The 142,512-nt window shown below is 43.2% G+C and overlaps 11 protein-coding genes across 12 annotated transcripts; 7 read left to right on the forward strand and 4 right to left on the reverse strand.

The window, feature by feature from the left end:
- The first annotated feature begins 54,002 nt into the window (after positions 1-54,002).
- On the forward strand, positions 54,003-61,877 carry LOC131272436 (ecto-NOX disulfide-thiol exchanger 2). Of its 2 annotated transcripts, none has more exons than XM_058274161.1 (5): positions 54,003-54,201; positions 54,349-55,623; positions 57,665-57,771; positions 59,319-59,438; positions 59,500-61,877. In XM_058274161.1, exons 1-5 carry the CDS (start codon positions 54,153-54,155, stop codon positions 60,244-60,246), a joined length of 2,298 nt encoding a protein of 765 aa, XP_058130144.1. In that variant the 5' UTR covers positions 54,003-54,152; the 3' UTR covers positions 60,247-61,877. The 2 variants fall into 2 exon arrangements, with proteins under 2 accessions (XP_058130144.1, XP_058130145.1); XM_058274162.1 differs by having other exon boundaries at positions 59,328-59,438.
- Positions 61,878-62,377: 500 nt separating this feature from the next.
- Positions 62,378-65,442, reverse strand: LOC131259497 (dynein intermediate chain 3, ciliary-like). Its single transcript, XM_058261001.1, has 3 exons — positions 65,059-65,442; positions 63,635-63,884; positions 62,378-63,564 (listed from the first exon to the last, which is right to left on the reverse strand). The coding sequence occupies exons 1-3, from the start codon at positions 65,440-65,442 to the stop codon at positions 62,378-62,380; spliced, it is 1,821 nt and encodes a 606-aa protein (XP_058116984.1).
- A 784-nt stretch (positions 65,443-66,226) lies between these two features.
- On the forward strand, positions 66,227-68,266 carry LOC131265562 (dynein intermediate chain 3, ciliary). The gene is made up of 5 exons (XM_058267849.1): positions 66,227-67,300; positions 67,361-67,774; positions 67,847-67,976; positions 68,041-68,124; positions 68,184-68,266. The coding sequence occupies exons 1-5, from the start codon at positions 66,227-66,229 to the stop codon at positions 68,264-68,266; spliced, it is 1,785 nt and encodes a 594-aa protein (XP_058123832.1).
- A 359-nt stretch (positions 68,267-68,625) lies between these two features.
- Positions 68,626-70,238, reverse strand: LOC131258757 (meiosis-specific with OB domain-containing protein). The gene is made up of 2 exons (XM_058260138.1): positions 69,303-70,238; positions 68,626-69,223 (listed from the first exon to the last, which is right to left on the reverse strand). The coding sequence occupies exons 1-2, from the start codon at positions 70,204-70,206 to the stop codon at positions 68,697-68,699; spliced, it is 1,431 nt and encodes a 476-aa protein (XP_058116121.1). The 5' UTR covers positions 70,207-70,238; the 3' UTR covers positions 68,626-68,696.
- Positions 70,239-71,420: 1,182 nt separating this feature from the next.
- LOC131260479 (2-(3-amino-3-carboxypropyl)histidine synthase subunit 1) lies at positions 71,421-73,478 on the forward strand. The gene is made up of 2 exons (XM_058262211.1): positions 71,421-72,856; positions 72,959-73,478. The coding sequence occupies exons 1-2, from the start codon at positions 71,816-71,818 to the stop codon at positions 73,307-73,309; spliced, it is 1,392 nt and encodes a 463-aa protein (XP_058118194.1). The 5' UTR covers positions 71,421-71,815; the 3' UTR covers positions 73,310-73,478.
- A 328-nt stretch (positions 73,479-73,806) lies between these two features.
- Positions 73,807-79,810, forward strand: LOC131260365 (protein argonaute-2). Its single transcript, XM_058262065.1, has 7 exons — positions 73,807-73,929; positions 75,279-75,341; positions 75,430-77,014; positions 77,105-77,210; positions 77,287-78,450; positions 78,530-79,281; positions 79,370-79,810. Exons 1-7 carry the CDS (start codon positions 73,902-73,904, stop codon positions 79,461-79,463), a joined length of 3,792 nt encoding a protein of 1,263 aa, XP_058118048.1. The 5' UTR covers positions 73,807-73,901; the 3' UTR covers positions 79,464-79,810.
- A 1,761-nt stretch (positions 79,811-81,571) lies between these two features.
- LOC131271941 (mini-chromosome maintenance complex-binding protein) lies at positions 81,572-83,957 on the forward strand. Its single transcript, XM_058273530.1, has 3 exons — positions 81,572-82,917; positions 83,094-83,337; positions 83,422-83,957. Exons 1-3 carry the CDS (start codon positions 81,665-81,667, stop codon positions 83,794-83,796), a joined length of 1,872 nt encoding a protein of 623 aa, XP_058129513.1. The 5' UTR covers positions 81,572-81,664; the 3' UTR covers positions 83,797-83,957.
- On the reverse strand, positions 83,924-85,640 carry LOC131271942 (elongin-C). Its single transcript, XM_058273531.1, has 3 exons — positions 85,448-85,640; positions 84,960-85,184; positions 83,924-84,713 (listed from the first exon to the last, which is right to left on the reverse strand). The coding sequence occupies exons 2-3, from the start codon at positions 85,163-85,165 to the stop codon at positions 84,572-84,574; spliced, it is 348 nt and encodes a 115-aa protein (XP_058129514.1). The 5' UTR covers positions 85,166-85,184; positions 85,448-85,640; the 3' UTR covers positions 83,924-84,571.
- A 710-nt stretch (positions 85,641-86,350) lies between these two features.
- Positions 86,351-92,630, forward strand: LOC131261178 (septin-2). The gene is made up of 4 exons (XM_058263128.1): positions 86,351-86,393; positions 89,858-90,115; positions 90,215-91,015; positions 91,092-92,630. The coding sequence occupies exons 1-4, from the start codon at positions 86,364-86,366 to the stop codon at positions 91,257-91,259; spliced, it is 1,257 nt and encodes a 418-aa protein (XP_058119111.1). The 5' UTR covers positions 86,351-86,363; the 3' UTR covers positions 91,260-92,630.
- Positions 92,631-96,339: 3,709 nt separating this feature from the next.
- LOC131272148 (methanethiol oxidase) lies at positions 96,340-98,388 on the reverse strand. Its single transcript, XM_058273789.1, has 4 exons — positions 98,171-98,388; positions 97,946-98,109; positions 96,653-97,875; positions 96,340-96,575 (listed from the first exon to the last, which is right to left on the reverse strand). Exons 1-4 carry the CDS (start codon positions 98,178-98,180, stop codon positions 96,527-96,529), a joined length of 1,446 nt encoding a protein of 481 aa, XP_058129772.1. The 5' UTR covers positions 98,181-98,388; the 3' UTR covers positions 96,340-96,526.
- A 4,152-nt stretch (positions 98,389-102,540) lies between these two features.
- Positions 102,541-105,985, forward strand: LOC131259059 (SET domain-containing protein SmydA-8). Its single transcript, XM_058260474.1, has 6 exons — positions 102,541-102,696; positions 102,881-103,018; positions 103,554-103,676; positions 103,877-104,067; positions 104,923-105,665; positions 105,741-105,985. Exons 1-6 carry the CDS (start codon positions 102,541-102,543, stop codon positions 105,983-105,985), a joined length of 1,596 nt encoding a protein of 531 aa, XP_058116457.1.
- The last annotated feature ends 36,527 nt before the right edge of the window (positions 105,986-142,512 follow it).

The raw sequence follows: 142,512 nt of genomic DNA on the forward strand, positions 1-142,512 counted from the left end.
CGATTTTTCCATTCCCCCCCGAAGCCTCTCGTGACCAACGCGCGCAAATGGTTTCTCATTTGCATACGATGCACTCGCGAATGCAATCGATTGGGGTGCATGCACCGAAATTTCCATTAACCACCACACGGGTTTTTTCCCCTACGCCAGGGAAACTCCAGGGCGCGTGAAAGGATGCCGAAAACTAATTTTAAATGGAATAAACGCCCCATTCCTTCATGTTCGCATATCGCACCAAACACCGAAACGGACAGGATGTACTTTAAATGAGTTCTCGTCGTTCAGCGAGTTTAAAAAACGGGAAACGATCGAAAGCAAAAACTAGAAACGGTAACGGGAATGTATTTGCCGGTTTTTCAATTAAACATTAATATGCACAATGCACATCATTATCGCACGGGGGAAACGCACGACGAGATAAAACGCAGTTACAGATGGAAAATGCGTGCGTGGGTTGGATGCGAGGCATAAACGGGCCGGGAGAACTGCAACGGACAGCACCGTTAAGCTGCAGGAGAGTGTGGGTATTTGTGCTCGCTTTTGTACGTTTTGCATCCTTTCCTTGATTGCCTCCATGTTCGTTTCCTCCCTTCCCAGGGGGTGAGGAAGAGTAGTATACAACCACTGAAAGCAATAAACAGTGGCCGTGGTACGATATTCCAACCCCCCCGCCGGGGTTGTTGGGGTGGCACTGATTAAGGTTTTTTTTTTTGTGTGTACGCTGCTGTTTTGTGCCCTGGTGTGCGTGTTTGTTTTCGCCTTATCTAGCCCGGGCCCGTGGTTTCGTTTTGTTCTTTCCCAGGTAATCGACTGGCTGGCCGGCCACATCACCGAATAATGCTGCATTATGTGAGCGAGCCGATAACGAACAACCACCACCAGGGGGATATATCGTAATGCTGGTGCATCCACACACGTACATGGTCGGCCAATGCAAACGGAGGTCCGGCTCGGTCGTCTGCATCGGTGCATTTATTGGCCGGGCGCGCGCGTTTCGTTGCAATGACAGCAAAAACAAAGCTAGCAAAGGGTGGTTTGGGAATCGGAAACTTCCTTTTCCATCCAGTGGTTCCCTTTTTTCCCACTCTAGCACATTTATTTTGAACGACTCTCTCACTCTCTCTCTCTTTCTCTGATTTTACTAGAGACCGCCGATAAAAAGGGCAGTTTCCCACATAAAAATCAATAATTCGCCCATCCATCCAACTGTACCACCGGTTGGCGTTCGACTAACTTGCCCAAATTTTTCCCCATCAAGCTAAACGTTGGTGCGTCAGTCAGTGAGTGGATCGATATTTTTTTATGTTTTTTTTTGTGCCCGTCGTGTCCCTCCCGTTCACCTTGCCAGATTCCGCATTCCTTAAACATGTATACACCGAACAATGCCGTGGAGATAGTTCTGATATTCCTGAACCATAAAGCTGGTATCATATATATATATCATGGAAAAATCCAATTTCACTTAAACCAATCGTGAAAAATATCTCGGATTGCAACGGTTTGTTTTTACTGACGAAAACATCCAGGTTTTACTAAAATGTTTGTGAAGATCCAAGAATTTCAAAATCATAAAGGTTATGAATTTGTCAAAAAAAAATGTTCACCATGAAAGCTAAACTAGTAAAACAAGTTGCAATTGAATGTACCACACTAAGAGAAAGAAACAATCTGCAAATTTTATTTATGCATTTTCGATTAGTTAACACTAGAACTACCGCCATTTAGATGATTGAGACGTTACCGCGATTTATGTTTAATATAAAAAAGAAAATTTTATTTTTGAATACATAAAAATTAACCCTTCCAATGGTTGTGTGAAAGTCGTGCATCAACATTTGGTGGAATTGTTCACTCTTAAGAAATGAATGTGATTGAAAAAGTTTCTGACCAATCAAAATTTCAAGTGTTAAAAGATTGCTGAAATATGTAACAAGCGTTTAGACTAAATCTCTTTATATTTATTATTTATTTTATTAGTATTTATTTTTTCCTGCTTATACTGAAGCAGCACAACATTTTCATAGAATCAATGAAACGCTTCTTTTCAACTACTTTGCTGTATTTGATATTCCACTGCCCCTCAGTTATTCCTTCCGGAATCTATAAATAATTATTTACTCTTTTAAATTTGATTTGTGTTTTATATAAATACCAATAAATATAGCAACCGAAACCCTAGAAACACCGCCGATGAGCCAATAGCGTAGGAAATTGCACTGAAATGCAGTATGCATAACATAGAACGGGGGCCCGATAAAACGGAGGGAAAAGAGAATTGAATTATTCCACCGAAATTTAATTAATTATGAATTTACAAATGATGTTCCTTCGCGACGCGGCGTTGCTATCGGCAATGTAGGTGGCCTTTGTGTGCCGCCCTTAATTTATGCGTGAGTTTTCCACCGTGCTACCGGCAATGAAGTTGCATACACACTCGTGTTGGAGAAAAAAGTCGAGGTGATGCCAAAAATATCCGCCTCCACTCCGGAGCCGAATTTTTCTGTCCATTTTCATTTAATTCTGCGACGCTGAAATTGGAATTTCCGTATCGACAAATTTGATCACCGATCGCGAAAGTGCATCGATAAGTGTGCTTCGACTTTGGTGCAGCTCCGGTGGGGGGAGAAAAAAGACCACAACAAAACTGCTACTGCTGCTGCATTGCCTGCAGTCGAATGCATACCCCTAAAAGAAGCGCTTTCTTTTTTTGCTTCTACCAGCACCAAATTTTCAGGTCCAACGCGCTTCGCACGCTCGCCGATGGACAATTCAATCATCGGTTGATGCATCCCGCTTACGAAAACCTCTCCGGCAAAGAGACGATAAACCTACCATCGCAGGCCAAGGCAATTTTGGTACTCGTACATCAAATGTCGATGCTTTTTAGAGTGAACCCAGGGAGGAGTTTATACAAAAAAAAGAAGCAAAGTGATTGACTGATTGACAGATTTCCACCAGTACTTATTCCAAAGTGTAAAGGTATATTATGTGTTTTTTGGGGGGTTTGGAGCTGTTAAAAAATAGGCGTTGTGTCACAATGCAGAGGTGGAACTGCACTCGATTCGAGGCAGGAGCGACGACCGAAATCTCGAGGACATCAGACACAGAAAAGGTGACTGATGTTTGTACAGCTTGTCCTCCATGGATCGGGTGGTACATGCATCGGCCCGGTTCGCGAAAATATCTGCACTTGACGACGATGACGCTTGGAAAACATATTATGGGCACGTGGAGCATTCTCGCCTTTGATGAAGGCTTTTTAAAACATTCAAAAAGAACTTGAAATTTGGATTTGGTGGTCGATTTTGAAAACCAAAGTAGAAAAGACATTTTAAGTGGAAGTGAGTAGAAAACATACCGTTGAAATAAAGATTGAACTGGTTTTCCAGCATTTAAACATTTTCATTGTATGTTGTTGTATAATAATCATGGAAATAATTCACGAAACATTTTTTACACTCAAGCTCACATCAGAGAAAATTCAAAAACGAAACATTCATCAACCACTGTTGACAATCGGTGACCGATGAGAATATAATTCATTGCAAGATGACGAACCGAGCCTTCTTCAAGTTCCTTCTCGTGGCGGCGGAGATTCCGCACCGGTTTTCAGTATGATTGTTGAATCCGTCAAAAAGATTTATTAGCTGCACTTTGTGCCTTTTGCCATGGCATTCTCGGGACTTGCTAAAAAAAAAATCAAATGAAGCCCCGACTAATGAAGTCACCATCCATGCTCGCTCCCCCTCAATTCAGAACTGGTAAAAGGAACTTTCAAAGGAAGAGGAAAAGAAAATGTTTGAAATATAAAGCCCAAAGAACCAATCGCACGATGCGTCGCCTGGAATAATAAGCAATAAAAATGTACACATAAAATAACGGACATCAATGAAGGACCTTTCGCACAAGACTTTGCCAAATATGATGTGCGCCAAACGACATGCAGATGTGCGGGGGAAAAAAACGAAGACGATAAATAAAATCACACACCGAGGGGCCCTGTTTGTTGCCACGTCAGAAAAAAAAAAACCGTCATTAACAGCGCATTCTCGATGGACATTGCATGATTTTTAATGGAGTCTGTTGCTTCCCCTTTTTTGCACCCACCCCATGTCCCCGTGTATTTCATAATGGAAAATTAATGTATAATTTTGCCGAATTTTGTAACCCTTTCGCTGTGCACCCATGCAGGTCCGTGCAATCGTAAATCGGTTTAAACGACCAAATTCGGAGTGCATTTCACGCTCCGGCAGCGATTCTAGGGAATTCACGATAAGCTGTAGAAGGTTAATATGTCATACAACAGTTGTTCTCTAAACCCATCAAGCGAGCGAGATAATGTTTTTAATGGTAATAATTTTCGTTTGTGAAAAAAAAACAATCAGAATTTCCAAAAAAGGATCATTTCCTTACATTGGTTTATCCATCTGTGGCCATGAAAAATGTAATTTCCAAAAAATTAGTCTTTCAACGCCTGCGCTTGGTAAAGAAATCCAATGTTCGCGGTATCTTTTCTGGCGTCACGTTTGGGCGAGCGAGTGCAAGTGACATCCAGGTTTTGCTGACTACTGACGGCGATGATAACGGACGGCGCGACATCCCGCAAAATGTTGCCAATTTTTACGTATCGCCCCGCGGGTTTGCTTATCTTATCTCCCGGTCCCGGAAAGGTCAGATATCAAACTACGATGGAATGGTAGGCTGGTACGTGCCCGCCGGAAAGGTTGAAATGTCAGCGACTCATTTCGGAGGTAGAAAAGGTGCTTCATTTTAACACTTTCGATGGGAAAATGCGTTCGGAAAGATCTAGCAGGTTCAGTTTTAATTCACCTTTTATAAGAGACTTGCCTCTCGATACTAGTTTAAAGTTGTCCTAGCGATCTCGTTCGATTGATCGCGGATGAATTTATATTTTTCCGAAACAAAAAAAAAACAACTCGTCACCGTAATGCGTAAGCCATTGAACCTCGCAGCAATAAATGACTCACGCATCGACAAGGCGGCCCACGCGATGCATATCTGAAGGCGACGTAAAAACAGAACCTCATGCAGGCCAACTCTCCGCATGTGGTCGTTGTTCTGCACTCGCCGCAAATGGAGCTGGCTAGGAAAGGATGGAATTATAAACGGTGCCCCTTATCATCGTCACACCATCACCATATAACACGCGGGTGCACGCGGTGACGCGGGCCGTGACCAGAAAGGGTTTAGATGGCGATCCGTGTTTTTTTTTCGCAAACGTTAATCCAGTCCTATCGCCATACTGAACCGACTTTGGAGGGGAGTTTGTACGCCATAAGAACTCGATTTGTGGGGAAATGTCGACTTAGCAGAACTTTCGTGTTGGAACCGATCAGTTCTGTGCCGTTAGTTCCAATAATCCTCGATTCGTTTTGAAACCGACGCTGATCCAGAGCAGGGGTCGGCATGCATTTCCTATAAAGAGCCAGATGATTGAAAGGAAACCGAAACTGCGGGCCGGATACCTTAACACGTTGACTGCTAAGTGTTTTCTTAGAACAATCTTTTTTTATATAATTTGTTTATAATATTTATTAAACCACTTTTAAAGGCTAACAAGGCCTTCAAAAACGTATCAAAACATAGCTTCCCACAGAATTGATATAAAATATTACTATAATTTTTATGTTGCATTTTCATTTATTTATGGGTCAAAAACTTTTTAAAACTGATTTTTGCTGTCACCCACTTTTGGGTAACATGGCAGTCAACGTGTTAAACGATGACGAAATGTTGTTAAAGTAAAAGGGTGCTACTTTCTTACTTACTTTATGGAGTATCATATTTCTAAATAGTAAAATTACATAAAAAGTGGTAAAAGATGAAATATTTGAAATTTTAGCATTTAGCTTTTTCTTCATTTTCATACTTGTTTTCAATGAATTTGGATTTGTTTTCCAATATATAACAGGAACGCCTTGTTGAACAATTTTAATCTTCATTTTTAGGAAGAAAACAATTCTTGCATTGTGGACAAATCCGATGAAAATTGCGATGGGTTTTTTGTATGAGGCACTAAAATTTTCTTACGCCCGTGCCGGACTTTGCCGACCCCTGATCTAGAGCCAGGAGGTGTCCATGACCATTTTCAAAGTAGTAATGTCGGTTTCAGACGAACTGATGGGACGCAATGTGACATTTGAATGCGTTTAAATGCAACATAGTTTCAATTCGGCAAATTATTTTTTCAATAAAGTACGCAAAGGAGCATATCAAACTTTTACATCATCAATTAATGAGCTAACGAAACAAGAAACTAAAATCCGAATTCTCATCCAAATCATTTTCATCATTGTACACAAAATGTTAAATATCACATTGTCTCATTTGTTTTTTACTTCTTTTTTATTGTTTTTCTTTGAGCCTCCCAACGTCGACGTGATGCCACGTCGCTCCAACATCGCTGCCCGCGCGGTGCATGCAAAACCTGCCCCGATTGCAAATCCTAAAACTGCAAATTGCTCGACACAGGGAAGCACAAGAACACAACATCAAAAAAGTTCGTTCACTGAAGCGTGCCTGCGCCATCGGGGCTCGCATTCAAGTTCATGACCTTCACAAAACGGCAATCATCTGGACACAGTCGTGTTTGTTGTATCCAAGCCCCCGACATGATGCCCCCCACGGTCTTCCCCTTCTGTTTCTATATCTGTTGGAGGATTGGACTTTTTTGTTCCGTGTTTTAACTGTGCGTTTTTAAAGCTTCTGGGTAGTTTGTTTTCATTTGCAAAAACATGTTTGCAACGTTGCGTAAGCGAAAATAAAACCAAATGCGAGGTTTGTTTTTCCGTACCTGTTGGTAAGAGGTATGATCGAAAACTGATCAAACCCCATACAACCACGTGACCCTTCCGATGGTAAAGGGGTGTTGTTAGGGCGCCGTTATTTTTCGTGTCCACGATCACGATCGATTTGCCGAATGTGCGACTTTTTGGAACCCTTTTTTGTTCAACTCCGTTCCATGCATGGATCGAGCAAATATGAACCAGGTTTGGTATGAGAAAAAAAATAACAGCATGCTCAACTCACAACCACAAACGTGCGTCCACCACCCCCAACCAAAATTGACCAGTTGTCGTGGGTGGAGCATTGGATTGAAAAAAAAAATACAACCAGGGTAAGAAGCGTTAAATAAATGCAACAAAAAGCGCCGAATCTTTCGACGGACGACGGACAACGCGAGGACAACAAATAAGTCGCGACCTGTTATCCACTACCAGTTCTATCCGCACCGAAGGCGGTGAGGTGAACATGGAGAAGCAGAAACCGTGGTACAAGAAGGCAAAAAGAAGCTGGTGAGAAGATTGTAAAATCTTTCTTCTAGAAACATGTTGTTTTGGAACCGCTGGAGAAAGACAGGTTCATTGTTTACCATTTTAAAATTTTGAAGCAGCGTAAAGTATAAACAGGTGTTTTGCAACGGAAGTGAGAATGATATCATTTTCAAAGTACGAAAATGATGAATGAAAACATCCAGACCACATCCGATATCATACTATAACAAAAATATGTTTTTTGTGTTTTTTTTCTATCTTCGAAAAAGGCATCTTGAAGGGGAACAGCATCTAACTTAAGAACAGTCATGTTATTTTTCAATCAAAGCAAAAGGTTTAAAAAAAATCCACTCAATGCAAAGTTTGACTGGAAAACACATCAGCGCACCAAAATGCCTTCAGACGGACGTATTTACATCAAACCGTGGCCCAGGATCCAGCTGACCTAACACGGTCCACGATGCAGTCGGCGATAAAAGATTCGCACAACTTCTCAACAACACATCCCCCCCGATCCAACCGCGTGTGTCTGGGTCGTGTTTCGTCGATTCGATCCGAAAAACGGTCGTCTTTTCTCGCTTCCGCCAAGCAAAACCGAACCGACAGGCAATGCTAAGGCAAACACAAACGCCAGCGCGGATATTGAGCAAAACTTTTTCGCATCTTCGCGAATCGTTGTGCATCGCTCGCACGGGTCCCCGTCGTTGTGTTGGTTGGCTCGCGAACCAGTTGTGTCCCCGGGGTGCGTTTGCACACACGGTGTTGTGGAGGGGGGAGGGGACGTTGATGAACCACACGGGGTGGACACGAACGCCAGGAAGAGCACAGATTTTTGTCCACGATTTTTTCCTTCGCGTTAGCTACTTTTTGGCAACCGCGTTCCCGTCCCCCACCAACTCCCATCTGCGCCACCTTACACCGCCGTCATCATGATCATCATCATCATCATCATCGCCAACAGATCATCGTATTCTCGCATTTCGGTCTTTGCCGGATCGTAAAGGTGTGCCTCTCTCTTTGCGTAGTTTTGATCTTCTTGGCTTTGGCTGGCAATTATCGCGTCTCACCGGAGCAGCGATTCTAGCATCAGCGACCGGGCCCAGCGTCATCAAAGGGAGGCAAATATCATCGTGTGCCACGACGCCGCGGCGGCGGTGGCGACGGGAAGACGACAACTCGAAGACGACCGGTTGTTGCTTTTCGGCTACCTTGTTGGTAACACCGCTCAAAACTCACTCGGTGCGCATGTAGTTGGGGTTGTTGAGGTTTACTTTTTTACGTTTGCTTCAATTTGTCTTCTTTGCGACCGTTTGCCGCTACCGGTTCTGATCCGATCTGCAGTTTCTTCTTAATAGTGAGAGGAGGGGGCGAAGTTGGGTAGTGCGCGCTAAAGGCGGAGGGTGGACATTTGTTACGTCGCGCAGTTCCTTCGCTTTTTAGTCGCTTTGGAGGTCATTTGCGCCGAAGCAAGGGGCAAAAAGGAATCTGCAGCGAGAAACCGCGAAATCGGAAGCGCGCAAATGTTTCAATTCTGAAACAACTGAAACTTCTGCATCCCAGCGGAACATTCTGAATAAGTAAATTTAATTATGAAAAAAATCCTCACCTTTAAAATTCCTATCGCAACTCCCTGACAAATCTTTAAATAGTAGAGATATGTGTTCATTATGCTAGTAAAGTCTCGTAAGCCCTTAACGGGCAGGCATGACCAAGAGGTCGTTACGCCAAGAAGAAGAAGAGAAGACCTGAGTAGTTTTGCTCAAAGTAACATTTCAACTTTTCTGGATTAGATGAAGTAGCCACGCATATCAGACAACTTCATCAACATACAAACTTACAAACAAAACATTTATGTTAGATATGAGTTTTAGTTATACTTGTGGTTCAAATTTATAAAAATCTCGTCTGCGATATAGCATTCATTTTAAAACCAGTGTGTTGGTAATAATTTTCTAGTTGCCATTTCTTCGCATCTGACGGAAATCATAGAAAAATCAAGATTTTACTATGTCACGGATACTCTTCCAAATGGAGATATGTTTCTAATAATAATAATGAGTATTTTTTTACATGAAGAAAAAGGTGAACCATCTTTTTCTGAAATGATCTCTAAAAGGGTTTGGTTATAATCAAAAATGTAGATTTTCAATTTGCAGTAGTCCTCATTTCAAAAATTCGAATGCTTAAGTTTTGATAAAAAACGGTTGATGAGTATAAAACCTTCGTTACATGCTATAAAATCCTCACCTAATTTAATTTGGTTCAGTACAATTAAGGTTTCTCCCTAGACCATCAAGAATTCAGAGAAATCCAACCCTTGTTTCTAACTGGTACATTTTTTCAAAAAAAGGTTTTGATACTAAATGTGTAGTGCCCAAATGAGGTTTGCATATTAGTTATACTTAACTTATTGCACCGTTTGAAATGGTTCGTAAAGTTTCAGTAAATAAATGTAATAAAAGTATCATTGACTCACCTTTAAATAAAAGTATAACTTTGCAATCAGGAAGACACGTCGAACGCAGGTGTTGTGATTAGATTTTTCCCGGCAATAAAAGTTTTATGCACCACTATCACAACAAACACAACAGAACATCGGAAGATCGGGAACAACCACCCAACATTTGCACACGCGAAAAATCAACGGCTTACCAGAGGCAAAGGACAACGTATGTACACGTACTCAAGAAACGCAGGAAAGAAACAACCTAACTGGACGATGTCCGTGCCTGCCGGTGCGTTGCGAAAAACGTTCACAAACTTATTGCACGAACCGGTGCAGGAAGTCCGAGACCGAACAGTCTGATTTTGGACCGCGCTCTACGAGATCATTTTTTGCAAATTGTTACCCGAAATAGCTAATTTCGTCGATGGTGGCGATTGACTTTGTTATTACGATTATTATTTTTGCCAGCTCGTTGCCGTGTCCGAGTGCATTTAACGAAATGGCTAATGCAATTTTAATCGGTTCACCATTACTGGTACCGCACCACCCAGCTCGCGTATGTCCTTGAGGGGGTTGGGTTTCGAATTTTCGCCACTTTAGTTTATTCTTTCCGGAGGGTATATGGAGGCGCATTTGCAACACTGTTCACCGTTTGTCACCAAAATGTTAATGTGTTTTTTTGTTGTTGTTTTGTTGCTTTGTTGTGTTTCAGCTCAATTTTGTGTCTTTCCGAGAAACTTATTATCTTCGAACGCTTCCACGCTGGCAAAATGTCCAAATTGTTTGATCCCTTGCGCGTCCGCCCAGTGGGTGCGTTACCGGAAAGGACATTTTCTCGCGCCTGGTCCCAACATAGCCGCCGAACTGATAGGAAACCGGATGGGCCGAAATGATTGCAGCAGCGAAACTGAAGAGGAAACGATAACGGAACGCGTGGAAAATTAACCTTTTAACCTCGATCGATCGATCACACACACGCCTTTTCGCTCTTTCCTTCTCTCTCTCTATCTCTCTCGCGCGCGCAAACCTAGCTTAATCGGGGGAAAATGGTTTCGCACGGAACGCAACAACAAAAAAACAACACACAATCACCCACTTCTACTGGTGAAACTTATCATCATCGTTGGTGGTGGGAGAGAAATAACCAAACCGAAAGGAACAAAACAGCAAAATCATATCTAAACTCCGCGTACGATCCTTCGGCGTTTGCTACATTTTTTCTTCTGTTCTGCTGCGTGTTGCGTCTGGTGTGGGTGAAGGGTTTTGTTCTCACGTTTCACTTTTCTCCGCTTTTTATGGTCCAAACTTTCCGGGTTTCACGGTGTACTTTTCGAACATAATCCTTACACCCGTGGGTTGTGTTGACCCAGGTTTTCGGTCCAAAATGGATGCTGGGGGTTTTTGTTTTTTGTGCAGGGTGTTTGCCAGAACGTTCTCTTGAATAATTTGGCGTTTCCTTGAGTCGCTTGAAGAATTTGGTTTTTACTTCAAAACTAACGAAATTATTAAGCCGGTGGGTGAAAGCCTGCAAGAAACAAGATAGAGGGTAATTACATTATTAGTGCGTGCTGCTAGAGAGGACACAGTTTGTTTGCATTGTTTAGGTGGGTTTTGTTTCAAGTTCTTCTCTTTTATGAAATATCCTGTTAGTTTTTGTATTACAAATCCGCTATTTTCCTGCGAACACTCTGCCAAAATGGTTACACTTCGTTGCGGTACCAGATGCCATTTTTGGGACAATTTTAACATCCATCTCGGCTAGGAAAAAATCTACTCCTCGCCACAACACTTTCCACCAACCCTCTGTCCGCGAAGTACACCGAAAGAGAGAGAGACTAGGGTGGAGGCTTAAGGGAAGCGACAAAAAAAAAGTATATATAACGCTGGTCTTCTAAAACCTGGTGCCCTGAAAGACATACCACCCGCCTACTACTACTCGCGTGCAACGCTAACCCAACACTAACACGATCGTGTCCGTTCGTCTGGTTCACTCGCGCGCGCGTCCGCCGACAGATGTTGGTGGGAGAATAAAAAATGAAAAAAAACACACATTTCCTAAAAAGAGACGAAGTAATTCTTTTTCTCTTCGAGCGGCCAAAACCTGCTACTACCCTTCCCACAGTTGCCCCGTGTGGCAAGGATTTTTTTTCCACAATTTTTTTTTCCGCGCCCCTATATCGTCATCTCATGGAGGAGACAAAAAATGCCGCGCAGACTGATTTTCTCCCAAAAAAGAACGGAGAAGAAAAAAATGGTTCCCCGAACCACCGGCACTTACACACACACACACAAACACACACACATGCACACCCACGTACGAGGTGGCGGACATGGTGACCATCAAACGGAAAAGCGCTATCTTTCCGTGGTGTTGGTTTCGGTTTGGGAGCAGCGCTGACTTTTTTTTCCCCCTATTTTCCTTCGTTATCTTCTTCTTCCCTCGCGGGCCCCAAAAATTGTCGATCGCCGACGTAATCTCGTCGGTCCTGGACATGTCGGGGGGGAGGACACAGCCATTTTCAACCTCCACAACCCGTTGCTTCTTTTCGGCGGGTTGACCTTATTTTCTAGCTTGTCCAACAAATTCGTGACAAATCCACTGCTTGACCGATTGAACAAAATCCGAAATCCCCACCATCCACAGCGATGGCCTACTGAGGAGATTGATGATGCATTTGAAACGGAAAACAGCAAATGCTATCCCTTCGCGCGAATGGTCAGCGAGAAGGAATTGGTACAAAGTTTTGCAAGTCGATTCCGTTCAGCCAAAGTACCACACGCCGAGCGTTTAGTGCGAGCTGCATTTAAGGCTTTTAGATTTTTTAACTTCTTGTTAGCTGCAACTGCTGTGACCGAGTTAAACTTTGCTTCTTTTTTCTCCCGTAACCAACTTTCTCACTCGCTCCGTACCGTTTGACGATCCGTTGACAACGCGTTGCAGGAGGAACACTGCTGCTGCTGCTGGTGGTGGTGGTGGTAGGCCGCCTTAGCCGGGAAGGAAAAGTCGAACGGAACGACACTGCCGGAAAACTAATAAACCGCACGCACAAAGCGAGTACGCGCGCGAATTTTCCTCCGCTCACGAGGTGAATCACTCTTTACTAGGTTTTTGCCGTTTTTTTTTTGTTAATTTTCTTACTTCAACAAAATAATAAAAGTTCCACCGGGAACGCAACTGCGGCTGCTGCTGGTGCTGGTGCCGCCGAACGGATAAAGGGCATATTACAGACTGAATGCGTTTTCTCTGTTTTCTATTTTAGCAGCGAACCCCGCGGAATCCCGAGCGCCGTCTCTCGTTCGGTGTCCCTTTTCTGCTTGACTTCGCTTTCCCTCACTCTTTCACGGGCATCGTTGCGCGGGCCGCGAAAAAGGTTCTCCTCAAACCGCGAGCCGGCTTCGGTTCGCAGAAGTGACAGAGAAACACTAAACTTACCCAGTAGCGGTTGAACGAGCGAGACAAATAACGTCTTCGTGAGGCTGCGAGTAACTGCGAGTCCTCTTTGCTCTTCGAGCGAGAGCGAACGTCCTTAAAGAGTTTTGAGCAAGTGCATTGCGAGACGGATGCCGTGGAAAAGGGTCACTGCGTGAGCGAGAGGTGCGATTGCGCGATTATTCGCGGAATACTCGCGAGATGTGAAGAGCATTCGCGACTCTCCACCCCGATCGGGAATGGGGAGGGGGAAAGGTGGAATAGATTTACACCGGCTGAGCGTCAACCGTCAAGGGCTGCAGGGAACAGCGGGGCGTGTGTGTGTGTGCGTGTGTATGTATATGTTCTTTGCAAATATCGGTAAATTGTCAAAATGCAACCTTCAACTTCGCATTTTCCGCACAAACAGAAAAAGGGACCAAAGGGAACGACGGCAGGGCAAGGGAGGAGTTCGTTTCCATATCATGCCGGCTTGAATTACGACGGTTTGTGTGGGTGCAGGACTCGCTGTGTAGTGGTGTCACCACCGGCAAGGTGGGGAAAGCGAACCGAGCGAAAAGAAATGCAGGAGCGCAGAACGCAGTAATCTTCGTACCGATGCACTATGGGAGTGCGTTTGCATCGCCGGCTCCTATGCAAATGTGTGCAACGGGTTGCAGGTAATTAGGCACGTATGCGGAGGGACTGACATGTGCATGAGCCTAATGAAAGTGAAACAACGAAAGGGAGTGAAAGTAAGGAAAACTCGACGTCAGGAAAAGTGTCGCATGAACTACCAGGTGACTCCATCGGCAGAAGGCAATTTTGAAAAACAACATTTTCTGATAGCATTGCAGGCAAAGATTTTGTTTATATAATTTTGCGCCAAAACAAAGTTGCCGAATTATTCCTCTGCTGAAATATTCCTCTGCTTGTGTGGGGAGATTTTTTCTCGTTAGCAAACATGACCAGCCAAAAACGGCACGGACACACTGAGAACCGTCGGATTTACGGTACGTCCACATGCGGCAAACGATGGTGGCAATAGCTGACGCACTGGAAACGTCCGGAGCTGCGACGGAGAACTTTGTCGTGATCGTACATTCTGTTGACAATCTAATCTGTATTTTGCTGTATGACGACGGCAAAAGGCGGGCATCCTTTTGACCAAAAACAAAAGGCTGCGTGTCAAACGAAGCGTCACACATGGCGGTGTGTTTGTTGATTCCGTAACTCGAGGGTTCGGAGTTCGATGGACACACGGTGTCCAATGGTGCTTACTCGAAATTTGACAATGGTGCATACATTTAAAACTGCATTTCGAATGCAAACTCTGTCGCGACTACTTACCGCTGAGGTGTTCGACGACAGTTTACTAATACACCGACTACACCGGCCCGCAGAGCGTACACCGAGTCGCGGTTTCGTACGTTCTTTTCACGTCAAAATTTCGATACATCATCATCGGCATCAGGAGCATCAGGCCTCTTCAGAGGGGGGGTTGCAAACGGCCGCACACCAGTGCGAACGACATCGGACGGCAAGCACTGGAACACCCCGAAAACCCACCGAGGGCACGCTCGCGCACACAACCACAACAAACGCTTCTAATGGTAAGCAGAAATAAAAAAAAACCCACTAACGGAGGAATAGAATGCTTCGGTTCACCGGAGGGAAAAAAAGGGAGGAAAAAATGTTAAATTTGGCGACTTTACGACGTGCGATCTCGCGGTACGACTCCCGAAACTGCGGTGACAGCTTCACCGACTGACAGCACTCTACTGATGCGACGGCAGCGTCGCAGCAGGCGCGGGTTTGGCTTCTTTTTTCGGGGCAACGCACACCGAAACCGTGCGTTTTGTGTGTTGGCGGTGTTTGTAATTTGCAACCTTGTCAAGCTGCTCGTCGTCGTCGTCGTCGTCGGAACGGTGCGTTCGATCAGCAGCAGCGCAGCGCGGATTCCCTTTCGAGCGCGCGCCCGGACGCACACCGGCAAGAAGTGGCCGCTACAGCGGGATTTGGCTTCGAGTTTTTTTTTTACCCCGTGCACGACTTCAAGCACGCGAGTGTTCGATAGAGTGCGCGAGCGCCACACGGTCACCATATATTCGCTTGCTGGGCGCGACACCAACACCAGCAATACCTGCCGTTCGCGGATTTCGCGAAAAAAAACGGCAGCGCAGTATTCGACGGTTTTCTTTCTGATCTTTGCTTGCTTGGTCGTGACTTTTTTCCGTTCTTCTGCCAAAAGCACCGGTGCGGGAGTACCTGATCCGTGCGGGCGAGGGGGACGGTAAATCGGGACAAACACAGCGATGCGAAGAACGAGATTTTTTTTTTCGCGGATGACGCTTCCCAGGTGATGATGATGATGATGATGCGATGGTCAGCGCGATTAGACGACCGCGAAGTGCGTTGCGCGCACTTGACAGTCAACAATCTCTTACCGAGCGGCGGCTTGTGCTTGTGTGGGTGCGATCACCGCGATAACTCTCGATCGGTTCGCTTGTTCACCAATGTTTCATTCATTTTTTCCACTCCAATGGCGCTTGTGGACCGCATTTCGTATGCTTAGAGCGCATCCATAGTTCACCGCCGAAAATGTTCTTCGCCACACAAATTAAAAGGACGTTTGGCCATCGAAGCAGGCGACGCGAGGAACAAACAAGAATCTGGTGCAAATAAATTAACAGGAAACGAAACAACAGCAACAGCCAAACCGGCATTTGTTCGAACGTCTCGCCGGGCCGGGGAGCGATCAAAACATTGAGGGGAAAGTCGCGACCGAACACTTTAGCTCTCCGAGCCTGTGAAGATGACGTCAAAATCTGCTGCTCGCGGCATACGCGGCGGCCATCCTCCCCGGCATGGAGCTCCGTACGGCGCTCATGCGCACTCCATTTGTTATTTTAGACATTTTGTAGTCAAAAAGCTGCCGCTTTACGTTCCTCCGTCCCATCACCCGATGTTGCCAGCTTGGCTGCTTAAAAAAAATTCATACTTCTTTATTTTTCCGATTCAGTTGCATAATTACTTCTTGCGCTTGGCGCGACTTTCCGTGTCTTTTTAGTTTTCTTTGGCAGACCGCCACCAATCGATGGAGCAGCTGATAGAGGAACATTTTTGAATAATATTTCGTCTGCATCTCACCATGACCACCGCACTTACATGCCGCGAGACGTGGTTGGAAATTTTTGAATTATGTTTCGTTCTTCACCTCACCATGACCACCGCACTTGCATACGTTGTATTTTAATTTTCAAACATCCGCGCCCAACCTACGATCCTCTGTGGAGTGCGCTATGATGATAAGGTGTTAATAACTCCACCTCGCAGGACAACAGGTTTCTGTTTCCTCCGTTTCTTTCACTGACTACATCGCTTTCTCTCTCTATTTCCAATTCCCAGTGAACCGTACTTTTGTTGATAATTAACTTTCGTCGATTAGATGCATGTTATTAAAAAAGTGCGTCGCAAGCCTTGGGTGGTTGGCTGTGGTAATGGCCGCCCAGCGACATGTGATGACTGACAAAACGAAATGCGCAACAATGTGAAATGATACAAAATTAACAACATAGAGTACTTTTTGTTCTTGCCGACCGGTGCTGGTATGGAAATGATAAGAACAGAGTGGCTCATTATACTTTTTTAAATTTATTATTCTTAAGAATGCCAGCCAAACAGTCGGTGCAGTAGCGCTCATTGCTTGGTTTGGGGCACAAAAAATCCAATTTATTCCGTTTGTCTTCGGGGGCACAACATGATAACCTTTGCAGAACATTTGGCCCTATGAACAACGTCACGTTCTAATCAAACCGAGGTCTGATTTCATTTCGCTTCATCCCATGTCCATCGAATCCTCCCTGTTCCTTCACTGATGGGTTTACATTTTAGCTACAAACTAAATGACCGGAAACTGCGCCCGGACCCCCGGAAACGGCCTGCTGTACCCCGACCTAGCGTAATTCGGTTTTGTGTCTATGCTGGGATGGTTTAGCATTCGATTTTTTTTTGACACAGTGTTTCACCTAGGGTTTCAAAATTTTCGAGACAAGTTCTTTCTGTAGATTTGTTTCATAAACATATCGTAAGAAAATGTTCTTTTATTGCAAAATGACTATTTTTTAGTTTTAAAACCATCAACAATTTTGCAAAGTCGCTAATGTAGTTACGGGTTAAAGTTGTGCTCAAGAAAAGTTAAGCACAACAAATCTAAATTGAAATATCAATAGTTTAACGATATGTCAAGGTAAAATTTCAGAGTGTTCGTCAAAAACATAATCATGATAAGATTGTACGGCTTTAGAAGAACAATGCTCAAAATTCATTCAATAAACTGCTTGAAACAACATCAACTTCCAAAAACAAAAAACAAGTTTTTTTGATTAAACTTTGTTTTTTCTTGTTTCCGAAATTTGCTTCTAAATAATTGATTTTGTTATACTGGGTCCTTTTAAGGGGTAATCGGAAATGAACAAACAAAATAAGACTTCACATAACAGCTTCAAAGTTGTAACCTTGAAGCGTACGATCTTTGCCGAATTTCGCTTGCCCGCTTGGTCGGTGCTAATTATTTGTTTGAAATGATGCGTCCGTCCCAAGGCGTATGCGATAACCGCTTATCTGGAGGTTAACGTTGACCTAGCCAGGGGTGATCGTTTGATTGGTGGCCAGTTCCACGAAGCGACCTATAACAATCTGTCCACGGGAGAGGTTTTGGTGGATGCTGACTTGGTGACAATCGAAATCCACAAAAAAGAGCAATCGACTAACTGATACATTATAACATTCAGTAGGGGCATGAAGCTACGAGCTTAACCCTCGTGGGGTAGGTTATAGGGATGCTGATACTCGGTGTTTCGCTCGTTACATTTTTTCACGACAATCAAGGGTCTCAATTGTGCAGTTATTCGCTACAAAAAATCAAACATCCGCTCGACAATATAAAGCTTACATACATTTTTTGTGATCGAAACTTTAGGTCTTAACCGCTGATCACTGAACGTTTTGACGATAATGACATGTTCAGCACATTTTTTATTCATCTATGCCTTTTTTATATAATTTTTTGCAATATTATTTGAAAATTTCTAATCTCTGAGGCAACACAAACTTCAAAGCATGTTTAGGTTTTGCTTGGAAAATATTTAAATTATCAGCGAGGCGATATTGTACAAAAACCAAATGTAGAAAAACAACGGGTTGTGATTTATTCAGGTACGTGGACGGATTAAAACGAAATCGTTGAACAAAAAATATGTATATTGAATTGCTTTTCAAGTTTATTTTCTTCAAATTCAAGAAGTGCTAATGACGGAGGTTTCCCGAAAAGTGAAGAATTAAAAACAAACACCACAAAGTGTCAACAAAGAAATTGAAGTAAAAAATGTATAAGATCGTTGGATGAATATTCGTTCACTCGATTTATCCTGAGTTGATCATAACGATGTAGATCACCTTACAAAGCACTCCAGGGTACGTCATCAAAGCTGGTCAACGATAGCTGCACCTGGTTTTAGCATCGTAAAACAATTGTTCAACCGTTGTTGCCGCCGTGCACTCAATGTTTCGTCTCATCAAGATAAGGACCGTCCGTGGCGATACTCTGGTCCTGCACCTTAACCCATCGAACTGCTGCGTAACATGCGTAAGACAACGGCTGCTTTCTGCGCTTCAGGAGATCTTTTCCACGCTCGACTTTAGGTTGCAAAATGATTTATGAAGTGTTTCATAAAGCAAAAAGACCCATAAAACAAGGGTGGTGCTTTTTGTGTTGTTTTCTGTGCCATTACTTTTCCACAGCCTCCCTACCGAGCATGAGCGAGAAGCCGTCCGGGAGGAGGAAAATAAGCTCAGACACATGTACGCAACGCAACAGGTATTTTGATTGAATTTTGCACTTCTGGACCGGAGGGACCGACGATTTGGCCGTTCAGGTCCACCCGGTGCCGGCTGTTCGGGTTAATTTCGGTTAATTTATGCTCGTCATTTATGCTTCGATTCCGATCCGCGTCGTCCACGCAGTGATCACTTTTGTTCGCAATCGGGACGAACCGGCCCGAGCAGGACAAGGAGGAGGTGCCGGTTTGAGCCACGGATGTGGAAGGTGTCGGAAGGATTGGGCTCGGAGAAAAAAAGAAGGCTCGAATTTATTGGCCCGGCTTGCAGGAGTTTGCGTTAAAAATATGTGATGCCTCGGAGCGAGTTTGGCTGGGACGAAGCAAAAACTGGGCATTAAATAACAAAACCAAAACCAAACGTGCGGCTTCAACACCGCAAGGGACGTCCTGCCCGGTACGTAACGGCTTTTTTATTAAATAAATATGGCGAAATAATGATAAGAGTTAAGCAAATACTGCGACTAAGTGATCGTACCGCGGGCAGGAGCCTCGTAAAAATGGCAGCATTCGCGGCAGCTTCGGGTCATTTGTTCGCCCCGTTCCGATCGCCGCCCGCTGGCTTGATGGAGGCAAAGGATATCGGTGCTGGCTCCCTTTTGTGCCTCTTATTTATTGATCGCTCGTCTTGGCCCGATCGGCTGGGAATCCATTACCGAGGAGGCTGTGCGTCCTGGCCGGCCCAGCTTTTGCTTTTTTACTCCTTCGAGGATCGTAACGAAGCGATCGTTTTAATAATTTGTCGTTCCGTTGATAATCGTGTATGTTGGATTTTTGGACTCGAACCTTGCTCCTCCCATCGGGCCTGTACCGACGAAAAATGCAACGGATGGGGCCCCTCTTTCAGGCCAGCCCGGGTGTAAAGGTGCACCGATATGCAAAAACAGTTTGTAAATTAAGTTAACAACTTCGCGTCTCACCCCGCCAAAGGTCACTCGCGTATCAATCAATTAAGCGATTTGTTTGATAGGCAGCTCCGTTGGCCCGAACGCTGGCCGAACCCGTTCGGCTGAAGTCAACGGTGTTTTAATGTGCGTTGTCCTTTCCAACTCCCGTGCGATCCTCTCCTTCCCTCACCTCGCACATTTTTTATGAGTTCCTTCCCACTTATTACACGCCCGTACGCACCGCAAGACGCTTACAGCCGAATGCAATGCGCGGTAAGATGAAAGAAAGTACACCTTTCCTCCCCCATAACCTTTTGCTACGATGGTATTTTCTTCTCCTGTTTTTACCCCTGCATGAGTGTTCACAAATTTTTATCCCTTATTAGCCATTTATGATGTCCAACGGAGTGAAGGATTTGTATTGGCCTTCGTTTAAAAGTAAAGGAATACTTACGATTTTGTGGTCACGGGCCGGGGTAAGGATCAACACTTTCTTCGATTTACGGTGTCAAATGTGAGATCTACGTGTTTTTCTCCTTTATTATTCCCCCACAAGCTCAAAGAAGTCACATTAAACGAGGAGTATGGAATTGTTTTATTGTACAACTTGACAGCCGGGTTTTGCTGAATTTTTGGTAAAACAGAGGAATTGCTTTATGAGTTACAACTTGATTTTCAAACCATTCCTTTCACACCCTTGTCCATAAGGGAATCGCAGTCAATAACAGATACAACAAATAATATCCTGAAGTGAATCATTAGCTTGTTTGATTAAGTAAACTTTAACCTAAAATCTGTTTGGTCTGTTTCTGTTTCATACATAAATGTATAATACTTACAAATTGGTTTCTTTTGTAGTCGTGGAACTGTCGTTGTATAAAAAAGCAAATCAAATACACGAAAAAGTGTCGCTTAGAATATAGGATATCGTTCTTTTTCCTGTTTATACCATTGTATTATTAAAGGCAGGTTCACTACCAGAAGCTTCAATCAATCAAGTTGTTTTTTTTTATCATTATAAAAGGTATAAACATAATTAAGCCTAAAATTTGGAATAAAAATTTTGTTTGGGAAAGTATAAGTCGTAGTTTTCTAAACAAAACAGATCCATAATACATCATACTATAATTATCGGTAAAGTGCAAAATAATGCAGCTTTAACACAAGCATTCTTGTACAAGAACCAAAGTTCGTAGTTCTCTTTGACCGTGCTGATAAAATAACGAGTCTTGGAAGTTTGTGCATTAGCAAAAATAAAACAAACTCGACGCTGCAATCGATCTGCGTACGTTAATTAAACGTCCTGCAAAGATCGATTGATCGATCGGTCTGATCACAACGCAAAATCTTGTGGACGCGTTTTCACCGTTGAGTTACATGAACTGCACGCCGTAATGTTGTATTATAATTACTATTTTTTTCACCGCGACCACGGTTCGAAGTTGAGTGGCATTGTCGCCAGGATATGACTCCTGGTGATCACATCTTTTAAGACGCCCTTTTTTGTCGACGACACAGGAGCAGCGGATGGAATGTTTTCTTTGTGCGCCCGACCCAGCGCAACCCTTGGGAACAATAAAACGTACAAAATAAAATAACTGCACACACGCGCATTGCTCGGGAGAAAACAACGAAAATTCATAAACACCTTTATTCCTTTCACTTCTGGCCTCCTTTATGAAAATGAACATACCCAACGGAACCGACGTGCCCTAAAGTCGCGGTCCCAGCACGTCCTTCCCGTTCCGTACTCCCCAAAACCCGCACCTGGGAGGGGGGTTTGACTTATCAAATGAGCTGGAAGAAAATCGGTTTTGGCGTGGTCACCCTGCTATTAACCCATCCGCAAGGTGCCGCCAGCCCCAAACCAAGCGAGGGCAAGTGCTGGACAGGCCCGACCTCTCGACCATTAAAACGACGCGAAACGGTTCTCCCTGAAGTCCTTGCTCGCCGCCGACCGGTTGCTCGCTAATGTGAAATCGGACGGAGATCACAAACAAACCAGGCAAAGGACAAAGTCGGTGGACAGATTGCACGCGGTGGAACAAACACTCCGCGATTTCAGATTGCAAGCGATAAGGTGTTACGATAGGCAAATAGTTTAATTGGTACGGGTGGTTATTTTTAGTCACAAGGGCAACACGTTAAGCTTGTTTAAATTGAATGATTTTCAATAGTTTACGAACAGTTCACCCCAAATATTATAATGTCAAACCAATGTGACACTGAAATTTGCCACCCAAGAACGAACTTATTTTTTGTCAGAACAAAACCGTTCACCGTATGTTTTACAGTATGTCTTGTAATGTTTCATAGTCAGTTGAAGCCTTATTATTCAGAAAAAAATCGTATCGTTATCAACAGGATGAGGAAAAAAATATCGATCGACAGAGAAAAACTTATGAAATGAGTTCAGTTTGCATAAGTTGAGCGTAAAAATGTGTGCTTTAAATTACGAAATATTCTTTAAAATATTCTTTAATGCATTTTCACGTTTTAACGTTTTTTTTTATTTCAGTTTATAATTAGTACAATAAAACATGGTAAATAATAATTTGTAATCAAGTCCTCTTCCTTTATTATTCATTTCAATTTCATTCCCGATCAATTTTTGTTAATTTAAAATAATGCGATTTATTTCGAGATTCATAGCAGTTGGAAAGCATTGTTGTAGATTTAATTCGTTATCCCATCCTGATGCTTTATCCGGTCGATCTAGTGAAAACCAGTACAACCAGTAACTGGGCGCGTGAAAACTGTGCTTCAATCAATCACAGCGACCGATGGCCGGGAGACAAGCTAACATGAACACATGATGTTGGACATGTTTTCCAGCATCGAACGCCTACAGTGAATTCAGTGAACTGAGAGTGTTTGTTACATGTGTGTAGTGATGTAGCGGGAATTGCTTACTTTCTTTCTATTTTATCATGTTGAGGTAACATTTGTTGCGAACGTGTATAATTTACTTACTTGTAAAATATACGACTTGATACATGATATGTTACAGTTTAACTGATTATTTTCATGAAACATATTTATTTTTGACGAATACATTGGGTATTTTGATTGCATTTTGAAATGAGTGAATGTTTTATTTATCAGCTGAGAATTTTGAACTGTGTAAATTTGATTAAAGTAAATTCTGTACTCTTACATCACGCTACCAATAGAGCATACTAATATTCATTTAAAAGATCAAAACGTCATTAATAGCAGCAATGCGTAGATAGATCATCCTTAATCCTTTTATCATAAATTATAAAGCAAACTTTTCACAATTGACATCGCTACTTTTGTGCATTCTTCCAATAGCCTGAGAATAAACTTTAAAAAAATAGTAGAACTTGGAAAATGTAGATTTGAAAGGACATGGATTTTTTCTAGCTTTTCTGGATAGACTTCGACTGATCAGGACTTTTTCATTTTAATTATTTGTTTGTATGGACAAATCCATGATAGATATGAAAATAGAGTTGCACTGAACTAGTAGTTGTTCAAACATTCTTATTATGTTTCAACGGTCTAGAGAAGTAAAATTAAAATTGTTCTCCAGAATATCGAAGTTACTTTCTATATCGAGGTCACTATATTCGACAAAATTACATACCAGTAAGCACTATTATCAATTCAGTTTCAAAGCTGAAAAAACCCAGATCAAACCATCAATCAATTAAGCACTCCACTACTCTTTTATTACGTTTCTTTTATATAGCCACCTAGGAAAACAGAAAAGGAGAATCATCCTTGTGAACCTTGTGCTGCTGCCGCTGCACCGGAAGAAAAATGATCCTCATTTTGGATCATTTTTTTCGATCTTCGGTAAACGTTTTACCTTCTCCTCCCATCTTTGTTCCGTTTTTTGTAATTTTCATGGTTCGCTTGATGTTTCGGTTTGCTTCCATGGTTTTGGTTCCTCCACTCTTTAGGTTTTTTATTTTTTGGGTTGGATTATTTATCGCGTCCCGGCATAAATTATTGCTTAATAAAATGCACGGTACTAGTTTGTGTCTCAATCAGACGTAGGGCCACAAACTGCCAGGATGGGCTTGCGTTTTGGCGCCCAACCAGCTCCGATGCTCTCAAGTAGGATGTTAGCGGATCGTTTTGCGGGGTTGCCACATTACGGGGCCAATTTCCCCGCCACACCTTGCAGGGGGAGTTGATAACGCTCTACTGCGTCTCTCGCCACGTCCATGGTCGGAACCTGGAAGCAATGAGATACGGCGCCACCGATCGCGCTGCACCACTTACACACCAGGGCGAAGCGAACGATCAATCCTGAAGACTTGGTAGAGATTCTTGCCGAGGCACTCCATGTGGGAAAGTTTTCCCAACGAGGGCGCCTGGGCGAAAAGCACTGGCCAGCTCACGATCGTCGGACGGTTGCATAATTAACGGGCGCGGTAGCAGATGAGATGGAGGAACAGTGATAAACAAACTCATAAAACATAAATGAGACGCGTTGCTCGATGAGGAAGGTGTCCAATGACTGTTATGTTTTAATTTTATCAGACAAGTGTGTGTGTGTGCCGTGTGATTTGCAGCGCCCTGGAATGGAAGTGGATTTGATATGATTTATGTTAGTGAAAAGAACTCCTATTAGGAGCAATGAAGTTTAAACTTTTGCCTTATTGCTCGATCTTTGATTCCAATCTGCTCGGCAGTATTATTTCAATTTCAATTTCAATTTGTTTTTCAGTTTTTAATTCTGTTTTCTGCAGAATTGGGAGCTTAAGTTCTAAATTAAATCCATAAAACCCATCAGTGGGTTAATATGTATCCCAATCGATTAGTATAATTGAATAAACAATAAGAACAATAACATTGAGTCTCACCGAAAAAGTACTTACACTCACAAGAGTGTGCATTATAAGAGTATTTAATTTTTGAGAACATGAACAACTGTTCATCTTCGGCAAGTTCAGTTGGTTTTCATTAAAAATGAATTAAGATTTAATGCATATAGCCCACCTACTTAGCAATAATATCGCTGGACGGAACCGTCGGTTCCCATCGCCAGCTCCGCCAGCAGGTTGCAATTAAAAGACAATTCACCTTCGTCCGTCCAAGCGCTGCAATATTTGTTTTCCATTAAGCCTGGGTGTGCCGAAAAACGCAAACCGAGACGGACAATAAAAACAAACTCTCATCAAACTCGATAAAAACATAAATTGTCCGCAATGGTTCCTTCTTGTCTTGGGAAAAAAGATAAATAAATAAAATAATGTAAAGAGTAGCGTGTGGTTTTATTTTCCCCGGTGCACCTCGGATCGGATCGTTTTTTTTTGTTTTTCTTCTGTCGTTGGGCGTAAGGGCTTAACGAAATGTTAAAATAATTCAGGACACTGACACGGAGGCGATGTGGTTTCGTGTATTTGTTTTAATTTTTTTAACTCTGTTGCAGGGTCGGGGTGTTCCTTGTAAAACCCCGGGACTGTGTTCACATCCTTGAGCAGAATTAATGACTCGCGATGACCTGATTTGTGTAGATCCGCTCCTCGGTCGGAGCGCGTACGTGGTGTTACAACTGGCCATTGAAAGGATCGGCCGACCTACAACCCCTCCGACCATCGCCGGTGTTCCTCTGTCCGATTAACTCCTTTCCTCCTTTGCCTCCCTCCCCATCCCTCGGTGGTGAAGTCACGAAGTTCGTCCGGGGTGACTGTCAAAAAACCCTCTCGCCGTTGTGGAGCGGCCAGGGGAGGCCAGCCGTTTGGTGGCCGCGATACGGTGGAGAAATTATGACCTGACAGGGCTCGCAGGCTCTCGACCCAAAGTGAAAGGGACGATCGGCTCCGTCGTCCGTCCGTTCGGCCGTCACAGTGATTAACCTTACGAAAGCCTCGCGCGTACCATTAACATTATCATTCCCACCATCAATTTTCGGGATGTTCCACCGGATGGGGGATCCTTGGGGGAAGGGCACAGCGACGAGGGAAACAGATCACTGGGATGCCGGCTGTGGTGTCAGCGGGTGTTTTCCTTCAAATTCTTCTTCGTCGCCTCTGACGCATGGCCGCATGACTCCTGGCATCCGCTTCGGGGTTTCATGCTTCCAATTAAATCCTGATAATTACTCTTCCTCTAACCAACACGAGCCCTACTAAGCAACCTGCATCCTGCTCGATGTACCAGAAACGGGATTCAAATGCCATTCGTAACCGATCGCCAGGATAAATTAGTTTACCATCAAGGGCCCCAAGAGGTCCAGCGATCCCGTTTCCAGCTTAATTATTCCTTCCCATAGTAGCACCTACCCTTACGTGTTGGCTGACAAACTCCAACAAATCAAAACCAAGCCCATCGGAACTACGCCCAGCCAAGCGGAGTGTAAAATGGAAACTGTCATCTGCCATTTGTGGGTTTCGCGCATCCTCACCGAAGTCCCGGGTGGAAGTGGTTTGTTTCTGAACGTTTTAATCACTCCTCGCTGACTCTGAGTGCGCTGCAATCTACAAAATACTGCGGTCACGAGTTAAGCATGCATCTGTTCAGAAGATCCGACGAATGTTTGTTAAACTGACATTTGACTTATTTAATAAGGTACCTTGGATATAAACGAGTATATGTGTAGGCAAAATAGGTAAGTCCTTTAAAGAATTAAAATTAAGTTTTATTTCCATAGTACATACAAAACATTTTAAGCAAAGTAAAATCTTGTTTATTTAGATCTTGCTCAGCTCTTTCAGAATAATAGTTTAGATCCTATTTAATAAAAAAGTTGTAATAAAATATTGTCAAATTTGGACATGTTGATGCGATTCCGTTTCAGATTACGTGGAAGACATCACAACAAACTATCTTGAAGGTGTTTCAACCTAATATCTGAAGTGAAAATCAAATTAAACTCTAAACATTCTTCTCAATGTGAAAACACTTTGCTAACTGGAAGATATGAGAGAGATTGGAAAAGGGATTCAAGTTTTATATCGCATCGTTATGAACTCCAAACCAGATTTACAACGAGATCACAGATAGCGGCGCAAAGGCATATTAAAGGGATGTCGTTTCTCGCGCATGATCGTTCCGTGAGCCACTTACTCCACCGAGTGAGTACTCTACCCTCCTCAGCCGATTTGGATTCCGGCGTGGCTAAAGGGAAATGGTAAATCAATAAAATGACGCTTACGCATCCTCCCTCCCGATCGTCCATCGCGAACATGGGCTAAAAAGCGTTAAGCAACAGTTAATTGGTTCACCGGACGTTCTCCGGCCGGCGAGATGACACTAGCGGGTTAATTGAAATCCGCTTTCCGCTTTACGATAAACTGCGGCCAACCGGTGGACCGGTTCGGGAAGTCGTGGTGTTACTGCGCGCGTGTTCCATTGCGGCGCCACTGAGCTAATCGTCCGCTTCACAGCGCAATCTCTGGGAACTGTGCTTCACTTGGATGCGAATGTGCCATTGCAGTCGGAGATAGAGTCCAACATGTCAAATCTGGCACATTGGCTGGTGCCGATTTCAAAGTTCGAGTTTTTGGCGCGTGCTCCACGTCCAATCGGGCGCGTGTGGCCTCGTGGCCATCAAAAACTCCTGCCGCCTACCGGGATTTCGCGTTGCAATCGGTGTGCGCTCGACACGCGAGCATCGCCGCCGATAACCTTTGCCTAACCTTGTGTTTTTGTTTTCATCCTTCCCACAGCCAAAACTGCAACCACCGGAATTAATGTATTTTTTGTTGGCGTAGGACTGCATCTGCTGGTGGGGGTCGTACGACCACCGCCTTAGATCCTGACCTAACGCTCAAGCTTACTTATTAAGAGCTTCCGTTTCATCATAACTGAGATAGAAACGCCTGGCCAAGACGTACGCCCAGCTGCATCCATGATTGGCTTAAGCATGAATGTGGCGTGCGCAGCTCAGACCAAACAGGTGATAACCTTTGCTGGATTAAGACCAGCACGAAAATTGGAATTGCGCTAGCTGAAGTTTAGAATAAAAAGCAAAAGGTATATACTTGATCAACCAATGCGCTGTAATCTCCGTCTTCATACATCAAAGGAACGACCATAGCTGGGCACTACAGCATCATGAAAGTGATTCGACGAGAACTCCACGGCTCCCGACCTACGGCTAACGTTTCCATGAAGGAACAGGAGCGCAGCTCCATCGAAAGCATGCATCTCTGGACGGAACATGTTTTTTTTTGGTACTCGAACTTATCGCCAAAAACAACCAAAAAAAACGGTATGGCGTGTGTTCTGGCATACAAAAAATGGCCTCTTATGGCAATCGAGAAGATAGTACTAGAGTTTCTTACCCCGAGAACCTGCTGGATGGTAGGAAATGTTTCGGAAACGCGTGGCATCGCTTCGGCGGTTCGAGGTCGCCACGAGGGTAACCCGGCTGGCGGGAGCATTGACAATTGATTTCGCTCGCGGGTAACTCGCCTAAATAAAAACAAAATTTATAGATATTTTTTCCTCGCTCGTGTGGTTCATTACGCCGGCACGTGGGGTGGTAACGCTTTGGGGCGTGATAATGTTTTGATTTAGAGCCGCTTTGTAGAATGCTACCGGATAGTAGAGCGCACTAAATCAAACCTTGAAAATGCCAATATTTGGAGCGTCTCGTAACACGAGCTTATTTTGATAAGGAAGAAGATGGTGGAAGATTTTGGAGAAGCTCACCGATCTCGCCATCCAGTGAATAATCTCTGTCGATATTTATAAAAAAGCCATGGTGGTAATAAAATTTTAGTTATTCTGTCTTTTTTAAATGGCAAGACTTCCCTTAATGGGACAAGGTCTCTCTCCGAGGAGAGTTTTTATGATCGACAGACGGTATATTATAGATTGGTAGCATTCTGCAAGGATGCCTGAAAATACATGAAAATTTGTCAGGCTTGCAATCTGGAAGCCAATGCTCGTTGATATTTTTTTTTATGTGGCACGACATCCCCTAGTGGGACAAAGCCTCTCTCCGAAGAGAGTTTGTGTGACCGAAAGACGGTATATTATTATAGATCGGTGGTCAGCCGTTCGTAATACCGGAGGGTGCCAGACTCGAGATTCGATCCCACACCTGTGGTGTGGTGTTTCCTCGCGCTACCACTGCGCCATGGGCACCCCCGCTCGTTGATACTAATAACTGGAATTGTACCTATTTCTTTATCAGTTTAGTATTTTTGGTCTCCATCTTAGTGCTTTGTTACATAGATTTGGCTATGCTTACTTAAAGTAACATGTGAAGAAAAATATATTCCTTATACTAGAATAGATTGTAGAACCATATTTGCGGTGGGCGAAGGATTCCGAGAAATAATCGATTGTCTAACAAACTGTGACTCACAGCTCTAAGGTATCCTTAGAGTACCTCATGCGACTGCAATCAAGGATTTATGTTTTTTTTGTATTATTTTTCAACGCCTCGATGACACTAAAATCTGTAGAAAATAATACAATGCGTGGACATGTGCTGAACCACTGACAATCAAAAATAGTATCAGATATTGTAGCCAAGCATACATCTGCATGCTTTTTCTCTTAGAAAGATCGGGTGAAATAGCTAAATCAGATTATCATCGTGATGGCAGTGATCCAAAAAGGGAGCTTCAAGTTAATATTTTCGTAAACTGTGAAGCTGCTTCGATAACTTTTAGAAATCGTCTATTGTCGCTGTGACCAAAACGGTAAATACTACGTAATATTTAGGAGTGTGTTTTAAATTTCATTTATTTCCACTGCTCCAATAACTTATTGAACCAATGAGCACTGAACCAACATTTTGTCTCAAAGTTGCCAATATCTTGTTTTGGACTTCGTATCGGAAAATCAAAACCGTGTCATCAAAGATGCTGCATTGTTTTATTAACCATCGAGAGCAGTACAAAGAGACACCAAAAGTGGGACCGAATGGAAGCATAAAAATCACCACTCAACAGCTAAACCCGATCGGGTAACGATCAGGCCCATGTAGCCCTCCGGTGCACACCCGCCATTGTACTGCCGGACAAAGGAACTTCCCGTTGGGCAGGGTTGCGCAACTCCCGCCCATCCTCCTGGGCGACCGATAATATCATGCTCGGGTGTTTAAAACATTTTCCATCCAATAATTTTATTACTTCATTAGGAACGACCGGGGGTATCGATGGCTCGTTCGGTTTTATCCGATCGAAAGTACCCGAGATCGCCACGTTTCATCACGCGCAGCGCAAACGTATCGGTCAAAGTGACTGCTGCATCCTTTTCGGGAGCGATCTCTCACCAAAACCATCATCGACCCTCGACGGGAGGAAGTTTGGCGGGTAATTTCTGTAATTATCTCTTGGCGGATGAAAATAATACCGAAATATCTTCGCAGTACTACCGGCCGGGGGGCATACTCGATCCAGAGTTTTGGGGTGACTTAATCGCTTACTCCGATCGATTTTGACTCCGGGAGGCAAGCAAGGGCGGCGGAACGTGAGGCCGGCTAAAGTTATTGCCACAATTAACACATGACGACCATGGGAGTCGGGTTGCGGAGGGCCTTCGTGAAAGGATTCTGCTGCTTTGCTGCGGGCAGGGCCGAGGTCGTACGAAGATTTCACTTGACACTGTAATTTTATTGTTGCATGTCATGTGCCCATGCGCCATTGGGCATGGTGTATTGTTCGTGTTTTTGATTTCTTTGGCATGATTCTGGGAAAAGAAAGTGGAAGATTCGGTAAAAGGAGTCACTTCAAGACGATGCACACGTGGACCAGGAAGATCTGACCAAAAATAAGGGAAGTAAACTCCTTGACTTGGTTGTACAACAGGTACATATTTAGGTGATGTTGTATTTTCTAGCAGTTGACCTATCGCTCAACCGAAATCATTCTTTTAGCGAGAAAAGCGCACTCAGTTTGGAGAGTCTATTTTTGTGGAAAAAACATAAACAAAAGCAGCAGGGGGAAATAAATCCGCACGAATAAGCCCGAAATTCCTTTTCCGGAACATAGATTTCGAAGGCGCGTCGATCACTCGAAACGCGAGCGACGAGCGTTTGCTGAGAACCGTTCCATTCCCGCTTCGCCAGCCGCCGCGCTTTGTCCCGTCCCATGGTCCCATCCGACCCTTAAAAAGACTTAATTTATGGTGATTAATGTTGACATGTCAGATAATCGGAACGCGACCCGTAAATTATGTTCCAGCATACGCCGGCTCTCGGCTTCGATCGGTTCGGGTGTGCATGCGAATATCGTCCGCCATTGATGTTGCGCACATCGGCGTATTTCTTTCCCTCCCGGTATTTTGGTTCTTCCACTTCCACAGCACATTATCGCCGTGGATGGCGATCGATGGTGTGGTTCGCAAATCAAGGATAGGACTAAGGACCGTGCGGAGGACTAAGGGGTGGTTTTTAAGGTGGAGATCTTCCACAATTTGGTTAAATGTGCGTCCATGGAGTACGAAAGTGGGTTGGAAAAGGGTAGGAAGTAACTGCCAAGGGGTTCGGGGCAGTACAGGGCCTCGCCCCAGAGGAACACTTGTCAAATTCGGAGGCGCCAATTTGTGAAAACATAAACCTGCCAGTTTGGCAGCCAACGTGAGGCCAGATTATCTGCTGCACTGAGTGAGCGAACTTGGGCTCTGTGAGTTTGGAGTTCAACGTGCCAGGGTTTTCGGATAGTTGGGACTGTTCAATCCCACCAATCTTGTTGTGACCGAAACATACATATTAAATTTATAAAAATTGCATTTTTCGTGTCGTACTCTTTTTTTTACTACATACTATGTTACATTGTACGAAAAGTGAAAGTCCAACCAACTTATTACGGTCTGAGTATATTTCTTCCTCAAGGATCACATTATGCAAGAGGAACACATTAAGGATATAAAACAAAACTCCGACAAGCAGCTATTCGATGGCGTGATGATCCCATTCGGGCGATCATAAGAAAACTGTGCTTTGGTTCTCCTTTAATTGCCCTGTCATCCCTTCCAACAGGCACACCATGGACGTTTTGCAGTACACCCCCTTCAGGAGTGATTCAGGTTTCAGTTTGATGTTGCGTGACAACATCATCGCACTCAGCTATTGAAATCTGCTCCGTGGGAAATGTCATTCCTTACTTGTTTTGGAAGCAGCGTCGAGCGTGCTATGGTTTCAGGAAAACCTAATGTAACCTACTACCTACAGGCTAGAGTTTGGTTTCTCTAGAGCGAGAGGAACCATCATGGAAAGAGATCGCATAGAAATGAAAACTGTTTTCTTTCCTGGAATATTGGAAGGCCAAACCACGGCTTGCGGCAATAAAGTTGCGTCTTCTCTTTCCATTGACGCTAGCCTACGCTGGGCCGCAAGGGCTAAAGCGTTTTTCCTTTCATTAGCAATCCGATCGCTGGCAGCGCTGTCGTGATGGGAGCGAACTTATCAAACCACACCTGTTCAAACCAGTAGCCTTCCAGAGTAGTTTACTTCCTTGGGGTCGACCTCGTCGCCAGTAGCCTATTTTTACCCGGGAGCCATCGACTCACCGTGCCTTGGATCGGCGTCATCCATCTTTTGGGGAACCTCCTCACGATAGATCGAAGTCACGAGATACTTCACCACTGCCCACTCGGCAGGTTGAAACACTTTCTACCAGCGTGGAACTGAGCCAGTAGCAAACCAGACGCTTACTTTGTACGTCCCCAGCGGGTGCCTATCCATCCTGCGAGGAAGCAGGATTAGCAGGTCTGGATATCTGGTCTACGCCGCAGGGGAAACGCTTTGGCATATCCGACAACCAGTTGCACGGTGTTGTCGTCGTCGTCGTCGTCTTCAGCGCTTAGTCCGTTATTAGCGACTTAATAATTAGCATACCGCATATCGGCAAGGATGCTGAAGTCAACAGTACACCAGGGCCACGCTAGATGGCGCTGGTCGACACAGCCAACATAGTGGGGAACCCCTTTACGATTACGATCGCGTGCGCCTTCAGGGCTGGAATACGATCCGCTCCAACGCCGGCCATTCCTTCCCGCCGGTCTCATCAGCCTTAGCGCGGCGACACTTATTTTCCCACGTTGTAATTAACTCCCGATGGTGCACGCGGCACGTTGCGCGCAAACGAGACCGTCAGGCAACCGAAAACTCGTCCAGGGAAGAGGGCAGAGGAAGACCTTCTTCCAGTAAAAGGATGCACCGTCCGCACGGACCCGGCCCGCGACGTGCTGAGTCGCGCTCAGCTGGTGGTTATTAAATTAAATCAATTTTTATCCCATCCCGATCAGCTCGATAGGCGCCGTAATTGTGGGCTTCGGGTACGCATCACCACCGAGCTCGTTGCCTTCGGGGTGCCATAAATACGGTCGCCGGTGGATCGAACGGTTTGCTGGTTAGCTTACCTAGGACACTATCTTTTTATTAGAATCCGATAAATGATTTGTCATTTTTATGCTTTCAAACTGCGTCGTTTAGACGTTTTATTATAATGATTACTTTTAACTAGTTCTTCTTGAGATACGAACTTGAAATGGTTTGATTATAACCAATCTTCTACTAACATGTCAAGTAATTTGCCTTTAAAAATACAACAAGACTTAGTTGTTCGATAAAACAAGGGTATTCGTTATGAGAAAAGGATGTAATCTAATAAAGAAGTAATGAGATCCTCTTTTCTCAAAATAACTCCATTAGTTCCGCACTGTCTGAGAGACTTATTTTCAGCTGCTTAAATCATCACATCTAATGGTTCTGTTAAGCTCGAACATGCGTTCGATTAAGATAATTGTGTTGTACTACTATGAGGGTATTTTAACCAATTTTGGGGCATCCAATTTACCCATTTCCTTTAAACACAATTTTTGATCACTAGTTGTTTGTAAAACAACGGCCAAAGATAACAGATGAGTCGCTAGAAACAAAGGATCTCGAACAGTGTGTGCCAGATATACCAATTAGCATATTTTAAAATTTATTGCTTTATTATGATTAATCGGCAGATTATGTACACACGTCTGGAGGAGGTCGTGTTTTAATTTGCGGCTGCGTTTACTTCACATTCACCCGGGCGACGGTTCGTCGCCTATCCGCCCGTGTCGGCAGGCTTCAAAATCGTCATTTTGCATGCGAAAGGTGAAAATGCACCGAGAGAAGGAGAGCAAAAGCGGTGCCCGCGGACAACCCGTGCGTGGCAAAGTGAACGAAAGCGACTCCTCCAGAAATTACCTTCGACATTTATGCACGGCGACCGCTGGCGACGATTTTCCAGCTTTTTCGCTCATGCACGGTTTCGTTTTCTTCTGCCCTGCAACCCGCAGGACCTTCGGGGCCGGTGAAAGGTCCCTGCCGTGACGCACACCGAAACGCACCTGATCCCGAAACGATCCGACCGGGGACCACGTAAAGTCACATAATTGCGCTTTTCGTGTACGACATTTCGAGTGGGGGCAAAACAATCAAACACGTCGTAAATATTGTAAATTGCCTAATTGATGGGCAAAGCGGAATGCAGTATTTGCTTTTGCGCTCGGCTAGCAGCAGTGTTGCAGGAGATTTTTCCCCATTTCGTTTGGTCGCTGTCCCGGTGCGGATTGTTTTCGTTTCGGCAATTTGTTTCGATCGCATGCCCGAATGTGTAAATCCGGAAAGTTATGATTTTCGGCCTAGCAGTTTACCGTGGTATTTATTTGCTGGAAAATCACATGTAGTAGCATATTTTTAACATTCAAAAAAATGTAATAATGTACACAATAAAAGCAAATGCTTTTTTTAACGAAACGAAAAGAAAAGTGACAGCACGAAATAAAGTTACACTGAACCATATACTTTAATAATCAGAAACTATAATTTAGTAACTAATTCATTTATATTCATTTGACATACGGATTTTAAACCTTTCGAATGATATTTTGTCGCTGTTTACTACACGAAACATGTTTGAGATTATCTATTTTGTTAGCTTTTTTTACTGTATCTTATGTGGTACAGCATAGTTTAAAAAAAAACTGTTCTAATTTGATGTTTTCTTTTGATAATTAATTGATATTTATGTTGTTTAATTTCAAAGGATCGCATCCTTCAGAAAGAGTATTAAAACTTCCGTAAAAGCTATACTGTACTATTATTCTCGCGGTAGATGAAAAGAAAGTAAAATTATCTTTAATCAGGAGCCTAAAAGGATAACCTGAAAGATCAAGCAATCATCATCAAGCGAGGCGTTTCGAAATGTTTCGTGCAGGACGAGCCACCGCACTCGATTTTTTCATCTTCCGATCTGATCGATGCAGTTTAATGATATAGATCTTGCGGCCCTGCAGCCCTGCAAACTTTGCCTACGGTGGGTGGTCTCTGGGAGACACACGAAAAAAGAAATCGTTCGCATTCAGTGTATGTGCAAATTTAAACGATCCCGACAAGTCATTACTTAAACCCTAAATCAATGACGAGTTTTAATTGCGATGTGAGAGACATCCCATATTCGCATAGCCATTTGGGGTAATTATCATACAATCGTGCCGGATTGGGGAGAAGATCGCTAATTATGGATAATTTATTGAAAGCAGGCGAAGAAATTGATGTAAATCTTCGTTAAATGGTTGATAATTTCTGAATAAAAGCTAATTAAAAAAGAATCAGAAGCACAAGTGCTCACACTTGTTATCAGAAAAGTCTTTTTAATAATTTATGTAGCATATTTACTCCCACAATACTCGAAAAAAAAATAATACAAAAACAGATTAAAATACCTTCAAAATGCTCCTTTCCAAACAAGAGCATATTTTAAAATAAAATACTATTACAAAATATACAACACTTCCAACGAAGGCTGTCAAAGTTTAATTACTATAATCAACAAATGGATCGATTAAGAGTGGTAGGTAACAACAGTTCACCATACCCTGTGCAGGCTACTTAAGAGGAACAACAGTTTCAAGGAACCGAAGACAATTTTACAACCCATTCAGTATCGTTTTATTTGCTCTTTATGGTTTTTTAAATGAGAAAATGTTTATATAATCTGTTCAATGTTCTTAAACTGGTAAACATATGTACGTGTACTGGTATTTCATGCCTCGATGGATCAATCACGGTAGGAATTTATTGCTTTGACTGTTTTGATTTTATGTCGTGTTTTTTAACTGTTTCAATACAACACCTTCGTACAAAATGATTCCTGGTGCTACAAGTTTATGCAAAAATATCACGAAGTGGAGCATTTGGAATATCAAAAAGAAAGAGATAAATATCAAAAAGAACAACGGTTCAGTCCGCAATGGCCGCGAAATCCAACACGCGGCGAACGCTGAGTAAACAGAACAGTAAGCAACGGAGCATAATTTATGCCTGGTACATGCTACCGAATTAATTTAGTCAAATTAATTGGCGAAGCGTCTGGCTTTATCCTTGCGTTCGTTTGCGCAGTGGCCCAAAGTCCGGGCTGTGAACGATGACCTAGGTTACAAGGTATGGAAAACGGAACATGACGTAAAACTCGGTGACGGACATCTTCAGCTGGGTAAAGCGAGTAAAGAAACGACAACGGGCAATCCCTTGAGGCGACTGGACACGCCGTTATGAGACGTTTTGACACTTGTTGACACCGATCCGAATGGCTCGGTGGGCCCGCAGGGTTGGCTCGTTCGGGTTAGTCTGGCCTCCGGATGATTCATTCGCCAGCGTCTCGGTAGTAAACTCCATCCAAAGGTGTGCATGCAAGGCACGCCCCGCTCCGTTTTCATATGGAAGGATATAAAATTAATGACCCCAGAGGAACCACCCTCTGTGAGTGGTTATTACGAGCTGAACGGAAACGATTGTAAATCATCTACCGATGCATTCCACACGCTTCAAGCCTACCGTTTCTAGACTTTCTGGTTACCACTTGCGGGGTCGAATGAAGATGTCTTTAAATACCTTGTGCCTTGTCGAGAGGTTTATTTCCAATCTTTTTAGTATAATAGTTCATTCAGGATAGTAATAATTTGAATAAATAAGGAAAGAGTCAAAGAATAATGACATAAATGTTGAGAATTTTAAATTGAATCAACGTGAAAAACTAATTTCATAAAATTTTATATATCTAGAAAGCAGAACAGATCTCTTTTCCCTATTGTTTCGAGGATATTTAGGTAGAAAAAAAAACTAATAACCAATACAATGGATCGTATTTAACAAGTTCTTTGTCAAAGAGTGAAATTAATAAAAAAATTTAACCAAAGTACGCACTTTCAGTTGCACTATCATATCACAAAATAACTTATTCCACCTTAAAATGCCTTTCTTTGCAGCTTAACAATTTCGTTCCATCGTTCGTTTAAAATCATCGATCGATTGTCGATCACACATCGTTTTCTTTTAAAATCCATCGGGTTGTTTATTTTTAGAACACCTTTTAGAAAAAGAACTCTTCCTAAGACTTGTTTACCAAAAAAAAAACAAGAACTGATCCGTGTAGCACATAAAACTGCTCTTGTATAGCGCCTGGTTTGCGAATGCATTTTTCCCTATTTTGGTGCGCATCGCGCAAATGCGTTTCCCTCTGCGACACCCTTTGCTTACCCCGCTCGTACCAGCTTACAACTTCCGTTATTTTTTTCCTACAGCTTGCCTATGGACGGGATGAGACGGCACGCAAAAATAGACCAGTCACCGGCGACAGGCCTGGCCGTCGACGTCGGTGTCGTCGGGGCTTGAACGGTTGCACTTGGATTGATTTACGTGCTGCAATTGACTCACAGTCGGTAAAGGAAAAAATCTATCACAGGTTTTGCGAATCAAAGTTAATGGTACTTTGTTGTTTCCTATACTTTTTATAACCGTTTCGTTTTCCAATTTGTTATTCAACTGGTAACTATTTTCTTCAACTAAAATATCTGAAAACAAAAAATAAAAAATCAAAACCTGTGCACACTTCGGAATTGATGGTTTTCTCTGAACCCTTCTTTCATGTCAAACAAGCGGCGAGAACCATTAACTAGTTCTAGGTCTTGCCCGATATTACCAACTCCCTCTGTTTCACCAACATAGACGATGGTGAAGTGGGGCGTGAAGTGGCAGATTAATTAGAAATTACCGTACATCCGCACGACGGTCGGGTGCAGGGAGGCCACGGTTTCAGATGCCAGCTCCATTTTGGCGTCAGGTTTTCTTTGCTCCATCACCGTTGCGCCGTTTGCGTCTTCGACCCAAAATAAATCGTAAATTATGCTGCAACTGCCTTCGGGAGGGAAAAATCTCATCCATTGGATGGCGAGGGGGAGGAGTAATGGAGGATGTCGTTGGTGACAGGAGCTGGTGGGGCATCAACGCAGACAGAACGGAAACACGGGCCCCACAAACGTGTGTGCCGCTGTCCCGATTCCAAACAAGCATGGACCGATTTCGTGGCCATCATCGCCACGCTCTGCTCTTGGCCGTCTTTGTTGCCTTCGAGGAAACGTTTGTCATCTCACTCAGGCCGGGTACTCGCGTTTGTGTGCACGCGAGTGTGAGATTTTTCCTTTTCTGCTTCCCGTGCCAATGAACTTCAAATGCTTACACGCAGTAATCGGTGCAGTTTGCGTTTGCGCGAAACGCTTCACGCGTATGCAAGCGGGTTTTCGGGATCGCGCGTGGCACAAAGAGTGTTTTTCGTTCCTTTTTTCGCGCCCCGTCCAAAGATGTACGGGGTGGGATCTTCTGAGCGACGTGGACGGGGGGTTTTTTCTTCCTTTTTTATTTGTTTTTTTTTCGGCTTAGTATATGCCCCCCGTTTCAGGTTGACAGATGCGATTCTTTTCTGCCGCACCACGGTGCACTCATTGCCATTAGATGGTAATGAGACTAAATTTAGAAAATGTGCATCATGTGCACCGCACGCTCGACGCTGCTCGTACACTTTGTAGAACAGAGCAACGATTTAAATGAGTTTTTTAAATTCTTCCCAAGGACCCCTTTGCGACTGCCCGTTGCCTTTTCGCCGGTGCATCATACCATCAATCTTGCCTGGAAGTGAGGAAGTGCGCGTTGATGAAACATTTGCTCATTCGCTGTTAATTCGTCGTAAACTAGTCAAACAATTTCCAAAACCTGCATTTGTTTGTTACTCGTTTTAGAATTTGTTTGTAATTATTTTTTGCTAAAAGCGGGAAAAGATAACAACATAACATAACAAGACCGATCCAGGTAGTCTATCTATGACAATGATTTTATCATTGTTGCTAGCGGTTTGAAGGAGGGTTTTTGTTACAGAATAGAAAAATATGGACTTATAGTTGTCCCTCGGTTATACTTAACTTAACCCCTATTCAGCATTTAATATTTTAATTTGGTATTAACTAGTTTGACTGTTGGAAAGGTAATCATATAGTTTTGCAAAATATTTGCTTGACGAAAAATACGCCGATATCAACCACTCGACGAAGGAAATTTGCTAGTTGTGCGAGTATCTTCGAGAAACACATAAATAATATAATTTTAATATGCTAAATAGTGAAATAGAACAGCATCTTACTAGAGCATTGATACACAGAAACAGTCCGAAAAATGCTTCCATAAAATGTTTGTAAAACTGATTAAATTAGGTTAATTTTTTTGTGTGAAAAGGGTTCCGCGACATTTCCATAGAGTGACAGAGATTGAGTAATCATAGTATGTTTTTGATACTTACTTAAACAATTGTTCGATTGAGCCATTGCTTCCGTGTCTTCATAAAGATAATGCCCCTTACTCCCCTATAAAAAGCGGTGCGTATTGAGTCGTCGTGTTTCCCCCTGTGTCAAACTTGGCAACGGTCCGAAAGGAAACAAACGAAAACATCGACGTGGAAAGGTTCCATTCAGTGCTACACGATTCGTAATAAGACAAGCAACAACACTTGACCGCTCGTGTGATGTCAATTGCGGGGCTCTGTTTTTTCCGCGTTCCAATCCGCTTCGGGTCCCCAAGGCACACTAAGAAAGCCCTGCTTGACCTGTTGCCAGCAAGGTAACAACACCGCGAAGGAGATGCAGTGGGTCCAGGGTACGTGAACTTACGCCTCGATGCACCGGAACGGGCGAACGAAGAAAGTAAGTAAAACAGCCCCAAAAACGAAACCAACCAAATACCGAAGACACAAAGTACAAGCCAGCGAAGGATTACTCTCCCGGGGTGGCATGTGCTTGGTGCCCTCCTTGCGAGAAGGATATCGGGCCTGGGTGCCGTAACCTCGAAAAAAGTGAAGGGATTTTTGCGCTCATTTATCGCTTGACACGATATTATATTTTCTCCCTCGAGGTCGTTTCGAGGAAGGCATCGTTGCTTTTTTTTCGTTCGTTTGTCTTTTGGTTTTGAAAAGGGAACAACACGAACGCCCTTCGGAGAGGACGCAAAGTAAAGAAGGGCGTACCGGAGACGAGTCCTTGCTACACCGCAAAAACCTGACCCAACGCTTTGCGTTGTGAATTACGGTGTACCGGCGAGGCCGCAATAATTTGGATCCACACCGTGGTATGTAACCAGAGCGGAGCCAAGAATGGCAGCAAGGAATGTTTTTGGGCTTTTGACACGATCCTCGATTGCACTATGGCCTAATCGGTGGTTAACTTTCAAACCTCCTCATGTTTTGCTTATTCTGATGAGATTGTATTGGTTTGAGTATCACATTATTTAATGGCTGATTTAGTCAACTAAACTATCTCAAAGCCATACAAGATTAAGCTGAATCGCTAGTCCAAACATGAATTATGTTATTCAATATGTTTAAAATAATTGTATGACACATAATCGTCGAGGCCACATGATTGAAATGTAAAATTTATGATAACTCTAGCCATTACGCTTTATGCACTGTGCTTTTTGTAATACATATTAACAAGAACATCATTAAGTTGGTGTTGAGATTTTATTCTTTTTTTGAGTTCAAATTTATATGTTTTAGATTATTAGTTCTAGTATTTATACCACCGAGTGAGTATAAATCAAATAAAAATGGAAGCCAAATTAAATTTTACCACAAATGTTGCTAGCTTAAAGAATCGGTTTCGATCCGTTACATCCTGCGTGCTGCGGTCGAATCCGGATGAATAGGATTGAATCCGGTTGAAACCGGATGAATCCGGTTGAATCGGGTTGCATCCGGTTGAATCTGGTTGAATCCGATTGGATCCGGTTGAATCCGATTCGATCTGGTTGAAATGGTACCAATAAATGCTTGCTCAATGCTCAAAATCAAAGTTGTCGAACTATTCGATTTTAACTTGCGCATTCGCGTTCTTCTTATGCGGCGATGGGGACCTACTAGTGTTAATTTTATTGAATTTCAGGATTGTATTGGATTGCTGCAATTGAACATGGTACACGTAAAACGACAATCTGGTTTCTTTTGTTAGTTGAGGCATTACATCCACGCTTTTTGATTCTGATTTTGTTTCTACGTATTTTGTTCGTCCCAGGCAAATTAACGGGAAATAAATTAGAAATTTTAGCCGATACGGCTTGAACGAATAACCAACCTGCTGGGCTTGGTGGAAAGCAGAAGTTCTGTATTTTCTAACAAACTGTCATTGATTAAACTTAACAAAACTGTAATAAACGTTGGAATTAAAAGTGGTAAATGTTGAACAGGTTCAAACAAAATAAAATACCCGTAGCCATTTGGAGCCATTTTGCCCATCAGTAGTAAACACTGTGGAAGATTATCATAAGGACACTAGCGCCATCTGGTGTCTCGTAGTGAAACAATAAAGGTTTCTTTTTTTGACCATTGCACCCACTTGTTCACCCATAGTGTGTCCTTCCCAGCTCACCGGTCGCACCAAAATATGGTGGCGAATTTTGACCACCGCCCCAAAACGGCTCAATACCACCAAAACCCCAGCCACCAGCGGGCTCCGTGCATTGCATTTCAAAGGAATCCGCAGCAGCCGATAATTGTATGCGATGGAGAAATTTTGGTGGCGTGAAACTGGCTTTTCCAGGGCTGGGCTCATTACTCTTTCGCGGTGCTATCTGCGTGCATGCATACCGGGTCCATTTTCTATCTCGCTCTCACCGTGAACTTCTTGGACAACGCCTGGGCTTTAGGGCCATGGGGCGTTGGATCGTTTTTCTTTCATGCTTCTTTTTTCCCGATTGTTTTGTTTTCCCTTCAGGGTGGAAGCCTTTCGGTTCCAACATCTTAAGTAATTCGACCAAAGCCCCCAACGTCCTCGGTGAACCGGAGTCGCATAACTGCCGCCGCCCAACCCATTCGAGCTGATGCGCGAGGTGCTTTGGTTTGCTTCCTTTTTAGCTTTACCTTTAGCACTCGTCTTATCTTCAAGTGCCTTGCACTGTTTTTGTTTGCCCACCTCCCGTTTGCTACGGTGGCTCCAATCGATTCCGCTGATTGCGGTGCCCGGGTTAATTAGTATAGGAATTTATAGGACTTTAATTTGTTAAATCTGCGGTAATTTTTTTGTTCGGTTACCCCTCGCACTTTTGGCGTCATTTCTTCCCGTCCCGTTCAAGTACCTCAATTGTTGCACTCTGTTGTATCTCGTATGCTTCAGTAGATCCTTCCCCGATGTAATATTTTCATTCCCACCTTTTCGTAACAGTCTTTTTACTTTTTGCAGAATGAAATTTTCCAAATCAATACAACCTTTCTAAATAAAACGATATATTTAATAATCTACTGCAGCAGAATCCCATAAAAAATACATAAACCATTTCCAAACTAAAACTTCCAGCTTTTCCATTTTCATCTGAAGGTAGATTGATAATTCCTAGCCGCTTTCCATTTTCGGCTATCAAATACCATCGATATTCATCTGCGAATATTTTGGTGCCGGCACGGCTTCACCTTCAATGCCATATCGTCCCTTCCTACCCATTTTGTCCCCTTTCGGAGGTGGGTATAAATTGAAAAATAATATTTTGTCATATCGCTCGAAGAATTTATGGAAAAAAACGGCACCTGAAACGATTGGATAGGAAATAAATCCATTCCGTTCATACGAACACTATATCGACGACGGTATGAATCGATGATACATTTTTGTTTCATATCAAGTTTTGTGCACCAAAATCTTGGTATGGTTTGGAGTTTAATAATTGGAATAGCATGCAGTTCCCATGCCGTGAGATCGGTTTGTGGTTTTACATTTCATATCGAGCATATCCTTTTTATTTGATTGATTCGAAAAATATCAGGAGATATCAAATGAGAAATTTTTCTGATTTTAAATGTGAACAACAGAAAATCAGGTAAAAATAGCACTTTAGTTCAATCTCTTATTTTACCACTTTTTTTGTTGCGTCCTGTTCTCGTGTAGCGAACTAGACGGAGGCGTTTCCCATTGTATTTACATGATATGTCAACGCCTTGCCAATCATTTTCGTTAAACAAGTATTTAAATCAGTAGGCAGTGCTACTTACCTTGAATTGCTCGTGTCTTGTTTGTGAATAGATTGAAATGGCATCGTCTTGGTGGGACGACCTTTGACGTCGAATATTGTCATATGCCATAAAATGTACGAACGAATTTCTACCTGATCAAACCGAGATGGTTTAGTTCGTTGTAGGTTTTGAGCTAATATTTGAAGCAGCTGGAAATAAAAAAAAAACACCATAAAACATTGTTGTGTTTTATTATAACTGTGAGAGTCAGCTAAAACTTATTGCACAAATTAAAATGGCTTTAAAATCCTGTGAGACATACCTTACGTACGTCTGAAAGGACCCAGTATTGTTTGATTGGTGTTCGAAGAGTATTCTTGCAAGTTGCTCCTCCCTGGTAGACACTATTAGTTCATTTAACAGATACCCTAAGTGAAACCTGTGGGTACCTGTGCGTCCCCGTACCAGACGTCATCAGCGGACAGTCGTCGACACTGAGACATTTCTAATGGAGGGAATTTCCTACCGTTGGCACGTATTCAACGCAGGTCCACTGAACTAAACCTACCCGTCTACGATCTATAAAAGGTGGAACATTTTAGTATATCCACGCCATTCGCCATTTAGGTTGGGTTAAGCGAGAATCCAGTTCGAACCGTTTGAGTTGCAAAGCAGAACAGCACGATATGGATGACTTCGAGAGTGTGATCGACCTGCTGGAGTGTCCGTACAATTCCGCGCACAAGCTACTGGGCCACACGATGGCACGTCACATCAGCCGATGTCGTCGGGCGCACGGCATCCTGAAGCTCGTCCAGTGCCCGTTCAACCCGGAACATCACGTGCCCGAGCCGGAAATGACGCTGCACAAGCTGGAATGTGACGATCGGGAGGCGTTCGAGCAGTATAAGTTCTGCTTCACGACACTGATCTCCCCGAAAGGCACGAGATCTAGCCGACGCCAGACCGGCAGTCCTTCGGTACAGGTAACGCCATCCCGACGACACGCCAAGGATACGCTGGACGCATTGGATAGTACGCCCCGGAGTTACTCGGCAATGACCACTCGCCGTCGTACACTTGGAGTCGAACTACCGGCACCGCTACCCAGTGATCCATCGCCGCTGAACCACTCGTTCAACCGTGTCTATGACCTACGGACGACCTGCCGAAGCGCTCGGAAGGATAGCGTCTCGAGTGCGTCACCATCGGTGGAGAAAAAGCTCCCCATGGCCACCGTGGTTCCGCTGCGTAGTGAATCCATCACCACCAGGGAGGTCAAGCTGCCAACGGTGCTGGTGGGCGGGAAGCTGGAGAAGGAAAACGCCATCACGAAGCCACCGAGTGGACCGGCGAGATTCCGTACGCCCGTAAAGATTTCGCAGCGGAAGCTGAGCATCGACGACTTTCGGAAGCACTGGAAACAGGTCCACAATGAGCGCCGTGCACAGCTGCGCAGCCGTGATCGTAGTGCCCGTCGTAGCTGCTACACCTAGAACTAATTGCCACATTGTAGATAGGCCAAGAGATCAGCAGATCAGTTAGATTCGTAAGAAGAGGACAAAGAAACAGTCACTTACAGCCTCTAGGAACCAGCCGTCGTATGTTCCTTTCATTTCCACTCGATTGTGCCTAGGAAAGAAGGGGAATGACTGGGGTGGCGAGGTACAAGTGACAGGTGCCCACGAACCCCGGTGCGTCACATGATGGATGATACTACTGATATAACTTAATACATTTTAATCGCTACAAGTTAATTTCAATGAATTACCGTTTAAAAAATGATTTCACAGTCGGCAATTATACTGTCGTCAGGGCAGAAAGGAGGAGGTGGAGGGGGTCTTATAAAGTTGTACCCCGACTTTCTTTTCTTTTTACCCGTCCAAGCATCGGGCCGGCCATCATGGACCGGCGCTGGAAACTGGTAAGCTTAGAGAGGCTCGTGTGGCTTGAAGAAAGTCTCCGGTGATGCGCACACGGGCTGTCATTATCGATGGTGGATCGTTCGCTTCTTGATACTCCACCTTTAACCGACTTCATACGACCAGGCCGACCCGGCTGCCGGGGGACCGGATGCGCTTTCTATATTAGATCAACACCTTGGGAGGGTGTGGCGTGTCGTTGCGTTGTTTAATGGGAGAATAATGTATTGTAAAACGAGCGGCGACATCGTGTCGGAGGGACATTAGAGAACTTCCCGCGTCCCGCTGGAGGGTAGAGTGTTAATGAGAGTGTTCGATACGATACTGATTGTTGCACCCCGCCACGCTTCGGCAGTTGCAGTTTGATGTACCACCCCATAAATGACTCGCATAACCGATACCTAATCATCGGGATTATTTTATACGCGAAATTTATCGGTCTGAATAAAAAAGCCATAAAAATATAATTGGTCGGAAGATTGTATGGTCTTAACTCGTAAAGCTTAACTGGGAAAGCAATATCACAGGATAGACAAAGAGATAAGACATTGTTGTAGGATGTTCACAATTTTATTCCAAACAAGTAAATTCAAACAGAGATTAAATTACCCTAATTTTATCAAGCAACGGGCATTGTTTATTTTCGTACTTAGCATAGTAAATATTTTTAAAAACATTTATTATTGCATTTTTAACCTCAGTTGCTGAATGACCTCAGCATTACTAAAGATTTTCACGTGCTCTCGATAATGTATTGTAAAATTGATGTTGTTTTACACATCAATATCAATATCATTTGAGAATAATTCAATATTTGTTTTCAATTTACGTTTTCAATGTTTAAAAAAATCTACGATAATTTAGTCAAATACACTACACCATAAAAGCCAGCATAGAGTTGGGCAAAGCAGAAGCAAATGCCATTTTCTTAGTGAGTTAACTCCAGTTGTTTCATCTAATTTTAATTACAGTTGTTTCAGTTTACTTTTTTTCCACATGCGCATGGTTAGGAGGATTTGGATACTGAAGCCAAAATAAGTCCTCCGGTCTCTACACTGTAAAGGTATCCAAATGTGGATTAATGTGTAGGAACTGTACGTGAACGGAAAAATATGATATGATCATATTAAACAAACAGCAATATTGTTTTGTATTAGCTCATCCTTTTTACTTTTTTACTTAATGTAACAATATCAACCTACAACACAAAGTTGTCAATAAGAGAGGTAAATGCCAATAAAAATACTTACATAAATTATTTTTTTTTCGGGCCAAAGCTCGATCTATAGTGCGTAATTTATTCGCAAATAGTTGAAAACTTTTCTCGAGCAAGGCACCGGGCATTACAGCAGTCCCGTTTCACGAAAGAATTATTATTTTACCAAGCCGGTTTTGAGTTACAATGAAAATGATTAATTCTTTCAATTAGCGAAAATGTGTAAAATCAAACGGCGTCAATTAGCAACGCTATGTTTCTTTCCGCCTTGACGAAAAAAAAACCGAAAACCCCTCTGAGCCCCACCGGGCAACACATTGTGCCCCCGGTGGACAGGTTGTTGTGGCACTGCGCCGTTGGGTGGCGCTGCCGCATAACGGGGTTTCCTCTCGGCCGAAGGATTCGACTTCCGAGCGAGTCTTTCGGGTAGCCAGACCCGTTGAGGGATAATTTTGGAAGCAAAATTTAATTACCTCCCAGGGAAGCCTACCCAAAGTTTGTCGGCTTGCTGGCTGCTGGCGGCCAGTTGTACTAAAGGGCAGCCCGGCGAAAAGCAAAGCATCCAGAAGGTAAACGCCACCAACATTTAAAAAGTTTCGTGGCCTCTCCTTGGGGTTGCGGGGTTGGATGCAGTCAGGTTGTTCTCACTCATTCGCTCCTTTAATGTAGGCCGTATGTTTGCAGACACACATACACACACACACACATACGGGTGACATTTCTCAGAGCCCCCACGGTGGACGATAACGACTTTCTGGAAGCTTGAACACCCCATTCAATCGCAGCGTGAGTTAGCGTTTTGTTAATTTTAATCGAAATGAATCAGTGAAAACAGATTATCATCAACAAATATATTTATTATTTAAAAAAAAAAACAAGGCAATCTCACCGCGTGGGACCGAGCAGGATGTGTGTTAACTGTAAAGAGGACATTGCAGAACACGGGGTATGTTGGTGCCCCTCCCGGAGCTTCTTTTATTTTGACTTTTATTTGCTGTTTAATCGACTTTCGTGTGCATCGGATCCGAGTCGTATTTCACACGGGACCTGGTCGTTCATACTCAGCATGTGGTAAATGGGCTGTTGTTTGCTGAAATAAGAATGGCAATTGGCATTAAAACTACTTACTTTCGGCATCGCCCAGCCGCTCCTTCGGTAGCTAATGATTGTACTTAATTTAGGATCAAGTGGAACCTGTGTGTGGCGCCGGTTTTCGTCCTTTTTCAGGTACCTAAGCTAGTGAAAGTTTTTACTTAATGTGTTAAAGCAAATGCAAAATATTTCAATTTAAAATGTCTAAAGAAAATAAACACAATTTATTTTTATATTCCATTCGCATTATCCTGTCGTTTTGCTGTAAAATGTTCTCGTTACCATGTTATTTTATTGTAAATATATTTTAAATACTTTTACTAAGAAATTTTTCATTTCCCACTGTCTTCGATATCTTTCTCGATTTCTCGAACAAAAATAATAGCCAGTATTGAGGTACCCGCATGCACTTCGTTAAGGTACCGAAAGAATGACCGAATCTCGTACGCCAATCATTCAACCAAATATTGACCCGAACGCACCGGATCAAAACAGGTACCCGAATTGGTGGAAATGTCTTCCCCGAGATGCCACAAATGACCGGTACCGTCCGAGTGCGAATAAATATAACAGTTAAATTTAATCTTCCAACAAGCAACCTGGAATCCCCGGCAGGGCTCGTATAAAAATTCGTTTTGCTGTCGTTCGTTTCTTGTTCGTCTGTCCCATAATTCCGGGAGTATTCGATAACACGTGCAGTTATTTGTTTTTCAGCTACAAAAATCAGACCGTCAGCACAGCATCAATGTTGGTGTCGACAGTTGATTTCCGCCCATCTTCCTCTGACAGGACCAGGAAGTCACCGATTGTTCACAATGAAACCGGCGACCCGCCCGGAGCCATTTTGACACTTATCATGTTTGGAACAATATACAAAACGCACACACGAACCAACACTAGCAATTGGAAACATTATGGAGTCCCATGGCAGGTGGACCAGCGTTTCCTACTGCCATTTCGTAAGGTGCCGGATAAAAGTGTGGTGCAACCGTTTTTCATCGGTGCATTTCCATTTCCAGCGCAATTTTACGCCGCGCCGCAATCGGCACGATAAAAGTTTATTGACAAAAATTATACTCTACTCCTACCGGTCGGTTTCCTTGCGGGTGCGCGATCGTACCGAAAATGATTGCTACTTGCATTATCGAAAGAATGTACGAATGTAACTGCCAGTAGAGGACGGCGGGTCCCTTCAATTATCACCAGCATCGCAACGGCGACGATTTTCCGGACTTCAATCAGGGCAGCGACACTTCCACGGCCGGGTTGCCCAAAAATCATTCCCCAACCGAAGCAACGAACCCGCGGTTATGCACACTGACGGTGCGTCTCTTTTTGAGCGAACTAATTTATTTTACCCTCTTCGAAGGCTGCGATCGCCGATAGTGGCCAACTTTCGTTCGGCAGTTCGGTAAAGTCCCGTTGCCGGAGTTGAAGTATCCTTCCGCTCGAAAACATGGTAAAGGGAAAGACAAAAATCCATCCAACCCATATATTACGACTCCGGCGCAGGAAGGACTTCGATGGCAGGAATTTAAATGGATAAAGCGGATTCAGCAGGAAACATAAGTACTTGCCATTCCTTGCGGCAGGACATCTGTGACCTTAATTGTTTAAATGGTTTGGATGTGGCGGAATATGGGAAAATATCAGCTGCAACAATGCTGCAGCAGAACATTTTTCCGAACAAATAGTTTTGAAATTCCATTAGCTTTCGAAGCACCGTTTTGTCTCTTGTCTCCAATCCTTAAATACTTGCATACCGTAGTTTTAATGACGTTAGGCATCTGTTGAAATATCTTTTTTCGAAGAATTAGTTTTCTTTGATGTCATTCGCATAAACTCTATTATTGAAGGGTTAAATGTCATATCACTGGGATCAATTCTTTTAATATGGAACTTATTTTATTGGTTTAATTTTTGGTTAGCAATTCTAGGTTTTTTAACCAGATTATGTAGTTTAAGTAAGATTTTCGTTAGTTTACAATTTTAGATTTTAATAAGGTTTTAAAGACTATTGGAACCATTTATTGTGTTAAATGTTTTCTGTTAATTTTTGTTGCTTTCATAACTTCCACCATACGCTTGTCGAACTCACTTTAATATCTTCACTTTGCGGTTCATTTGCCCGCTGCGGCCACTCAACGGTGGATGACGAATGATTTGGAATATTTTTAAATAAATTATCAAACGTTATTAATCGTCCGTTCCAGTTCTTCCATCAACCCCCTGCGGGTACCTTCTCCGGCACGTACCGGAACATATATGAACAGGCCGGATGCATATAGGGACGCTGCCGATGCTGCTGCGCACCACGCACAGACAGACACACACACACGCATACACACACGTACAATAATTTATGAAGTCTGCAGTGTAGTGGGAAAAATTCGATCCGAAACGAAGCAAATCCGGCGGCATCATGTTTGTGGATCGAGTGACACAGACGTGTGGTGGTGTGGTGCGGTGTGAGCTATATGTTGTTGGTGATGAAAATTCACCCCAGCCTCCACCCATTGGAGTCGAGGGGGTATTCGCGCCTGACCATCTGGGGGGTTGAGGATGAGGAAGACAAATCCTTGTTGGCGTTTGCTTGGAGAAGAGTTGTTTGGAACAGAAGGATGGACCGGAAGGGGAGCACTGTGTTGATGAAACTGCATCAGTCATGATTGCAGCTACACCATGGAATCGCCAAGGGGAGAGGGGAAGAGTGGTACTGTCTGAAAGTAGAATTAATAACCTCACTTTATGCCCGCTGAACGATGCTCTGAATAACCGGGATCCATGCGTGGATTGATCTGTTTTGAACGGACATTGAGGAAGTGGTTCGAATTCGTCTCTCAGATGCGCGTCAAAATCAACACAGTGTTAGTTCGCTTCTCACTTCCAGACATAACGATATTTTCATTAACATCTGCCAGGAAGAAGAGGCGCATTGAAACTCCAAAGAAATATGTCTCAGCCTCCGGAGGAAATAGAGAAACCTCAGGTGAAAAGTGCGTTAGAAAAATGGGGGGTTATAGTAAAAAAAAAATAAACATCTGAAACAGTTTTTACCCGATCACCGACTTTTCGACCGCGAGTTGATTGATGTGGCGATCGGAAACGCCCGCGGTATGGAAACCGATTGCACAGCCTCTGACAAGAGCCACGCGTACAAAAACGAGATCCAACAGCTTGTTGAAGCCGCAGGACACAATATGAAAAAGCTCTGACTTAAGCTGCATCCGATGTAGATGATTAGCTTTATTTATTATCTCAAGCGCGTCCTGCTCAACCAGTTTTGTGTTTGCTTTACCGTCTGCTTTTACTTAAACGTCCACAGGAAAATTATTCTTTTCCAGTTATTTGTGCAAAAGTTATATTCTACTTAAAGGCTGATTTTTTCTGGTAATCCTTGCTCTCATTTGAAGTTATTAGAAAAGGTTCAGATAGGGATTTTTATTACTGAGAAAAGTGTGCAAAAACTGAAACCATTTCTTAATTGCCGATAATCTTAATTAACCAAAAATCTATATAAAACAGTTTTACTCATTTGCTTTGTTTCTAATTCCTTAAATTGGAAGAATATTTGGAAAATTCTACAGATTTACAGAACCAATTCCGTCGAACCATTAAGAAAAGACATGCCTTTTTCCCCGCCCAGTTGCCTGGTAGTTCCTGATAGCTGGTAGGCTAACTTGCCAACAAATTGGATACGATTGAAGCCTGCGGGGCCGACAAGAACGTCGCATGCAGCACGCACGGCCCAAATTATTTACCCGACCGGCTGGGCTGCGAACAGAGGATCGCACAACGGCCGCTCATCGGCAACACTTCACAACATTGTCGGGAAAATTGTACCGTTCCTTAATTTAATAAACCATTGCAAACGGCAGCGAAAGGCGTTTTACACTTTGTAGTTGTAGGTTGTTCTGTTGCGAACGCGCTTGGGGCCGCTTATTTCATGATATTTAAATTTTAAACTTCATAATATATGGATTTCAAAAAGAAGTCTGCATTGTGAAAGTTTAATTTTAAAACGCACCAAAAAGAGTTTGTATTTAAAGGTCTAAATGAAGTTAAGCACACTTTTACATAATTTAACAATTTAAAGCAAAAAAGAAAGCAACAATGAAATATCAGATTGTTTTTTGTAAATTATGTTGTAAAAGATCTTAAGAAAAACGATTAAGGTTTATCTTGGAAATGGCAAAAACTAGCAACAATTCGAATGTAATGTTGTTGATAAGACATTAAATTTAGTATTTTCATCTACCTTAAAATTTTCTTATATTTTATTCACACATTACATTTTCCGATAATGTTTAAGATTCTTATTCATTTTCTTGCTTTAATAATAATTTTTATTTTTTTTTATTTGTTTGCCTATTTCAAATATTGTTTGGCAGCTTCTTATGAATTACAGCAATTTCTCTTAACTTTGCCCTACAGTAAATGAGTTGAATCTTTTCACACATGTTTATCTCTCTCGTATACCGAAGGAAATTCTGTTCCTGAGAAATGTTCATCTTCCAACACCCTGCGACCCTCTCTGACCCATGGCTGATATTATTTTTCATTTTCCGCCAATGTTGTTTTTGGTGTGGAGTTTCCCTCCCGTTCGTTCATGGCCGGTTCGTCCACCCTCGGGACAGTTCGTTGGGTATGTGGGACAGTGTCGTTACGGGCCGCCAGTACACCCTGACCATCCGCCTGCAGGAGCTGTCTGTTTGTGTTCGATCACGCTTTTCCATTTCCCTTTGGTCGATTCGAATCTGCAGATCGGGAACGTGGTATCCGGGTGCCTCGTCGAACGCCGTACGGTGACAAAGAGCGCGCCATTTTTCCGCCCCACACATGCGCAAACGCATAGCAAGTACCAGACGAGCAGGAGAAGGTTTGGAAATAGCTTATTTTATGCGAAGGGTGAATCCACCAAGCCGTTGAGCTCGAAGGGAGGTTTGGCAATACGAATGGGGATCGGCTACCAACACGTTGCCTGTCGCATACATGGAATCGTGCTGTAGTTTCGAAACCGTTGGCACATGGTATGACTGCGCCATCGAGTTGTCCCCGTTGCCGCTCGGAAGAGTCGGAACTAAAATATTTGTTCTACATGTCGAAGGGAAAAAATAACAATTCGATATTTTTTCTACTCCCCCACCCGTCGGTCCTTTCCGTGAACTACGCGTTTCCCGCTCGACGAGGAACGCGTTGTATCATCCTCCATGCCGGTGAACATTGGGCCGAATCCGATCAGCCCATCGGATTTCATCCCCGCAACTCAGCTGGTTGCCCTGCTGCATATCCTCCCAGATTTTTCTCACCGTTTTTCCGCGCCCTCCACACAAAACTCCAGCTTCGCAAGAGTCGACGAAAGGACGACTGATAACTGGCAAACCTCGAACCAGAGCGGAAGCGGGCAGGGTTTCCCCGGATTTCCTTTCCCACCTCCCAACCATTTTCTTGTGGCCCCCGTATGTGCCGGGTGCGTTTGTTTTTCTTCCATTTCTGTGCCACGTTGATTCTAGCCGGCATGTCCCGTGCGGAGAGAAGTGCTTTTGTTGTTTTTTCTCCCGGAGTATGGGGTGGGGGTAATTTTTTTTACTCAAACGGGGACGCTAAAATCATCTTTCTTGCAGTTTCCTCCATTCGTAAGCTGGCACTGAATATGGTTGTACAGAGTGGAAAGGTGTAGCTGGGGTGAGGCAGGAAAACTGCGGTGTTCCATACCGAAGGATATCCTTTTTTCATGCGTTCGGCCCCAATTCGGCATCCCAATCCGCAGGGTTTCGTTTATTTTATGCCTCACCTTTTTTGTCCTTACCGTGAGTCCTTACCTCACTGGGATCCGTGGCAATCGGCGCCGGCAAATGTTGTTTTGTTTATTTTTGGTATCCTGTCCGAAGTTTATTTTATGTATTGTTGCCTGAACCGTTCTGGTCCGAGCGTGTTTTATAGAGAAATTCAATTGTTGTTTTGTTGTGTTTGACTCGTTTTAATGTAGTTTTAACAATTTACTATTGGCTTGCCATGCAAACAGGTCCGTAAACCACGTGGCATGGACTTGTTTCTCAAATGCTTGATTTATTGTTATTGTTTTATGCACCTCCATTAATTTTTCCAAGAATTTCAAATGAAATCACTTATTTTTAACTTCCGTATGAATAATTAACATAAATATAAAACACGGACGCAGAATAATTTCTATTGTTTGATTCATATTTTGACCATACATACCGATACCCAGTGTGAATTGTCTTTCTCGAAGGCAAATCACAACCATTAGGCACTCAGATAGGCTTTGTTTTGATTGATACTGTCAAATTTGCTAGAATTCGAAAACCAACGTGACGTATGATCAGGTTCAACAATGCAAACGACATCGTTTGAACGTTTGAAAATAATTTGTGCAATTATCCAGCGAGATTGTAGGTATTTTTTTAATCAAAAACAGTTCTGAACTTTAAGTTTGAATATCAAAACAATAATAAATGTGAGAACATAATTGAAATCTTTTATAAAATTGTGATTGTTTTACCTCACTTTAACAACTTTGGTCAGCGCAGAGGAAAATTGCAAAAACCAGTTGTTTTTGACAGTCGTTCAGAATCGATCGCAAAGAAAAACGCGTAGTACGCCAGGCGGAGAAAATGATTGCGTAAATTTTTAACTAGGCTTGCAAGTCCGTCGCGTCCACGCTTGAGAGCTTAAATATAGTGCATCGTTTAGTTTTCTAGTCGTGTCTAGTCCTTACTCCTTTGCAGTGATGTCGTATACCTTCAATCCACTCGGTCCTGGTGGACTACATCCAATGCGTAAGTTTGCCTGCGTATCGTCCATCATATGCAATTATGAAGCAAACTGACCCGCCCTGTTAATATTGCTTTTTTTATGAATCAACAAGTGTAGTATCCGATTTTGCAACGCTTTGCACCGTACTAATTGTTTGCTGTATTTTGCAGATCCTCTATTGTCGGCTGGCGGTGGGTTCCTCACTGCACAACAACTCGGTTCCCCCGCAGCCGCAGCTAATGCGGCACTGTTAGCTGGCATAAATAATAAACCGCTCGAGTTCAAAGTGAAATCCGCGCAAAATGGTTCTGGTTCTGCACCAATGGAGCTGGAAACGGTTGCCGAGCATGAAACGATCAAAGACGGTAACACGATTGCTTCGATGGAAAAGGCACGAGAAGAAAACCTGAACAAAAAGATGCTCGAAGAATTCAACAAACACCAGAACCAACTGCAGCAGCATGTGGCCGCCAACGGAGGGGAGCTGGTTTTCAATCAACTGCTCCCGCAGCAGCCACACGGTTTCATGATGATGCCTGGTGTGATGAACATGGTGGATGGCTCTTCGTTGATCAGCATGCAACCGTTTCCAATGATGGCACCGAACGCATCGGATTTATCGGGAGCGTTGAATAATAACACAGTCAATAATGTGCCACCAGGAGGTGCATCCGTGGCCACCAATGGTACCGGCTCTCCCGAGAAGCCAGCGTCGGCAAAGGAAGTAATCTACTGCAAAAACTGTACCTTATTTCCGCCGAATCCAAATGCGCCGCCACCAAAGACGATCGAGCGCCCGCCAGGCTGCCGGACGGTATTCGTCGGAGGTCTTCCCACCGGGATGACCGAGGAGGTGATGCGCGAAATTTTTGAACGCTGTGGCGAAATCACCACGCTGCGATTGTCGAAGAAAAACTTTTGCCACATCCGCTACGTCTACGAGGCGTCGGTCGATTCGGCCATCTATTTGTCCGGCTATCGGGTAAAAATTGGCAGTAATTTTAGCTATGGAAATCCGGAGGCCAAAGAACCGCCCATTTTTGGCGTACTGCACGTCGACTACGCGCAAGCCCGTGACGATCAGTACGAATACGAGTGCAAGCAGCGCAAGTTGCAGCGTGAAAAGCGACACCGGGAACGACTGGAGGAGGACCGGTTCCGGTCACTCTCACCCCAGCCCGTTGTGCATTACACCGAGCACGAAGCATCTTCGGTGGCGGAGCGGTTGAAAAACGATGAAACGTTCGCTAAAGCCGTCCAAACACTCGTCACGTGGCTAGAGCGTGGCGATTGCAGCAAGAAGAACTCGAACAATTTCTACTCAATGATTCAGAGCACCAACTCGCACGTGCGGCGGTTGCTGAGCGAGAAAGGGGTCTGTGACGAGGAGCTGAAGCGGGCCCGGGAGCAGTACCGGCGGCAAACGAAGACCATGCTAGCGCAGTGTAAGTACCAGTACGCTTTAAATGAGCCTATCGTGTATGATTTTGGCGTGCACCACCTTAAAATCCTCCTAGAAAATCGAATCTCTCTTGCCCTCTCTCTATCTTGTTGTCAAACGTTACAAACTGGCTATTTGCCATTATTACCGCTATTATACTAGTTATTACTTCTCATAGGAATTATGCCTTTCGTTGCGTTTCTTGTGAATTGTGTGCGTGTGTACTATTATTTTTATTTATTTTCTTTGATATTATTTTATTTTGGTTCTACTTGATGTGTTCCGCCATACCATTCGCACTTTTTTCTTGATACGAATGAATAGGTAAACTATTTGGGACAGAATAATAATAGCTTAGTAAGCATGTAACAGCAAAACACAAAATTGTAGATCTTCAGCGAAATCCTAAACAATGTTTGTTATATTAAGTAACAAGATACAAGATACAGATTGAGTTCAATCAATATAAGACACTTCGAAAGGCACTACGAACTAGATTTTGTTCTATGCTACACAGTTCACCCTCTTCCATCTTTCTCGCCCATTACTACCATCTCATTTTCTTTAACGTGTTAACACCATTTATCCGACTGAGGAAGAAGAGAAGCTTCCCATGTTTCACATTTCGCTGATAGTTTAGCAAACACAATCACGAGGGCCTATTATTTACCTATAAACGACAAGACTTATTTAAAATATCATATCCATGAACGAGTTTTCTCAACTACAATAATCCACCACCACCACGACCAACATCCGTCATAGCTAACGAAGGTACAGTACTTTTATGTCTCCATGTGGACATTGCCATAGTGGGAGCAAAAACTACGCTTACTCTTATCACGTAGGAAATCGGTCAGGTCACAGTCGATTGCGCAAAAATGCACAGAAGGATGGTACACCATTATACGAGCGTTTGGTTTGGCGATTGTTTCACTCTGTTGATCACTGTTGTGCTGGAAATAGATGATTTGATTCTTAATAGGAACCCTGCAAACGGATGACCCTCTTTGTCGTGGTCTGTTTTTCAACATAAAAGCTTCACTTGTAAATCCTGTTTAGCTTTCTCTGTATACTTTTTTTTCTTTCAATCTATTCCATCGATACACACTTTTTCTTACTCAAGTACCCTTATTTTTTAACGGAAAATATTTAAACAGTCCAAAGGCGCGGGTATATAAAACCGTGCCCAATCCTATAGTACACGTAATTTGCTTTCTTCGGACTGATTTAAGGTAGTATGTTGCGACACTGCATAAAAGGTGTATTGTATAATTTGTTTCAGTGTTGCTCATGGGGAATGTGGGTTAATGGGCTGATTAGTAAATTTAATACTAGGTTTCGTATCGTTCATATCAAATAATGCTCCTGCTCATTCCAATTTATCCATTTCCTTCTATGTTACGCTCCACTCGCATTCTCCACTCAAATTTTGTTCACATAATTTTGCATAAACAACATAGCACTTTTCAGTACGTATATACGTAATATAATTTGTCGATTTTATCATTGTTTAGGGTATTTGGATTTACGTCCACTGTAAATAGGATGAAATTAGAGAGTTAAGTAGATGTTTTGTTTCTTTGATGTGCTCCATCCGTACCTTGTTATTTCCTGGTAATTTATTGTTTCATGCTCCTGCTTAAACAACATAAAAATAATAATAAGTTCAATGTAAATCAACTCATTTGGTACAAACAATTTTATCTCACACCAAAGTTGCTATTCGACTTAATTGAACATTAGTCTAACACTCAACGTGTTCGTTTCGGTGATCCTCGAAGATATCCAACTGATTGTATTCACTGTGAAGTAATCTCTTCACCGATATCATCCAGCACCAGAAGCAATAGCACTTTACTAAATAGAAACAGTGAATCGAGTATCAAATGTGCCTATTCTCCCTTTCTCTGTTTCTCTGTCTTAACTATCTCCGTTCTTGTTTTTTTTTGCTCCAAATTCTACCAACCTTTGCCCCGCCACATGACAAATATCTCTCTATCATTGTTATTACTATTATTATTTTCCACTTCACTTCGATTCAGTCAGTCAGATTGAAAAAGTTTTCAATGCGGCCAGTCACAAGAAGGTTTGGGATCATTTTACTAAAGCCCAAAGAAAAAACATCGATGCGTGGAAGAAGCAGTCACTGGTATGTATCGAACGCTAGTATTTTGTTTCACTGGTTTTTACCTTTCCTCTGCTAAAAATCTTCCTCTTGTTGTCATGTTGCTGTTTTTATTCATCATGTTTTATGTTTATGAGTGTAGCGTACGTTTGTTTTCTTTTGTTTACTTATTGTTTGTAGTCAATTGAATTTGTTGCACGTTTGTTACTGTTGTTTAACATTTGCTGAGCTTTTTCTATATGTTATATGTTCGAAATCGTTTGTCGAACATGCAGTAGTTTATCAAATAGTTAACATTGCGATGTGACACCTTAGCAAATGTCTTAACTTGTGTAGTATATCAAATAATTGGTGTTTGATTTTATTACATGCAACAGCTTAATTTTCTTTCTGCACTTTTTTTCCTTTTTTATTTGGCATGCATAGGTATATGCACTTAAATCCCAATTAATTGGAAGTTCCTATCATCTCTTAGAAATATCTGTTTGAAAAGAATATTCTGTCTAAAATTATACTATTTTGCATTTTAAACCGTTGTTTCAGTTATATTTACGGCTTTTTAATTTATTTATATCAAAACGGCTTCGTTAACCATCTAATTCCATATATTAGACGTACTATCATATTCAAAATGCACTGGATAAGGAATTTGCCTCTCATCAAGTATCGCATTATCGTCCTTGAAGTTAGTTCTACATTATTCTCGTGTACGTGTGTTTGTGTGCGTGTGTGTGTAAATAAATGTATAATTGTACTGTAGACGCCTGTATAATTTGTTCCATCAAATACTCACTTTCGATCATACCGGCCCATAAAAAACAGCAAAGTTTATGGAATTTCTTTGGAACACATACATAGTGATGGCACGTAAGATAAATTGGTGGCATCTTCGGTTTACCAAATCACTGGAACAAACAGTAATACAGCCGGAACGGTAGTCGATAAAACTGCACCTCCGGAGTAATGATGACGATGAAGGCAAGTGCGCATTATCACATGGAACCGAAACGTTCGTAAAGTAAAAGTTTACACACCACATTCCCTTCCGTAATCGTTACTAGTAAATTCCAGTAGAGAACACTGCGAAGGTAAGTGGCGGTAATTCCAAAATCACAAATGGCGTGTAAATCACATCCAGCGCTTGGGTGAAACTCTAAAATGTTCGGCCATTGTTGCGTATGGCTATGGAGGTATAGTTCGAGCGTGTGTTCTAAATTCAAAAGACCACTTTTCTTCCACTACCGATTTCGGTAAGCAGGTGTTATTTGTTGCTGTAATAAAAAAAAACCGTAGGCTGCATCCTCTCCGAAAATTGCTTCAACAAAATAGAACTCTGCCGATAGCAGGTTTATTAAAAAAAAAAATGAAAGTCCCACCGTTATTTCAAAAGAGAAAACGATATACATTTCAACAAAAATGCATTACATATTTCCAAGTTCGTTACCTTTCCTCAGTTGCCTATAAGTTTCAATAAAACAACAAATTGAACTCGTCATGTTTATCTAACCTGATCCTTTACTCCTCCTTCTACTTCCCAATGATCTTCGGTGGGCTTCACGATTGCGGCGTAGGACATAAAGTGTGTCCAATTGGATGATTTTCCTGACGACGATGGGATGGATATGTCCGACGATGATCATTCCGTTTCCTCGCTACCGTTCAAAAAGTCTCGATGGGAGCATGAACACAAGGTAATTTTAAGCAATCAGGGTCAGAATAGTGGACTGATGTACTAACCCCATCCCCTTTCAGGATCATACAGGAGATTCCGAACGAAGTGGTGCCGATGGCACAGAATCCACTGTGGTGTCTCACGACGGTGAGCTGAAAATGAAAATTCTACACATCGAAGTGCTGCAGGAAACCATTCGCAACCTTCAGACGCAGCTGCTGGAGAACAAGGCGAAAGAGACAGAGCGCCAGAATCGCATCTGTGAGCTGGAGGACGAGCTGAAGGACGCAAATGTGAAGCAGCTTTTGTTGAAGACAAAAATTGCCACCTCCAAGGTGGCCGCTTCGAGTACCGCAAGTATCTCCTCTAGCAAGGGTGACTCGGAGGGGGAATCGGATTACGCGTGTACCAGTGCACCGGAAACCGGCGCCCCAACGGCAGCCGTGTGCAAAGCAACGTCCACGCGAGATGTCGGTAGTGGTGAATCGTTTCCACCACCGGTTGCATCTGAGTTGGGAGCGCCAAACGAGAAGGAGGTCAAGATGGTAGCTTTTGCCGCAACCTTTATGATGATACACCCACTCGGGGTTCCGCTTGATCAAGTTTGGGCGTACGTTGGAAGGTACGTGGCGGAATTGAAACCAAAGGAACTGGAAGACGCTTTCGCCCGCTACCCGCAACTTTTCAAACGATGTGTCCTAGCGCCGGGAATGGTTAGTGGGCCGGATAGCTCAGCGAGTGGCGGAAGCGTAGAACAAAACCAGGACCGTATTTCTAGTCCATGGTATCGATTCGTCGGCCATGAATCGAGCAATGTAAGGGATTGAAGTTTCTGGCACTTGTGAAGTGCAATCCCAGCAATAATGCTTTGTAATGGATTCTTAAAATAGTTCAAAGCGCAATACAATAATCTTAACGAATACAAAGCTATTATTTTGTAAGCTATACATACAAGTCAACGCACGATATCTTACACCAGAGGATAATCATACCGTTCGTACTTATAATCATTTGTTTTCAATCATGAAATGATTTACCATCATTATTCTAATTCAAAATTGTTATTTTTTGTTAAGTTCCTTTCCGGACTGGAAGCAAATGAATCTGTTACCCGTTATACTTGTTGTTACCTTTGGCACATTTTAATGATTTCGTTACCTTATACAATCAGTCACGAGCTAGAGAGGGTTGATAATAACTGTACGGTTGTTCTTTGCACAGAAAAAAAAATCTGCAACAAATCTTTCATCGTAGAGAAAATGTTTTAACAATTTTATACTCACCCAATGAATACTCATAAATCCTTATAACCAAACTTGCCGTGTTCTTACCGTACATGTCCAAGGACATGCGTAGCCAGCTCCTCTGTATTTACTGATATTGTCTTCCTCGTTCGAAAACATTTCTGTACGTGAGTGAATCAGAAAAGAAAACAAGCGAATCGATAGACTGGTGGGCGGATAAAGTATGGCAGGCAGCTTTTAAAATTATGACTATATGATATACATATATACGCATAAATGTTTCGATGACAGTTTTTGGGCAATGGCTCATTAGAGGAAACGTTTTTGATTGACGATACTCGGTTTCAATTGAATTTAATAAAAGATATAAAAATCAAATTCAAGCAAAGATACAGTAAGAAGGATGAATAAAGTGTTTAACAAAATGTCGAACATAAATAGGCAGAATAGGTAGCTCATGTTCACAGCGTTTGCATAAAATGTAATGGTTTTTAACTAGCAGAAACGAATATTTATTTCATCTTACATGTGCGCGCATGGGCGACGCACTTAGAGACCCTGAATTTCGGTTAAAGTTAAGCTGTAGTTGTTCCGTATTGTGACCAATGCAAATTATATATCGCTAGATTGAATTTATGTGCCGACAAGTACTCTTAAAGCCCGATTGTTCAGGCGATGTGTTACCAAGCTTTTCGATTTTTGCAATACTCCATAGAATAAGCAGTATTCGCAGCAGCTTGCCCTTAACCATTTTAAAGTTCACCAAAAAGAATTGCAAGTTTGTGACATTCATTTATTTATTAAAAAAAAGATAACTCTACGTACAAACATAGTTATCATGTTAATTCATGCGTAATCGCACGGTTTACGTAACCTTCGTTTTAATACACCTAGACAACTAATACTCATTTTAATGTTCTGCTAAGCAACTCAAGATTAACGTCACGTATGCGTTCTCCTATCGCAATCGTCATGGTAATTATTGATTTGTTACATAACAAAATAGTACTCGAACAACCATACGACGTACTTCATAGCACGGTAGCGAAAATACTTATAAAATCGTTTTATCCACTTTATTGTCAATTATCGTACCTACTAATAGAGGAAAACAAAGCAAAGTAAATATTATAAGTAATTACAAAAAAAAACACGAAAGCGATTCGCCCAGTGGAGGGCGAGACTGCTTTCTTAAGAGTGAGAACAAAATGAAACTGAAGCAAATCACAATAACACTTGACGACGAACTGATAAGCCAAGGACTGTAGACTGTTTTATAAAGTTGTCTTGGTAAAAAATTGAACAATTTCAAACCCTTCTAATTGATTGAACACTTGATTCAAAATAGCTACGCAAAAGGCTATGGCAAAAGCTAGAGAATAAACGTAAATAAACGCGATACTTTTAATTGTAATAAAAAAAAGCAAATACCAACAAACAGCAATTTCAATTGAAATATATGCCATTTGCATTGCAATCAGATACTGCACCATTGTAGCCTTTTGTCTGTAGTTTCTCCATTTACTAAAAAATGTTGGTTATGTTTTATATAATTGTATTTTACAAAGTCTTAGAGTATTCGATAAAAATGTTGGTGTTGTGAACAGTAATCTAGTAAATTCGTCATTGGACCGTACTCACCACTAAAACTTAGTAAGTACCATTGCGGTACATCCGCTTGTTGTGGTTGGCTTTGGCTCTGCCGTTTTTTGGCTTAGCGTTTTTCCTTTTTGGCTTTTTTGTCTTTCGCGAGTAACCCGACGCCCGTGTCGCGCATTCGAATGCCCTTCAGCGTGTTCTTGAGACTCTTGCGGCCATGTATCTTCGTCCAGAACTGATGCATCGCGTCCGCCACCAGATCTTTCTCTTCCTCCTCGATAGAGTTGGCATTTTCCATGCGCAGCTGGCGCCGGACGCGCTCGCGCTCCAGTTCTTTCTCCTTCAGCTTGATCTCCTTGATCTTGGCCTCCAGGAGCCGCTGGCGGCGCATCTCGCGCTCCAGCATACCCGACAGGGCCGGCTTGTCGTTGGCGGAGCTGAACGTAAGGTTGTCGGAGATTTCCGTCAGGTAGATGGCCCCGTTGTCCGTGCCGTTCGCGATCAGCTTGCCCGCACGGTGCACGCGCACCGACCAGAGCGGAGCATCGGACAGCTTCAGGCGCAGCACCGGCCCATCCAACCGATGGATCACATCCCAGGCATCCATCACGCCGTCCATCCGGCAGATGAACACCAACGAGCACCGGGTCGGGCTCCAGATGCCGCACGTCAGCTGTACGGCGTACTCCTTCGTCCACACGATCGGATTATCCTTGCAGTCCTCGGTCCAGATCTTCGTCTGCCAGTCGCCGACGCTGATGTAGTTCTTGATGAACAGCGGATTCCGCTCGACCGAGTAGATCGGCCCCGTGTGGGCAACGATCGTCGACTGGATTTTGTCCGCGGGCGTTTTGTACTTTCGGCTGCAGCTGTAAATGATACCGTTCTCCGTGCCCACGGTGTACTTGTTCGGCATGGTCGGCTCAAACTCGACCGAACACACGCCGAAGCAGTGGCGTGGATCGTTATCCTTGCTCTGGAAGTCCTTCGGGGCGAGGTTCAAGTAGTCATACGGTTCGCTAAGGTTCCGCACGTCCCACCACAGGATGCGACCGTCCGTCGAACCGGACAAAAATTCGTTCGTCGTCTTCGAGCTGGTCCACAGGACGCGCGTCACCACATCGTTGTGGCTCGCTTCGCGCTGCGTCACTTCCACCGGTGTGCTTCCAGCTCGAATGTCCCAGATAGCGACCTGCCCAGAGAACAACCCACCGGCCATCTGCGTCGAGTCCTTGAAGTTGTACTCCAGACAGCGCGTCTGGTACGGTGGAATCAACTTTTGCAACGGACTATTCGGATGCTCTAGAAAGGGAAGTCCGAGAGGAGGTGAGCTATAGTGTTTGAGTTCAAAACAATTGCCTTTTTAGCTTACCAATGTCCCAGATGTAGCAATCGGTCACGGTTCCACGGCGCTGTCCAATGTTGCAGTGCGCCGAGGCGAAGTGGTTACCCTCCTCCGACCAGCAGATATACGTGCAGGAACGCTTCGTCTCTAGGTAGTCCTTGTACACGTGCACCGTTTTCGACGTGAACTGTTCGATAAGCTCGTGTTGCTCGATGTCCTCGAAGTAGTTCTGGTAGATGTTGCACGCATTATTTTGCATTATTGCATGATCAATCGTCTGTAAAAGTGTAAAAATTAAGTTTTGATTTATGGTCTTTTACTTTAATTAAATACAATGTTTAATTTTAAAAGGAAGATAATATTCCCGTACATGTTAAAGGTACACAAGCGTCTGTAGACGAGCGTTTGGTTCCATTGTTTTTCGCAATTCATATGGATCAAATACTCGCGATGTGCGTGTGATAGTTTCGGAAACAGTTTTCCCAAGAATGCACTCGCTGACACAAGCGATCTTTTACAGTGATCTTTTGCATAAATAATTTTGATCCTACAAAAGGCCAAATTTGCTTCAAATGGATGTAGCACCAATCATAATTTATCTTTACTTTTTATGCTATTTTAAGTACCGCCTGAGTTTATGAAAGAGAGCGACGCGAACGATGGCTGTTCTGAATTTTATAACGAATTTCTAGAATTTATTAAAAAGAACTTTGTTTTCTATTTCTAAAAATAAGAAAGCTTGGATAACTGAAATTGTAACAGGTGCTACGTGCTTAGAAAAGTTTAAAAACTTTGCATGCACATTTTTCTTGCTATACTGACAATCATGACAATATATTATGTATTAGTATTCAACATCGATTGCAGATAGTTATATAAAATTGTAATGTTTAGTTGCATGTTTATGGGCTCGTAGATGGCGCCCGCTTCCTTTTTTCGTTGAAGTTAGTTACATTTGCTGATGGTGGGCACTTGAAACTTTTGGGAGATTTTTGTTTCAAGCATTTCACTCGCTCGGCGATTCCAGAACAATGAAACAGATTTGGTATCCTTTCGTATCGTTTGGAAGATAACATTCGCTTGGGCAAACTTTGTTCGTCACTTTTAAGTTCTAGTCTGCCGGCACACTCTGCCTTCCTGTCACACTTTATTTTCGCCGACAGGCTCGATAGTGAAGGCTGTGAAAAGTGAAACCTCCACTCAAGAGGGGTTCGAGCAGCGCAATAAAAAAGCAAAGGTACTGATTTTTCGGCGTTTTTGCAGCTAAATTTCATATCGCGTGCCTACCATTGACAGCTAGCTGGCTGTTGATAGGAAAGCGTTGCAGTGGCACACGATTTGAAATGAACTGAATCAGCCAAAAAAAATGTTTAAAAAATCAAATCCGTCGTTCATAAAGTTTGCCATCAAGGTTACACTGCAGTCGGCCGAAGTAGTCCCAGCGAACCTACCCTCGTCAGGCCCCGCATCTGCTGGACATAAGCTTCACTTTTCTCCTGCTTCCGGCGATAGCGCGCGACCAGTTCCTCGTCTGTGCGATCGATGTCTCGCGGCCAACCGCCCTCCACGTGGGTGACACCGGTATGCACCAGCCGGTTGTGCACCGTCCAAACGGGCGTGTTCAGTATCCACTGGGTACTTTGCGTGCCCTTCTCGACCGGACACTGTATCTCGTACTGCTTTGCCAGCGCCTTATTGCCGACCAGGGTGGCCTGCACTTCATTTTCCTCCTGGAAGTTGACCGGCTGCCGGATGTCCTTCCGGTCGCACATCACCATGTAGCGGGTCCAGTTTTGATCCATCTGGCTGGTGCTGACATTGGTGTCCACCTTCATTGTGTAGCTTTTATTTTTCTCCAACTTTTATTCTATGAACAAACTGAACAACCGATTCAGCACAATGCTGACCGCTCAAAATACCGAAACGTTACGCAAAATGAAAGCGCGCCAAAACGCACGTGTTTTAAATCAAAACTGTTAGAATCGGAACCGGACAGCACGACCGTTCACGAACGATGCCCGACGCTTTCTGCCGAGTGCGGGCTTGAAAAAGTGGCAACCCGAAAGGATCGACCGAACGTCACAACACTATTTTTGGCGCCAAGCGCTTCCGGGGGGCGTTTGATCGATACTATTTACGGAAGTGGAGTAAAGTTTGCAGTGCTGTTGGTAAACGAACGTGCTGGTTCCATCAGGTTGGCATTCAACTGGTAATCGATTTTAAAACTATACCAAGGGCATCGAATAGAGTTCATCATCCAGCAAATCACATTACCGATAATAGAACGGTTTGCTATCCATCACAGCAATCCTCAATAATTAATTTCTAGGACCTGCTACTAACGAAAGGATGCATCTACCGCTTGATGAGACACGCCGTCTTTGACGGTATTCGTAGTAACGATTCGCGTTACCCCTGACAACTGGCTTATTTTAGTCGCCCAGTAAACAACCTTGACAGAAGAAGGAAAATTTATCCAGCACTTCTATTGAAAAACGAAATAATCAGGGCAGGAAACAACTTACTTTACTCCCCAGTCAGTTGGTATAGTCGTGCTTTGTGCGATTACCTACTCGACTCTGAAGAGCAAGTGTGTAAAACAGAGTTGATTCAATCAAGATGGATATACAATACGTCTACCAAAAGGAGCGCCGAGAGTTCGGCAAGCAGTGCCTGTTTTCCGACAAGAACAAGGTAGAATTTTCCGAACCCGCGAGCCATGATCTGTTCAAGGAGTATATCCTGCGCGATCCGGTATCGGTCGGCACACAGTACAGCCGCCAGATGGCCATCAGTGAGGCGAACACGGAGAGTGCCGAGTTCGAGCATCACGGCATCCTGCACTCGGAAGGTGGCTGGCCGAAGGACGTTAACTATCTCGACCCGGAGCAAACTGTTCGCTACCGGCGTAAGGTGGAAAAGGACGAGAACTATATCAGCCAGCTGATGGGTCTGACCAAGCCGATGGAGCACTGCATCTTCCAGAACAACGCGGTCAACATCTACGAGAAGTACTTCGACGATCTGGAACCGGCCCCGCTGATCGAGCGGAGCAGTTCACGCACGTTGAACGTGTATCGCGATCCGAGCATCTACAAGCAGCCGGTGACCCATCTCTCCTGGTCGCCGGACGGTGGCACCAAGATTGCCGTCTCGCACTGCAACATGAACTTTGGCGAGGTGCTGGGCAAAGCTGTCTGCTCGTACATCTGGGAGGTGGAGAACCCGAATGCACCGCTGTTGCGGTTCAAGCCGGCCAGCTCGATGATCTGCCTCGAGTACAACCAGAAGGACCCGACGACACTGGTGTGCGGCATGTACAACGGCCAGGTGGCGGCGTGGGATACACGCAACGAGCAGGAACCGGTCATGATAAGCGAGCGCGAACATTCGCACCGTGCCCCGGTCAATTCGGCGCTGTGGATCAACTCGAAGAGTGGTACCGAGTTCTTTTCGGGGTCCTCCGACAGCCAGGTGATGTGGTGGGATACGCGCAAGCTGTCACAGCCGATCGATAGGCTGCTGATGGATCCGATCAAGGCGGATGAGCAGGACCTGTCGCGATCGTATGGCGTTAGCTGCCTGGAGTACGAAACCTCAATCCCGACCCGATTTATGTGCGGCACCGAGCAAGGTATGCTGTTCTCCTGCAACAGGAAGGGCAAGTCGCCGCAGGAGAAGATAGTGTTCAGGGTAAGTAGAACGGGGCAGCCCCTCGAGAAGCAACGCCGATGCTGATTCTATCCTTCGCAGATGCAATGTCACACCGGACCAATCTACGCCCTCACGCGCAATCCGGCGTTCGTGAAGAATTTCCTCACCATCGGCGACTGGATAGCGCGCATCTGGTCCGAAGACTGCCGGGAGAGCTCGATCGTTTGGACCAAGAACCACGACGTGATGCTGACCGATGGCGCCTGGAGTCCGACGCGCTACTCGTTGTTCTTTGTCAGTCGCGTCGATGGCGTGCTGGACGCCTGGGATCTGCTTCAGCAGCACAGCGAACCCACGCTCAGCATCAAGGTGTGCGACGAGAGTTTGAAGTGCTTGCGGGCGCACGAATCGGGCCGACTGGTCGGAACGGGTAGCGTGAAAGGCGCAACATTTCTGATCGAAATGTCCGAGAACATGACCTCGATTCGCAACGATAAGCCACTGTTGACGGCGGTAAGATGGCTGCAACCTGCGATCGATCGGCTAGATACCGGACAATTCTCATTTACCATTTGCGCATTTTAGATGCTTGAGCGTGAAAATCGTAGGGAAAAGATTCTGGAGGCTAAATCGCGCGAGATGAAGTTGAAGGTGCGAGGACTTAATCGACAGGACGAACATACCGATGATAAGCCCAAGCTATTCCAGTGTCGCTGTGAGTATTCCTCGGAAATTCTAGAACCAATTCGGTTGTGACTCTCTTTATCTACTACTAACAGCTGCTTGCGAAGCCGCGGAACAGGAGTACTTGCAAATGCTGGACAAAGAAAGAAAATCTCGTTTTCCGGAGGAATATGATGAAGGTGAGGAGCATTTGCTTTTTTAGTATTGGCGACTTTTGCTACAGATTTAATCTTTTCAGAGTATGACCCGAAGAAGGTAAGGAAACCTTACAAACCCGAGCATTACGAATCTGACGGGGAGAATGAGGACCGCAAGGACTAAGCACAATTGCCCAATTGATAATGAAGGCATAGTAGACCCACACACTAAAAGGCCAAATATTGCCCACTTGCTGAATTGTGCTGAAAGCGAAGTGTTTTATTATCCAGCTAAAGAAATCACTGACTTCATTCGAAGTAATCAGTACGCCTCATTAACCGACAAATCGAACAGTAATCAAAACTATCAACGTTTGCAAGAGAAAGGTTAAAATCAGGACGGCTGTAAAGATAATAGAATGCCAATCGTTCAGAACTATGAATTTAAATTTCCAATTGGCCCTACAGCTTCCTTTCAGCATCCGTTTGCAAGTAATCTGCACAGCTTAAATTACCGCTTGTGATTGGACCAAAAAATATAATTAACTTGTATACGTCCATAGTAACATTTTTATTTAACAAGAGTATATTAAATCTAGAGCACATAATGGGGCTCAATACACCTTCAGCTTCGCTTCAACTTCAGTAGGATCGGCCAACGCACAGGCCACGATTGAGAATAGGTTCTGAAAGCGAACGGCCGATCGCCGTTTCACAACCAACCGCACGGCGCACCGGTCCAACAAATACATCCACTTCAATTCCGTCTTCTGGGTGTCGGTTTTACCAAGAAACGTCTTCACGTCACACTGGAGGACGGTTTCGGCTGTTGCGCCGATCATACGACAGCCCTGCAGTGTGCCGGTGTGATCCGTTAGATCGACAGAGAGATCAAAAAACTGTTCCAGAGCCGGTGTGTTATGTCCCGTACAGTCCAGCTTCGAACATGCCTGCTCCTGGCTGCGCAAAAGCGTCCGGCAGTGGACACACCGCTGACTCACTATCCTAGAGGACCCGTCCAGATCAAGCCTTGTGATGACCGCATAACAGAGGGCGGTAAATTGGTCAACCTCCGACACGAGATCTCCTTCAGTTCGGTCAAGAATTTGCTGGACGGTCATGACGGTGCTTATTGTGGCCGCTGAAGGGAGATAGAAAAGAACACGTGGTAATAAGCATGGTGGTTGCTAATATCGCCAAACCAACACACGATACTTAACGATCTACGGTTCCAGATGAGAGCGAGCACACGATGTCAACATCTTGCATGGGGATATTCTTTGCGTGGCGCAACAAACTCTGCAGCTGCGGTACGTTCGGGTCCTGCGTGATGATCGTTTTGCGGTCCATGGTAAGGCCTACGGTTTTGTAGTACTCGTTGAAATCGATACGCACGTCAGCAATCAGCAGAACCGTGGTGAGCGGAACCCATGCGTTAATCTTTTTGATGAGACTCTCAGACCAAAATTTCATCACCACTCCGGTGTGGCTTTGATCCATAACGACGACCTCGCGGAACGATTTCATTTGATTCGTGCGTGTGATACGTATCTCCTTGCTCGGACGAACCGCTCGGACTACTACGAGCACATTGAACGTTTCGCCACGGCAACTGGTTCCGCTGGCCACAATGTCGGCGAGTGGAATCGTTTCTTCGGGCCGGACGGACGGAACTTTAAGCAGCAACTTCAACTCCAGCAGCTGCTTTCCTTCGTGATGGACAATCTGAGAGGAAGGTACCTGCTCGTTGATAGTCAGCCAGTAGAGAGACGACACGTTCGGTGAGTATTGCTCCGAGCGGCAGGAAACCGCCGAAGAAACCTGTGGCTTTTGCACATCGACGACATCACCCACGTCGAACGAGTTGTCGTAGTGCGTAATCACGTCCGCCTTGGCCCAGATGGTGCAATTGATCGTATCCTTTTCGGAGTCTCGCAACGTTAGCGTAAGCACACCGCGTGCGACCAGACTTGTTCTATCGGACGAACCGTTCGAAGCGCTTCTCACAGTGCCGGTGAAAAATCGAGGATCACTTTTCGCAATGATAACGGCGGCGAGAACAAATTCTCGATTATCATCGCTTATCTGTGCGATCCTTTTGGCCACAATCACTCCCGTCGTCATTGCTGATTATTTTACGACTGCTCTCGATTGTTCTGTATCCAAGTATCTGTATCCCCTCGTTTAGAACAAAAGAGATTCGCTTACTCTGATGGAACGTAATACTACGGTTTTTTTTAATTTCTGCTTGTTCATCCAGCTGGTTTTGATCATAGCAGGTGTAACTATAAAGATCGGATGAAAAGCGACCGTTATCGTAATTTTAGCTAACACCATTTACAAACCAAGTGTGTAGGTTGAAAAGATGATTATTGGATCCTGGTTAGTTACCTCCCTTCCATGAATTATGAATACAAGTTCAATAAATCCAATTAGATATCTGGTATAATCGTTAAACGTATAAAACTGAATAAGAATAGCTGGGAATTGTGATAATTTTCTGTTGGCTTATTTTTTAACCGACTCCCGACAATAAAGATGTGACTACGAAAAGGACCAATAGAGCGGAAAGAAGAAACAAACCAAAGAAAATAAATGTTTTAAAGCATACCTAGATTTGGTTAAAGAAGATTTAGGACGTACTTTCCTATTCTAAAGGGTTTCTCTGTAGATCAGCAAACTATACTAGGCGCTAACTATAATAGAGTTTTCGCACTGGTCACCAATGGCGACATGGTGAAATCACTGAACGGTCAAACGACCACGACATCCGGGTTAACGAGGGTCCCGTTCAAGCAAGCTCATTTCAACAAGCTTGCCAGTTCAGTGACTTCGCCATTGGTCTTCTGCGCCAGTCCAGTGACTTCGCCATTGGATCAGACTATAACGGTTACACTCGACCACGTGGTAGAAATCCCGGTTCATAGAAGTTCAAATCGTTTGCTTCTGCTTCATGTACAGTAGGTCCCCGCAGTGCGCTATACTCGATATACGCGAATTCGCAATACGCGATTTTTTACAACTGACAGCTCTTAGCGTTTCTTGAGTTCTGATTAGTCAATTTTACTTTGTTTTGATAGAATAAAGTTTTTAATATGCACTTTTTAACAACTTATCAACAACAGACACAACAATACACGAATGGTAAGCGGTCCGTAATCAAAGAGTCGGACCTAGTTGAATAGGCTCATTGGGTCATCGGGTGCTTCACAGTTCCTTTGCTCGTTGGGATATTGCCATTTGACAGCCCTCGGCATTGTTGTTGTTCTTTACTGACATTACCTAGTAAATAAAAAAACACACCTGACTGCCATTGCCAGTGTGCCGTTAGTCACGTAATCTCTACGAGTACAGAAGCATCGTCAGGCATTGGTGCATTATTTTGGCTCCGGCGCTTTATGCAGGCGGTTGCAGTCACGAGCGCGTTGCCCAGCATTTGTCGAACAGAGAAGGTCGATGGAAGGGGATACACGATTTGTCTGGCATCGGGATTTTAACGAAAATCTTTCGTACCAACAGTGAAAGGTGAACGGTGTGAACTTTCTGTGAGAGACAAAACGTGCATTAAGAGATCGTTGGCAACAGTTTACACTCAAATTCCGTTGAGGGTTGGTGTATCTTGTGAAACAATCGAAAGTGAATTGTTCTGCGATTAACCTTGGCTAGATCAGTTCCACAAAAACGTAGTCCAGGCGATTACCTGAAGTAATCAAAGAATCGAATCGGTGCAAAAATGGCAGCAGCCGATGTAGAACAACCTCCGTTGGCCGCAGACGTGAAGATTGTTAAGGCCAAACCTGTGCGAAAGGTGTACAAGGGCGCGTCACGGGTTATCAACAAAATTCCTGCCACGCTGCTTAACGACTCCGAGCTGAACGAAGCAATTGCGGCCCTGCCTTCGAACTACAACTTTGAGATCCATAAGACTATCTGGCGAGTCCGGGAAACGAAAGCCAAGCGGGTGGCGCTGCAGATGCCAGAGGGACTGTTGATGTACTCGTTGGTCATCAGCGACATCATCGAACGGTTCACCGATGCGGACACGATCGTGATGGGCGACGTAACGTACGGGGCATGCTGTGTGGATGATTTCACGGCCAAAGCGCTCGGGGCCGATCTGCTGGTCCACTACGGTCACAGTTGCCTGATCCCGATCGATCAGACCACCGGAATCAAGGTGCTGTATGTGTTTGTGGACATTAAGATCGACGCGCTACACTTTGTGGAAAGCGTGAAGGTAAACTTCCCACGTGAGCGCAAACTGGCGTTCGTGAGCACGATTCAGTTCGTGGCCACGTTGCACGCCGCCGCCAAAGAGCTACGTGAAGCACAGTACGACGTCGTGATACCGCAATCGAAGCCCCTAAGTCCCGGGGAAATTCTGGGCTGCACGGCACCACGCCTACTGGGAGAAGGTGACGAAAAGCGCACGCTGATATACCTAGGCGATGGACGGTTCCATCTGGAGGCGGCCATGATATCCAACCCCTCACTGGAGGCGTACAAATACGATCCGTATGAGAAAAAGTTTACCCGCGAGCAGTACGACCACGATACGATGCGCCGCAATCGGAAGCAAGCCATCGACGACAGCCGGTCAGCGAAACGGTTCGGACTCATACTAGGTACCCTTGGGCGCCAGGGTTCGACCAAGGTGTTGGAGCATCTCGAGCGACGACTGAAGCACCATGGCCGGGAATCAGTAGTCATACTTTTATCGGAAATCTTTCCCGCTAAGCTCGCCCTCATGTCCGACATAGATGCGTTCGTGCAGGTAGGTGATACGATTACTATCGCTTTGCATCCGCTTTTAAACACGTACCCAGATGGGAATCTTTGAAAGCCCTTGATAAACTAATCGTTACATTTGTTGCAGGTTGCTTGCCCACGGCTGTCCATCGATTGGGGTACGGCGTTTCCAAAGCCGCTGCTCACCCCGTACGAGCTTTCTGTTGCCCTAGGAGACGCAGAGTGGAAGATACCGGAGTGTACAGCCACAAAGGAGGAGAAACCGAAACCACTGCCCAGCCTCGAAGTGGTCTATCCGATGGATTTCTACGCCAATGCCAGCCTGGGCGAGTGGACACCGAACTTTAAAAAGTTGGATATTTGCGAAAACTCTACCGGGGGATGTTGCGGTCGATGCAAAGATGAAAAAGAAAAGGCAGACAAGGCAGGGGGGAAAGGCGATATAAATACAACAATCGATGGCGATGTGAAGGCTTAACTTGATGGTACACCAGGGGAGAAGAAATCTTAAAAATATTTTTTTTAAATTAAATTATACGAAGCTATATGAGAAAACTGCCGAAACAGTGCTACGCTACTGAAACGTACGCTCGCATAGTTCATAAGGGCGATGTAAATAAAGGCCTTATCGTATTTAACTATAACTTACCAACGAATTCTTAGCCAAGTTCAATGCAGGTTATTGCATTGGGTTAGTACTTTAACAATTATTGTAACACGAAAGAAATGGATTGTTTAAAAAAATGATTTAGTCACTTCGTTTCCGGTGTCTTTCTTGTTACATTCGATAATTCAAAAAAGTATAAAATCTTAACGTTCGTTTTGAAAAACTGTTGCTTTATTTTTCGTAAACAAAAATACTCTGCGATTGTCAAACAAAACTTGATTAAAATAACTGTCAAGCAGGCTTAGAAGCCACCTTCATAGTGAGCTGCTTCGGTTGAGACCGTGGCTCAAGTTTCTCATAAGTTTTCAGTTTGCAACCAAGACGGTCCGATTTTGTGAACGTGAATTGAAAATAGGCTTGTTTTTGTGATTAAAGTATTCCACAAGCACTTCAAAGTGTAAAAATGGGTCCCAAGAAGAAAAAGAATACAGGTAAGTGTGTTATGGCTGCATAAAATGTTGTTATTATAGGTTTTGGCTTTGGCTTTGGTTACATTAACCATGGTTTTGTATTGCGTAGTTGACCGAATTGTCCGCCATGTTTTTTGTTTCGATTTCTATTGTGCTTGATCATAACTTTACTTTAGCATGTAGTTCTATTTTCCATGTTCTGGTAGATAGTGAATGCATGCTATTTAAGCTTTTGGAAAGGATGCGATTCACAATGTTTGTCAGTGGTGAGTCATCTCCAATTCCACGTAATGTCTGACAAAATTGCATCATCCTTAGCATAACAATGATGCACTTCATGATGACTCCAGCCGATGTCATTCAAAATAGTTAAAATTTGTATCATTTTGTAGCTCAGCTTTCGATCTTGATCCTCAGGTGATGGCAGAACTGTGAAGATTTTATTTCATAATTCTGCCATACGCACAGTAATTAAAAATAAATGTTCGGATAGTAGAGGGTTCTAGAACTTACTACGCAAGCAATGTTTGTACGATTCGAATAGTAAAAATAGTCATGTTTTTTTTTCTTATTAAGTATATGCATAAAGTATCTCAATCTGACTAAACTAATTTTATTTTTGTCAACGCTGAATTTTGGGCAGTCCTTTGGATGGAAAGCGGCTATAAGCAAATAATGCAAATGTAAACATATTTTCTTGTGGTAAAAAGTAAACCATGGTTTGACCAGAGAAATGAATACATCAAATTAATTTCAACAAGAGTAAATTAATTGTTCTTTGATGAAAAACAAAGATGTACTCAAGTGACGGTACTTCTGCTTTAGTGTAGTCGTGGCACATCACAGCGTGATCGGAGGAGCTACGCAATAGCCAGCAAAACTAATTAATCTGCCTATGTTGTTTGGCCTAATAGGCGAAGCTTTGTTAAATTTAAAATTTTATTGTACTTTAAATCTTGTATTGCCAAAGCAAAGGCTGAAGGTACATTGTTAATTGTGGTGTTCATGTGGAAGCGTTTGGGATGGTAATAAGAAGGATAATTCAGTCATTTCGTTTACCTGCGCACGTAAGAGTTATAAGTCAATCTGTATCTTTAGCAAAACGATAAATAAGTCTTGTCGTATCGGTACACATTAGTCCTAAATATCTTATCTATTTATCATCGCAGTTCCTATTGAATACGAATACAGTGTTCCATATAGATGGTGCTGTATTGGTAACCTTGTTCGCTGACTTTAAAATTGCATTCGACGATGCACCAAAGGTCAATTGTTGTAAAATGCGTATTTAATGTTTGTTTCAAGTTACCCTGTTCATGTTAATGAGATGTATAACCCAGAATATAACATTGACCATTCTCATTGCACAGACACTACTAAAGTATCGTCTAGTGAACAACCACAGCAGCAACAAGAACAAAAAAATAAAACAGGTAATGAAAATTATTACGTTCATGGTTGATTATTTATAATGAAAATTCAGATTAAAACATAACAATTATGCTTACATCAATTGTGCAGATCGTGATGACTCTGGTCCAGGTGAAGAACAGCAGCAGTCGAAATCGAAAAAACAGCAGCAAAAGCAGCAATCACAGCAAACGCAGCAACAGCTACAATCGCAGCAGTCGCAGCTGCCACAAAAACAACAGAAACCTAATAAAAAGCAACAACAGAAGGACGCTGGTCTGCAGCAACAGCAGCAGCAGCAGCAACAGCAACAGCAACAGCAGCAACAGCAACCGCCGCAATGGCAGCATCCTCTGCCAGGGCAGCAACCGTCGCAAGGACAGCTGCCGCCGCCATGGCAACAGCTTCCTCCAGGACAGCAACCGATGCAACCGCAGCCATGGCAACAGCTTCCTCCAGGACAGCAACCGATTCAACACCAGCCATGGCAGCAGCTTCCTCCAGGACAGCAACCGATGCATCCGCCACCATGGCTTGGCGGCCCAGGGCAACAATCGATGCAACCCTCGCCATGGCAGCAGCTTCCTCCAGGACAGCAACCGATGCATCCGCCACCAAGGCTTGGCGGCCCAGGGCAACAATCGATGCAACCCTCGCCATGGCAGCAGCTTCCTCCGGGACAGCAACCGATGCAACCACCGCCAGGGCTGCAACCGATGCAACCGCCGCCATGGCAACAGCTTCCTCCAGGGCTGCAACAGATGCAGCCACCGCCAGGGCTGCAACAGATGCAGCCACCGCCAGGGCTGCAACCGTCGCAACAGCCGCAGCCACAGGAGCAACCGCAGAAACCACATCAACAACAAAAAGAACCTCCATCACAACCGGAGAAACAAAAAAAAAAAAAGGACAAATCTAAAAAAGAACAGCAACCGTCGCTAAACTCTCCGGAGCAACCGCAGGACCAACCGCAGCAAACGCTGGAACAACAGCAACAACCACCACAACAGCAGCAGCAGCAGAAACAAAAGCCTAACAAAGAACAACAACTGCCGCAAAAGCCACAGGAGCAACCACAGGAGCAACTGCAAGAACAACCGCAGAAACCCCCGCAACAGGCGCAGCAGCAACCGAAACAAAAGCAGCCAAAACCTAAAAAACAGGAACAACAACATGGACTAGGCCAATCACCAGCGAGTGAGAGTGGTGGGGCAGCATCCCGCGACCTATCAGTGGTCTCAACAAAATCGTCCAGTTCTGGTGATGGCACCTTGGCTAACATTGAGGAAAATTTGGACCGGATGCGGACCGATAAGGAGAAGCTGCGGCGCACTGACCTGCGTGCCGTCTTGTGTCGTTCCGGGGCGCATGGAAAACGCGGAAAACCCGTCACCGTGGAGGCGAACTTTTTCCGTCTTCTGATCGATAAGATCATCGGGACGGCTTACTACTACGATGTCGCAATCGAACCGGATACGCCGAAAAAGTTCCTCCGCGACGTGTTCGCACAATTCTGTGCGGCTAACTACCCGAACCAGCGCTTCGCCTACGACGGCCAGAAGATAGCCTATGCGGCCAGAAAGGTCCCCGACGCCAAAGGAAAGCTGGTGTTCCAGCCGAAGGATGGGGGCAAACCTAAAGATTATACCGTGCAGGTCAAAATGGCGACCACCGTCGATCTGAACTCGCTGAAAAGGTAATGTTGCTATGCGAAACATTGGCTAAGTCGCAATGGGCTTGTGAAGTATGTTTTCAATGGTCCTAATTATTGTTTCTTCTTCGTTAGCTATATGACGTCCAATGTTAGCAATTTGGCGAAACCGATGAGCGCCATCCAGTGCTTGGATGTGGTGTTGCGCACCGCCTACGAGAACAATCCCAACTTTGTGCGGGTAAGCGAATCTTCTCCTGCAACGACCGTCCTGTCTTCTAGGATGTATTTTATATTCGTCCTGTTGTCCTTTGTAGTTCAAACGCTGCGTGTATGCTGTGCCGCGCGAGCGGATTGATTTGACCAGTGGGCACGAACTGTGGTACGGACTGTTCCAGTCGGCACTGCTCGGTTCTCGTCCGTACCTAAACGTGGACATCTCACATAAGGCTTTCCCGTCCGGCGGCCCGCTGGTGCAAATAATCGCAAGCTTTAACAGGGGCAACGCGGACCGGTTGGATAGCTGGGTCATAAACGACATCAACAGCTACCTTAAAGGCATGGATGTGATGTACAAAAGTCCCGGTGGCGTTGCGCGTCGAATGCGCTGTCATGGAATGCGTGAGCCGGCCAGCCAGCAACGGTTTAAGATGGAAGACGGAACGCAGCTTACGGTGGCCGACTATTTTCGCCAGAAGTTGAAGTATACACTGCGATACCCGAATCTGCCGGTGCTGCACGTCGGCAGCAGTGTTCGCAACGTGTACGTACCGCCCGAGCTGTGTGAGATACCGTCCGGCCAGGCACTGAACAAACAGCATCCGGAAGCGTGTACGGCAGCCATCATCAAGTTTGCGGCCACCAGCACGGATGTGCGAAAACAAAAGATTATGAATCTTGTTCGTAGCATCAACTACGGCCAGTGTCCGACGTATCTAGACTTTGGCATCGGAGTTGGGAATGACTTCGAAAAGGTTCCGGCGCGTATCATTGATCCGCCGAATATTGAGTACGCTGGAAAGAAAGTGGTGAAGCCCATGCGGGGTACCTGGCGTGCTGAGGGCATGCCATTTATCCAACCCAGCACGAACATTTCGAGGCAGCCACTTCGCTGGCGTATCCTGAATCTCGATCGGCAAACGAACGAATCGCAGATTGAAGCATTCGGAAACATGCTGTGCAGGCAGGCCAAAAGCTGCAACGTGCAGATGGAGCCGTTCTCCATGCGGGACACGTTCGTTCTCGTTCGCGACATGCAAAATTGCGTGCGTGACCTCAGCAATATACTTGCCAATATCAAAAAAGACAACCCGACGATTACGATCGTGGTTCTGCCGTTCCGAGGGGAAACTTACTCGAAAGTGAAGCAGAAAGCGGAACTCGCCAGCGAAAGAATTGGTTTGCTAACGCAATGCATCAAGGCGTTTACCATTCAAAGGAAAGGCACAGATCTGAGCACTATCAACAATATCATGCTCAAGGTAGGTCTTATCTGGTTTTACAGGAGGGACGAATCACTTTAAATTTCACTTTCTTTACTGACGATTTGACGTTTTCTAGATCAATGCCAAAACAAACGGCTCGAATCATTGCCTTACGGATCAAACCGTTCCACCGGCCTTCAGAGGAAAGGTGATGTACATTGGAGCGGATGTGACGCATCCGTTCAGTGATGACGTGCCAAGCGTGGTGGGCGTTTCGGCCGTGTACGACCTCGTTGGGTTCCGCTACAACTGTAGCATCCGGCTGCAAGGGGCCCGCGATGAAATGATTCGTGACCTCGAAAACATTGTGCATCGCCAGCTGCTGTTGTACCGCGACTACAACAAAGACTTACCGGAGCGCATTATGTACTATCGGGACGGTGTATCCGATGGGCAATTTTCGGAGATTCTCACGATTGAGTTGCAGGCACTGCATGCTGCGATTGCGCGCGTCAAGCCAGGCTACAAGCCGGCGGTGTCGTTCATCGTCGTGCAGAAGCGCCATCACACCCGCTTTTTCCCACAGGCTGGTTGCCCGACGGAGGGCAAAAATAACAACGTTCCACCCGGTACGATCGTGGATCGCGAGATAACGGCACCGGATCGGTTCGAATTCTACCTGGTGAGCCATGCGGCTGTACAGGGCGTTGCCAAACCGACCAAGTACGTGGTGCTGTACGACGATTCGAATTGCGATCCCGACCAACTGCAGGCACTGACGTACAACCTGTGCCATATGTTTGCGCGGTGCAACCGGGCCGTGTCTTATCCGGCCCCAACCTACTACGCCCATTTGGCCGCATACCGTGGACGGGTCTACATCAAGGAGTAAGTTTTCCACACAACGATTTTGTACTTTTAGTCCGTGCGTGCCTTTGTTAGTGTTCATCACCGAATCTCTTTCTACCTTTCACAGCCGCCGGATCGACATGAATAATTTGGAGGCAGCCTATCGGAATATCCAGATCATTCCGGAAGTGATGAACACTAATCCAATGTTTTTCGTCTAAGTTTCATTATCCTTTCAACGTTCTTTAGTTGGATATTTAACCCCGACAACACTTTTTTACAATTCATTACATATATTATTGCTTTGCATCACACTATGCATTTGTTGTTTACATTGAATTTAACACCATTATCTTCCTCCTCTCTGCTGTTCGTTATATATACATGATCTCAATTAGATCTACGTATCATAACTTTTTTGCTTTCTTATGACTATGGGAATACTTTGATTGATATCACCATTATTTCATTTTATAATCAAACTATAATACATATATGATCATCTGTAAACCATATAAAAATTAAAAAAAAAAACTATAAATAAATTTAGGATTCGCTTCGGCGTATCTGTTACAAAAAAAACTGTCGATTTTATTGGTTGAGAAAACTTTAAAGTAAATAGTTAAATTAAATTAACCACTATCATTTGTCTAGCACTAGAGCTGCAGCACCCCGTTTTCAACTATTCCCTCGGCGAATCCACTGAAGTGATAACAGAATCGCGGAATCATACTGCTGCATTACAGGGATTTTCAGATGAAACCATAACTGCAGCACATGATATTCTGGTGATGATGAGTAAAAAAATGAACAGGGACTTTTTATTTTTATTATTTAATTTAACGTAATAGAATGAATGAGTCTACATAGTTTTGAGACACGCGCGCGTAAATGAGGACAATTGGTGGACATGGCTGTACGAAAAGAACTAGTAGTATCTACACATCTCGCTGTAGTTGGGTCCCTTTCTGTTCTTGATAGTGGCACCACATTATCAACCAATGGTAATTGGCGGTGTGAACTACAAACAGAGCAGAAATACCCTTTTACACTCCGGAAGGTGGTGCCTCGTTAACCTTGGGGGACTCGGCGATTTACCTTTCGAGGTGATTGCTCGGGACCGTTGTATGCAAGGAACAAGATCAGGTTCCTTAAGTAGTACTGGTGGGTTTCACCACACTATCAACCATTGATAGCTGGCGGTGTTAACCAAATCTGTGCGAAAATACCTGCCCTACTCCGGAAAGTGGTCCCCTTTTGCTAGTTGGGAAATCTAAGATGTACCTCTTTGTGCAATTGATGGCGACCGTTGTATGAATGGAGCAGAGATGGATGCGATTGTTCTGGAGAGTAATGCCCCAATGCCCCCTCTCGTTTGATGATTTATATTAAATATCGCAAGATACTTTCGTCCCTCTCAAACCTATGTAGGGGTAAGCGGTGGGACTCATCATCATCATCATTATCATATTCCAACTGCACCACTTGATTTTATAACGCTATCATGTTTATTATAATTTTGTCAGTTGAAATCAAAATCGTAGTAGTAATATTATAATCCTGATACAAAAGTCGAATGACCAAGAAGGTCAAAGTCTCTATAAGCCAATTAACAAACAATCCTGATACAGCAGCTTGAGCGAAGTACGCAACTAGCATAGGACCCCATCGCTGCGAAAAAAGGACGCGAATGTGCAGGCTAAAATCGATTATCCCGACAAGTTCCGTTTTGATTCACTATTCACCCAGTTTTAACCGATTCAACCGCATTCAACCAGATTCAATTCGGATTGTACCGGGATGAATCCGGGTTGAATCCGGTTGAATCCGGTTGGGTCTTATACAGTTGGATTAACATGTGCTGCAGTACAAATAATGCTACTGCTGTTATGATAACTTCTGAAAACTCCTGTAATTTCATTACAAATAAATTATATCGCTCACAGTCTTAAGCCAGGGGTCTACATACATTTTCTTAAAAGGGCCAGATGATTGAAAGGAAACTGAAGGCGCAGGCCGGATACCTTAAACGATGATTTTATGTTTTCAAAGTAGTACCCTCCGACAAAAATTTTGGTGTGGTTTTTGTAAGGAGCACTGAATTTGGATAAAATCAGTTGGTGGGCCGGATTTTGTCCGCGGCCGGACTTTGCCGACCCCTGCCTTAAGCCAAACGTTTCTATAAACAGGTTCAGTTGTGTGAGGCCTTTTCGTAATTGATAAGGTTGACGCCTGACAGCCGCTATAATTATACCACATGCATTATAGCAACCAGTTATTTTGGCGCAATCTTTCGACGTCAACAAATATTCCAAACATTTCACGCTGGTCTGTTCGCCCGTAGCGTCTCGTCCATAATTTATAATTCATCACATTTTTGTGTGGTTTATAAATCGTCTAAAATAATCCAATCAAATACACCATGGATATGAAATTTGAAAAACGTAGTGCGCCGGTGTGGACGCCTGAATTTTTCCTAGCGAACGAATCGGTTTGTCTCGAGCAGTTGACCGACGGTGCGACTTGGCGCTCGATACCACTGCTGAACTGTACCGAGAACTCACAACACCTGCCGGACGGATCGTTGGTGCGGTTCCGTGGCATGGTGCAGGATATGCAGGATCCCGAGTGCTACCTGGAAGGATATGACGTGCGCAGCAAATCGGACGGATCAGTTGTACGCCGCCAGAACGGTAAATTCCGCGACATTTTAGTGTACAACGAAGCGACCGAGGTGGTTGATGGTAGCAGCACGGCAAACGGTACGTTCGGCGAGCGGCGGTCGATGTTTGTGATAAGCATTCCGGGCCAGAACCCGTGGGCGTCGGCCTGCGAACGGGAACTAAACGGTGGCAACCTAAGCCGAACCGAACAGCCGGTCACCGATAGTAGCGAAGAACAGCGGTCGTCTGTGAAACGAGCACATGAGGATGAGATGGAAGTTGATGGCGCTTCAGGGATAACGGGTTCGACGGACACATCTTGTACATCGGTGCCCGCAACGAATGGCGTTAAAAAAATTGCCACAACACCGGCGCATCCGGCTGGGACGTCTTCGCTGCTGTCGGTCGACTATCTGCTCAATTCGCCCATCACCGATCGCCCCAGTAAGGCATGCTTGGTGAAACTGTACAGTAACTATGACGACTGGACGCTGAATACACTCGTCGAAGTAGTCGGATTTCTTTCCATCGATCCGGCCCTCGACGGTAGCGGTGACCGGATAGAGGAGGACGATTTCACCGACGACGTAACCGAACACCAGGCGACCAATCCACCGCCGTCACTCATACCCCGACTGCATGTCATCGGTGTGCGCAAATTGTCCCACACGAATCCGCTCATGCACTATCACCCGGTAGATCTCGCCGAAGTGGATCATGCGGAAGCGGAGCTAGGAAATGCCTGCAAGGATCTTCACAATCTTTTCACTCAGTGCCTGTTCGGAGATCGGGTGGCGGCCGATTATTTGCTTTGCCACCTGGTGTCATCGGTGTACATACGCGACGAGGTGGAGTCGCGTGGACAGTTCAGCTTGAACCTCAGCAACATCCCAGCGGAAGTATTACCGAGCTACACACAGTCTTTGTACGAACTGCTGGAGCTGCTACTTCCGGCAAGCCACTACTTTCCAATGACGCTGGAAAATATGAATACGGTCCAGTTCGTCCCACGGTAAGCATGTACTCTGGCGTGAGATTTTATTTAGTTTACTTACCAATAGTACGGGTTTACCATTTTTTAAACATTGGATTAGAGATCATGGATTACATACGAAAACGCGAATGTTGTAAATGTAGTTATCACGCGGCTTAAATTTGTTTCAATACTTTCGTATGCCGTTCTTCTAGTAAGGACTACACGACCAACAAGCTGACGAGTGGCTTGCTTCAGCTTGCGCCCCACACGCACCTGGTACTAGATGAAACGCGCCTTGAGGCAGGCAAGTTGGAATCGGCCGGTGTGGAAGCTGTCCAGAATGTTTCCCATCTGATCAAAAGCCAACGGTTACGGTACAACTTTCATTACTACCAACTCGAGTTCAATGCCGACGTTCCAGTGCTGGTGCTGAGCGAGGGCCGTAGTATGCTGCCAGTAAGTGGCCATCAGTATTATCCCATTATTTTTGTGAATGAATCTGTTGTTATATTTGATTTCACCATTTTCCCTTTCCTCCAGAGCAATTGCTACCTGCCTCTCATACCGGATCTGGACGCGATCAAGCTGATCGATGAAACGATAAAGGCTGGCCGTCACTACATCGCACCGAAGTTACCCACGATACGTCGCTTTCTGACGGCGGCTCGCATTCAGGAGTTTGATATGAAGACGCTCGACCCGACCATCGTGCAGGAGGACTTTGTGCGGATGCGCACCGCCGACAGTTCCATATCGATGGACGATCTACACGCGCTGTTCGTGCTGGCCCGGTTACTTGGGCTGAGCCAGGGCCGGAAAGCGCTGCGCCGTGAGGAGTGGGAACGGGCGAAGGAACTGGAAGGGGAGCGCCGGAAACGGTTGGAAATGTTTGCAAAGCGAACCAGCGAGCCGTAGCGATGGGAATGTCGTCATTCGAAAGCGTTCCCTCAACAGCGTTTGTACAATGAATCCGAGTTTTCATTTTCTTTTACCAAATTCTCGTCTTTTCGTTTATTGTTCGTTATGTTCTAAGGTGGAAAACAAACTAACAAATAAAATGTCGTCGTCGTCACGGACACGGTTTGCATAGTCTGTTTTGAAATTGCAGTACAAAAACAAAATAATAATCACTACAAACAAGGTAATTCGATACACTAATTCGGGAGCAAATATTTCAATACCAGTGTCACCTGCCAGCCATTCCTTTGCCAATAGTTTTGAAATAAACGGTAGGGTTTTGAAATTACGTTAATAACCATCCCACAATCCGCACACTATAAATACCAACACCGTAAAGAACAAAAAAAGGGTTGCCCATAGCTATATCCCGGGAGTATGATTGACCTAGAATCACCGGCTGCTACGATGAAGGAGTATTGTAGAAAAACAAGAAACAAAAATGGCTACCGTCGCCTACTTAGAGACACGGTTCCGGATCGTATCTGCTCACGACCGCACTCGTTCTGCATTCTCTTTTTTCATTACGAACTACCAAAAGGCTTGGGTGATCTGTTTTGCCCAGAAGTTTTCTTTGTTTCCTACGATAGTGAAAGCCTTCCTAAGGTGAATTAATTTTGCTGATGATCGGAAGGTTCTGGCCCACTATTGTACAAAGAAAATGTTTTTTACTCCCGTTTTCGGGGGTTTTTCCTCCAACGAGAGATGGAGTGATTCATATCCCGTGCATGCTCTAACAGTCGAGGAAATTGGCGGCCATCAGCAGTTCTAGAGCGATCTCGGGTGCAATTGGAAATTCCGGTATTTCTGTAGAGCTGTTTGTGTAGCGTACCTTGTACGTGAAGTACATGCATACTTTTTCAAGAACGTGTGACCTGAAGAAAAGCGAAAACAGAAACAGTAAAACAATTAGTCAGGTTGAAGGCGACTAATGACGAACGGCTCTGCGAATGTGCGCTAGGTAGTAATAATCTCGCACCGTACGGCTGCCAGAAGGGTTCAAAGGTTGATGTGGTATGTTCGCCCTTTATCAGTGGATCAGGAAGTTCTGGCTGCAGCGGTACTATTACGTAATTTCCGTTCGCCTGCGTTCGCCGCTGCCTGGCGGCGAGGATACTTACGGGATTTCTCGGAAGTTTACTTCATTGGCTTCATTTTCGGCAAACTGGCCGGGTCCCGAAAGCATCGCTTTGATCGTGCCGGAGGTGAGTGCATGTTCCCGTTTCACGATAAACTCGTGGCCGTCGGACGAGATAAGCTTCACATACATGGCATCGGGTCCTTCGCAGCCACCGTAGACTCGTTCCGTTCCGGTACGCTCCTCCATTGTATTTCACTTTTTTCCTCTGTGCAATTAGAAAATACCAGAATACGTAAATGCTAATGCCCTTATCACATTCAAGTTAAACGCACTACAAATAGTACAAAAATATGCTATCGAATAAGTTCCACCAAAGCGATGAAAGTGTCCTTGGCTAAGCCTTGCACAATGGACGCGTATGCCGGATGATGACTTTACAATTCGTGTGCACTACACTTTTTACAGGCACTTCTTGAGCAGCTGCTACGCTAATGTCTTCGTCGGCGAATCTACCTATTATTGGCGTACCTGGTGTGAGATCACAGCTTAGTGCTGCCGTTAGAAGGCTTGTGGCTAGTTTGCTTAAATGCAGGCAGTTATCCGACCCAAATTGTTCCGGTAATCAACACCACTTTTCCGAACGTAGTATTCGGGGACACGGTAGTAAGCAGAGCCTCTGACACACAGTTTGTAAGAGTAGGCACGCTTGAAAAGTACAATATCGTAGGATGCAGGAAGGGAGGAAGGCGGAACAGGTACTGCTGTCATCTTTGTTTTGATTTGACGGGATATATATGTCACTGCTAGTGGTGGGTACCATCACTTTTCACAGGTTCGGATTCGGATTTAAGCAGGCGAATCACTTACAAAAGGGAAATTTTTATTGTTACTTTACTCTTCACAGTTGATTTTAAAATTTATAGAGTGTAATTTAATAGTTTTGGTATGCATCACTTCCATTCATTGGTACTAATCATTCATTACAGAATCAATGATTAAATAATAAACTTTAGAAAAAGGGATATTATTGCAAAAAATTGGCGGAAAATTCAGTTTCAAATAACTTCAAGCACACAACATACGAAGAACAGAAGGCGTCAGCAGTACAGAAGGCGTCAACAGAACAGAAGGTTTCAGAAGGCATCAGAAGCTCTGAAGAACAGAAAGCATCCAAAGAAAAGAAGGTCTCAATTGGCGGTCCAATCCGGTCCGTGGTTGATAAGGTGCTTAATTTACAGGTGTTTAAATGATTGTCAATGGCTACTGGTGAGTTTAACAGAACAAAATTGGTTTATTGTGAACTGCAGAGATTTGTGGGTCCGCTGAATGATTCCTAGTGAACGGATCACAACCATAACTCCGACTATGTGCGCCTACCCCTACTGCTCCCCGTTCAAAAGGCAGTTTATTTCGCTTCCAGCGCTCCAGTCTGAAGTGAATCACTATGGCGGCCGCAGACGTAGCAGTGCTCAAGGTAGTAAAATATACCGTGTTACCAGAGAAATTAGCTTGAGTTTGCTTGTTCATTCGATTCGCTTTGATTGAAATGATAATAAGACGCAAGTGGAAAATAGTGGCAGCGTAAAACCGAACCAAATGCCAAAGGTTTCTTTCCAGAATCCAGCGAAGGGCGTCATACAGTGATGAAGAAAACTGTGTTCGCATTCTTCCCAGTTGTTGTTTATGCTTATTGAATATACGGATGTGCTTTATGAGATTATGGCCAAGTGCTTGAAGATGCATTTTCAGATGCACCAGTTTCCGTTAGCATGATTCATAACGATCTGTGTCGTTTTCCCGTACGCGGGTTGATAAAATCGTATGCTCGCCGTCTATGCTGCGAAAAGAATAAAAAAAGCAAGCGATGCAGTACCCCGCCGAGTGTATGTTGTGTATGTTGTCGCGTGCGTCGGTGTGTGCATTATGCGGACAAAACGCTCAGAATGCAATTGATTCTGAACGAGAATGAACAAAGTGCGGTGCAGTGCATTCGTTGCACCACATACTCTGTCTAATTCTATAAACTTTTCACCACCATCTCATCTGTTCTAATGCGCCGATACAATCTTTAAAGAAAGGTCTGCATCGTGCGTGTCGAAAGTGTATACATGTAAGATGATCGGAAAAACGATGCTTTGTGCAACGCCGGCCTTGAGAGAATCAAACCGTGACGAGCAGTGCGAGGAATGAAAACTGTCCGCGTAGGAAAAAAATCCACTTAATCGACGGACCATTGAGAATACAGATTCGAAGAAATGATTCATTCATTGATTGGTTTTCAAGCAATGCATCGAATGGCTCTTATGCCTTAAAACCAAATTAAACGAGAGGGAAAAAAACGTGCCCAACACGGAAATGCGTACCGTAAAAATGTAGCCACATTCGACTAGGCGAATACTAGGCTCGGTTTTAATTGCCATTACCGCACACCGGTCCAACCAACGAAATGGTTCAGCGTTCGATCGGCGAATATTGGGCAGTGAGCATGGAAAAATTGGCTGCCATTCATTCGGTACCGCACTTTCTAATTCCGTGTTCGATGTTGTTGTTTATGAAACCACCGGGAAATCTGGCATCAAGAGGGCTCTCGATCGTGTTGAATGGATGTAAAGTGTAAACAAACCATTCCGTAGGAAGGTGGGAGAAGTATATTCATAACACATCAGCACGAATGGATGTTTTCCACCCCTCCACGAGATGGATTTCATTTATCCTATACTATCTTCTCTTTTACAGATTGTAAACCTTTATAGGGTCAACAAATTTTCATCCATGAAAAACGCCATGACTTTTTCATGAATGCCTGAACATTCCTTGGCGAACCTGATTAGAAACTTGTTACTTTTTTGGGGGGCCGCAAGTAAACTATGCATTCCCTTGCTACACGCATGTTGGTGCGAAAGTGTGTCCCACAAAGAGGTACTTTGTTGTGCCCAACATGGATCGCAGACTTTCTTAAAATCAAAGGTACGCCCAAGAATGCCGAGGCGAAATGGGCAACTGGAACGACGTCCAACATTAAGAATGGTACGACCGACACCGGCACCTTAAACGCCGGCTCATTTGTATGTACAACCGATGCTCGAACATGCTACCGATTTCCCCCCTTTCTGTTCAGCCCACTATCTTGAGCCCATTGATTCTTTGAAGGGAGAAAGTGTTTTAGAAATCGCGCGAGGTTCCTAATGTGTGCACTGCTCTGGTTGATCTTACTTGGAGTTCTCGCCATGCCAGGATGGACGTGGGGTCATCGTTTTCTTTCGATCGACATGAGCTCATTATGATTCGGGGAAATGCCAGTACTTTATTGGGACATTCATCTGACCCTTCAGTTTCAAGCGTAAGCATTTAAACAACAGGTCTCTTATATTAGAACATTTAGTAAGAATGCAATAACGTTTGTTATATTTATAACTTATCGAACAACGGATACTTAGATTGAGTTGGTAAATATGTAAAGGTCATACTCGCCGGCATCTTTTCACTGATCGTGAAATAAAAACTAATTGGTAATCAGATTACAAAATCTGGTGGAAACAGTTTTCAAAAATGTATACTAAGTTTTAAAACTGGAACTGGGATTTTTTAATTTATTTTTTTTTTTAGCAACATGTCGAAATTTTTTTTATTGTTTTCATGCATCATTCTTGTTATATTTGATGGACTGTACTTTGTTCAAGAACCAGTAAACCTTACTCGACAACAGATAAGTTTTATTCCATTTCGAGAGCTTCCTTATCGTTTTGTTGCCGCCGTAATGGTTTGTTTGGGAATTTAGCCCATTCGGCGAACAATTTCCTCTTGCGCAGGCAATCGGTTAGGACTATCTAAAACTAGCAACAATTTGGAGCGTTTGTCAGCTAATCGAAAAAAACCATCCTGTACTATATCAAACTCGGATGTTAACAAATCACGAACCAATCCCTTGTCACAGAAGTTGCGTTGCCTTTTTCGACGTTTATATACAGTCGGCTGTTGCGTTGAGTGTCGGATGTTTGTCATCGGTGACCCGATTGTCTGGTGGCTCAAGACGTCGCATCTCACCCACCCGAAGGTATCCTATCTCCTACCGAAGAGGAATAGCAATGATTAATTTGTCTTTGCCCGCTTGTAGGTCGCTGAAAGGAAGACGTTGAATGAAATATTGATATCATTACCAACCCGCGATGGAATACGGGTGGGTGGTTGGCGTGGGTTCGGCTACCAGAAGCCACCGGAGCGTAACGCCCAGCCGCAACCTTCACTGCTCTACTCAGTATTCAGTGTCCGATGATCGTCACGTCGGCTGCGAGTGGACGGCAAAATTTTACGCTATCGTAACGCACCCGACGTAACATAAATTCACCTGCCTTCTGCTCAATTCGTGTTGATTTTCTGCGTTTTCTTTGGTTCGCTATAAAAAAAAACATGCTGCGCAACTTCTACCTATTCCGAGGTGGCTCATATCACCGTGGTTCGCTTGAGCCATCGGTGGTTTGGTTTGTTTTTAATTAAAAATCCTGTTTAGCGATGTTGCAGAGCTGTGGGACTAATTTAATGGTGTACTCATTATGATTCCAACTGAAACATTGATCGTTAGATAAATTAAAATAAGACAATGAAATATTAGCATTCTCCCAAATTAGGGGAATAGAAAAACAATCTCAGTTTTTTAACTGTTATTTAAAGTTTGTCTACTATGTTTCTGAGTAACATCATTCCTATTATCTTTATTACACCTGTTGGCAGAAATCTGAGCCTACTGCGAGCGCTTTTGTCCAAAGAAATGTATAGAAATGTTGAATTTCGTGATTTGAATTTTCCGTTACGCATCAATATTTTTAAATATTTTTTGCTTTGCTGAATATGTTTTCAAATGTCATGGGAGATCTTAAACATTTTTAATTCGATTGCCAGGTATTGATTGTGTTTTGTTGTATTGTAACTATTTATTTTCAGAACGATCTTCCACGTTCGCTGAAGCAGTCGGGGCATGTCGGTTTCGACAGTCTACCCGACCAGCTGGTCAGCAAGAGCGTCCAGAATGGGTTCGTGTTCAACATCATGTGCATCGGCGAGACGGGCCTGGGCAAATCGACACTGATGGACTCGCTGTTCAACACCAACTTCGAGTCGGTGCCCAGCCCTCATACGATGCCGAGCGTGAAGCTGAAGGCGCATACGTACGAGCTGCAGGAAAGCATGGTTCGTTTGAAGGTAGGGAATGGGAGAGCGGTTAAGGCCGGTGCTCTGATCGTCGATAGGCGAAGTATTAATGGATGCCATTCTGTTTGTGGCGCTTATTTTATCACGCAGCTGACCATCTGCGACACGGTTGGGTACGGCGATCAGATCAACAAGGACGACTCGTTCAAGGCGGTAGTGGACTACATTGATCAGCAATTCGAAGCGTACCTGCAGGAGGAACTGAAAATCAAACGCTCACTGTCGACGTATCATGACAGTCGCACGCATATCTGTCTGTACTTCATCTGCCCGACCGGTCACGGGCTGAAGTCGCTCGATCTGGTGTGCATGAAGATGCTCGACTCGAAGGTCAACATCATTCCGATCATCGCGAAGGCGGACACGATCTCGAAGACGGAACTGTCGAAGTTTAAGGCGAAGATCAACGAGGAGCTGCGGGCGAACGGTGTGCAGATCTACCACTTCCCGACCGACGACGAGTCGGTGGCGGAGATCAACAGCACGATGAACTCGCACATCCCGTTCGCGGTGGTCGGCAGCACGGACTTTGTGCGCGTCGGCAATAAGACGGTCCGGGCGCGCCAGTACCCGTGGGGTACGGTGCAGGTGGAGAACGAGGCACACTGTGACTTCGTGAAGCTGCGCGAGATGCTGATCCGCACCAACATGGAGGACATGCGGGAGAAGACGCACACGCGCCACTTCGAGCTGTACCGCCAGAAGCGCCTGGAAGAGATGGGCTTCACCGATGTGGACAGCGACAACAAGCCCGTTTCGTTCCAGCAGACGTTCGAGGCAAAGCGCAGCAACCACCTGGCGGAGCTGCAGGCCAAAGAGGACGAGGTGCGCCAGATGTTTGTCGTGCGCGTGAAGGAGAAGGAAGCTGAGCTGAAGGAGAGTGAAAAGGAGGTATGTATGGAGGGCACCCGACCTTTACGGAAGCATATTTTTCGAATGCCCCTTCTCGTGCCCCATCCATTTGTAGCTCCATGCCAAATTCGACAAGCTGAAGAAGGACCACGCGGAGGAGAAACGCAAGCTGGAGGAATCGCGCAAGAAGCTCGAGGAAGAGTTTGTCGAGTTCAACCGCCGCAAGTCGCAGATGGCCGTCTCGCACCACACGCTCACGCTAGGCAAGAGCAAAAAGAAATGAAACATGTAAACGTGTTTGGCCACGTTTCTGCTAACCATCTTTTGTTCTGCATGACCCCAGCTTTACAGGGTTTGTTTTTGGTATGTGTTTTAAATTTTTATGTGTTTTTCTTTTTACCTGGTATCGACCGGCACATTTTTGCATTCTTAATCCATTTAAAAGACGCCAATATGTCTCCCGTCTTCGACCCGTCCGTCTGGACTAGATCAGTACAGTTTACAACGCCAAAAAGGTTCCAATTTTTAAAAGACTCTTTACACCAGCAAGTTAGTAGCAGACTTTTACGACAGTTTTTTTTTTCTGGAAAAGAAGACAAAGTTTAAGTACAAATTTCGAGATCGGAACGAAAAGAGTTGAATTACTCCGTATGTTTTTTTTTGTTCTCGAGTGCAAACCATCATGATTCAAGGCAGATGAAAAGTATTAAAAGTAAAATGGAAACCGTATCGAAGGGAACATCCAAGACAAAGTTTATTTCATATGTTTTGAAGGGAAAAGGAGGGAAACGTTTGGAGGGAACTGTAAACCGAAAAACAATTTTTAAACAAATAATTTTCCGGTGTTTCTAGTAAGGATTGCAATGGACCGGAGGAATGGTATAAACGGCGGCGAACACAATAGATTAGGAGTATGAAACCTACGATCGATAAACTTAATCATGAAGTAACCACCCTTGACCAACTCCAGGGTATACGTAGGGAAATTCCTTTCGAAGCCACAAGCCAGTCTCACGTCGCAAACGGACACCACGGGGTAGGAAAGCTCGGACATGCGGAGGGCAAAATCTAGCCTCGATGTTGGCATGTTCGATTTCCGGTTTCGTGATTCCGTCAGTGAAACTGAGTCATTGTGTGCATCTTAAAAAAAAAGAATCAGAATTACAAAAAGTAAGCAGCTTTTCATTATGCCTAGTTCATCGGACTGCTGTACAAAGTGCAACTACTAGAAGCTTGTGTTTGCTTCCGGACGAACGGTTCGACCGCAAAACCCAAAACCGGTTGAACAGTATCCGAATTGACAAAGCAATCAACTATAGGAACTTAAATAGCAAACGAATCTTTATCTCATCCCAACTTACAGCAATCGTTCGCAAAATGTCGATTCTGTTCTGACTGCTTGGCTTTGCACGGTCCGTTAGTTGACGTCCTTTTAGTTCCGCAGTAAAAGAAAACAAAAAGAAAGGTCCAGCAAAACACTGGGCCAAAGAAAAACCAAACTTTTGAAACACGGACGTGGCAGCATCGGATGAAGATCAAAGATTTTATTTACCTTCGCTTAAGAGCAGCGTTGCAATAATGACGATATTGCGCGTAAGTCTATATTTAATGTATCTATACTGCCTAAAATACAGTCTATAAAAATCGAAATGAATTTCGGGAGGCCTGTTGATTTGTGAAACGAAAGAAATCTCATCCAATTCCCATACGGTAGATTCCACAAGGCAGTTATTAAATCCATATCTATTTCCCATTCGGAACATGCTGTTTAATTTTTGTTTTTAAAATGCTTGCTCACTCACTTATAGCTTCCCGAGTTGCACCGATCAGTATAAGGGACATTGTACCGATCGCCGGGTAGAACTGGCTGCAACATTGTATTACTTTTTAAACGCCGCTAACATATAAATAGATCCGCCCAAAAGGAAGGGTGAAATAAAAAGTTCCCGATATATGTTGCCAACTGAATTGATATGTTTATCTCTGTCATGTATGAAGCAAATATTGTTTATGAAAAGCCCAAATTTCGACGTAAGGCTGGTTTAGATTGGTGCCCAAAATCTTTACCGAACGTTTAATAATAGTTTCGGAGACATTTACTTACCCTAACCAACTATGGCGTTTTACCAAGTATGACAGTGATAACAAATCACATTTCTTTTGAAAATGGATATCGTTGCGCTTCTTCAAACTTTTCTACAGTTTAAGCAATTCCCTAACGTTCGAAAAATTCACACACGGCTTTGCGGTGCGTGCTTTATTTTTATAAAATTCAATCGATTGGCGTTTGCGGACGCATGCTGCATGATCGACGCGATCAGTGCATTTGCCGGTGCCGATTAAGTGTGGTGCTGGGAAATACGGTCCCGATTGGAGTTTCGTCAAGTGCCTTCGTTTTATTGCCTCAATAGTGTTAGATTATTAGGAATTATTTTAAAAAATCATCGTGAGTTACGCTATGTGAGTTTTTGCAAGTGACATAGTGAGTTGAAGTGCTTTTAATTCAGTGAAGTTTGCTAAAAAATGTACAGATTTGTCATAGGAGAAACCCTTTCGAAAGTAAGTTTATTTAACATTTTTTTACAACTAAATTACTACATATGTTCTTCTCCAATCTGTAATCGGTGTGATACATTGTGGTTGAATCTACACCATGTCGTTGGGTCGCGATTCCGTATCTCTTTACTTCCAGCTGTCGCGCACACGTCCAATTGCCATGTCCAGCCCATTAACGATGGTGACAATTTGCTCCCAATTCAAGCGAACTGTTAACAAGATTGCGCGAAAGGGAGATTGTGCCATTCGATTTAACGACCGCTCAAAGGCGCTGGGTTGAACCCAGGAGGAGCCCGAAGCGCGAATGAAGTGAATCTGACGATCCGCGGATTTTGCCATTATCGGAGGCCATTCGAAGCAATTGATGCTTCCAACAACTTTGTGCTTCTTTTGATTGTTCTCCTTACCTTACACAGAGAGAGGGAGTGTGTGTTTTGATTAATGGAATTGCAGTTTTCGGATTGCCTTTGGTTCAGATATTGAATTCAAATTGAATGTTGTAAAGTCGGGCAAATCTGCATCGTCAATATCGGTTAGGTCTAAATCAGTGTACAGTGTCGAAATATTCCATCGCCGGCCGGAATGGATGTGCTGGAGAGATATTGATTTGGTTTTACGGACATCGTTCAATAATCATACGTACATACCGGGTGACAAGCTGTCTGCAAAGCAATGGTTGCATAGATAGAAGCCATCCTACGTAGATTCGACGAATGGTCCGGATGGCCACATCATCTACAGCTGCACCGAAGATTGAACGGAAGCCATGACGAAAGCATCGCCTCCTGTGACGGTCCGGCCCAACTCGGTTCGATCGGCCAATAAGCATAACGAGAACGGATGCCAGCATTGTCTGCTGCAGAATGGGACTCTGGTAAGACAAGGGTTTGTCACAGCCTCTCTCTCCCGGTCCAGTAGTACGGATAATACGGCCGAGATCCGGATCCCCCTGTGATACTGTTGCAGCCGAACGGTTGTACTCTTGTGTTGACATTCTGTCACAGCCATCGTCATCTTCGTTTCCGAAGAGTCGTCACTGTTCTAGGGGGAACCCGGGGGGTGGCCTGGCGCTGTCGGACAAATTGAATTGGATTGGAAATAAAATATGCAAAACGAACCTCACCGGAGAAGTTCGAATTCAACCGATCGGAATTTATCCGTGTGTGTATTTGTGTGCGCCGAGCCGTAATGAGGTTCGCAGCTGCAGGGGACGATGGACATAGTTTAGCCATAATCGAACTCCCCGACCCACAAACCTCCTCCCTAGTACCGTGTTCTAAAGCGATTTCTTTTGTCCCTCAACCCCAAACCATCGTGTTGCAAACGTTTATGTCCTGGGAATGTTTTCTTTTTTTCCCTCCGCACCTTTCCGCAACACACATATTTTCCATTTTATCGAGGAGGAAGAAAACTTCGTCATGCTTGCTTAGGGATGCATGCAAATCCCATCAGAACCAGGCCGAGGCTTGCAGTGTTTTTTTTTTTTTGCAGAAGTGTTTCACCCTCGCCGGAGGTGGGTGAAAGGTTTCGAGAATGAATAGGACGACTATGCGGAGATACAATATTTATCAATCAATTTATCGAGCTTTACCGAGTGCTTTTCTCTAAACCACCTTGCTTTTGAGGGTTGCTAGAAGGGTCGTTCCAATGCACCCGATGAGGTGGAGGGTCGTAATGGGATAGTGGAGATTTAATTTTCCACAAAACAAAACTTGTGAAGAAAAGCATGCCATGAAGAGCTGGTCGGTTTGGAAGAGTTTTCGATTTAGATTTTCTAAGAACTGAAAACAAAATTGCATCCCATTGTGCGGGCAAAATGGGACACAGATACGAACAGCATGTTTGTCTAAATTTAAGTTGACGATTAAATTAAATGAAGGCACCAGTTTGCCTGGAGTGATATGGAGAGACCGTACCGAGAAAGTTGTCAACATGCAATGGTACAAATGGCTGAGCGAACACAAAGTCGATGGACTGGAAAGTTTTTCCATCATGTTTGATGAAATGATCCGGTTCTGTCTGAGCTCGGCGCAGCTGTTTCCGTTTGATTGCCGGAATTACACATTTCTCTCGATCCTTGTGTCAGCAAGTGTACGGTGAAAATATTTATTCATTGTTTTCCATTACGGAGAAGTTTACTTCTAATTGCCTGCTTGGGAAGCACGTCGACGAATAAGTTAATCAATTTGTTGGGAGCAGATGAATTCAGTTAACCGTCACGAATGATGAACAAAATTATGGTATTTTCGGGTGTATATATCACGTTTTACATGTACACTTATTGTTAAAAAAATATACATCGAATTTAGATTCACTTTTATTTTTGTGTAACAAAATCTAAATGCTTATCAGTGTCAACACTTACGGTTTCCCACGGGGTTTCTTTTTAATGAATATGTTTTGTTGAATTTAAAAAAATGTAGTGTTGTTTTAACTTTAAAATAATTTAAATTCAATACATTGATAATAATTTTTTTTATTTTAAAAACGACAAAGGCCTGAAAAATGGATAAACTAAAATAAAAAAGGATGGAGCTGAAAAGCTTTTCCATTTTAACAAAGTTATAAAACTAAACAAGGACTTGCTGAGCACATTTCATGGTGTTTCTTTTTTGAACTCTGCTTTTGTTTCTTTATCTGAATCGTGTTCTACACTTTAAATTGTGTTCTTCCTGTTACCTTTATTGCCTGCTTTATTTAACTTGCTTGTTTCGAGCTATCTTCGAATGTGCAAAACTGCATTAGTTTTCGTCTTTTGGGTATAACTTATTCATTTGTTGTAAATCAAAGAAATATCTCATTTATTCAATAAAACGCATTTATATGTTTATGATTTTTCATTTTCTGCTATATTGAATGCGTTTCAAAGCATGTTAATACAAAATGAATTAATTTAATTTACAAAAATAATTACCTCACATTGAGGTAAGGATAATAAACTTGGAATGCATAATAAACTTTCATCTGGCTGTTTCCCGCCCCGCGCCTTTCCATTCACTCGTTCACGAGCCAAATGTCCGAGGTGCAGTCACCACCGGGATACCTGCCGGAAGATAAAGTGACGTGAGATTAGTTTGTAAACAATTTTCTTCGCACAAAGTGTCCCTCTTTCCCACTTACCGCATCTCATGTGGCAACCCCGGACCGTACGGTTCGTTGCCAAAGTCCACCAGGAAGTTTTCGTTCAGTGTCATCCCGCCGTTCTCGACGTCGATGTCGAGCTGCACGATCGTGCCACCCGCACGCACCATCTCCGGGTAGAACTGTTTATCCCAGGGCGAGAACAGACTGGACGACACGTACAGCCGCTTTCCGTCGAGGGACAGCTGCAGCATCTGCGGTCCACCTAGGAGGCGACGGTTTTTCACGAACACCGGGGCCGGTTGCTCGCTCAGTTCCGGATCGTCCACCACCCGTGCGGGCGAATCGTTCAAGATGGCACCGCCGAGAAACACCTGCCCGGTGAGCCGGGGATGCGCCCGGTCGGTAATGTCGTACTGGCGCACGTCACCATGGCGCCAGTTGCTGAAGTACAGGAAGCGGTCGTCGAGCGAGATCAAGATGTCCGTCATCATGCCACCCATGATTTCCGTCTCGCTGCCGTTGATGACCGTTTTCACCGGCACGTCGATCACCTTTTCCGCGGCGTACTTGTCGCTGCCGGGCGTTCGATAGAACCGGTACACGTTCGCAAAGAAGGCACAACCCACGTAGCCTTGGTTTTCGCGTGGATTGTGCAGGAAGCGTATCTCGAGCGGCGTTAGGCCATCGTCACCGAGATCGATCGTTTGGAAGAGTTCACGCTCCTGCCAGCGGTAGAAGTTCAATCGGCAGCCGTACTGGGTACGATCGTCGCTATCGGTCGGACGGAATCCGCGCCGGAACAGCTTCGGGGCACCCCACTCGGAAGCGACCATCACGTTGAAGTGCGGCTGATACCAGTAGTCATAGCCACACAGCGCCCTCCGCTCGCCCCTTGTCCACGTTCCGACGAGATTAAACTCCTTATCGAATTCCACAAATTCACCCTTGGCGTTTCCCTCGGCGTCACCCATCACCGACATCATAATGTTGCCATTCGGTAGACAGTGCGTGGTATGCGGTGCCGTACAGTTGACCGACTTCAGAACATCCGGTTCGACCACCTTGGCCAGCGTGGGGGCCCGAGGATCGGTGCCCGTGTCGACGACGAAAATGCGATCGGAGTTAAGGCACGGAAGCACCAACCGATCGCGCCGGGGAACTTCCTTATCGCCCGGCACAACATGACAGCTGGAACAAGTGTTCCAACCGCTGTGGTGCAGCTCGTTCCCTTTGCTGTTGGTGTATGTACGATGGATGATCTGTTGTGGTAGCAGCGAGATGAACATAAGACAAACAAGAGAATGCAACTCATCTTTATCGCCATCTTACCTGACAGTAGGTTGGACTGGTGGGGTCAACGTCCACCGTCGCCAGGTAGTCTCCGTGCTCTTCGTCGAGATTCGGCTGAACGCAAACGACGTACAGCAGTTTCTCCACCGGGCCATTGCGAACCGCATCCAGTGGCGTTGCGTATCCCGGACCACATTTGCACTCTGCCAGGGAAGCCAGGGAATCCGTTTTTTAAAGTCACCAAAACGTACCACCATTACTTACTCTCGGTCATTCTGCCTCGTCTCGATAACCCGCTGATAAGCCAAAAACAAAAGCCAACAGTTTCACTTTCGCACCGCTTCGGATCCGTGTGCTCTGGTCGGTGTCTCGACAGGGAATGAAAGCAAGTTAACTGTCTGTACACACGAACACTGTGAACCGGCTTCTTCGCGCAATGCAAAGTCACTTGTCAACAGCGCGACGCCGTTTGTCCGCGCCCGGTGGGGTCTTGTGCGCGGTGCAATCCGGAGCGACGGCGCTATCTGAGACAGTCGAGTGTAAACAGATCGCTCGCGGTTTTCTGTGCGGACGCGGCCCAATCTGGTTTTGGTTTCAGTTTGGCTTGCGTATGTTGGTGCGCGAGATTTTAAAGGGAGGCGCCCGGCGATATCACGCGCACCACGATCGTATGTGATCGGCGGATTTTAGTGCGATTTAAAACAGGCGTGTCGAACACCGGTGCATCGGTGAAAAGTATTCCGAATGGGTTTGTAATGTAGAACTATAATATTTCGACTTCTGCCATAAATTCTTCTTCAGTGTGTTGTTTGGATCATTTATGTGTTAGGGGCCGTTTTGACGCCATTCCAAGCACGCTTATCGCAATCATGTGCTATCTGTGCGGTATATCGAGGCAAAGATTACCAAAGTCAAACATTAAACTTTTGATGGTTTGTTTGTTGACGTTGTCTTAATTATCATCGGCTTTGATATTGTTTTGTTTCATTCTTCGTGTATTTCTGCCACATTAGACTGGATTTTTTGGACTGGGTGGGACTGGTTTTTGGAAAAATGTAAATTCGTTCTGCTACATCTTTGTTGTTAACTCAATAATAGGATTGAACTATATCCTAGACAATATGTAGCTTATTTTTATGACAAATATGTGTGAAGCATGAAATAAACGAAACAGCAAAATTATTGTATTGCAGATCTAAGATAAAATATATTTGTATTGAAATGAAAAACAAATTGAAATTGAAATTGAAAAACATACAAAAAAGATTGCAGTTCTTCTCCGCAAAACTCTTACACATTCTTTAAGAAAGCTAAAAGTGAGTCATGGACTTGCTTTATTAATTACTTTTAGAATTTTGCGAGTTTAGTTTGTAAAAACCAGTCGAATGATTCATTTAAACGTTACTTACACATTTTATGACTAAGATAACATAGACTGGTAGATTCAGAACCTATGCAGGTTATTACTCAGAATTTGTCCTAAGCTTCATTAATTTGTGTTTTGTGCATTCTTTGTCTTGGTTTTTAAATAATTCATTAGATTAATGTGTTGTTTTAGTTTTCATTGCTATGTTTCTGTTTTAATTCTCTTAACGATTGTTTTTAGCCAAGTCAACTTATCGGAAGGCACGGGGCTTGCTATTTATCCCTTTGTAAAAACATTAAACGGTTTTTATGGCCTCTGTTTTACGGGGTTTCTTATGTGTGAATTCATCACAGATGCGATTATGGTTCTGTTACATTTTCTTTTGTAATGGTATCGTATTTATTTACAATGGTGCGACGTGAGTGTTTAAAAACCAATGCAATGAAAACGAAAAATATTTATTTTGCAAAGAAATATAGGCGAGGAATGATCGCCGAACGACGTCACGGATCAAAGTGTGCTTAGTGTTTGGAAAAACAAAATCATCCTAATGGTTTACGATATTTGGTTAATTAATTTTGATTTCCTCGGCCCGTTTCCTGGGGCCATCGGCGCGAGATTTACGGCGGCTTTCCACAATCCACTCTCACCCCTTGCGTTGGAACCCTTTTCCCAAGTGTGCTGTTCTTTGGACTGATTATTAACGCAAGTGTGGAAAGAAAACAGAACGGTTTCGGTTCGGTCGTTTTTGTCACTTGCATGTTTTGGGGCGAAGGGCGGCTACGGACCGCACGACGTCTGGGGCATACGATCTTCCACCGCGAGCAACGTCATTATCGTTGCCAATCATTGGCGGGACGGGGTAGATCGTAAATCATTTTACAAAGCTGTCTGTGTGTGTGTGAGTAAATTTTCCTTTCCACTCCCGTTTTCCCGGCGTCATATTAACACAGTTTGTGTCTCTTCGCGGTTCGTTCGGGGGCACTATTTTTAAATCCCGAACTCCGATCGTGCGTATAGTTTCGGGGGCTTCGCCGTGCCAGATTCGGAAAACGTGGCACAAGCATCAAACTCAAAACGAGTAACGGAAAAAATAAACAACAACTAAATTATGTCCCTAAGGCCACAAACACAGGCAACTCTTGACACTGGTGGTATGTGGCGCGTGGCGAGAAAAACACGCGTTTGAATTTGTCTTTGCCGTGTTTCAAAAGCCACCCGTCGTTGGTTGGGGTTTGGGCTGGCAAACCGTCCGTCTGTCGAAGAGGATGGCAAGTTTTTGGCTCTTTGGCACCATTCGATCGTATTTCTTCGCGAAACCACTTACGCCGGCAAAAAAAAAAAAAACGCCAATGGGTTGGGCTTGCGGCGTCTGGTAGAAATCGAAAACTCACGAGGAGGAACCAAAAATATATCTCCGTCACTGGCCTTTGTCATGTGCATATGCAACTCGTCTGCCGTCTGAGTGGTTCGTGTGATGCAAATGCAAGCCGTGGTTTGCACCATACGCGGCAGCGAAAGTGATGATGAATGGGAAGATCTCCGATCTGAAGAAGTCTCCCATGAAGTACTCGAGAACGGCTGGCATTTATTTATTTGCATGCACCTGTTAGCGACTGTCCTGAGACTCGCGAAAGTGCATAACCTGGAGGGGTTTGTCTGAAAGGGTTTTAGGGAAGTTTTAGTTGTTTGAATCTAAAATAAACAACAAAGGAACATACGCAACCGTTGCAATTTAACTTGATACATGATCGTTCAGTCGACCGAGTTTGGACCAAGTTTTGATTCATATTAAAGATTTTATTTATTCTAAAAATAACTTAAGTGTACTTTTTACATTTGAAATCATTTTAAACTATATTCATAGGATAAAAGAAAGCACAAAATAAACTTAAAAATAATTATTTCGTGGCAAAAATATACAACTTTAGTTAACAACGATTGTTAAATGAAACAACCATAGGGAAGAAATCGCAAAGTGAATCGATAGGGGTTGTAGAAAATGACGTAAGTACAACCGATACGTACATCAGGATTTGCTGGGCAAAGTAAGTTCTTTGTGACACTGAAATAACCTGCCTAAAATAGCCACGTCTAGATCGATTCCCATTTGGCCAAAGCAAGTTTAAATCGATCTTTAAATTCACGTCCAACATGTGCTGCAATTTTCGTGTTTCCAATTTGCCCTTAAGAACAAACAAACCGCGACAAACGATTGATCTGTAAAAGTGTTTAACTAACAGCAACATTTTTTAATGACCATGAGTAAAATGATTGATTGAAAGTGAACAGAAAATAGGCCACCCTCGGTTCCCATCGATCCACGATCCATGATGTCAAAAGGTTAGCTCCGTTTACATTACCTTCCACAAAACGGCTTGCGGTAGGGTAATAAATAAATCTTAAGCTCGTAAATTTGTGCCTTACTCAAATGCGTTGCTTTGGTGGGTAATTTATTTTCCCCTTTTTGTTGCGTTCGGCCGAAAGCAATTTATTGACCTTACGGCGATATGTTATGCCATTGCACATTCGTATGGTTGCATCCAGTGGATCTTCCTTGTCATATTCCCAGCTTCCTGCTTCTGAACTATCGCTTTCAGTTTCAAAACCCCAAGGCGAGTTTTCAAAACACGCTGACGCTTGCGCATAAAAACAACGTCTAATGTGGAGGAACTCACGCCAAACTGGCCGATTCGGCAGCGGTTCATCCGTCGGGTGGCCACTTGGCTTTGCGATTAGACACTGCGTCAGCCAAAGCCAGTCGATCTTGGACGGTCAGAGACTCCGGTGCCGACGTTCGGAGTGCGACCAACTAAAGCTGTTCCTGCCTCTTGTTACGTTCCAATCCACAGGTTCCATAGTTTTCCGGAGTTGTAGATAGATCTTGTGAAAAAGTTTCCGATAGCAGGCCGAAGTGTCAAGTTAATTTATGTCCCACATCGTGTCGGGGAAACATCACCCAGATCGAGAGGGGTTTTTTTTCTTTGGCTCTAGTTTTCGGCCGAGCTCTAATCGGGCCTCCCCATTGTCCGTCGACCGGTTGTTTTGGGGTAACCGGTCCCATGCGCCGTGTTTTTGTGAAATGAGGTGAAGATAAAAATATCATTTCCCTAGTGCTGCCGACACTCGAAGCGAGGACGAGCAGGAGGAGGAAAAAGAACGCCGCCTTGAAAAGTGAAATTGTGACGTCAAGAGCCACGTGGCAGAGCACGGAAAACTCGAGACTCGGTGCGGTTGAAGTTTAGTTGATTTCCATTGTTTCCGCACGATGCTGGAAGAGGACGAAAAGATTGAGAAAATATGCTGCGTTTGCAAGAAGGAGGCAAACAAGCGGTGCTCCCGGTGTGCCATGGTGTTTTACTGCAGCACCGAGCATCAGCAGCAGGACTGGAAGACACACAAGAGTGTCTGCCACCCGTTTAAAGTACGTGAGAACCATGCCAACCATCAGCTGATCAAGTGTTCTTGGTTGATCTTATCCTCTAATAGTCACTAACGTGAACGATCAACTTCGATTTCGAACAGTGGTTCGCATAGGGCAGAATGTAGACTTTTGTTTCGCGTAATAAACACTATGTTCACGATTTACCCGCTTTTCGCCTCTACAGATCTGTTCCAATGAACAGTTCGGTCGGTTTCTGGTAGCGACGCGGGATATAAAGGCCGGTGAGATCGTGCTCAAGGAATCGCCATTAGTGTTTGGACCGGCGCAGATTACCGGACCAGTATGCGTTGGATGCTTGCAGGTGAGTGAGAATTCTTGTAAAGCTGTGAACCATTTATTAGATTTTCCTTTAAAAGATCATAATTGAAGCTTAAAAGAATTTCGAGTAATATCTAATAACGTTTTTAAGTAAATGATGTAAGTTTAAAACCTTTCTTCGTTCTCTAATCGTTACCTTTATTATTATAATCGAAGGATGCTTAGAGTTTTCCCAACTCAATCAGTGTTAGTCAGGGAGGTTCATTAAACAAATTAATGATTTATTAATCAAACACACTGCACCCGCAGAAGAACCGTTGACAGGTTTATGGATCAAAATTTATTTCGATATCTTCCGTGAAATGGTAGATTGTGTTTACGACCGCGTTTTCCTCCCGATCAGATCGTTTCTAACGAGCTCATCCAACCACCGAACTGTCGAAAGATCGCCGCGTCCCTTCCACTGTTTCTCCATGCGGGAGCGTTGGAATCAAAAGAACATGACCGGTCCATTTTGTTATTGTTTTGCGGGATATGGTTATTTTTAAAACGAAATATCACGTTTTCTTCCTCGTCAGGGCTTGGAGGAGAAGAAGCATCTGGAGTGCGAGAAGTGTGGGTGGCCCGTCTGCAAACGATCATGCCAGGATCACTCGTCACACCAGGCGGAGTGTAAGTTCACCGTAGCACGGGGCAGCAAGGTACGTATCTCGTGAGGTGTGCAATAAAATTGTCGTAATGAAAGCGATCCTTAAAACGAAAAACCATTTCCCGGAACAACGGTTTTTTTAATTCAAAACAACGAGTGAAAAAGGCAACCCATTAGTGACGTGATTTAGTTCAAATGAAATGAAACAAGACCTTAGACCTAAACCACGTAAATCGATTTGAAATGCTGCAGGTTTCCATTCAACACTACTACGTGCCGCATCCGACGTACCAGTGTCTGATGCCATTGCGTTGTTTGCTGCTCTCCGAGACCGATCCGGCCAAGTGGAATGCACTGGAGCGGTTGGAGTCCCACGACGAGGAACGGCGTGGTTCTGAGCAGTGGCGGAACGATCGGGAGGGAGTGGCCAAGCTTATTCCCCGGTAAGAATACTATCATGTTTCAATCGTAAAACAAAATTTATTTCCCGCATGACATTGAAGAACAATAGTCCAAATTTTCGAAGATAGGTTCTTCGAAACAATTATTTATTGTATAAAACTACGGAAACGGCATTAAAAAAGAACTTTAGCAGAAAGCAATCAGTACTGAGTCAGAGCTATTTACAAGAATTTCATGATGATAAGATTCTACAATTACAAAGCAATGTTTAGGACTGTTTTAGATAATGTAGTTTAAATTAGTTTTCATCATAAAATGTTTTATTGCAATGAATGTTTCAACATTTGATTCAATAGAAGATAAAGAATATGTACTACTTTGAGTTGATTTAGTTTGGAAAGTAACAGGTTCTGTATCTTTAGATAGCTTAACATTTATACTGTCCCAATATGAGCAGTTTTTTATTTTTATTTTCCATAACCATGCAAGGGTTATAAACTCAATCTATTTTGATTCATTTTGAGACATTTTATAAATTTCGTGTGGAATTCAATGAATGTATAGATGAATAAAAAACATGATAAAGTAAACTAAACAAATTTCAGTCATAATTTGTTTTATCCTGTTTTATCTGTTAATTTTCCTGTAGAGCTATGATATTTTATTCTCGTATATTTTAACATTGCATAAGTTAACTCAAAGCATGTGCAGCTTCCTCCACCTTTTCAAACTTAGATTTTGTTTCACTAAAATTGAAATAATCACACAAAGTTAATGGCAATTTAACTTTGTCAATTTGCCAATTTGAAACGTTGAAGTGATTTATTTGAAAAATAGAATAAAACTGGATACCCGTTCTGTATTCATTAGTTCATTAAAACTTTTCTTCTTTCCAGCTTTTTCAAGTGTGAAAACAAATGGGACGAGGACGAGATCCTGCGGGTTGTCGGCATCATTCACGTGAACGGCCACGAGGTTCCGCTTACCGACCCGTCCTCGGTCGCGATCTACAATATGGCCTCGATGCTGGAGCACTCCTGCCGGCCGAACTTGGCGAAGAGCTTCACCAATCGGAACGAGATCGTCATCTGGGCGCCGAACGCGATCCGGCGCGGCGAGCGGCTCAGTATCTGCTACACCGACGTAATGTGGTCCACCGGCAGCCGGCTCGAGCACCTGCAGCAGACAAAGATGTTCCGCTGCGAGTGTGAACGGTGCAGCGATCCGACCGAGTACGAGACGTACTTCAGTGCGCTCCGATGTTCCGGCTTCCAGAAGGACGGCAAGTGCAAGGGGTACCTGCTGCCGGTGGACAAGTCCGAGTGGACCGGCGATTGGTGCTGTCTGCGGTGCCGTAAGGAGGTGACGGGGGCGGCCGTCTGCCAGATCCTGGAGCGGTCACGGATGGATCTGGAGGCGATGCAGAAACATCGCGAGGACCACTGTAACAAGTACATTAAACACTACTCGAAGTGGCTCACGCCGAACCACCAGTTCATGGTGGACGTGAAAATATCGCTGTCGCAGGTGATAGGCGGCAACAACCCGGAGGCGATCAAGAAGATACCGTACGATAAGCTGATGAACAAGATCAAGATCTGCCAGGAGCTGATTGCGCTGTTCGAGAAAATCTGTCCGGGTAAGAGAAAAGGGTCATCTTAGCGGAATATACATAACACTCCGAGTAATTTGTTCATTTACTTTTGCATTTCAGCCGAAGCACGCGCCTTTGGAGCGACCCGGTTTGAGCTGCATGCAGCCCTCGCGGAGCTGGGACGACGGTCCACGGAATCGAACAATGCGGCCGCGTCCGTACAGCTCGAGGATTCGCTGTACAATGCAATGGAGTGCGTCCGAATGCTACTGCACGAACCGTCCGCTCTGATGGAGAGTAAAATCTGTGCCCAAGCAAAGCAGAACGCCGAAACGTTGAAGGCTCTTCTAGGAATCAAAGATTGAAGCGTACGACATGCGCTCTTTGTAAGGTAAAAGACAATGGAATACTGATTGATTATGCGGCATTAAAACTACGGATGGTTGAAAAGACGACTTTTAAGTGAGGCTAACATAAGAGCGTTGAAAATACAATAAGAGAAAGCTCCATAAATGCGAAATGGAAGTAGGAACTTTTCGTAAATGTAAGACCTAAGAATGTCACAGAAACAGAAGATGACCTTAGCTGTATCGATACTATGGTATAAATTAAATACAATACAAATAAATCGAATGTTTTCCAAATCTATTACTATCCTGATAACTTTTGTTCGCAAAACATACGGTAAAGCAAAGATTAGTTTTTTGTGATGCGACTATGGCGTATAGTCGATTTCATGCTGTTTCTTATTTAGTTTTTTTTAATGTAACAATTGCAATGGAACATAACTAAAAATAGGGAATAATTCAGCACTTTGCATTTGTATCTCGTACGACCACACGGTTTTCAACCACATTTCTCCAATAACATTCATCGCCAGGAAAGGTGGAGGAAGAAACGTGCCTCTGGTTTGCCTTTTCCAAAGAGAACGAATGTTATTCTAAGCTTTCCATTCACGTGGATAGTAGCTTTCTGTAGCGATACAGAAGTGCTCGATACATATTTAATATGATCTTAGGAATGGTCTATTTAAATTTTCCCATCCTTTCGCTCGTAGCGCCGGAGTGGGTTGCATTTGCTCGATGGCGCCTTAGCCGGAAGCACAAGATGTTTATAGATGGAGCCCTCACAAAACAGTTTTATCCATGCAGAAGTAAGCTAAATGGGGTTGAAGTCCAACGAAGCCAAATATTCTCGGGTCTGTCTCAAAAACTAAATGTTCTCGTATGTCATTATGGAGGCGCCTGGTGCTTGTTAAAAAGTTTTAGAAATGGAAGATTTTTAAGTTTATCTATCAACACACAACACTTCTTTATATATTTTAAAACTAGATATTTTATGAATATCTTTTCGATAAATCGTGCTAAAGATAAAAAAGAAAACAAATCTTTTCCTCCTCGTGTCAGGAAAGTCGTTCCGGGTGAACTAGTGTCACAGCAATTCCCTAGGCGTGGAGTTTTAATCATTCCACTCGGAGATTTAACTTTTTCATTTCCTTTCGTTTCCAACTTCCAAATCGTTTTGCGGCTCAAGCCTTTGTCGCAGAATTCTGGGAGGCAATTTGAGTTGGAAAATAATTTTCTTTGTGTGTGTTTTTTTTGTTGATGATGTTGTTGTTGTTCTAAGCTCTCTGTTCGGGTTGTTGTGTTTTATTTTCAGATATGTATACCGCCGGGTAGAATGCAGCAAAGACAAAGGACGTTTCTTAATGCGCAACATGTATGTAATCTAACGCGAACCGTATTCGTCTGTTGTCTACTTGTTATGGGGATCCCGCGACGGATGGGACGCTTGAAATTTGCCAACCACAACGCGCGTCGAGCAGTGGATTGGGGGAAAACTTAACTCATTTCAAAAAGTACCCCTCCATATTGTTCGCTCTTTGCTTTGGGCATTGAATTTTAGCGTCTGTGAACGCTGGAACATTTTAGCTCGTTTCTTTATTTTCTTTGTAAAAGTCAAACAACGCCGGTCGGGCAAAGAGATGGAAAGTGGAAAAGTTGCTCGTCTTGATCAGGGGGGAGGTGCTCAAGTGCGCATTTCACGATTTGGAGGCAAGCCCCCTAGCGATGGCTTTTATTTATTTTTTGTTCACCGTTCAAAATTACCACCGAGAGCTAAACCGACGCCGGGCCCTAAGGGTGAGTGGTGTGGTGTGTTTTTAATTAAATCTAATTTATGCATAACCGATTGTGGCACATTCTGTGATAATGTGGCCGCGCTATTGCTGCCATTCCCGTTGTTTCACTTCAATCACGATATACGACCCCTAACTTACGTTGTCAAAAATTATTCATTTCGATATTTTGGCACCGTAGAGGTCAGGACATCGTTTACGATACTAGTTTTTAGGAAGATAGAATAGAAAATAAATGTGAAATGTAAGGAATTAATGGGCTAAATTAGGCATAATTTACAATCAGTATTGTTACTCCTCTACTTAAGTGTTTCGTCATCTTCTAATGTGAGAAAAATATGACAATAATACACAATACAATGCATTGCGTAATGGAATTGATAAGTCTAAATGCAAAATCGAAAATGAAATAGAGTGGTCATGTTTATTGAATCATAATCCATTCTCGAGTGAATAATTAATCACCTGAATTTACTCGGTCCTTCCATAGACACTTACCGGTACCAGATTAATTGTCACGCGTTGGCGATGACAGCCCCGGTGATAAAGTTTAATTTGCCTCATTAACATAAGTGGTAAATATTTCTTTGGCTGCCTTTGAATCCAGCTTATTGCCTAATCCGGTCCAAAACCAGAGAAGTAGTTATCATCAACATTCCTACCATGCACATGTTGAACAGTTAATTTTCCATTAAATCTTTTATTATGCTGGTTCTTCAATTGAATATCTCTCTCTCTCTTTAATTGCAAAATATTTTTCAACTTGATTAAAATCCAACTTCCTTTGACATTTACTACTCGTATGGGGTGTCAATTGGTAACTCGTAGAATGCTTGTCGAGATCGAGAATGTGGGAATAGCTGGAAAAAAAGGTTTTATATCTCGGAACAACATTTTCCGGGTACTTGAAACGTTCCTTTCTTACATCCAACTTTCAGGAGTTCTTTCATACATCCAATAGACATAGTAATCTAAAATAGTTTGATGATTTAAAAAATCATCTGTAGTAGGTGTCTTAATGCAGATCGTCTTCGATGAAAGTACATCGTTGTAAAGTTACGAAACAAAAAAGGCAGCTAAAAGTGTGATTTTATCAGTGGTTTTTTGTCATCGTCTAATTGTAGTAAGTGAACAGTTTTTCTTCATTCGGGAAATGCAGAACAATGATATCGAATACCTAGCACCTGTTAGCCAGTTTGGGAACATGGAATATTGCTGGATTTAATCGCCAAATGAATTTATCGAACGAGAACTGAAGCTGAAGCGAGAGTGTTGCATGACCCTTGTGGAATAGATGTTTGCCGTGGGTAAAACTGTGTTCACTATCAGTTTATAGCGATGACATTGATAAAGATCATTTATTTATTTAAGGTGAGTACGTTTACCGAAATTTTTGTCATTATTAACACCAAACACTTGAAAGTACATTGCGCATTACATTCTGTCGTTTTTAATCAATTTCAAAATCGCTATAATGGTATCTTGTCTGCAAGAAACTTGTAGACAAGTTTATAGGAACGTATACAACCAGAAGGAGTCAAAATGAACGAGTTTCTCAAACATCATTCAAAAAAATATGTAGTTAATATGGAACGAAGTCGTTGTAGAGTTTTTGAATAAAACTCAATCAGTCTGAAAATATACCCTCTCAAGAGTTCAATTCTCGATGGCTTACTAGAGGGCTTAAAAGATACTTTTTTTTCGATAAAAAGAAACTGATTTTGCCATTTATTCCGCTCGAGTACATCATCCTGTCATTTCATATTATTTCCCGTGCGAGCGCCGGTTACTTTCCAACCGGCACATCTTTTTTTGTCCATTCGGACCGCCGATGCTCTTAGCAGGACTTTTGGATGTGTGTTCGCTTCGGTAGCTTTCTAACGTTGCCCTATCCCGTGATTCATTTCGAAGGTTTCAAGCAATCGAGCCCGAGGTAAAATGTTTCCTTGCAATTGCAACAGCTGCTAGTTGTTTTCTCCCTTGCACTTACTGGCCCGAATGTCAGACGTGTGCGGTGTGGTGGTGGTGTGTATGTACATTTTAGCTCTTCCTATCGCTGGCGCGGCCTACTGCTACGGTTTCGGGCCTGCTTTGATGGGGGTGCTTCTAGTACTTCAGCTGCAAGCTGGTGGGCATGGTCCATTTTTCAATCCCACAGTAGCACTCGAACCGGAAGTCGGCTCGGCCGAAAGGGAAACAAGATGGTCCCTGATGGAAGGGTAGACATTTTTCTACCGGCGAAAATCCATCAGCCGTTCCTGGCCACTCTAAGCCGAACCGTTGGCGGCCATAGCGACCGACCTTCGCTACGGCGCTGAAATGAAAAGATCAATTTTCTTCGCCTCCTTTTCGCGCGCTTCCATCCCGGGGGCGAAGATTTTCAGCTAAAGTGAGCGTGCTACTAAATGGTTCCTTTTACGAAGCAGAAAGCTGATGAATCCGCTGTGGCAGCTTAATGGAAAATGAGCTACGCGGTGGAGCAACGGGGTGCGGTAGCAGTTCGGAAGAAACCGAAACGGTTTCCATCTCATCTGCCGGCCGGTGGGGCAAACCGTCCAGCATCGCGGAAGCTTCCGATATTGCACTTTTTCCGAGTTTTTCTTTCGAAGCAGCTGAGCTGGTCAGCACGCAGGGCAGGTGGTTTTGGTGTGGAGTAAAATAATCCCTTGATTTGTGCCTAGATATTAAAGTGAAATATTGCACCGGGGTGAAACCCCGACGACGAGGACGGCGAAACCGCGCGTTTGCGGCGACGCGTTAATCAATTCTCTTGATTTTATTCAACCAATAGCCTTCAATAATTCGCGTTTGCAGCAGAAAAGCCACGCTCGGCTTTGTCTTTATCAAAATGGCTATGATTGCAAACCACATTCCGAAAGTGAGCAAAGAGTAAGTTTTCATACTAAGACTGTGTTCAGTTTGTTTGGCTATAAATTGAGTCTTTATACGTTTTGGCAGCATTTTATATGAAAAAATGATGATAGTGAACTGTTTCATAAATAAATACCGTATTTTTGCTGGCATGATATTATCTTTGAAGCAAACCACCCCATATTGTTGTCATATTTCGATGAAAAACGAATTTTCAATAATACTTCTTCTTGATGATTTTCTTTATGAAGTATATAAATTAGTTTCATTTCTTTGTGCAATAGAATTCAGATTTATTTACAATGTAAAGAAGCCTAGATTAATAACTATAACTATAAGTTTTCATGATAGCGAAATTAAAAAAAAAACTCCTGAAAATTTCTTTTCTGTAGTTTGGTGATAAGCAATGAACGAAAAGTTTTTAATGTTTCTTTACATTACGCCAGGGTTACATTAGTGGATAAAAACATCCTCAATCCATCTGAAGTAGATCACTAGAACATTAGGGAAATCTACATAACAAATATACATTTAAAAACTATCCAATATGAATTAGGACAGTTTTAAATTTCAAGTTTTGTTTTTCTCTCTTTTGTTCTCTCTAAAAATCTAATCTGATCTGTTTTGCGGTAATTTATTAATTATCCAATAATCATACCAATGTTTTTTTTGTTTACTCTGTCGGTAGTATATTGACACAAATTTGACAAAATATTTTATTTGAAAACAGTTATTTTTCATCCTTGATAAGTGGTAGTTGTACAATCACTGTTTGCGATAATTTCACTACTTTCATCATACATTCACTTATGTTAGAACCTTTAAAATCTATTCCAGTACTAACAAGCCTAATATTTAACATTTTTCCTTAATTTTTTAAATTAAAAACAACTTGCTGGTAAATAAATGTTTATCTTCATTTTAGAAATTTGTATTCACGCCTGTGGCAAGCGATTGAATCATACTTAACACCGATATATTTGCACATTTCCGGAAATGGGACCGCAGAAATTGGGGCACCACCTTTTCCAAGTCGATGGCGCGATTGACCAAGACCTAGAGGTATCGTTCGCCGCAACAAGACTGTCCGATCCAATCAGAACCCGTAACCGGGCTGATCACGAACACGTAATTGCCATCGGTCGCCCGGTCGGTCGGATGACAATGGGTTTGGTTTTGCGGAAAAGCTCTCCACATAATGGCCGGGTCCGAGCTGACCAGGACCGGAATCGCTTGGCCAGAAATGTGATGGTACCGGGGCAACTGTCCGTAGGTCGGTAGCGCAAAACCCTTCGCCGTCAGCTGACGCCGGGCAAAAACTGGCAACGTCTTGGGGTGGATTGGGTCTTGGGTCGAGCCGGAGCCGGGCCGACAATCCGGACAGCCGATCGTTTGCATTGGTTAGTTTGCAAAATCCTAATTAATGCGATTATGCATCATACACGTGCACCGGGCCGGAACCGAAGGCTCACCGGTAGAAGCCCCGAAATGAAACGGCCCAGGTGCATCCGAGGGAAAACCCGTAGCATGTGAGCAATTGCAGCTCGGGTGAAACCGTACTCGGAATTCTCCTCTCCCACCACCTCGTGTGTTCCTGGCAACCGCTTCCGGTGTGCTGGGAGCCAATCAAACGGGGTGCAGCTCGTAAAAAGATACTTCCCGTTCCGGGTCAACCCGTGAGCAAACAGCGTTCCATCCCCGGCTCTGCCACGATGCGGGTCGTCCGGTGGGATCCGCCGGGGTTGATTGCAGCTAAGGAAATATTTGCATACAGCTTAGTCGGAAGCGTCTCGCTTACAGACCGAGATGACCGAGCTGGAGCAGCTCGAAGCGTCCGGGAACGTGCTCCAGGTGTGGTCGTGGATCGAGGTGAAAGTATTTCCGTATTCCAGAGCCGCAGCTACCTGTATTTCTGGGCGCACTGTACCTTTTGGCATGGCTCGAGAGGAATCTCAAGGGCTCAAGAACAGAACTACCGTTCATTAGACGATCGTGAAACTTTGCTTTCCATTCCCCCATGTCCGTCGAGGGTCACGGTCAAATGAATGGCAAATGTATTTCTTCTCTCCATGCAATATGATCCACCTCCTTCATTCGTTATTTAAATTCATATCTTTTTTTTCCTCCCGTTCTTTTGCTGCTCCATGGGGAACACTACAACGTCCGGTTACACCAAAACGAATGCACATGAACGTGTTTACATAGGAACTTGCCCGGTAGCTGAGGAAATAAAAATATTTGATGTACTGCACCGCAATCGGCAGAACTTGTCTGCCAAAAATGCACCTTCGGTTATGAGTTTTTGTTGTTCGCGTAAAAACTCCTGACAACTTTTTGAACAACTGTGTTCGAAACAACGATCCCGATCCGTCGACGTTTCTCATTTCAGATCGACTTATTGGATCGGTAGGTTTCGTTGGAGGAAGGATTTGTTTTAGTTTTCAAGTACTAGATACACACAAATACACACATTCTTTTGTTCCAATCAGCTGCCTTGCGCCCAGCTGACCGGCGGACACTTGGGGCCCCCCGGTAGCATTTTGAATTTGCAAACTCTACGGAAATTGCTTCTGCCAGCGTTGGGTTTTTGTCAGTACTTTCTGCGCTACTCGAAGCAAGAGTATAGAACAAAACCACCAAAACAGAAAACCCATAATCGAGAAAGAGTTTGGTCGGAAAAGTGCCCGGCACAGGGATAATGCAAATGGATCCGATGCAAAGTTTTCTGCACCGCAACAGTATCGATGAGCGATCCGTTTCCGATACATACTCTCCTGCCGTTTTGTTGATAGTTCAAATCGTTTTTTTGCGATACGACTTTTGCACTACTTACTTCGGAGTGGAACAGTTTACGGCGGGGTTGTGCTTGAAAGTTTTTCGTTTTACCTTTGGTTTTCGCACGGGTACGATTTTTGTGCGAGTTTTGAAATTATCTGTGATAAGAGACAATGAAGGTGAGAGTGGGCGGTTCGATCGAATTCAGATTTATTTACAATTTAAAGAAGCTCCGATTAATAACCAGGGTAGATATTAATTTCATTTCAATTTTGGATAAGAAATTTCCTCAAATATTCATATTATGCTAGATGGTAGCAGAAATTTTAAAAAAAGCTTCTGAAAGTTTCTTTTCAGTAGTTTGGTACTAAACGATGAATAATTTGACAAAATGGTCGCAGAGAGCATACGGCAGAGTAGCAGATTTTAAATCAGCAGGTTTGTCGCATTGGAAACAAATAAGATTATTAGAACTATAAATCACAAACAAGCAATAGGAAACAAGAGGTAGTTTAAATTAAAAAAGGTTAATTTCAAGTACACAATGCCCTTTCGTATTGATATGCGTAAAATCAAGTGTTTTTCAAGTATAAAATTGATTGATTGTAACTATTTTAATTAGATTTTCCTTATTTGTCAGCTTTGTGGGTAAATTTATATCGTCAAAGATGCTCTTTGATAGGTGTATCATATTAATAATTATAAGAGTGATCCTATCTGATGTTATAGTTTTCTATGTGACCCAGGCAAGCTCGCAATATTTTACGCTCCACAGTTTCTCCTGCTTAATATGATACGAGCATTATGACTGTTCCATCGAATGTGCAGTGGTGCGAAGCCTGTGAAGAAATTAATCTCGATCGAAACCGATGACGCTGGCATTTTATACACGAAAGATAGACGAACCGGCCTTATTCACTTAGTACTTTGAAGTCGCACGTGAAAGCGTAACTATCGCATCGGCCGCAGTGCCACCGACCGGTGCGAGCTTCCCAACGATCTTTCAACGTTAAATTGCAATCTTTACGCTTCACTTTTCAATTACGAATTCATTATGTTGGCCTGCGACGAAGACCCATCGACTAGGGCTCTACGAGGAAAGGGCGCACCTCCATGTGTGTGTGTGTGTGTGTGAGCAGCATATCACCAAGCACTAGCGTTTCCAGCAGACTGTCGCACTGGCCGATGGTTTGCAACATCGACGAAAAGTGTATGTGTGTGTGTGGGTGTGGGAAAATAAGGGAATGGAATGTTCGCCCGGTATTAAATCGCAATGTCGGCGGCAACAGCAAAAGCCTTACTGGAACGACAAGCTCCGCCGGCATGACCGGACCAATATTGCATTGTCCCGATGGTACTTGGTACCGTGTTCCATTCAATCACAATTGATACAACGTCAGCCGATAGGGCACGTAGGCGTTGCGTTGCCTGCGATTTCCTTCCGCCCGATGGTACTTTTCGCTGATGGGGGCTGAACTTTTCTCTCTCGGTTGCATTTTTCGAACGGTGCTGTGTGCGGCCATTGTGTTGCAATTGATTGAGCATTAGGTATTAATTGAATGAACATGTTTTCCAATCCGGCTTTACTGTGATTTGACAGCAAGCCTGCTGCCCTTTGAATGACGAATGTATTCAACGTAAAATTCATTACAATTATACCACTTATCTTTTGATGATCGATGCATTATAATAGAGTAATGAGACAATAACTACACCTAGAAATACTTGTCATTTTGTATTCTGACGGATACGCCTGGTACACGTTCACAATGAAGAACATTTTGCCGACACAAGCAAATTTTAACTGGACTATAATGTATTTTAAACTATACAGTGTTAAAAAAATTAAATTTATAATCTGTTTAACACTTTCTAAAATAGTTTTTGTGTTCTGTGAAGTAAATGAAGGCGCCTGGTATCTTTCAGAACCATAAAAGACGAATTTTATTAGAGTAGAAACATGTAAACAGTTGGACACAATGTCACACAATTTTCAACTTTGAAGTAATTAATCTTTGGCTCTTTTTTATGATCGGTTAAAGTAATATTGTCATTTTGTGGAACTTCAAATAGGTGGAGGCGCCTGGTACATCTCACAATGAGTGGCATATTTATGATTGTAAACAAAAGTAACTGTAAGCCACAACGTGTTTTAAATTGTTCAATTCAAACAAATTGAAGGTTATAAGTCATTTAAAACCTTTTGAAATAATGCTTGTATTTTGTGAAATTTCAAATCGATGGAGGCGCCTGGTACCTTTCAAATAAGACAAACGTAATAATTTCTCTTTAAATAATAGACATAATAATTCTTTTCTGGCCAGCACCAACGAAAATCTGAACGAAAACAATTGGTTTCGTTTATGCTAAAAGCCAAAGCACATTTGTGCCATCATCCCATGCTCAGACACGTTACGAATAGCTATTTCTTGACCGTAAGATTTACAGCAAGCTCGTTCTCGCCGAACCGTTCGCTTAACTCGGTGTGCTCGGCCAGATATCAATCTCGCTATGCAAACCAGAGTCGTAAACGTTGCATTGGAAAGCTTCACGGACCATTTAATTTCATACCACATTGAGCGCACCTGTCCGGCCATCACGGAACCAGTCAAGGATAGCAAGCCGAAGCCTCACATCGATCTTCCTGCTGCGCCGGAAGCACATCGCACTCGCAAGACGAAGGTCACATGCAAATGGTATGCTGTCGGCTGATAACGACCGCGGGTGGGAAAATTTACCGTCTTATCTTTCCGTTCCGCGTCCCTCACCGACAGGTCAGCCGAACGTAAACAAACTGCACTTCGATTAGAAGGTGATGGTAGGGTAATATCTCTTTTACGTCATCCGATATTTTAGCTTGTTTTCTCAGCGAATTTCAAAGTGAAAGCTCTAAATTAACTTAGGATACATAAAATATTTAACTGAACTTATTTCACGCGTTCATGTAAAACACGAAATTCATGTTAAAATTCAGCCAAATGTTTAAAGTTGATTAATGCTTATTTGAAAAATATAATTCTCCCTGTTCTTCTACCTGTGTCGCTCTTCTGACCCGCGAATAATTTCTGATGTGATTGTTAAGAAATGCTTAGTGCAACGACTCCTTTAATTAAATGAAACTGTACACATTTCCGGAATTATCTTCAATTGACTTGCTCGCAGAAGAAATAAGCATTGTAGCCATTTTGCTGATCAATCCGTTCTGCTTGCGTATGATTTGTTCTATTCTGTTGAGTCAGCACCAACTCACTGGCATGCCCTTGAGAAGATTGCAAAAACCTAGCTCTAACACTTTTTATTTTTTCGGCAGTCTCTTTAAGATCGTGTAAGGCTTCGGCAGTCCAACACGCCCCCGCTAGATACATTAGAAGATTGAGAAGATCCACCGGGGGAGAACACATGTTGGCGATTTATACGCTTTCTCGATTCGCTGCCTCGGGTGGGCCAGTAGAAATTGATCTACAATTTTTCCTCCACAGAAATCTGCTGACGGTGAACAAATGAAAAATGAAACTTTCTTAGGGAGGGTGAGAAAGAAATCAAAGATCGTCAAATGTAATGACGAAAGTGCTACGTTGGCTGAAATCTGTTCAAAAAATCTTTTCATAATAAGCCGATAAAACAACCTACGTGGGGATCGGAAAATGATGAGCAGTGCTTCTTTCCAATATCTATTTATGAGCTTTATTAAGGTGAAAAAATGGCACACCAATTTAATCGTATATTATATGACGTTCATTTTATTTTTATTTTGTAGCATATTTTTTATATGATATGTTTTTAAAAATTACTTTCCGCTACCCTCTGTCCGAATATCATGCTAGAAAACAACAGATAATGTTTGTTTAAGCAATTAATAATCGAGTTTTTCCCAGGAAATAAATCGGATAACTAATATAATAATTAGTCATTGAAGAGACTACATCTCAGTTCTAATTATATTGTAGTATAACTTTTTATGGTGACCAATGTATACCACAGTAAACCAAAAAATTAAGGAAAAGAGTAATGAACAACTAGAATGCTTCAAGGTGAATCCTTGCAAACAGTTAATATGCCTAACTTAGAAGGATTTATGCTTTAAGTCATTAAACTCGTTTAGGATTAAATGCTTTAAGTCATTAAACAATATAGTTTTATAGTTTTTACTACAGTTTTACTATACTACTACTTTACTATACATTTATGGAGATTTTGTAATCATTTGACTGCGTTTGATATAGTAGTTGTATTTGTGATGTACTTTGCCTTTCGTTGTTCATTTGCTAATGAATGTACTTTGCGTGCGTTGATGAATCATGAAATAAAAGTCGGTTGCTCCAGAGTAAACTATTTTACATCGAGCAGACACTACAATTATTGCCCTAATGTTTGACTGTGCGTACCATTATCATTCGTTTGTTGGACTCGCTTGAACCGCCCAATGCCCTCCAATCGATTTTGCCCGACAAATGCACTTGTTGGTTTGTTGGTTGATGCGATGAGCAAACGCAAACCCCGGTAACCAGTGCAAACAGATTGAGCCAAGCGTGCCAAAAGGCAAACATTATGGCCTACCGACGTCCCCGCTCGTTCGCCAGTCATCCTCCCCGCATTCCACCTTATCAACTGTGCCATCTGAGTGCATACACCGGTAGACAAATCGTAAATGCACTCTCTCTCTCCCTCTCTTAAATGCGGGTACAGGAGGGGGAACCCTGTCGGAAGTGCAAGCCTATCGTGGCCCCGCTGTATATTATCCGGCCGGCTATAAAATATGGGACAGGAACTCTGGGTCCGGTCCCATTTCAATATTCTTTCCTATAATAACCAGGGAATAACATCCGGATTACAGGGTGTTAGAGCGTTTCCGGGTGCACACGGACGGACTCTGGATCGGCCGATGTACCGGACCGGATGGTTGGTGTCGTACCATCTTTCTGCCGGTCCCACTGCAATCGAGAGGACGTGTTTTGTTTGCAACACTCCCCATGGCTACTCCTTCCACTCCGTACGTGCACAGGATCATCACTTCCGAAGTGCATATACCCTTGCCGACGTCGACGTTGTGGGTGTATAATGCCCACTCCAGGGCCAAAAGTTCGGACGGCATTGGGTTTGAACAAAACTTTGCAAATACCTCTCCAAACGTCCTCCGGAATATCGTGTTACCTCCTCTCCGTACCTCTTATCCAGGCCACAATTTATGGATGCAGCTGTAGGTACTTCCTCACTTTTCAGACTTTGCTCAGTCTATTTTTTCGAAGTTACACTCACTTTGTCCCTCTCGCTCCCACGAAGGAAGGCCGAGATACAGCAGGTCCTTTGGGGTGTAATTGGGTGGTTTGTCTTTTACGGTGCTCGAGACGAGAAGTGGAATGAAAGAATATTGCCATCGAAGCTCCCACCGGTATAGTGTGGGTGTGTTTATTTTTTGCTTTTCAAATTATTCTCACGAATATAACTACGGCAAGGACACTAAGCTAGTCATTGTCGGGAGGTGAAGTTTTGTCATCTCAAACGCACCCAGGAAAGGGTTTACATGCATTTAAATGAACCTATTTGTAGTCCCATCGGGATGGTTCCATAAAAATATTCCTCCATGTTTAAAAAATTCTCAAATAAGGGTTATCACACACACACACAGTCGAAGAAGGATTTGGTTGGATTACATGTGTTTTTGAATAAAATATGATATTAAAGCTGTACACCAATGTTTCAGCATTATTTATATCGTGTGTGTTTGAAAAAATAAAACCCTCTCCTTGCAACGTGTCTTCAAAATGAAGTGAGATTTAGTGACCAAACCCCTAAATTGAGTTATCATTTTCTACACGTTTGCACCATGATTGCCTTCTGTTGTGCCCCGTTTCGTGTGGCTTTTCCACTCGAAAAAACCGTCCGAAAAGTGCAGAACTGCAGTGGGACCCTACAGCGAACCACGTGCTTCTTTTGTGTGCGGGTTTCTTTTCTGTAAAAATAAAATAAAATAAAACCCCTAGCACGTATGCGTCGCCGTGTACTGAAAATCACGTTTTATTCCACTTCGTGCCGTGCTCATCCTGTGTGGTTCCGCAGAAACGCGTGTGCAGCGTGGAGTAGTGATTTGTTTGTGCCTTTATCCCGCTCTTCCATTCGTCGGAGTACAGATGCAACAATTGTTGCTCGCCACTTTAGAGTTTTGGTGAGCTGTTTCTTTTTCTTCCATATTTTTTCTTCGTTTCATGGTTAGCCCATCTGGTTCCTGCACCAAATGCAGTTGTGCTCGACCGGTTTGTGAGTGGGTTTCCCATTAAAATCTCATCCGGCCCAGATTCAATTACCCTTGCGCTTCGTGGCAGGTTCTAATCTTTATTTTTTATCTGACTCGTGATTCATGTGCACCTGAGATGTCGTGCCCACGTGTGTTTTATTATATTTACAACATTGAATCGTAGAGCTGGTTTCAGGTTGTACACCACCCAGTCTTTTGTGCTTCGAGTGGATCACTTTTTAAACGGTTATTCTATAGTTTAACTTGGTGGGATAATCGACGTAGAACTTAAACATCGCAAAGTGTCCATTTGATAAGTTCAGTTATTTATAACTTTCTTTGGATACTTGGTAGTAATAATTATCAAAAAGAGGTCTTCAAATATTCAAATTCAAATTCAATAAAACAAATCATTTATGATTTAGGACAATGTACTCAATACAAATTACTCTTTATAAATAAAATTAATGAAATAAAATTTATAAATAAACCGAAACAATAATGTTAACAAGAAAATTGCACCTAATGTTAAACATGAGCTTTTCTCATTTAACACTAGAACTGAATGAGCAATTGACTAATCTGGTACTTTTACAATCACATTTATTTTGTAAGGTTAAACAATTCTACCAAATATTAATGCATTACTTTCGCATATTAAATGAAATGTTAATTTGTATGTGTTCCAAAATAAACTTTCTGATAATTTGCTACAAACATGGAAAGTAGAAAAGTAATACTTCTTAAGTGCGTCATCCATTTCAATTATTGAATACGAATGCCATAGAAAGGCCATATCGGCTTTTTTGGTGCATAGAAGCATGTCAGAATCCTAAACGGTTCCTTGATAAGTAATTTACTCATGTTTGTCCAGACCCGGATGCCTGAAGTGAACGTTTGCAGACCGCCCGCATCCATCCTTGAGGGTGTGTGTGTGTTTTTTCTTCATTTCCATCCAGTCAGTTCGTGTGGATGCTGTTGATTAACTCGGCAAAGACCTAAAAACCTGGTTGCGAAAGCGTTTACGTTACGTCCGTAGCGGTGTGTTGTTCTTGCACTGACACGTCCGGAAGCATTCGGATGGGCTTTGCTATTCTTTCGCTCGTCTGCAAATTGACAGTATCGGCAGTAGAAGGGGCACCCGGTATGCTTACACCCAGTCGAGCCCGTGCCAGATTCGTTGCCGGAGGCGGAGAATGCATCGCCTCCGTTGCAATCCAGTCGTACTGCGTACGGCGTAAGGTAGGTTGAAGCTTGCGGCCGATAAGGGTGCACACCTGATTCATCCCCCCCCTCATGCATTTGGCTGTGAGTGACATTTGTCTAGAGCAACGGACGGTCTGCAGGAGTAGGATTCGGAATCGGCAAAACCGGCACATGGCAACTGTCAGTCAGGAGTGCCGTCCGGCTTCATCTTCCAGACAGCGCACTACTCGAGACTCATTTGGCAAGACTGAAGCGTGTGACACTCGTCAGTGGATCGTTGCTACAGTAGTTATTGTTGTTTTGAGAAGTGTATTTCGTTGCGGAATTGATAAGAGGGTGGATGTCCCAGATCTGTCCAGCATTCTGTGCAGTCGTTTGGAGGAATCTGGCGGTGATTTGAAATTATGCCAGTGTTTACATTGGGTGAAGGAAGCAGCAACGATTACATGCTACCAACATGTCTCGGATTTACCAACCGACAGTTCGCAACGACAACATTCGTTCCCGTTCCGGGATGGCTTCATGCTTAAGTAATTATTTCGCTATTGTTCTAATGCGCTCTACCAATGATAATAGCTTAAACAATTTCCATACTGCCAAATGGCAAGCCACTAGAGTCTTAATGGATGGACGTAATGGGATGGAATAGACGATGAGTTTTGCAACAGGCCACCGAGACATTAGTCTAAGCTCTGGTTAGCATGTTCGTTCGCATTGCGGAGATAAAAGTTTACTCGTCACGGGTTTTCTCCATCGCTGCTACGACTCTAGGAGTTGTCAACCATCGGTCGTCTTCCGATACCGTTTTTGATGTGCACGCAACCAACCCCCGGCTAAGCTGATGGGCAGCCATTTGTAATGGGTAAATCCTGACCCTAATTGGACCGCGGACTGTCGCGAAAGTGAACGATCCTGGGCTGGGTACGAGTTCCTCGCATCGCAAGCAATTTGTTAGTGAAAATCCGACCCTAATCAGCTTACCCCTGGAAAGGGCGACTCGAAGCAGCCAATTTCTAATTACCATAAGATATCGGTAGGCGTACATGCTAACTATTCATCAAGATTGATTATTTTCACGGGAATATGGCTGCTGGAAGGCGAAGAATAGAAAGCGGAACATATTGCCCTTCCGGTCCGAAGGTAAACTCCCAGGCAGAGGGCTTCATGTTCGCCGTAAATAATCCGTCCTCCGAAAAGGTTATGAAGAGCGCAGTAGCTTCGAAGAAGTAATCAGATGTATGAACATTTGTGCCAAGGATGGTCCTGGTATCCGTTCAAAGTATTACTTTGTTCAATGCATTGAATTCCATTGCAACGCATTGATAGGGGAGAAATAAATGAGGCATTGTTAAACAAATCCGCTTAGCATAAGTGCTCTGCTTGCAAACTACTTTTATGATCAGCAGGTTCTATGAAAACTAGATATGCCTCAATTGAGTATTGTAAGACTATGTGAGAGAATGGATAAATGCAATCTTTTCATAAAAGAATGCAACAGCTGTAAACCACAATCAGCCATCTCTATCCCTCTCTCTTTCTCATCCTCTCTTGTTTGAGTGAAGCCGATGTTAAATCCCGTATCGAAAAGGGCGCTGAAGGATGGCTAACGTACGGGTTAATGATACGGGTCAAATGTCGTCGAAAAGCGACCCGGGCTTTACGCATCAGCGCCCCTGGCGTTGCGGTTTGTAAAATGGTTTGGACCAGGGGGCCGTGGGAAACAGCGGAAGGATTGCAAAGCTATTTACGTATGCCGCCTCGGTAAACTCTCTTTCACACAAAGGGTGTCGAAGTGAACGGCAAATATTTACTATTCCGTTGTCCCGAAGCGTATCCTTCGAACGCTTTCTGGTCGTTCGCGAACAGCTCTCCTCTGCCGATAAGCTCGAAGTGTGAAACTCGGGCTGAACGATTAGGAATGGGTGCTGTTTGGAGGGGGGCTTAGAGGATGGTGATAGACAGCTTTTTGTGTGATATGAATTTCGAGCTCATGAAGCAAATGTTTATCTTACAATTAATATCTAATGTCACGTTAGCCTTTTACCCTCTTACTCTTTTGCTGATTGATTTTCTTTATTTCATTTATTATCTCCTTTGTGTCTATGATTATTATTCTATCGATAGCAAAAGCGATAGCAGGGAATGATAGCAACCGTTGCTCTTCCGACTCCACGCAAACGGGATGACGATAATTAGCAGCGACGTGATGTTTGCGGAAATGATAAACAGCGCGCCGCAAATCGATCATGTCGATCTCGCTCAACCGTTCGGTGGAAAAGGAAGCGGACGCGAGAGCAATTAATTTAATCTATCATCTTAGTCTGTTTGCCTGCTTGTGGTTAACATGGCGGGACGATATCCTTAGATATCGTGACAGGTGTTCGAGGTGTTATTGAAGTATTTCAATCTATTGTGTCCAAGTAGATCCTTGTCATTTCGGTTATACTTAAGGCTGGTACTATTAAACCAAACCAATCCAGAAACAATGAAAAAAAAATGAAATTGTTTGGTACCTTTAAGGTTTTGATGAGGTTTGGTTTCTTTGTTTCAATAATCTGATTAGTATTATTTACATTATTAGTTATATTGTCAGTGAGTAGTTATTAAAAGAGGACAAACTTTTACATAATATGAGTACATAGAGGGCAGATTTTTGTGGTTGAAATTTAATCTTTTATTTTCTTATCAATTGTTCATCTGCTATTAATTCCAATCCTGCTACTCCGTTTCAAATCAATTTTAAATCAAATTAAATCCATCCACAAATGTCTAATTTGTAATTTTACTAATGATAAACATCAAAGGAATTGAAATATTGAAATTCTTGGAAACGTAGTCGTATTTAATCAAAAACATCACAAAGTTTAGAGCTCATGGTTATATATAAACATCCCGAAGGCATACGGAATCTAATTGCTAGGACCTTGCTTTGATTGATTTAATGAGGAGAATACTTCCATTGGGTAGAATTGTGAAAAAAATGTGTACAAAGCACACGATATAACTGATCCTTAGATGGATTGTTTGACATTTTAAAGTTGTATTTAATCATGAAACATCCTTAAAGCATTAATGTTTTCTCAATCGCTTTTAACAAACACTTTCCTGTTTTAGGTTTGTATAATATCGAATTGATTTATAATTTATGTTATTTTATGGTTAACGTGAATTTTTACATCTGTGTAAATTTCCAGAACATAAAGTAGATTCGGCCCAGACCGGCGGTCTGTCGTATTAGAAAATGTAGTTAGCCCTTGGGTGGAGGCTGCATTAAGCCAGCATGGAAATGTGTTAGCCAGGGCGTCGATGTTACCAAGTTTTTGGTTGCGGCTTATTTAGCAGCACCCGTAGCTGGGAGGGAGAAAAGCAATTCTGTAATGAGCTCTCAGAAAATCATGGCCGCAATTAGGTACGGTAGGGTGTGGCCGTCTGTGTGTGTGTGTGTGTATGTGGGTGGGTGTGTTGTAGGTATTTACATTTGCTGGGCAGGATTATTCGATGTCTCAGTTCCTCCAACGATGCTATGAAGAGTGGCGTTGGGATAGAGGCGGGTGGATACAGGGGTCGGTAATATGGTAAAGTATTCGGTAATATGTAAAGCTAAAGCTTCGGAGGACATACATATCGAAGCCGGAAAGAAACGATGGTGTGGCCGGGCTCGGGTGCCCCGGGAATCGTGCGAGTTGCTAAAGCGAGGAAATTTATTTCCGTCCGCTTTCCAACCGTACCCGGAACTCAGGCCTAGGGGAGTCATCATTAAGCTCGCCGTTCCCTGCATGCTCCGAAGCTGGTGTCTTATCTTATCACGGCTCCAGCCATTTCACCCGTGTGTGGGTTGGGTTTGGTTGGCTAAAAGGAATGGAATTATCAAAACCCGTCAAAGTGGGCTTACCGATTAGGTGAAAATTGGCCGATAGAGCTCTATCCTAGTGCAGAACGAATGCCCTGTCTTCCTCCACTCCCAGCTGGTGTTGGAGTGTGTGAGATTAGCTTCGAGCGGCTTTCCAAGGATTTTCGATGCCGCTGGTGTCGTCCCGGTGATCAAGCTTTGCCTTTCTGGAAAGGAAATTAATAAAAGGTTCCGAGGAGTGGAGGACTAGGAGGACGCCTAAAGCTTGGGACACGCCGGAGGATCCGGTTATGTCCCATTTTAGTGCTCACTCGGTGAAATGGTATCCGAAACCAAATACTTCAGTACAACTGTGGAGGAAAATCGGCCGTAAGTGTACGTATTCTAATGACGTGTGCTGTCTCACTCTCACTCTCTGTCTTTCTCCACCCAACCACGGTTGTGGTATTTGCAGTCGAAAATGAATTTGCTCATTAGTGTAAATCAAACCTCGCGAGCACAGGTTGCATTTAGCTGAAACGGCTGAACATAATTTTTGTGGAATTTTAATACACACAGCACATGTTTACACGCCGTGATGGATTAATTTGCATTAAGGATAAATTCATTAGATCGCTGGTCGTCCACTATTGCGAGATTGGATCGAGGTTTTGCGTTACATGTTTGGAGAACATTATTTATTCTTCAACAAATTAAACCAGATTATTCAAATAGAATTAATTTCAATGTACTGAAATAATAAGATAATTTGAAATGTTTCAAAAATTATGAAGATTTGTGCTTGTCTATTTTGTAAGGAATGGTTTGTTATTATTTGTAGACCATTGTCGCGTCCCGAATCCCTAACTATTGAAGCGTTTCGTACCATTTTGCGTTTTGCAAATAAAATCCATTTATTTTCCGTTACAATCACTTCCATAAAAATCAGACGAAAGATTGCTAACGCAGAGCGGTTTAGTTCGGCAAAAGTTTTCTGCTCAAATTTTACACTCGAACAACTCCACAGACACAACAGGACACTTTGTAGAGAAAATGGGGGCAAAAAAGCATCCCTCCAGCAACACCCCCTTTGTAGGTTTGACATTTGATTTGGTACCACATTGAGCGTGGCCAATTTATTATTGCATACCGATTTTTATTTCTTTCATCAACTCATTTCCAACTTTGAGGGTGAAGCTCTAACAAAACAAAACAAAAAATAAAGGTAGGCCAAGAAAGTGTGTTTTTCTCCGGTTGAGAGAGAGGTACGAGGAGTGAAGGAATAATAACAGTAGAGGAAGAGGAAAGACAAAAGTTTTTTTGGGGAAAACTTTTTATCACGACGCTGGCCAAACATTTCAGCCGTTGGAATATTGAGCGTGCGGAATATCTTAACATAACTTGGAAGTTCGTTTGTGTGGCCCCGTGTTTGCATGTAAGTATTTGGGTGAATTTTGGAGAAGTCTGACCCCACGATATGTTGATTTATTTCGCGATACAATAAGGAAATAGAGAAGAAAAAAAGAACTAGATACCGCACGGTGGGAACCTTCCCATCATTTACGTTTCGGTGACAACAATAGGTATCCATCGCTCTGTTTATACCCACCGGTATGCGAGTTTTCTCGTCTCCGGGAGCACCCACCGGTAGCGGTCCTTTTATTTTCGCCCGGTGCAGTTTCTATTTCGCCATCCCGCCATGCGAAACCGGGTCCGGTGAGTGTCCGCGGGTAGTCCATTTGTGGAATGATTTATTATGCAAACTGGCAGTGCTGAGTGGTTTTATTTTCCATTTCCGTCTCCGCGCCGGGTCAAGTGTTGCCGCCGTTGTTGGTTTGGCTCGGTCGGGTCCGCTTTCTGAATGAGACATATTTATGCCGCACCATCCATTGGGCACGCCGGGTGTATAGTATATTCTGCTAAAAAGCTTCTTTTTGCCATTTTTGGGACTAATCGGTTTCGCCGGCGTCGGCGGGACGCTTTGGTCGGTCGGGTGTCGGTGATAAGTAGAATTAATAGTGTTTCCTAAACGATAAATTCGATGTGACCGGGGCGGCATGACGGACGATGTGGAGCGGTGGTGGGCGAGTTTGCAAATAAATTGGATCCGTTTGGAGCACCTGAGACAGGCAGCTCATTACAGAGCCGTTGACTCACAATCGTAGCGAATGGCCTAAAAGCGGTGAACTTAATTTATTATGTTACTGACTTCTTAGTAAGACAATTCGTCGTTGGCATTAGTTTTCTTCCGTCAGTAGTAAAAGCAAACCATTTGACGCCGGAATGTATGCAACTGTACTACGTATGACAGTACACTCATTTACTAAACGAAGCTAGTTCCTTTTAGCTGTTGTTTAAATATAAAACCCGATACAGGTACTCATTTTTCCCTCTCCGTACATGCTTTGCTTAGTTTAGTGATTATTCAAAAATAATAAATTAGTCTTTTATTTGTTTACTTTCGAATGATATTTCTCCTTCCATCGATTGTTCAGACTGAAAGAATCTTTCTTCGGTTCTTGATGCTCAAATAAGAACCATTCTCCAGAAGCTCCCCGGACCGGCGTACTTTATTATACTCATTCACCTTCTAAGTATATTAACCCTCTAACATTTTCCTTGGTAATATTAAATCAAGTAGTAGTAGTAGTATGTATGGTTTATAGAGGTTTTGAGCCGGGTGGCTTCTTTCACCTCTCAGATTAAATCAATTGCTTAGTTTAGTGATTATTCAAAAATAATAAATTAGTCTTTTATTTGTTTACTTTCGAATGATATTTCTCCTTCCATCGATTGTTCAGACTAAAAGAATCTGTCTTCGGTTCTTGATGCTCAAATAAGAGGTGTTCTCCAGAAGCTCCCCGGAACGGTGTACTAAGCTAACCGTATCGGGCGATGGATAATTCGGCTTTCAACTTGTTAGGCTTGTTAGCATAAACGTGGCGAATTGATGCTCGCCCCGACCCAACGCTGCTTAACACTTGTTATCCCCGCTGGATTGCCGAGCGAAGAACGCAGCACACTGGGTTGCTACCGTTTGCGTGTGGCTTAGATGCTGATTAAACTTTATCCTCGACCGAGGGTGCGCTCGAGCCAAGAGCCGATACACCTGTTTCAGGTATATCGCCCGATTGTCGTACAGTCGAGTGCGATCGACGCCTCCCCTCTCGGAAAAAAAAGATTCGCTTTTACTGCCTCCCATTTCGAGGTGTATCGGAAGGAATGGCTTTCCCCGCCCCAACGGCGTTCTTCGATCCATACTGTAAACTGGGTGAAAGTGGCTTCCGATGCGAGAGAACTTTCGGCCAGAATGTAATCGTTGTTTGTAGCTTGTTAAGAAGAATGGCACCGGAGGCTCGAGATGATTTGCATAATTGCTGTACTGATTCGATTAAAATTTACACGTTTGTTTTCGGCAAGGTATACCTGCTATTTACCATCACCTTCCTTGGGGTTCAGGACAGCGGTAAACAACTTTCCCATCACTTCTACTCACGTTCGTTCTTTTGCACTTGCTTTTGTTTTCTCCGTATCCGCTCGAGTGATAATTAATGCTGTAACTTAAATTTAATAGCTTGTCAAATCACCAGGTTTTACAAATTACACGACAATGATGAACAAATTTGTTTTCTACACTTGTAGACAAGTATTGTTGTTTGTTTACAGGTTAAAGAAGTGATAACATATGGTAATTGATTGGTTAATGATAGTACATGTTTTTAAATGTTTATTTCATTCATAGTTCGTCAACTTAGTTTTATCTTTTTGTTTTTCATTTTTAAAACAAAATTTAAACACCAAAGGTTATTTTCAAAAGGAAAAATTTGATTCTTTGCCTTACATTGTGAAACAAAAGTAATTTTCAACTGTTAAAGATATCTAAAACTATTTTGACACTTTCAATCGTTTTCAAATTGAATAGTCGTCAAGTGGCACTCTTTAGCGGCCTTCGAGTATGCTCCGAGTGGTTGAGCTCAATAGGTTCCAATTTTGCCAGAGTCCGTTATCTGTTCGGTGGCCCTTTACTTCATGGTTTCTCCCGCAAACCTCCCTTGGCCTAGTTCTTGGCTGTCCAGATTCAATAGAACGTGAAACCCGTTCCAAGCACAAACGTTCGAGAAGAGCTCTCGAGAAAACTGTGGTTTTAAAAACAAACCTATGCCAATGCCAAACTCAAGCAGGGGCTGTGGGGCCGGAAGGGATGAAAACCGGATGAGATACATTTGTCAGTGTATGTTGCACACCAGTGGCGGGGCTGTCGATGGGTCAGCCAAAAGCTTAATCGGCATGCGGGGTCCACTTTCGATTGATCGATGAGCAAATTGGCTAAAAATAGGATTGGCTCTCGGTTGACGGTTGAGTGTGTGTGCGTGGGTATGTTTGTGAGTAGACATGGTTGCCCGAAGGGTGGTGATTTATTTTCGTTCTCGACGTATTGGGAAAACAATCTATCAGAAGAGGTCTAGCATTCGTCAACTCCACTGGTGTTTTCGGTCATCGCTCGGTTTGTAAGGTTTTCTTCATGCCGAAACGGTACAGGTGTTGAGGTCTGTTGCTGAGTTGGAGCAGAAATCGAAAAACTGACTATTGGAGCGTAACTGAACCTGATCCTTTCGGAATAGGGTAGGAGTTTTGTTCAATAAGCAATCGAAACGCTTCATACCACAAAGTTGGGCAGGTGTAAAATAACGATTGAACCGGAAAAGTTTACTTAAAAGGTTCTAATTTGAAACGAATTCAAACACTTACACACATTCCAGGAAATTGCAACCGTAACGAGAACATTTCTAGTTGGCTAGTATTCATTTTGATGATACTTCATGTGTTTTATTGTGTATAGTCTGCATTTGTTTTTGGTAATGTTTTCACTAGAATCAACATCAATTTTTCAACCATTTGTACTTTAGATCAATTGAAATCAACCAAAGTTCTCAGGAAAATTTTCACTATTGATTGACAATCACTGGTGGAATGAATACTTCATGTGTTTTAATGCGTATAGTCTGCATTTGTTTTTGGTAATGTTTTCACTAGAATCAACATCACTTTTTCAACCATTTGTACTTTAGATAAATTGAAATCAACCAAAATTCTCAGGAAAATTTTCACTATTGATTGACAATCACTGGTGGAAATCATATTAGGTTGTTTTCAACTTTACCGTTTCTGGGAAGCGGACAAAATTTTGTAATAATGTTTGAGTTTTACAAAGCTGTTCGAAAGCAAATTCTAACAATTTTGTTCAATCAATAGTGGTAATCCACCAGAGAAACAATATGATTTTATATTTGTTTAAACTTTCACCGGAGAAAATTTCAATGCAGTTCGGGTTCCAGTGGGCTTCACGGATCGATGGATAAGCATACGATGGGCTCCCGTTAATGGTTGAATGGACCCTGACAACGTAATGATGTACACTTTTATCGAAACTATCAGGGTGTAAGTGGTTGAGTAGACTATAATGGACGGGAGCTTGTGTCGTTCCATTTAGCAGAAGCGTACCAGGATCATAAAGTGGTTCATCACGATCCTAGCGACGGTCCATCGTAAAACCACATCAAGTGCCAAGTGGCTAGACACTTACCAGCTGCAGTTTACGATCACTCGGTTTTGTGTTTTTGGATACGATGGTAGGATATACTAAAATATGTTGACATTATAGTTAGTAGAAAGTTGAAATTGATAGACGTTTTTGGGGTTGGGCATTGGTTGCCAAATAGATCCGGTTTGTTTTGGAAATTATGTTAAAGTTCAAAGTAAAACGAGCTTTTTCTTGGAATTATATTTGTGTGTTGATGGTTGAACAAACATGGAATTTAATCATGGTTTTCGTTTCACACCCATTTAGAAAATAGTTTAGGATATATATTTGTGTCGACAGTGCGGATAGGCTAAACTGGTTGGAAATTATTATTAAATTCTGTGAGAAACAAGCAGCAAAGTTTCCCTTCCCCAACTGCGACGATGGAACAAGTCCCCGGGTTGCTCCCACAGCTTCCCACACGGGTTCGACATCGTGAGGCCAAAAGTTTTCCGACACAATTACTTCACGTACGTGTGGCGCTTTCCGAGAGCCGGGCTTAACGGAAGGAACTAGTTCCAAATAATGCTACGTCAAAAGTTGGAAAATTAATTCCCAGCAGGTTTCACAAGCAACGAGCAACAAAAAAAAAAACAAAAACGAATGAAAAATACTCCTACAAATTCTGTCAGAAGAAAAACATCCGAGACTGAGATGAGTCGCAGAAACCGTGTAACCGAAAAAAGAAGGGGAAAATAAACAAAAGCGTTGAAACCGGTCCATGACAGAGTGCAAACGAGTTGACACTTTTCCGTTGACGGTAGCAATTGGGCCCGCTGGGAGTTTTCCGCCTTTCCTAATATGACGTTTTATTTTTGGGTTTCTTTTTCCCTCCATGATGAGGTTTTCGGCGTGGATTTCGGTCGTGAAAAGGAGTATGAGAGGAGCCAATGTTTTGTAGCACGAGGAGAGCGAAAAATAAAACTGGCCAAGGTCAGATGTCGGAATTCCGTTCACGTTTGGGGTGGTTCAAATTTGATCGTGAGGCGTTTTGTTGAAATAAATTCAGTAAAAACGTCAGTTTTCCCATTTCAACCGAGTCGCTGTTTTCCGTATTGAATCTCCGAAAATGATGCGGATGATAGTTTTTCCCGAATTTGACATGAGTTAGTGCCGTTCTTACAGGGACCATAGTTATGGAAATGAACACAGTCATCGGTAATTTCTTACGGGCAAGTTTCGATCGAGGCTGAAGGCAACATCTGCAGAATCGAGCAAACAATTCGTTCGGCAAATATGACGAGAAATATTCCCGGTTTCTCCACCGACACTGATTTGCAGAATCGGTACAATGTTTCTTGCGTGACTGCATTTGTTACTTTTGTGGACTATTTTTGGGTTCCACTTTGCTCGAGGACCAACTCCGGAAGTGAGCTTAAATGTGATTAAACAAGTCATTAAAACTGTTTCCCTGTCGAGTAGCCAATGTAGCGGGCGCCCCTGAAGAAGTAGTTGGGATTATTTTCACGCTACACTCCAAGAGATGCGTCTCTCAGGACAACCGGGAATGAGTGGATGCCGGTGGGTGAACATTATTATTATAATAATCCCGTTCTTTTCAGTGTTTCTGAGGTGGTTGAGCTCTTCCTGAGGGATTGTTGTTTAGGGCAGAACAGAATGTTACATTGTGTTGCTTTCCTTTGGAAAGTTTTTCTGTTTCCGTTGGAAAGTTTGCATACCTATTTGGAGGGAGTTTTTTTTTCAAAACTTTTGATCATTTGAATGTTTGTACTGAATTCAGCAGCAAGACTTTTATTTTACTTTTCATTGTCCAATATTCCATGTCATAGTTCAACATTATTTAAATAAATTTAATTAAAATGCAATTCGAAGAAATCCTCGCTAACAAATTCCAGCTATTTAATTTCAGATCGCCATATGCACACACCATACGCAAAAGCAAATGATGAGTTCCATGTGGTTATCGAAACACCCTGCCAGCACTGTTTTGTACTTTCTGCTTCGAGAAACTATTTATTGTCCGGAAATTTTCTTGTCCATAGCAGCAGGGGTTTCTGTTATCCTTTGAAGTGCGCTCAGCCATGCATAGCTGACTCCTTTACGAGTGTGTGTGTGTTTTTCTACACATTTATCCTCGAGTATCTGGTACAATTTCTCAAGAGACTATTCGAAGTACTGGAATTTGATCTATCTGTTTGCACATTTTCCAATAAGGAATTGCTAACATGCATAAAAATGTTAGCTTGTCGTTTCGATTATCTTCTTTTTATTTGTTTATTTGTTTGGTTTTATATATTTGTTGACTCATTTCAAATAATAGTTTGCCCTGTTGGCGTCCCGACGCCACTAAATCGGTTTTATTGACTTTGTGGAGCAAGTGTTAAATTTCTAATGTATTCTAGCAGTTAACTTGGTTGCTGACCCGTAATTGAAAAGGCAAAATGATTCCCCTAGTGGTCGTTATAGCGACGCCTTGCATTTCAATTTACCAGACATTAGATGTATGAGCTTTTTTATGATTTTAACAGCCGGTGCTGCATCAACAATGGTGCCCTTTGTGTCATCTCACTCGATGCACGGACTGCATGAGCAAAATTTTGTTAGAAAACGTGCATTCCGACACGGAGCACCATCAACATTTTAAGCATTCCAATTATGGTTTCTGTGTAAAGTGATTGTATTTGGAATGGTGGTCGGTTGATGCTTGAATGAAACCATTGCCATGTGGCACGATTACTTGAAGACACTTGCGTTTCAATGCACATGCAGTCGGAGCAATTTGGAAGAGGATAAAAGAAGAACAAAGTCTGTTGGACCTTGGTTACGGATATATGTATGTGCAGCATATTATATGGTTATGTTGAGTACATACAACAATAACCATGGCAATTGTGGACTCAATATTTTTGTCTTAAAATGTTTTATTGAAAAATACTTATCTCAACACGGTAATGTAGTTTTTCAAGATAGTTACCGAATTTCATGTTATTTTGGTAACATTTTGCAGTGCTTCTCTCTCGAGCTTTTTGAGGTCTTGCAATGGATTTATGATACCGGGATGGCCCTCCATTTGTTGTTATATTAGTATGATTACGATTTGCTTTTAACGTATCCACGCCTACCGATCCCCTTTCACCGCTCGCTTTAACCTCACTCCGTTCGACCACTTCACGCAAATGGCTGCGAACCGTCCAACTAAAGCTTTTTGTGCCGACACCCCCAACCGCGTGCGTTCACCGTTTTCTATGACGCTCCATTTGGCATTCGTTTGCGGATTTCCAAAGCTTACTTATCTTAGCACTTGAAGTTGAGGGAAAGAAGAAAAAAAAATAGATGTTGTTTTTAAACATTCTCTTTTCGTTCCGACTGTCCTACGAACGATGTACGAACAAGAATACTTTGGTTGTTTGATGAAAAATCAACATTCTCCCTAACGGGGGAGGGGGCTCGTTTTCTTCGCCTATTTCGCCCGAAAGCGTCGTGGTCGATGCCGGTGAAGACGTTCGCTGTTTAATACTTTGAGTCGCTTCGTCGGCGGCCGATAGTGAGGGAGGAATGCGCCCGAAAGAGTGATGACTTTCAACGGTTGAGTGTTGATTATATCAACATTTTTCTACCCTGAAGTAGCACAATCCACACTGTCCGTTTGCCGAACACCATCTCTTGGTCTTGGAGAAATTTCGAACGAAATGTGACGCAGATATTGTTTCAGATTGTTCAATGAATGTCGTGGCTGTGCCTTAAGGCTTTGCGAAGCAAAAGTGAACGGAAAAAGGAAACCAGACCGAGATGGCCATCAGCATTCGGACTGGCAGCCAAAACCGAAACGAAAAGAGCCCACATGGACGGAGGCGATAGTACATTCCCTATCTAGCGCCACTTGAGTCACTGTCATGCGCTGCGTTCGTCGGCTCATTATGATTTCAGCATAGTTAGGCAAATACAAACAGACCCGCCTATCATGCGCTCCAAGCCAAGCGCTCGAAGAGCCCTCAGACAGCGTGATGCCTATTGATGGCACGACAGAAAAATAGATTGTTGAAAATCTTAACGATGATTGAGGGGCCGAAAGTATTTCCATGTTATTTCGTGCTTGGAGGAATTTTTCCCTCCTTTAATGCATACTTTTCTCCGAACCACCGGTTCGAGCTTCCAAAGATAAAGTGAAGGAAGGCGTTCGTTTCGTAGCACATCTTCCGGGGTGTGAGAAATCACAGCTCAAACAGTGTGCTGTGGACACGGTGAGATTTTTCATTTCCGTTTGTTCCAGTTTCATCCCGTCGGCGTTATTAGGGGGGATAATACTTTCCGACCTACTAGTTTCAACGATTTCAAGATTGAGCGTCAAGCACGCTGTTGATTTGTTCGGTCGAATAGCTTCAAACTACCGGAAACGTCTGCCAGTGACAGTAACCGAGCGGTGATTTTTCTTTGCTTAGTTAAATATAGATCGTTTGACCGGAATTTTCCATATTGATTCCAGCCGATGGAGGCGCCTGGTGGTTCATGGATAACGAGTCGAATTATCTCACTCAAACCCACATTAAACAATAGAATGCTGACTGGAAACAGTGTGTGTATGTGTACAGTTGCTTTGGCACCAATATTTCACTGTTTGGCCCGTAGGCAGAAAATAATTAGTTCTAATATGGCGCTAATTTATGGCTTACTTAATTCCATCGACATTCCGGTGGTTTGCGAAAAACTTTACACAAATCACGTTGACTGGTTATCGGCGGCTCGTAACCGGTTTGAACCGGGTTGGCTCCATTTGGCGGCCTATTGCACACAGGGCAGGGACTGCAAAAAACAATCAAATCTGCGACCTGAGGGTGTCGAAATTTAGCACCGGTACGTGACGCGCTTTAATAAGACGCTCCCACCGGGCCGGATGCTGATGAACGGCACATTTCATCGAAGCCAGTTAGCACATCGTTTTCGATCGGGGCGGTTCGACTATAGGCTTGTGCAAAATCGTCTGTTTTGCTGCGTGCGGTGGCAAAGGTTTCTCGATGAGTTTTAAGATCTTTAGTTCATGAGCCTTCGGGCAGGCAGGCTGGCTGGAAGGTTGGAGAAAAGATAAAATATTTACAGACAAACGTGACCACAGGCTGGTTTTACGGTCTGGTTAGCAGCATGGTGAATATTTGAATATGATTGTTTTAAATCTAAAACATACATGTGTCAACGTTTTAAATTAAGCGTGGATATAGTTCAAAGTTCGCTTTAAATAATACGTTTCCATATTTATTTTCCACACATCCTCAAAATAGGTTTTTCAACAGTGACATTTTACACTAAAACATTTCGTAGATTTGGAATTTATTGGGCTATGTCTACATCTCCTTATCATTTTTCCTTGGCTATATCAGATTAATTACTCCTGATAGTAGTCGACACTTAATTAATCTAATTTACGAACCGAAAACTCCAATCTACTTTGCGGTAAAAAAAAAACGGAACAAATCAATGAGCTCAACTCGATGGGATTTAATTGATGCAACCAACTACCAATTAGATGCGGTCGGGAGATACCCTTACCATTTCGTATAGCAAAGATGCAGCTTTCGGCAAGGGTTTTGTCCTTTGGAATGCTTCTTAGATTGATCCCTACTGTGGCGTGCAAATTCTTGTTGCAGCAAATCCAGCGTCATTGCAATTTAATTAAAAACTCATCACAACGTTCTCCTACCCCTCCGGATCCTTTTAATAAGATAGTAAACGAATAACGGTGTGTTGAAAATGAAAAATAACTCCTGGGAAACCACCTCGATGTTGAGCGGCGCAACTAATTTTACAATCATACTCGATGCTTAATTTGTTGAAGGTTAGATGATTTGATATTTGGCGCGTATTAATTAAGGATTGTTGATGAAATAGCGCAATTTTACTATTCATTCCAAGACTCCGAACTTAAACGGGGCTACAGTTCAAATTGTATTTATCAGTTAAATGGCGCAGGTGCTAGGATACTCAATTATCTCGTTAATGAAATGCGCATTCTCCATCCCTTCCGATGGATGCAACTGTAGCGCAGGGGGTTAGCTATCTCCGATTGACACCGTACAATGTTGGACAGTGTTCTTTCACTTGCAAACATTTTAACCAGAATGTATTATTTGTCCGTATTTTTTTAGTTTGTTCCTGTTATTAAGCATAAGTTTTCCAATGCAAGGTTTAGTGGAGAATAATAAAATGTTGTTAAATATTTTCTTACCGACTCACGAACACTGCGATCAAAGCAAAATCCAGGTTGAAAAACACTGACGTCGATGTCATTTCTTGACGACGGCATCGTGTCCCGGGCCATGCCTTATTCCGGGCGCTGTTTGCTGGCGAGAATTCAATTTCATCGCATTCAATTCGTTAGCTGGCAACTTGCTGGCAGTCATCAGGGCTTCGCGAGCCTTTTCCTAATAGCGCTAGCAGCGGGACCACTTTGGCCGCGCTTGTGCAGCGGCGCCGTGCTGGAAATTGAGTGAGTTAATCTCTTTTTGCCACTTACTTACTCACTTACTTACTTGCCAGCCCACACTAACACCCGACCCGGTGGAAAGTGCATTTGAAGGTTATATGCCACGGCACGGTTCCTAGAAAGGGACGGCATAGGTATGATGCAGGGAGGAAGAGAGGGAGGGATTGGCTCAACATTGCATGGTGCGAAATGTGAACGCCCCTTCCAAACGGAGGAACCGTACAATCAGAGCGCACTAGATGCGGTGATTAGGAATCCCGCTCCCGCTGCCGGTTCCAGTACTTTCGAAATGCACGGGTAATTATTCACGGCACGAAATTACCGGTTATTTCACGGATTTCAGGCGAATGAGTTCCAATTCGGTGAGTTTAACGAATGGTGCAATTAGAGTTCTACCGTTGTTTTTCTTTTTTGTTTTTGAGTTGTTTTCAAATGGGGTATGCTCGAGCTTTAATTTTCTACTAACTCACCACACCACAATACGAGCGCTTTTTCAATTGAAAATTATTTTAATTAGAGACCATGCTGAGAAACGTGTGTTTACAAAAGAGCTTACAGAAGTTAATTATATTCCTGGTTTAGTTGCCCTTTATGTAACATTTTGGGAAATAACACAATACGATTGCTAGATAAGATTGTCAGCGTTATATGTTTGCAAAGTTAATAGGTTTTAGATTTCCAAAATCTATTGGTATTGCGTATCAAAAACTAATAATTTTTCACTTAGTTTAATGCGTTCACCGGATCAAGAATTGAACATAGATAAAACGGAAACGAAAACAAAGTTGATAAATAAAGAATTAAGCAAAATAAAAGAAAACTTGGAAGAGTTTTGTAATACCAGAAGTCACATTTCTTTTCATAATCTTCCCAAAACATATAGGGTAACTGTACCAATAGTGGTGCACTTAGTAATGTAAATACCAATTAGGTGTAATTTATGAGTGTTAAGAACACAATATTCTACATATTTGAAACAATTATGATCGAAACATGACTTTTCTTCTGAAAAACATCTATTTTCACCGTAAACCATACAAAATACTCGAAAAAAAGCGTATTTTTCTTCGTAGTTGGTTGCTCCTATTATGGTGGTATGGTTCCTATAGTTGTGGTATCGTGTTCCTATAGTGGTGGTAGTACGAAAAACTTGAATATATTTTGACTTTACTTATTTTTGAAGCATATTTCAAACAGAACGGTAAAATACTCCTTGACCAATGCGTTGTCATTGAAAAGACTGTATTGATTTACCGAAATATGTCCAATTTTAATTCATTAAAAAATGCTCTGAATATTACAGCTTAAACTGTAGTATATGCTTTATAGCGTATCCTTCGCCCGCTTTCTTTTTTCTTTTCTCTGCTTCTTCTGCTGAGCCTTCTCTCCAGTTCCGCTTTGTTTATTTTGTAGAAACAGAATAAAATCACTAAATTTACCTGATTATTTTGGCCAAAACCGGAATAAAAGTAAAATATACTAGAAATAAAGTAAAAAATCTATGGCTACTATAGGAACAACTTGGGTTTTTGTGGCTATAGTGGCACTATAGTAAAAACTATGAAAATATAATAAAATTATGGTAAAATGCACTAAGTTCGTATAAATCAATTATATTGGGGTATGTCAGTAGCGAAATCAGATAGTTTTAATGATTTTGTAGTGATTTATAGCCTTAAGGAAATCATGATATTCGTTATAGATTCTTAAGGAATGCAGCATGTTGGGACGACCTGTTTAGAAAATATGAATTTTGGAGCTTCTATATTACGGAATGAGATGATTCATCTTTTGAACACTCCGCAGAAGATCAAAGAACATTTCATAGAAGAACAAATAACTCCATTGTATATATATCGGCGTAGTGCTAGGATTTTATTCCACTACAACCACTATTGGTACTAGCTCCACTAAGGGTGCACTTAACCTATGGATGCTTGCGTGAAATGTAGTTTAAACATCCAATAAAATTTAATTGAACTTAAATTAAAAGAATCCAGGCCGTTCTTTCTGAAAAAAAGTGAAATTAAAAGATTAAAAGTTTGAAATATTAGCTGCAATATTAAATGCACTTTGACCAGATCGTTAAAGATATGTAATAAGCTAAAGGTACGGAATATAAAGTATTTAAATATATCCTGAAAACAGGAACGACTTGTTACATGAAGCAGGAAACCTTGCACCATTCTGCTTCACATTGGTATGATCAACTTAATCTCAACCCACCCAGTCATGCTTAGTCCGGGAAATATGGGTGAAGTGATCTATATTTATGTGTTCCGGTGACATCATATTAAATTCTCAATGATAAACGGGAAAACCATTGTATGAAAAGATTGCAGAAACTGTATGTTCCGGAAGAAAAAACTAAAAAATCGATCAAGAAAAACAGTTATTCGTAGCAGATTTTACTCGCCGGAGATGATCCCGTGCATTAATCATAATATCAAATGGCAATATCTGAAATTTGAACCTGTGTAAAACGTAGACATTAGTGTAATCTATGTCCAATAGTAATGGATAGGGAAAACATGTAGGGCCATAAAACTTGTCCCTGCTTAAAAGCGTTTTAAAAAGGAAAACAGCGATGATACATGTGCAATGTGTAAAGAGCATTATAATACAATGTTTTATGTGCCAGCATGTGAGTTAGTGTAAAATGATTTGAAATCAACAAATCGATTGCAATGCGTCTGCTTCTTGAAGTATTGATTTAGTTTACAATCAGTTATACTTATGTTTAAGATGATTTGTTTCTATGAGGCATAAATGAAAAATATAAACAATTTCTCATTGAAAATATATTTGCATTGTATTCTAAATGTAATCAGTTTAAACAATTGCTTTTGAATCTTCTGCGTAACTCAAACAAGATTTCTAAATTATTGGTAGCGAATCCCTTGTTGATTATCACTTATCCCGAATGGTGTAGTGATGTTCCGCAATGGATGTAGTTTACGTTTAGACATTTTACTACAAACATCCCTTTTATTGCCCCTTATTTGCCTCGCTGCTCAACCCCATCGTAAATAGCAATCGCTCCCGATCCCTGGGTGCGACTGCGTGGATTGATTTTATTCTGCATCATATAAGTCGTCGTAACTCACCGAAAATGGGATCCGGGAACGGTTAAAAGCTCAATTCGCCTGGAGCAATCGACCCCATCGTTATTGTCATGCGTAAAACAGGGATCTCGGAAAACTTAGGATATAAACTAAACTGAAGTATAAAAAAACACTCATCTCAACAATGTCTAGTTTAGCAGGTGGGGACAATAATTAGAGCATAAAGGTTAGGTTTTACAGACACTACACTGTAACATCGATTTACGATTTTATAGCAGGCACATCATTATAGTCGTTAAATCATTCTCGCTATAACTTAATTATCTCTAGTTTATATTGTCACTGTTAAACAACACTCTCACAGTTTGGCGAGTTAGAGAAGCAGACAACAAACATTAATTCTGGTTAATGATTGCAAATTTAGGAATCATTCTCTTAGAATGTAAATGATACTTTATAATTTGTAAAATGGGATAGAATGTGGAAAACATTCTCGAGTAACCCAACTCCATATCACGAGTTGAAATGTGGCAAATGAAATTTCAATTTCTAGAAAACGCAGTGAATAGTATCCCTAACTGCATTTTCCAGTTAATTTTTTGCCGTCTTCGCAAATTTGACTGCGTGAAAATTGGTCGCTGGTCAGTTGGCTCCCTTTTGTGCGTCGTACCATATTTCATAATCAAACTAGGCAAACCCAAACCCCGCTTCGCATATGACACAAATCATCGAAAATTGACTTGTAGCCTCGTCGCCCGAGTGAGCCACTTTCTCGTCAATATTTATGCGATTTTCTTCGCAAACAAATCACGCCAACATGTTTGCTCCCGGCCGGACCAAACGATGCCCTCGAAGCGTACCCAAAATGCTATGCTAAGGACTTCGGCATCCGGTTGGGAACCACCACAGATTGTTTGCATCGTGGGCGCTCGTTTGGCAGGTTTCCCTTTTTTCGGTTCGGGTTGTTTTTTTCTCCTCTCATTCCTTCTGTCGTTGTAGCTTTTTCCACAAAACTTCACACGACCGCCTTCAAGTGAAAAGCCGCAGTCTTTTGGGGGGGAATGGCAAACGTCGCTTGCTTCCGTTCCTTGCAACCGATGATTGTCGTTTTTGAACGAACGATCTCGCATGCTTTTGATCGCCGAAAAACGGGCTGTTTGACCGGAAACGGTTGATGATGGAAACGTGCGTCGGTGCGTGCGTGTGGGTGCTGATACAATTCCACTGGATGCCGGATGAAAAGCAGCTCGAGCAGTTTCCCGGCACGAGCTTGGGAGCAGCCGTAAAGAGCAAATCAAATTGGATCGCTAACGAACTGGCCGGAGTTTTTCCCTCCTCAAACTCCTCGCCAGCCTGTTGCTACACACCCACACTCTTACTGAAGGGAGGGTTTTTCCCGAGTGCTGGAACGAACGAATGAATGCAAGAACGCGTCCAGCTTTTCTCCACTTGCCGAAAGGTAGGCACCTAGTAAAAATGAAGTGCATGCGAGCGGCTTTGTGTTTGTGTTTGCCTAGTAGATTTACTCTGTGGCCACTATTCGTATTTGTCGTGCGGCCAAAAAAAAGGGCGTGCAGCGATCAGCAAACGGCACTATAAACACGGTCTGCTGTTTTGGGGCATGATTGCAGTGTACTGGCCACCCATGCAAGCGGTTCCTCCAGATGCCGTACGCTTGGGTAAACAGGCATAAACCTTTTTTCTTCCCTCAAAACTACACACCGATGAAAAGGATTCGATTAAATCCGGGAACGGCTTGGAAAGTAAACAATTATGCTAAACTCTCATTTAGTAACGTCTTTGGGTAAATGTTTTCAATCGAACACTGTGAAAATTGGTTTTTGATATCCATTAATTGATTATTTTAATTAGTAATTTTGTTTAAAAATTTGTTTCAATTATTTTTTTAAAATAATTAATTAATTTTAAATAACTTCAAAATTTAAATAAACGTTTTTTGAGAAGAAAGTGGCTATCTAATTAACAAAATAGATAGTTTATTGCTTAAATCATTTCATTGTTTTTTTTATAATCATAACGATATAGTTGAAAACTATCAGCTTTTTTGTTACTTTCTTGAATAATCATAAAGCTTCATGTTTAGCTTTTTTCATAATGTTCCATGAATGGTTATATTTATATCGTGTAATCGTCAGCGTGAGATTCATGTTTTTAGCTCTTTTATAATGTTGCATGGATGCTAAAATTTATATCTGCGCAATTCTTTTTTATTAAGAAGGAAACTTCGGTTTCGTTCAACATAGCTTAAAATGAGTAAACTATTAGCAATATAGATAGAACCATATATATTTATGTATATATTTTCCTTTGTGCTTTGAATGTCCATGCCTTAACAACGTGTTGCTTTTCAAAAAACAGCATATCGAGAAGTAGTTACAACCGAAAACAAATTTCTCCTAAACAAACTTAGTTTACACCATAACAAAATTTGGTCTAGCATTTAAAATAAACCAAAAACACTGAAAACTAAACCAATTTTGCTTTAACCTCCTTTTCACCTGTGATGGTATGTGGTTTAATAAATATCGGAGACTTTTGACTCGAGACCGTAAACACTTTGCTGTAAATAAACATGTTCGCTTGTCGTTGGCAAATTGCTGCCGTCCAGCCCTCGATGAAGGAACGATGAAAAACACGAACGAACTTATGCGACAACTATTTCATTACAATGTTTCAACGGAGCGGCCACAGCGGCCGGAAGCATCCTGTTGCCGGAGGCCATTTCCGAACAGTGGACCC

Source organism: Anopheles coustani, chromosome 3, assembly GCF_943734705.1.
Source record: "Anopheles coustani chromosome 3, idAnoCousDA_361_x.2, whole genome shotgun sequence".
In the NCBI taxonomy this organism is placed as follows: Eukaryota; Metazoa; Arthropoda; class Insecta; order Diptera; family Culicidae; genus Anopheles; species Anopheles coustani.

Bases quoted from the DNA above. Each gene is read 5' to 3' on its own strand.
- LOC131272436 (XM_058274161.1), top strand. From the start codon at position 54,153: ATGTCGTATACCTTCAATCCACTCGGTCCTGGTGGACTACATCCAATG. The intron at 55,624-57,664 runs GTAAGTACCAGT...ACTTCGATTCAG, and splicing joins GAAGACCATGCTAGCGCAGT to TCAGTCAGATTGAAAAAGTT. The intron at 59,439-59,499 runs GTAATTTTAAGC...ATCCCCTTTCAG, and splicing joins GATGGGAGCATGAACACAAG to GATCATACAGGAGATTCCGA.
- LOC131259497 (XM_058261001.1), bottom strand. From the start codon at position 65,442: ATGAAGGTGGACACCAATGTCAGCACCAGCCAGATGGATCAAAACTGG. The intron at 63,885-65,058 runs GTAGGTTCGCTG...ACACTTTTACAG, and splicing joins AGATGCGGGGCCTGACGAGG to ACGATTGATCATGCAATAAT. The intron at 63,565-63,634 runs GTAAGCTAAAAA...TTCCCTTTCTAG, and splicing joins TTGCTACATCTGGGACATTG to AGCATCCGAATAGTCCGTTG.
- LOC131265562 (XM_058267849.1), top strand. From the start codon at position 66,227: ATGGATATACAATACGTCTACCAAAAGGAGCGCCGAGAGTTCGGCAAG. The intron at 67,301-67,360 runs GTAAGTAGAACG...TATCCTTCGCAG, and splicing joins AGGAGAAGATAGTGTTCAGG to ATGCAATGTCACACCGGACC. The intron at 67,775-67,846 runs GTAAGATGGCTG...TGCGCATTTTAG, and splicing joins ATAAGCCACTGTTGACGGCG to ATGCTTGAGCGTGAAAATCG.
- LOC131258757 (XM_058260138.1), bottom strand. From the start codon at position 70,206: ATGACGACGGGAGTGATTGTGGCCAAAAGGATCGCACAGATAAGCGAT. The intron at 69,224-69,302 runs GTTAAGTATCGT...ATCTCCCTTCAG, and splicing joins CTCATCTGGAACCGTAGATC to CGGCCACAATAAGCACCGTC.
- LOC131260479 (XM_058262211.1), top strand. From the start codon at position 71,816: ATGGCAGCAGCCGATGTAGAACAACCTCCGTTGGCCGCAGACGTGAAG. The intron at 72,857-72,958 runs GTAGGTGATACG...CATTTGTTGCAG, and splicing joins ACATAGATGCGTTCGTGCAG to GTTGCTTGCCCACGGCTGTC.
- LOC131260365 (XM_058262065.1), top strand. From the start codon at position 73,902: ATGGGTCCCAAGAAGAAAAAGAATACAG. The intron at 75,342-75,429 runs GTAATGAAAATT...TCAATTGTGCAG, and splicing joins AGAACAAAAAAATAAAACAG to ATCGTGATGACTCTGGTCCA. The intron at 78,451-78,529 runs GTAGGTCTTATC...GACGTTTTCTAG, and splicing joins TCAACAATATCATGCTCAAG to ATCAATGCCAAAACAAACGG.
- LOC131271941 (XM_058273530.1), top strand. From the start codon at position 81,665: ATGGATATGAAATTTGAAAAACGTAGTGCGCCGGTGTGGACGCCTGAA. The intron at 82,918-83,093 runs GTAAGCATGTAC...CCGTTCTTCTAG, and splicing joins ACGGTCCAGTTCGTCCCACG to TAAGGACTACACGACCAACA. The intron at 83,338-83,421 runs GTAAGTGGCCAT...CCTTTCCTCCAG, and splicing joins AGGGCCGTAGTATGCTGCCA to AGCAATTGCTACCTGCCTCT.
- LOC131271942 (XM_058273531.1), bottom strand. From the start codon at position 85,165: ATGGAGGAGCGTACCGGAACGGAACGAGTCTACGGTGGCTGCGAAGGA. The intron at 84,714-84,959 runs GTAAGTATCCTC...GCTTTTCTTCAG, and splicing joins GTAAACTTCCGAGAAATCCC to GTCACACGTTCTTGAAAAAG.
- LOC131261178 (XM_058263128.1), top strand. From the start codon at position 86,364: ATGGCGGCCGCAGACGTAGCAGTGCTCAAG. The intron at 90,116-90,214 runs GTAGGGAATGGG...TTTATCACGCAG, and splicing joins AAAGCATGGTTCGTTTGAAG to CTGACCATCTGCGACACGGT. The intron at 91,016-91,091 runs GTATGTATGGAG...ATCCATTTGTAG, and splicing joins TGAAGGAGAGTGAAAAGGAG to CTCCATGCCAAATTCGACAA.
- LOC131272148 (XM_058273789.1), bottom strand. The intron at 97,876-97,945 runs GTAAGATGGCGA...CTACCACAACAG, and splicing joins CCAGTCCAACCTACTGTCAG to ATCATCCATCGTACATACAC. The intron at 96,576-96,652 runs GTAAGTGGGAAA...ATCTTCCGGCAG, and splicing joins GGGTTGCCACATGAGATGCG to GTATCCCGGTGGTGACTGCA.
- LOC131259059 (XM_058260474.1), top strand. From the start codon at position 102,541: ATGCTGGAAGAGGACGAAAAGATTGAGAAAATATGCTGCGTTTGCAAG. The intron at 104,068-104,922 runs GTAAGAATACTA...TCTTCTTTCCAG, and splicing joins GTGGCCAAGCTTATTCCCCG to CTTTTTCAAGTGTGAAAACA. The intron at 105,666-105,740 runs GTAAGAGAAAAG...TTTGCATTTCAG, and splicing joins GTTCGAGAAAATCTGTCCGG to CCGAAGCACGCGCCTTTGGA.